This window comes from Pelodiscus sinensis, unplaced genomic scaffold (genome assembly GCF_049634645.1).
Source record: "Pelodiscus sinensis isolate JC-2024 unplaced genomic scaffold, ASM4963464v1 ctg35, whole genome shotgun sequence".
Classification (NCBI taxonomy): domain Eukaryota; kingdom Metazoa; phylum Chordata; order Testudines; family Trionychidae; genus Pelodiscus; species Pelodiscus sinensis.
Window position 1 is genome coordinate 5,617,822 of NW_027465908.1, and position 121,083 is coordinate 5,738,904.

Consider the following 121,083-nt stretch of genomic DNA (forward strand, 5'->3'; position numbering starts at 1 on the left):
AGTCATGATCTCATTTGCATATTTTCTGCCGATCCATTTTTGTGCTAGTGTTTTTGCATAAAAACAAGCAGTGTGGACGTTTTCTTTTTGCGCAAAAAACTCTTTTTTCCCAAGACTGGCATACCTCCTTTTTGGGGGTTTTGAGCAAAAAGAAAATGTCCACACTGCTTGTTTTTGCACAAAAACCCCGGCACAAAAAGAAACAAATTAGCATAAATATGCTAATGAGAGTTGTGACTTATGCTAATGAGTCCCTCATTAGCATATTTCCTGAAAAAAACTGGCAGTGAAGATGAAGCATAAAACAATGGGGGGAGGCACAATACTGGGAGCAGTAATTGAGATTTACAAATGCTTGGTAGAGATCTTGAAGTTTCTGGTCTCTGTCAGTGGGATTAGAGCAGATGCGGTTGTACCCAAGGGCTTGACTATAGACGATGGATCGTATGGTGTCCTGGAAAAGCTGGAGGCATGTAAGTACCAAAGCACTTGGCAGCAGACACTATAAGTAAGGCTACAAATCTGTCATAGATTCTGTGATTTGGAGACATCTGTGATTTCTTCAAAATTCCAAGAATTCAGTGCTGGTTGATAGGGCTTAGGTGTCAATAAATCCATGATTTATTGCTTATTATCTAAGTCTTGTCTGCAAGTTTTAGGACAGGGACTATCTGGATTTTTAAAATTTTAAAACTCCTCAAAATTAAAAACCTCCTACAACTCCATCCTATACACATGATTAGCCTGTGCTTCACTTGTGTATGTACGGGTGGTTGCCTAGCTGACCTAACCACTTTATGCCATCCACTCCGCTAAGGGACGGTATTGTTACCAGATTTGCCCAATACTCTGGGGTATGCTCATTTATCAGGGTTACCCTTATGGGACTGGGGGAAGGTTAACAATTCTATCCATGTGCTGTTGGTGCTTACTTGGGCTCTCATATGGAGCTGAATTCTCCCTGCTGACAATTCCCCCTCCCACTGGAGCTCTCCTGCAGGAACTAGGTTCCTCAGGATGGGGTTCTTACCACCTTGGCAACACACACACACACTCACACACACTAATCAGAGCACGTCTGAGAGGACTGGGTACTCAGCACTCACAAGCTGACCCCCTCATATGTCCCTGGACTCAGCTGGCTGGGTTTCACAGCAATGCCACACTGCACCCTCATGTGCCTTTGGACTCCGTGGGCTGGATTAAACAGCACTTTAAGCTGCCATCCTCATAAGCCCCCAGGTTCAGCACCGCCTATCCCCACTTTCACACCACAGTCATTCACTGGTAAACCACACGATGAGCAAACCCCACAGGATTTTGGGCACTACAGGGATCTTTTGCTTGGGTACAAGAAGCGTTGTTACAGAGCGAATAGGGAAGCCAAAACAACACCCCTTAAGGAAGAGTGAGCAAAAGAGAAAGAAAGAGAGAGAAGCAACCAGCTTAACAATGAAAGTGATTTATTTCTGAGTAGTGAATAGATATAAAAAAGTTACAATATTAAATTTAACAATTACAATATTAAATCTAAATTGAAACTGATTACAAATGTTAGGTAACCATATAACAGTTTACATAGGGCAGGGTCAGGAAGTTATGCTTAGAGAGAGAGTTGATGGGAGGGAGAGAGAGAGAGAGAGAGACCTCACCACTCCATGGAACTTGCACTGATCGGGGTTCCCAGGTGATGATGGTAACCAGGGGTCCAGAGGGCAGGAGACAAGCAGAACAGAGCCCCCAGCACGATCAGACAGGAGATGAAGAAGTCTCAATGGAACTGATGTAGTTTAAGTCCAGGTATCAGAACAGATTTTCTTGGGGCAAGGACAGGAGTTTTTATAGGGATAGTTCAAAGAGAAAGAGGAGAGACAATAGAGACTGATCACCCCTGGTTATGGGTGATGTTCCTTGAAGGAGCTCACAATGCAACTAGGCAGTTTCAGTATTTTAGGTGTCAATAGGATCGTTACTAGAATTGTTCTGATAATGACTAATCTGGGTGTGAGCAGGCCTAGGTTCATTAGCATCTGGAGCAGGGATTTCCCATCAGGCAGTGCTTCTCTGCTTTCGGTGTCCCATAGTTCACTGCGGTTCCTGCCTTGGAAGAGCTGTTCTCCATTCTGTATGCTAATGAGATGTCCCTCTGTTCCATCTTTAATGCAAATGAGGCTGGGGTGTTTCCTTAATTGTATCACCCTTGTCTGAAGCAGTTTAGGTGGGTCTCCCCCGGCCTTTTCATTGCTTTGTCTGATTCCAGCAAAGGCTTGGGGGGGGGGGGGGATGGTTTTCCATGAATGTCACTCCCTGGCTCCCAAAAGCACAGGGCTGGTAGGTAACAGTGCCTTTTTTGTTACCGATCATGGTTTCAGTCCTAGCCTGCTGGTTCTATGAAAGACTTGCAACGCTGGAGGGTTTCTTCATTGCAACCAGACAGACGGAAGTGAAGGGAGCGCTGGCACGAAATCACTGCAGGCAGCGAGAGGAGACGGTGTGCACTGCCGTGAACGTCTGTCCTACATGGCAGGTGCTCGTAGGAGAAGCCAGCATTTTGGAAACTCCGCATGTGGGAAGCAGCAGGAATGGCTTGCAAATGCACCTCTCTCTTCCGCCATGTAACACCCCTCCCCCTGCCTTTGAGCCTGTGCACAGCCCCTGAGGCATCCTGCTCTCCCTGTCATGTCTACCACAGGGATGCCAGGGAGATGCAGCAAGATCACCTACCTTTTTCACTCTGTGGGCCCTGAAGAGCCCCATCCCATCTGAACTTGGGATGACTTCAGGGCAAACCTGTCGGGCACGTACATGCCCAGCATTTTGCACTGATGCGGGCTGCTGCCTACTCCAGAGGAGAAGAATTCATGGGGGCTTTCATTGCAAAGGGCAGGAAATGGGAGAGGAGACTGCGAGGGGCCAGTTTCAGGAGTCCCCCCAAGGATAGGGTTGCCAGCTGGTTTCAACAAAAATACCGGACACACTTGACATTCCATCACAATCTACATTACATCTTATTTAGAAAATACCAGACATTTATATTTTCTCATTTATATTTTCTCAATTTGTTTCCCCAACAGAAAGCTCAAATACTGGACTGTCCAGTTCAAAACCAGATAGGTGGCAACCCTATCCAAGGTGAGGGGAGGAGTCAGGCAGCTGCAGTTTTCCAGCAGCCACTGGGCAGAGCATGCAGAAGCTGGATGGAAAAGGCTGGGCTCCCATTGGCTGAAAGTTTGGCTGCAGAGAGATAGGCGGGTCTTTAGGGAAGTGGCATGGCGGGTGGGGGGAGTGGCAGCTGGCATAGGGAACTTTTTTTTTCAGCTACTGCAAATTAAACATATCTAAATTTGTTTGAAAAAGAAAGAGCAAGGAAACCCCAGACATTATTAAATATTTAAAAAATCTGGCTGGCCAGAGATTTAAGGACTGAAAAGGAGGACATGTCTGTGAAAAACTGGATGTATGGTAACCCTAGAGCCTCCCCACATCTATATGCCCCCACTTATTTCAACTAGGGGGAGTGAGGCTTTTTTTTCCCCCGCCTCCCCTCTGCCCTCCCCCTCCCCTTGATGGAGTTTGTGCTGTGATTGGCAGGTGGAAACTGTTGGCTTCTAATTAAAGTTTGAATTCTAGAAGCCTCTGCTGATTGGCTGAGCCTTGGTAAGGGGAGGGGCTTTATAAGGCAGTGGACAAGCGACCAAGGAGCTTGCGAACAGGTGAGTGCTAACAGGGAGTTATGAGAGGGAGTTGGGAAGGGCGGGAGGTTCTCTTGCCTTTCTTTTTAAATCCCTTTTCCAGGACAGCAGCGATGGTTGGTGATGGGTCTGCTGTTGTTACCTGCACAGCGTGTGCCATGTTTGTCTTCCTCCCGGAAGAAAGAACAGATTTCATCTGCACAAAGTGCAAGATGGTCGACATTTTGGAAGAAAAAATTAGAGGACTGGAGGCCCAAGTGTCGACCCTACACTCGATCAGAGAGGATGAAGACTTCCTCGATAGAAGGCAGCGTTTAATCCTTCAAGAATGGCAGGCAGAAGAGCCAGAGAGGGCAGTACGTGACCAGGAAGAGAACTGGCAGCATGTAACTTCTAGAAGGGGAAAAACGCCAGCACAGGAATCCCCCAGTACTATAGAGGTAAGCAATTGCTTTCAAGCTCTCTCCACAGGCTCTGCAGTGCTGAAAGCTCTGGAAGGGACCTCACAAGGAAGAAACCAGAAGGGAACACCATCTACTGGAAGGCATGGGATGCGTAGTCCTGCGGATGGGGGTTCCACGGCCACCACCCCCAAAAGGAAATGACCGGTGGTGGTGGTTGGGGACTCCCTCCTAAGAGGGACTGAGCCATCCCTCTGCCGTCCGGACCTGGAATCTTGAGAGGTGTGCTGCTTACCGGGAGCTCACATTCAGGATGTCACTGAGAGGCTTACTAAGCTGATCAAACCTTCGGATCGCTACCCCTTCCTGCTTCTCCACGTGGGAACTAATGATACGGCGAAGAATGACCTTGAGCGGGTTACTGCGGATTATGTAGCGCTAGGAAGAAGGATCCAAGAATTTGGAGCGCAAGTGGTATTCTCCTCCATCCTCCCTGTTGAAGGGAAAGGACTGGGCAGGGATCGTCGAATTGAGGACGTAAATGCGTGGTTGCACAGATGATGTCGCAAAGAGGGCTTTGGTTTCTTCGACCATGGAACTCTGTTCCAGGCACAAGTATTGTTAGGAAGAGATGGGATCCACCTAACGAAGAGAGGAAGGAGCATCTTCGCGGGCAGGCTTGCAAACCTAGTGAGGAGGGCTTTAAACTAGGTTCGTCGAGGGACGGTGACCAAAACCCTGAGGGGAGTGGGAAAGTCGGATACCGGGAAGAAATGCAGAGAGGAAGGGGCAAGAGAGGAGGACCCATGTTTCGAATGGAGAAGATAGGACGATCAACTGGTTACCTGAAGTGTTTGTACACTAACGCGAGAAGCCTGGGCAACAACCAGGAAGAACTGGAGGCCCTGGCCCAGACCAAGAAATATGATTTAATTGGGATAACAGAGACTTGGTGGGATGACTCGCATGACTGGAGCGCTGTCATGGAAGGGTATAGATTGTTCAGGAACAACAGGCAGGGGAGAAAAGGAGGAGGAGTTGCACTATATGTAAGAGAGCACTACGATTGCTCTGAATTCCAGTATAAAGAGGGAGAAAAACCTGTTGAGAGTCTATGGGTTAAGTTTAAAGGAGCAAACAACAGTATTGATGTTGTGGTTGGTGTTTGCTACAGGCCACCGAATCAGGTGGATGAGGTAGATGAGGCTTTCTTGGGACAACTGAGCGAAGCTTCCAAATCGCAGGCCCTGGTTCTCGTGGGGGAACTTTAATCACCCTGACATCTGCTGGGAAACCAATACGGCAGTACACAGGCAATCCAGGAAGTTTTTGGAGAATGTTGGGGATAACTTCTTGACACAAGTGCTGAAGGATCCGACCAGGGGCCGTGCGCAGCTTGACCTTCTGCTCACAAACAGGGAGGAACTAATAGGGGAAGTGGCAGTGGGTGACAACCTGGGAAGCAGTGATCATGAGATGGGCAGAATCCCCTGGGATGTTAACATGAAAGGGAAAGGAGTCCAGGACAGCTGGCAGTATTTTAAAGAAGCCTTATTGAAGGCACAGTAAGAAACCATCCCGACGCGTAGCAAGAGAGGCAAACATGGTAGGAGACCGGACTGGCTTACAGGGGAAATCCTTGGTGAACTTAAGCACAAAAAGGAAGCTTACAAAGAGTAGAAACTTGGACAAATGACCAGGGAGGAGTTTAAAGGTATAGCTCGAGAATGCCGGGGGGTTATCAGGAAGGCGAAAGCGCAAATGGAATTGCGACTGGCTAAGGATGTGAAGGATAACAAGAAAGGTTTCTACAGGCATGTTAACAAGAATAAGGTGATCAGAGAGGGTGTGCGGCCCCTAATGTATGAAGGAGGTAACCTAGTGACAGATGATGTGGGGAAAGCTGAAGTACTCAATGCTTTCTTTGCGTCTGTATTCATGGACAAGGTTGGCTCCTGGACTTCTGCGCCAAGTGACACAAGATGGGATGAAGATGGACAGCCCGTGGTGGGTAAAGAACAGGTTAGGAACTATTTAGAAAAGCTAAACGTACATAAATCCATGGGTCCGGACTTAGTGCATCCGAGGGTACTGAGGGAGTTGGCAAATGTCATTGTGGAGCCTTTAGCTATTATCTTTGAAAAGTCGTGGAGATCGGGAGAAATCCCGGATGACTGGAAAAAGGCAAATGTAGTGCCCATCTTCAAAAAAGGGAAGAAGGATGATCCAGGGAACTATAGGCTGGTCAGTTTTACCTCGGTTCCTGAAAAAATCATGGAAAGGATCCTTAAGGAATCCATATTGCGGCACTTGGATGAGAGGAAAGTGATTAGGAATAGTCAGCATGGATTCACAAAGGGCAAGTCGTGCCTGACCAATCTGATTAGCTTCTATGATGAGGTAACTGACTTGGTGGACATGGGAAAGTCAGTGGATGTGATATACCTTGACTTTAGGAAGGCTTTTCATACCGTCTCCCACAATATTCTTGCCAGCAAGTTAAGGGACTGTGGATTGGATAAATGGACGGTAAGATGGATAGAAAGATGGCTAGTAGGCCGGGCCCAGCGGGTAGTGATCAATTGCTCCATGTCAGGATGGCGGTCGGTTTCTAGTGGAGTGCCCCAAGGTTCGGTTCTAGGACTGGTTTTGTTCAATATCTTTATTAATGATCTGGATGAGGGGATGGATTGCACCCTCAGCAAGTTTGCAGATGACACTAAGCTGGGGGGAGAGGTAGATACGCTTGAGGGCAGAGATAGGGTCCAGAATGACTTAGACAAATTGGAGGATTGGGCCACAAGAAATCTGATGAGGTTCAACAAGGACAAGTGTAGAGTCCTGCACTTGGGACGGAAGAATCCCAAGCATAGTTACAAGCTGGGGACCAACCGGTTAAGTAGTAGTTCTGCAGAAAAGGACCTGGGGGTTACAGTGGATGAGAAGTTGGATATGAGTCAACAGTGCGCCCTTGTAGCCAAGAAGGCTAATGGCATATTAGGTTGCATTAAGAGGAGCATTGCCAGCAGATCCAGAGATGTCATTATTCCCCTTTATTCGGCTTTGGTGAGTATTGTGTCCAGTTCTGGGCCCCCCACTACAAAAAGGATGTGGACGCATTGGAGAGGGTCCAGCGGAGGGCAACCAAAATGATTATGGGGCTGGAGCATATGACTTATGAGGAGAGTCTGAGGGACTTGTGTCTGTTTAGTCTGCAGAAGTGAAGAGTGAGGGGGGATTTGATAGCAGCCTTCAACTTCCTGAAGGGAGGTTCCAAAGAGGATGGAGAGAGGCTGGTCTCAGTAGTGACAGATGGCAGAACAAGGAGCAATGGTCTCAAGTTGTGGTGGGAGACGTCCAGGTTGGATATTAGGAAAAACTATTTCACTAGGAGGGTGGTGAAGCACTGGAATGGATTACCTAGAGAAGTAGTGGAGTCTCCATCCTTAGAGGCGTTTAAGTCTCGGCTTGAGAAAGCCCTGGCCGGGTTGATTTAGTTGGAATTGGTCCTGCCTAGAGCAGGGGGCTGGACTTGATGACCTTCTGAGGTCTCGTCCAGTTCTACGATTCTATGATTCTAACTAGGGTTACCAGGTGTCCCGTATTGAACCGGACAGTTCGGTATTTTCAGGGCTTGCCGAACGGAGGAGAGCCCCGCTTGCCAGCCGCGCTGTCCGGCGATCTGCGCATGTGCAGATGGTTCTGTGTATGCACAGATCACCCGAACCCGGCTTTTCCGGGTTACTATCCACTCGCCACGGGCGAGTAGACTGTATTATTTGGCGAGCCCTGGGTATTTTTGCCTCCTGTCCAGTAAAAAAAATTCAGAAAATACCAGACATGTAAAATGTCCGGTATTTTCTGATTTTTTTCCCGGCCAGGAGGCGAAAATCCCAGGTGCTCAGCAGGTTCCGCAGGGGAGCTGTCCAGCCCGCGCAGGGAGACAAGACGGCGGGCGGCCACCAGCAGCCATTTAGGGCCAAACAGCCTCAAAAGCGTTTCTTAAAGGGGCCAGGCTTTTATTATTAGTAGTATTATTTTTGCTTAACAACTCTTAGGGTCTTTTTTTTTCCTCCACAGAATGTCCGCCCCCCCCCCCCCACTTTGGGGGGCTGGTGTGCGGTATTTTTTGTTAAACCATCTGGCAACCCTAATTTCAACTCCCCCAACTACACCCCCCCCCACCAGCGATGCGCCCTCCACAGCGCCGCCCCCCTCCAGCGCGCTCATAATGCATCCTCCCGCCACAACTGACTCCGCCCCTTCTTTCCTGCGCTGCGCTAACCCCGCCCGCCCAGCAGGGGGACCCGGCCAGCGCACCTCGCGGAGCGGCCGCAGACCGCCGAGAGGCCTCAGCCACTCCGTGACGGTGCGCATGTGCGTGAGGCTGCTGCGCTCACAGGCCTGTCGCCGGGAGGGTAAGTGCGCATGCGTGAGAAAGGTCCATCCGGCTGAGCTCGTGCTCGAGTTCTAGGGAGGGGTTGCGCGCGCGTGTCCCCCGGGAACTCGCTGGGCTGCGTCCTGCCTCCCAAAGGATTGGCACCTGAGTGAGCGCGTGCGGCGCGGGGGGGGGGAGCGGGGGAGCCTGGGGATGGGAGACTGGGGGGGGCCCAGGGGAGCCCGGGAGTGGGAGCGGAGGGAGCCGGGGGGAGCCCGGGAGTGGGAGCGGGAGGGCCCGGGGGGGGCAGCCTGATGGTGTGTGTGTTCCCAGGCGCCAGATGATGCTTGGAGAGGGCGGGGGCGGGGCCAGTGGCAACAGGTGGTTGTGGGGAGAGGGGTAGGGAGGGGGCATATGGGGCACCACATTTAGCATTTAAAATTTTGGCAGAGGTATGGGGGGGGTGCACCTCCCAATCCTACCATCAGTCCCCTATGAGTGGGGCTTTTTGTTGAGGGTATTTGGCAGTTCTGTCAAGTCACTGTGAATAACCTTTTTTTTTCCCCCTAACTGGTTCTTATTAGGGATGTTAAATATCAGTTAATTGAATAGTCAGTTAACCTCATGAATTTTTATAGGTTAGTTGACTATTCTATGGTCCCCGGGCAGCCCCTGTCGGCTGCCTGCCTGCCTCGCTCCTCATACACTTTAAATGCAGAGCTGAAGCAGGGGTAGATCCAGGACCCAGGGCAAGCCAGCACGGAGCTGGGCTGCTAGCCAGCCTGCTAAAAAATTTACTGGCAAGAGGTGGGGGGAGGGGAAATGCGTGCAGTCTATAGCATTAACCTCTAAGCTTTTGCTTATCGGTTAATCGACTATACTATTACATCCTTAGTTCTTATCTCTTATTTTTATTGTAGCGTTGCTGCTGACATTGGTTTTATCATCTTTTGTTGTTAGCAGACAAAGCACTGAATTGTTTTGGGGGATGAGCGCTCCCTGAAGGAATACAGTATTTTGCCAACAGAGCTCATCCCTCTTTCTCAGGGCTGGAGGAGTTTATTTTATTGTATGTTAATATATATTGTCATAATCTCTGTAGTTTGTATTTGCTTTTTTTTTTTAATCAATAGTTGGTGTTATTGCTGTGATCTTAGAATAGGCCACAAAATCTAAATAAACGTTGAAAACAACTTTTAAAATAAGTTAGGGTGATCTGGAAGAGAAATTTTACTCTGCATAATATAGTAATTAGTGTAGAGTATTACTATTGTAATATTTTTAATAGGAAATGATAGGTTGGGTATTGACTCTGGTGCATAGATAGTCGTTTGTGCTGTAAGAGCAAGGATTGCTGAGATTTATTCCCGACTCTGCACTGGACTGTAGGCAAGTTCCTTAATCTCTGTGTCTCAGTTTCTTTCTGTGTAGCAGAACTAGTAAGACTTCCCATATCTCACAAAGTTTGTAGAGCATATTTTGTAAACCCCAATGAAATGCTAATTTACAATGTTGGACTTATTGTCTTCAATTGCAATTAGTTTCCTGTTTCATCATTTTATGATGAATTTGCATGTCTTTACAAGATTATTTATGTGGCTAAAATCCCTAGATCTTGCATTTTAATTTTTTAAAAAAATAAACATGTAATTCCATTTTTCTACTGTCATTCATTCATCCCAGAGAGGCATAAGGATCTTGCGGAAAAAGAGTTTTTTGCACAAAACCCATACTACCTGTTTTTGTGCAAAAACCCCTAGCACAAAAACGGAATGAAAGAGTATGCAAATGAAGCATGGGAAAATGCTAATCTGTGCTTCATTTGCATAGGCTTTTGTGGCAAAACTCATAGTGTATCCGTAACCTAACAGACTAACTCTGCTACCCCTCTGAAGCTTAATGTTTACTGTTTGGGCAACCCTGGTGCTGCTAAGTAGTTGGCTTTCTGTAGATGGAGTATTGAAATCACAACCACAGAAGAAAGTCATGAGTTCTTTAATGCCTACATCTACTTATTATGGCATGTTTTGCATGGTGGCAGAAAGCGCAATGGAGGATGCACGGAGAGCAATATTTAATTCACTTGTAAGGCTCTGTCAACACTTAGGCTTACTCTATACAATTTTTGTCATTCATGGGTGCTTAACAATTCTCTCCCCCAAAACCAAAATTTTGTCACTGCAAGGGAAAGTGTGAATGCTAATTTGTCAGCATGAACCAACAAAGCAAAACCCCCGGTCTTGTTGGGGGTAGATGTATTCCGTTGGCAAATGTGTGACAAACAGCATTCACACACACTGACTTTTAGCAAAAGGGCTGTCTCCACACAACCTGCCCCTAAAAGTGTAGACATACCCTAAGAAATGTTCCTAACAATTTGTAAGCTGCTGTGAGGTTCAGAGTGCTGTGGAAAATAAAGGGAGTATTTTTACAGGACTCACATCTGGTCAGAGCCATGAAGTATCTTTGCAGAGCTGTAGCCTGAGGTCAGGTCTGTTTAGCAGGCAACACCCTCTAATTTCAGTGACTCTTACTTCATGATTCTTTATGCACGTGCTACATATCGCCATTTCTTGGGGGTTTTCTATCCCTTGTAGTTTGCACTACTCTACTTATGAGTGTGAAAACGTTTTTTAAAAATTTAGATTTAAACGTTGCTCAACAATATTTCAATCCAAATACTGCAGCAGTGATGTAGTGCATGAGACTCAAAGTGAAGCTGAGTAGGTTAGTGTTGCCATTCTTATGTTCTTATTTGTTTCCCAAGTGTTCTTTCAGTGTATGCGTGCAGGCGTGTCACCTGAAAGATTAATAGTCCCTAGTAGTTCTATCAGAGCGGCATTATCTATTTCATTATTTAGAATGTGTAGTTGTGCTGTGTGAATTTACGGTCAATTAAATTGATTCTATTTCATCAATTCATCAGTTGTACCTTCTAAAACACTAAGACTACGTCTAGACTACGATCCTCTTCCACAAGAGGAAATGCAAATGGAGCGCTCATTTGCATAGGTCGAGCTCTCTTTTGCATTTCCTCCTCGGATCCCTTTCGCACAAGAGGCTTTTGTGCAAAAAAGCGCTGTGTAGATGGCTCCTTTTTGCACAAAAACCTCCTTTTGCGCAAGAACTGTTCTTTCTCAGAAAAGAAAAAGGGGAGAGTGTTTGCACAAAAAGGAGCCATCTACACAGTGCTTTTTTGCGCAAAAGCCTCTTTCACAAAAGGGATCAGAGGAGGAAATGCAAATGAGAGCACGACCTATGCAAATAAGCACTCCATTTGCATTTCCTCTTGTTTAAGAGGATCGTAGTCTAGATGTAGCCTAAGTTAAGACACCAGCAGTTGTACTTGGGAAATTTTAAATTTTGTTGGTAAGTTTATGGCAGTAAATGATAGTTTCTTTTGTTTAGGGACTTTAGAGTACAGTAAAGAATGGATTCGCTGGACCACATGCTGACAGACCCATTGGAACTGGGACCATGTGGGGAAGGAAATGGCACACGGATCATGGAGGACTGCATGCTGGGGGCAACAAGAGTTAGCTTGCCAGAGGACCTCCTAGAGGATGTAAGTAGTAATTAAGAACACTTTCCATTTCCAGAGTATTTGATAAACATAACTACTTACTCACCACAAAAGGAGGTTGTGGGTGTCAATCTCATTCTTTCAAGGAGGAAAGCCAAAGTAGTTGAGGTGTGGGGGGAAAGGGGGAAGGGAGGGCAATATCTCCAGATGATCCATGCCCTGCTGAAAAAGGCAGGGTTTGAAATCCACTAGGCTCAGTCTAGTTATCTTAACGCAACTGGAATTGCCCCTTCTCCCACCAACTGTATAGAAGTACTTGTAACAGATAGCGATTAAGTTATCTGATTGTGTTGTGCTCAGGTTCCATCCTAGATAACAACATAACTAGCCAAACATAATTTTAAAGGTTTTGAGTGGTGTTTCAAGTCATGTAGCTAAATCTATTTTAAAACCCCCCCTTTTTATGTTACTAGTCTGTTCTTTCTCTAGGTAACCGTAGTGACTCACTTCTCACATTTAATATTAAAATATCTTTGTTACATTTATACATCCTGCTTTCTCCCTCTCCATCTGTTATGAGTCCTCCTGATTGGAATCCTTAGACTACCATTTTCCACAGTTTGTACTAGACAGTGTCTTGTGACTTGTCTTTAATTCTACAAAGCCTTGGGAGAGAAAGATTTGTTAAAGGTGGTGGAAGGCATTTTGCGTCATTCTTATTTTTGTTTCCTTCAGCCTGAGATATTTTTTGAAGTTCTGAGTCTATCTACATGGAGGGAAGTGTTGACAGACTCCCAGCGGGACCACCTAAAAAAGTTCTTGCCCCGCTTTCCAGAAGACAACACAGAACACCAAAACAAGCTCATCCCAGCTCTGTTCAGTGGAGAGAACTTTCGCTTCGGAAACCCACTGCACATTGCCCAGAAACTCTTCCGGGGTCAGTGTCAGCTCATTCTACTTTTAACTTTTAATTTTTTTTTATTGACCATATAGCTGGTGAAAGATACCAGTGGACAGCAAAGGGGGTTTGAAGCTCTGTTTATCCATGGTCTTGGTATAACATGAACAGCCCCACATGCAATGTTTCAGATAAGCTGAGCGCTTAGGTGGATACCCAGGAGAGATTCAAGTGCCACTCAGCTGATTAGCAGCGAGTAGCATGTGTTTCTAGTTATGGTGCACATCCGCATATGCCTTAGTGTACATAACAAAATGTATTCCACACATGGATGGAAAAAAGAGGGAATATTGCCCACACGTTGCTCTGACAGTGTGCTTTACTTCTGTCCTGGAAAGACTCTTTCCTCTCCCACCCCCAAAAAATCGGGAAAGATAGCAGTTTTGTCTCCTTGTCCCATTCAGTATCAGACCTGTCTGCTGATGCTCTCAACAAGGTATCAGCTAGTGCCTGCTGTGCTTTTATTTGTAATGTGTACACTTGTCTGCTGAGACATCCAGGATTCTTTCCTAGAGGACACTGTAATGTGGCAAGAACAGTTGATCTTCTGACCTAAACAGCAAAGCTCCAGATCTTGTGTCGTCTCTGAGAATTGTAATCTCTGGTGTTATACTTCATTTTTCAACAGCTTGTGGCTACTGTAGTGTCTAGATTATTTATGTAAAGAAAATAAAGTGCAGACTTTAAAAAAAGCTTTAATCTCAGCTTGTAGGTAAGGGAAGTCAAAACAATTTTTATTTTTTTTCTGCAGATGGACACTTCAATCCTGAAGTTGTAAAATACCGGCAGCTCTGTTTCAAGTCCCAGTACAAACGCTACCTGAACTCCCAGCAGCAGTACTTTTACCGACTGCTCAAGCAGATCCTTGCCTCTCGCAATGTAAGTTCCTCCAGGGTGCAGTGTGGTGGTTGATGCATTACACAATAGAAATGTAAAATCCCATCTAAAAATTTAACTGTTTAAATGTTAAGTTTAACCGGTGACCTGCGATCTCATGGACGGGGAACTGGGCTGTAGCATCCCCCGCCTGCCACATCATGTGGGGGTGGGGAGGAGATGACATTCCAGCCCTGCCAGAGTATCCCCCATCCACAGTGAAACAGCCTGCAGTGTGGCAGGCCTGATCCAGCTGGAACAGCCCCCTGCCCAAGGAGACCCTGTCTTAAGTAATTAGTGATTAACCAGTTAAACTCTGATTAAAATCAGATTTTACATCCCTTCTAAATACTAGCTTGCTGTTGGTTAGCTTTTAAAGAACTGGGTAGGTGATACCAGCAACCCTGTAATGATGGTATATGTTATACTTTTTAAAACTAATTAAATTGGCTTATAGGTGAATGTAAGTCACTCATATATCCCCACAAAGCTGGTCTCTGCACCCTAGATTCTTTCTTGTGCTGTACATATCTGTCTGTTTACTTCAGCACCTGTTGGATCTGGCTAGGAAAGGTGGCCCTGATATGACCCTTAAGAAAAAATACCCATCTCCTCCATGTGGCCCAGAAGAACGGGATAGACGGACACATCAGCGTTACCTGAAGATTCTGAGGGAGGTGAAGGAGGAATGTGGAGACACCACCTTATCCTCTGATGAAGAAGGTAATATATCCAGTCTGTTACAAGAATAGTATGAGAAATTGGGGTGTGGTGGACTGAAAAGCTCTCTGCAAATTCTGGCACAGTGGAAAGCCTCTTTTGGCTTTGATGCCAGAAGTGGGCACAGTAACTTTCCCAGTTTTCTTGGAATTTTACTTGTTACTGGAGATTAATAAATCCATCCTCATGAGACTGATGGCTAAATGACAATACAGGCTCCAGCATGTGGTTATGGGTTCCCGTCCTCACCAGTGTGACAGTAAGCAATGGATACCATCTTCTGATGTACTTTACTCTTCGGTGGAAATGAGGTGCAGAGTTGAGTCAGGTTCCTAGTGGACAGGAGTGTACATCAAGGAAACAATCATCTTTATTTACACTTAAAGTTCTTATGTTTTTCCCTTTGTGTTTGTGCAGGCCAGGAAATGGGTGAACCCTAGGTCCTCCTGCTTGTGCTGGGGTGGGTAGTTAAACAGTTTGTCACTGGCATCAATGACACCTTATTTTTTTAGAGCTCTATACAAACTTCTATTGATAATTCCTCTCAAAACCTCTGCTTTTCGGAGTTAAGGATTGTTATCTCCGTTTATTTCAATTTCCCCCATCTATATTCATGTAAAAATGAAATGATATGGACAAACCATGCACTATATCTATGTCGTTCTTGGTCTTAGAGTTGAGACCCAACTACCAGACTAACTCTTAAGCCACTGTTCCTCTAATTCAGGTGTGGTTTAATGCCTGTCTAAATTGGCAGTCTAGTTGGTGGAAAGGAAGCTGCCACGGAATTGAGGAGATGGAGAGAGTCTTTTTGATAGGAAAGTAGCTATTGGATTCATGTTTCATTGGCATGGCTCCTATGAGCCATAGGGACATAGGCAGTAGGGTTTGGGGGCAGTATTCCCTGTAGAAATAACATTGAATTTACAACTTTTATTTTCTCAGATCTAAGTTCCTGGCTTCCAAACTCTCCAGCACATTGCCCAAGTCCAGCTCTTCCCCTCAGGGTGGTCCCCACATTGTCAACTCTGGATATGAAAACAGCAGGTGAGAACTGAGGTAGGGCTTACATAAAGTAGTCAGGAGTGCTTGTAACTACTTAGGCAATGCCTGCCCTACTATTTACGTTGGCATAACTTTTATCACTCAGGAATATGAAACATCCCCATCCCATGCATACACCATCCAGTGACACAAGTTAGTATAATGATGGCCTGAGTGGGAATTCTGGTAATAGGTTTTCTTGGATTTATTTCATTCCAGATAAACTTGACTTTGGGGACAGTGATCTGAAGATGATGCTGAAGAAGCATCATGAGAAACGGAAACGTCATCCTGTAAGACATCTAGGAGACATGGGGCTGGGGATTACCTCTTTGTTTTTTAGCTTGTCTGTCATCTGTAAGGTATAATGCAGTTATAGCTGATAAAATTACTGTAATTTCTTCTGGCTCTTTCTTGTTCAGTCCCTCTATCTTCCATCTCTCGCAGAGGCATAGCGAAGGAGGTACAGAAGGGGGGCAATTGCCTGCGGGCGCCACGCTAGGGGGGGTGCCGGGCCGGGGTGAGAGCAAGCGCACGCTGCACAGGTTCACCTGGCATGGGCAGCGAGTTATATGGCCGTCCCCCCAGGCCATCCCTGCTGTGTGCAGCGTTCAGTCAGCTCCCCCTTGCCCATGCATGCTGCGCAGTGTTTCCAGGTGACCAGTGTTACCGGATTTGCCCAATACTCTGGGGTATGCTCATTTATCAGGGTTACCCTTATGGGACTGGGGGAAGGTTAACAGTTCTATCAGTGTGCTGTTGGTGCTTACTTGGGCTCTCATATGGAGCTGAATTCTCCCTGCTGCCAATTCCCCCTCCCACTGGAGCTCTCCTGCAGGAACTAGGTTCCTCAGGATGGGGTTCTTACCACCTTGGCAACACACACAGACACTCACACCCACTAACAAAGCACGTCTGAGAGGACTGGGTACTCAGCACTCACAAGCTGACCCCCTCATATGTCCCTGGACTCAGCTGGCTGGAAGAGTGAGCAAAAGAGAAAGAAAGAGAGAGAAGCAACCTTAACAATGAAAGTGATTTATTTCTGAGTAGTGAATAGATATAAAATGTTACAGTATTAAATCTAAATTGAAACTGATTACTGATTAGGTACCCATATAACAGTTTACGCAGGGGAGGGAGGGAGAGAGACACAGACACAGACCTCACCACTCACCACTCCACGGAGCTTGCACTGATCGGGGTTCCGAGATGATGATTTTAGCCGGGGGTCCAGAGGGCAGGAGACAATCAGAACAGAGCTCCCAGCAGGATCAGACAGGAGATGAAGAAGTCTCAATGGAACTGATGCAGTTTAAGTCCAGGTATCAGAACAGTTTTCTTGGGGCAAGGACAGGAGTTTTTATAGGGATAGTTCAAAGAGAAAGAGGAGAGACAATAGAGACTGATCACCCCTGGTTATGGGTGATGTTCCTTGAAGGAGCTCACAATGCAACTAGGCAGTTTCAGTATTTTAGATGTCAGTAGGATCATTACTAGAATTGGTCTGATAATGACTAATCTGGGTGTGAGCAGGCCTAGGTTCATTAGCATCTGGAGCAGGGATTTCCCATCAGGCAGTGCTTCTCTGCTTTCGGTGTCCCATAGTTCTCTGTGGTTCCTGCCTTGGAAGAGCTGCTCTCCATTCTGTATGCTAATGAGATGTGTCTCTGTTCCATCTTTAATGCAAAAGAGGCTGGGGTGTTTCCTTAATTGTATCACCCTTGTCTGAAGCAGTTTAGGTGTGTCTTCCCCGGCCTTTTCTTTGCTTTGTCTTTGATTCTAGCAGAGGCCTGAGGGAGGGGGATGGTTTTCCATGAATGTCACTCCCTGGCTCCCCAAGAGCACAAGGCTGACAGGTGACCATGTTCTCGTTCCCCAAGAATCACAGAGCTGGTGGGTAACACCGGGGAGACACGCGGGCATGACGTGATGTCACGGCCCGGGACTTTAAAAGTGTTCGGTGCCACGTGGTGCCGGCCTAGCTTCCGGTTCGGAGTCCGGAAAAGTGGAAGGCAGAAGGTACGGCAGGGCAGGGGGAGAACTAGGGGGAAGGAGTGGGAAGGTGGAGGTGGAAGGGAGAGGGAAGATACAAATGCCAGGGGCCAAGTTCAGACAATGAGGAAAAGGGCAGGAAGGGGAGGTGTCAGTGGGAGGGGGGACAGGGTGATGCTGGGAGAGGAGAGGAGAGGGAAAGGGGAGGTGCTGGGAGAAGGCTTGAAAGGAGGGGTAGGCATGAGAAAGGTGGGGATGGAGCAAGTCGTGTGAGGGCACAGAGGGGCAGGAGGGGAATGGGGCAGAGGATGGTGAGGGGGTGGGCATCAAGGAAAAAATTTTCCTTTGCCCCATGGCGCATAACACCCTCGCCATGCCTCTGATCTCTTGTATCTGTTTCCTACTTCCAACCCCCTTTCAGTCCCACAGAGTCCAAACAGTTATAAGAGAGGTAATGGTTTTTTTCTTTCTCATGCACCTTCAGCTAAACTGTCTGCAAGGTATTGATTTCTGAATTTTTGAGGATGGAAGAGAGAGAATTCATCTAGATTTCCAGATCCCAGAATGTTGAGAGATCATGGGTTTGCAAGTATGGTACTTGAAAGCGCCAGGACTGTTCTAAACTGCTGTTTGACTTGGGATGCTAGGGAGAAAATAAATCTGGAAACCCTGAGGACTTTGTCACTTATCCAATTGTAACCACAATTTAACCTGTATCATGCTTTACAGTTTACCCTTCTGGGGTTTTTTTTATGCTGATATTGCAGAGGTCTCTTGGAACTCATCTGTGATGTGTTATGGGGAGACTAAATGCTGTATGTGGGCTGTATAGTTAAGAAATTTCCTTGGTTCTCCTTTAAGTTGAGTTTTTGTAGACAGTCCACAGATCAATTCTAGGTATTTCAGTCTTGGACTGCCATGACCTCTTTAATTTAACACCCTGCCCTTTTTCTCCTGTGCCTCTTTCTCCAATCCTCTTTGTCCTGTGTAGGATCACCCTGATCTAGTGGTAGGGGACCTGACTCTTGATGACATCATGACCCGTGTGAATGCTGGCCGGAAGGGTTCTTTGGCAGGTCAGTGAGTTGGATGAAGTGTTATCAGAGGAATATGCCTCATAGACTTTCTGTTGCTGCAGCTCTCAAAATGATGGACACCTACACTCCTTCCCTTTTGAACAGTACAGTTTGTCTGTTACCAGTAAACAGCTCAAAATATTAGCAAAAATAAACGTATCTGTAAATTTGGGCCAGGAAAAATTTCCTTAATTAAACTCTGATTAATTCCATGATTACTTGGTATGCTAGTGAATCCTAAATAATGTAGACAGGAGATTATGTGCACAAGACAAGCTGAGGGTAAACTTGACACATTAGATACCTAGGTAAATACGTCATTCCTCCCAGTCTCAAATGCCACGTATTTTTAAACACCCTTCCCCAACGGAAGAGTTTCTCTAATCAAAAGTGGTACATTGAGGAAGAGGGGAATTTCCCATAGAATCCCCCCTCAGGTAAGGCAGAAAATTAAATAAATTCCCTATTTGTATTGACTGCTTATCTTGCAGCAATTTTGAACAAGCTACTGTTATATGGGTGTGTGCTATACAAACCCTATAAAGATATTAAAATAGTCACTGTCTCCAGAAAAGGTAATCTAGGTATCAGTGGAAAAATTTGGTTATAGAATTAAATGCATGTTAAATATATTTCCAAATACATAATTGACTATCTAGTTCAATTCTGAACACTACTGTTGTATTCTGAAATGTTTCTCTGAGATTTGTTTTCTCCTTTTCTCTAAAGCCTTGTTTGACCTTGCCCTTCTGAAAAAGAAGGTGAAAGAAAAGGATGAAAAGAAAAGAAAAAAGCTGAAGGTGATTAAATCTGAGGTGGAAGATTTGGCTGACTCCCTTAGTAATGCTGATGGGATCCCACCAATATCACAGGACCCGTCCCCCATTCCTCTGTCAGCTGTTAAAGAAGAGTAAGTGGTTTGGAGGAAAGGGAATATGGTTGTGTCTGTGTTAGAGACAGGCGATATCTATACTACATGCTAAGGGCATGGTTTCCATTGTTGAGAGCTTGCAGGAGTAGAAGTAGTAGTACAGCCGCTGTAGCATGGACTGCACTGTCTTGGCTAATTTCACAGTGGAGATGTAGCCACAGCTCAGGGAAGGTGGTGCAACTGCCAGTTATTTTTGAGGGCATCTGCTGTGCTTAACTTTCATCCAGAATGCGGTTTTGACTGTGATGCGGTTTCAAGCTATTTATATATAACTACAACGTTCAGAGAAAATGGATAAAAGGGGTGGAAAAAATCCCTATCAGAAACTCCAAAATAATCCCCTAAGTATCCCATTACAGGAAGAAAGCAGATGGTACAGCATAGACCAGGATTTGAAAATGCAACTCCTGCTGTATTTGCATTTCATAGCAGTCCCACTGTAGTCAGGTTGGGGATCCCACTTACAACATGATTAAAAGTTGCGTTGGAAATAGGGCGCTGTGAAAATTTAAGTTCATTGGGTCCTTGGGACCTTATATCTGAAATACGATGAGTCCATGTGGTAAGCCAAACCAGGAGCATTCTTAGGTACACCTAGTCACAAAGCTTCTACTGTCAAATGGTGGGTGGGCTTAAGTAGATTTGCTGAGATGCTTTTGCAAAGCTCCATCCAGTTTCTAGAAGTGGGGTAGATACAGGTGCTGTGGCTCAGGACTGAGGATCATCACAGAGTTATGGGATCCTGTTTAGTTGGTTAACTAAATCAGGATTTTACGTCCTTAGTCTCCTTTAATTATGAGCTTTTGCCCCCTTCTAGGTTTGTTGGGAACCACAAAGGAGGTTGCTTGCCTCTGCTCCATGCAGCTTTGTAGTGCATAAGCTTATGTAATTATATAGTGTTGATTCTCATTTTTGTGTGTGTATAAAAATTTTTATTAAATCCAAATTATTTAACATCTTGTGTGTTTCTTAATTCAAAGACCTCTTGACGAGATCAAACCATGCCTTGGAGTAAACGAAATCTCGTCTAGCTTCTTCTCTCTCCTTCTGGAGATCCTCCTTTTAGAGGGGCCTGCTAGTCTCTCTGTGGTAAGGTTCTACTAATTTATTGGTCTTCTAAAAGTCTTTCTAGACTCAGCAAAATTAGGGAATTTGTTGCTTAGTTACACATAACAGTGATTTCCCCACAGTCAAATGTACAAGCCTTTAGATTCCTGTCTTGGTTTTAAACATGGTTCATAAACTCAGGGGAAGTGAATTCTTGTACCATTCATATGACATTTTGAACCTATCTGACTGTAAAACTTTTTCTGTCCTCTTCTTCCTGTTCAGATATTAACTACAAATGAGGTGTAAGAGCTTTCTCCTCTGCAGCTTCTCTTGTCTGACATACATGCCTAGTCAAACCTGTGTGTGTGTCTTCTCAATTCAGCTGCTCGCATCTCTTTTCTTTGACAACCTTTCTGTCTCTGCTGTAGATTATTAAATCTTGATAGTGTGAAGGAAAGATACTATAAATCAGGGGTGTCCAAACTTTTTTCAAAGAGGGCCAGATTTGATGAAGTGAACATGCGTGAGGGCCGACCATTTTGCCTGACATTCTTTGAACCATTAAAATTAAATGCAAATTAACTATTTTATGCAAAGTTTATTGCAAACGGCATACTTTTCATTTCGTCACATGGATGACAAATCTAAACAGGTGTTAAATCACTCTGCCTTTCATATCTGAAGGCCAGATGAAAAAAAAAATCCAGGAAGCTGAAATATATGTCAGGAACATTGTAAAGTACATTACATATTATTGGTAATAAAGGTTGTCTGTCAACTTTTAAGTTCAAAAAATATGAACAGGAACATAACACCAAGTATACATGTTGTGTCCAAATATATTTATAACTGATTTAGACCAACTGACATTAACTGAGATTTTACAATGTATTCATCTCAATACATATGGATTCGTTGGGGGCCATAAAAGATAGATATTGCCAAATTTCCTGGGGGGCCGTATTAAACTGGAACACGGGCTGCAATTGGCCCGCGGGCCGGACTTTGGACATGCCTGCTATAAACGAATCTTGTTATCTTTTTTAGCTTGAAGATAAAGTTCTGGATTGGCAGTCTTCCCCTGCAAGCACTTTGAATAGCTGGTTCTCCTTTGCCCCTAACTGGTCAGAACTGGTTTTACCTGCTCTGCAATATCTGACAGGTGACAGTAGAGGTAAGACTTCCCTTATTCAAACTCCAGTACAAACAAAATTACTGTTTTAAATCCGTGCTGGTCCGTGTATTAACCCCAGTCAGTGGTTAATTCACAGAAGCACTGATTCATTGCCAGTGTTGCTTGTACCTCTGGAAGATGTTCTTTGTTGCAATTGTTTTGTATCCTGATACCACAGTGCTTGGGATCCAACTTGGTTCCTTATCTCTTTTGTATGTTGAGCTGAGTGCTGGTGAAAGGTGCTTGAAAGCCCTGGTAACTGAAGTTCTCTTATTAGCCACAGAAGAGGTACCGCCTGGATAGTGGCAGTACACACTTGTTCCATTATCTGCCCTGCCATAAGATCACAACACCTGGGGCGCAAAAGAGAGTTCAAGCTTAGAGACCCATCAGGCTTCCAGAAAGGGAGCTGTTACCATCACTCAGGATGGTGGTCTTTGCAATGTGGATTCTTCTCTGGGAACTGGGCTTATGTCTCCCAGATTCAGTGCGCATCACCCCATCGGACAGTCACTTCTGGTCTCTCTAATTCTGAACAGGATTTAAACTGACAACCTCTAGGAAAAGGCTCAGTATTCTGTTTTGAGCTGTTGAGATATCCACTGTCACCCTGAACTGCCAACATGCCCTTCTTCAACTCCATATTTAGAGATGTAGTGACTTAATCGGCTAGAGAGCTTTGTTTTTCGTTGTGATACTAACTGCAACTTGGAAGACTAACAGAAGTTTGCTTGCATGCCTTTGTAAGGCCTTTGTAGAACACAAGCATGAAGTGCTTTTTTTTTCTCTTCCATTGCAGATGTTCCTTCTAACTTTTCCCCTTTTGTTGAATTCAAGGAGAAAACTCAGCAGTGGAAATTGCTTGGTAGGTAACTTGTTCTATACCACATTATCAATAGTTAAGATCAAATGTTTTCTCCAGGCATTTCCTTTCCAGTTTGCTGCAGCTTGGAGAAATGAGAAGATCAGCTATTTGGTACTCTGTCTACTGTTAGCTATGCAAAGGGATCTATAACTTGGCCTTATAAAAGGGCAGTTTTGTTGATGATATCAGTAAAGACTCAAAGATATACATGGTACAACTATGCAGAGGAGGTGGCCAGAGAGGATGGGATACCTTTCTTTGTGTTGCTGACCTTCATGACCATCTTCTGAGTGTGGCTAAAACCTCTTTCATGGTTGCACTTCTCTAGTACCTTCCTCCCAAAGATCTCAAGATATTCTGTAGACAATTAATTACTCTCCTCAGTCCTCTGTGAGGCAGGTCAGTGTTGTTACAGGGGAGCTGAGGCATAGCTTGATAGAGGCCCAGGGTAACAGTAAGTAAATGGCAGAACCAAGAATAGGGCCCCAAATCTCTTGACATATAATTCTGTGCTCTAGCCACCAAGCAAAACCTCTAGTCCTTAACCACAGTGATTCTTGCTCATATTTACAGGCTTAAACTGATTGTGAGCTTTGGACTCAGGAAGGTATTCCTCAGAATGTTGGTGTGGGAATTTTCTGCTCAGGGATTGGGAGACTGGGGTTCACTTCCCTGGAATTCACTTGGGGCACTAAGTAAGGATCATCCGTCACTATCAGGTGCACTTATCCCACACAATCTTTCCTGCCATTGCTGAAGTTGGGGGAGTTGGATCTTGGCCATTCTTGTTTTCCATTGCTTATACTGAACCCACATATGGCATATCTAGGGCGTATGTGTTCAACTTTTGCGTAATCATGATATGTATGGAGAATGGCTTATGTATACGTGGAACTTAACCTAGAGCTGAATGAATGCAGAGTAGGGGAGAGGGTGGGAACTGATTGGAATGTGCAGGAAGGAGGGTGCTGGCTCCATAAAGAGTAATGAAGTTCTCTGAACTGTTTTCCCTCTTGGATTTTAGTACCAGGCTCTTCCCAAGACCATGAGAAGGAACTGGCAGCGCTCTTCCAGCTCTGGTTGGAGACCAAAGATCAGACGTTTTTCAAGGTGAGGCATTCTCTTTTCGTAGTACAGATGCTAGCAGGGCTGTAGTGCAGATAGCACTCAAGCTGATGTTTCTCTTTGTTTCTTGACAGGAAAATGAGGACAGCTCAGATGCCACCACACCAATTCCCAGGGTGTAAGTATGTAGCAGTGAGGCAGCCTGAAAGGCTGGGCCTGGGATGCATGCTAAACCTGTGGGGATAAGTCACCAAGTCTCTGGGCATGAGCCTCTGCTTCTGGAGCATCCACCTGGTGTCCTCTTTCCACATAGCCAGGGTGTGTGGTAATGTCTTTACTGATGAGACAAATAGCATTTATCCCCAAGTCTTGCAGAGTCAATATAGCCCCAGGAGTATGAGCTGACTTCTAGGCTAGCTTCAGTGCATTTCTGACCATAGAATCAAAACCACAGGTAGGCTTCAGATCCCAGGAATTTTTTGCCACAGTAGGAATTTCGTCAGGACAACAATTTAGAGGCAAGAAACTAACTGTTTCAGTTAGATGGGAGATTCTTCTTTGTTTTCTGTTGTAGATTTGTGTGTAGCCTGACTGTGCTTTTAGACAGATGCTGCATTCCTTTCTAGCAGCAGCATGATAGTTCCTGTATTACATAACGCAGAGTGTCATTAACAGCTTTTCTCTCAGTCTCAGAGCTCTTTGTATTTTAAGAAATTTACCTCACAGGGCAGTTGAGCCAAGTACAAATAGTGACTTTCAAATGGAGGTACAGAGAGATAAAGTGACTTTTCCTATAGAACTGAAGATAAGCTTCCTGGCTTCCTATTCTAGCCGTTAGGTGCTGCTGCTTTTCTGTAGATACAATCTAGAAAATGCTTTGAGATCCTTAAAGATGAAAGTCTCGGTATTAATGTAGGTTCATTCAGAACGTGTTCTTCGAGAGAGACATCCCTAGGGGTGTTCCACAGGAGGTGTCTGTGTATCCCAGGGCCACAAACCAGATTCTTCATAGCAGTGCATCGAGGCTATGCAGGCACCCTCCCCTCAGTTCCTTCTTACTGGCTCAGTTCTTGAACCAGGAACTGGCTCAAGACAGACCTTGGCAGTGTTCTCCATTTCTCATTAGCATAGTAGATAAATATTTGAATTCCTGTTCCAAGTTCTTCTCCCTAGTTTATATCTTCTCCAGGTTCTCCCCCTTAAAAAAACCACCAAACCCTCTGTTCATTTACTCCAAGTTGCTCTTCTGCCAGTTACTGTTTACTGCAAGATGCCGGGGTTAATGGGCTTCAAGTGCTGTTCAGCTTGCAAAATGCCCATCTAGGCATTTTACACATTTAGTATGTCTGTCGGAGGAAAGTCCCATGTCCAGCAGAACCGTCATCACTGTACCAAATTTAAGGTGCAAACACGGAGAAATAGGTACCTCCATTCGAAAATGATTATGCTCAAAAAGGCACAGCGTCCCTCTTCTGACCCTGGTACCCAAGGGACTGCCAAGACTAAAATCAATAAGAGGGGAAAAATCCCCAAAGGGACATGTCTCGTCTTTACCTCACGACGGGCAGTTGTCCAAGCAGCACACAACTGAAAAAATTAATGCACAGGGCTGAGAAACTGTCGTGCCTCAGCACATATGATGCCTGGGCACTTCCGGTGCCAACTGGAGGCACATACGGAGGCTACAGGCCTTTCAGTGCCTGTCTCACCGGTCTTGGCATCTAATAGGTGCTGATCAATGCAGCCCCTGAACTTGCAGCACCAAGAATGGTCAACACAGCACTGCAGCAACTGACAGTGCAGTCTTTAACCCCCTCCTACCATTTCAAGATGTTGCACCTACTTTGACAACACTGGCAGTGGCAGCAACAGCACAGTTTCTGGTACTGAGCACGGTACTGAAAGCTTCGGTACCGTCCACTCCCGTGCCTAGTTACCTACATCAGAGGGACCTCGCAGTATCATCAGCTTTTAACTCTCTTGTTCCTTGATACAGACAAGTTAGCTTACTCAGCATATCTCATCGCCTACTTAATTATCTAGTGATGACGACGATGAACGGGTCATTTTCATCCCAGTTATCACCAGGCACCGAGATATCAGAACTTGTCAGCCAGCCTTATGCAACCCATCGCAGCAGGCATGCCCCCCCTGGGGCTCTATGCCCTTAGATGCCACCACCTATGCCTTATCCAGTGCAGTGACAGTATTGGAGCCCATGGGCTCATGACTACAAAAAGAGACAAAGAAGAAACATACTCAGCATGCACTTTCTCCTACACCCCAATCCCCATAATGCTGCAGAGGGAGCAACAGGAAACCACAGTTCTGCAGCTTGGGTCTGGATACATCCTTAGACACACATTCATCTTCCTAACAGTGGCAGATGACTTCACTTCCTTTCAGGATCTTTTAAAAAGAGTAGCAGCCAATCTTAACATCTCCACGGAGGAGGTGCAGGAGCTTTACCAGTATTCTTCAGGCCTTGCCATCGACCAAGATCGCCTTGCCTAACAATTCAGCTGTCATGAAACCTGCCAAAACTCTGTCACTATTCCCCAACTTGTAAAAAGGCAGATAGAAAATACATTCCCCCAAAGGGATCAGAATTCCTATTCACACCCCCTTCACCAATCTCATTGGTGGTGGACTTTGCCTATCAAAGGAACAAGCAACAATAATCCCATTCCGCCCCAACAAAAGACAGCAAAAGACTCAACATGTTTGTCAGGAAAGTTAACGCATCATCCATGCTACAGCTCAGAGTGGCCAATTTATACTGCACTCCTCAGTAAATATGATTTCAACAACTATACAAAATGTCATAGCTTTATTGATGACATACCCAAGGCAAAACAACAATTCAGAGCGGTTATTGCAGAAGGTCATGTGCTGTGATATGAACAGCTCTGCAAGCTGATCTTGATACTACAGATACAGCCGCCAGAGCAACAGCAACTGCAGTTGTGATGACAGGAGCTTCCTGGTTCAATTTCTCAGCATTCCTTGTAAAATCCAACCAACTGTCGAGGATCTGCCATTTGAGGGTGAGAAATCCTTCTCGTCCAAAACTAATGAGGTCCTCCACTCCATGACAGACTCTTGAGCAACGCTCTGCTCCCTTGGCATTCATACTCCTGTAATGAGGAGGCAATATAGATACCAAGGTACCCGCCCCACACCCAAAGGCAGGATCATCCACCACACCAACAACGCAGTCACGGGAGGCAGCAACATAGACGTAATCATGGCAGCACCACCGACCAGCTGCCCCAGCCTAATAAGCAAATTTGAGCCATCCGACTTATGAGGAGAGGCTGAGGGAGTTTGTTCTGTTTGGTCTGTTGGGTCTGTTTAGTCTGGAGAAGCGAAGAGTGAGGGGGGATATGATAGCAGCCTTCAACTTCCTGAAGGGAGGTTCCAAAGAGGATGGAGAGAGGCTGTTCTCAGTAGTGACAGATGGCAGAACAAGGAGCAATGGTCTCAAGTTGTGGTGGGAGACGTCCAGGTTGGATATTAGGAAAAACTATTTCACTAGGAGGGTAGTGAAGCACTGGAACGGGTTACCTAGGGAAGTAGTGAAGTCTCCATCCCTAGAGGTGTTTAAGTCCCGGCTTGACAAAGCCCTGGCCGGGTTGATTTAGATGGGATTGGTCCTGCCTAGAGCAGGGGGCTGGACTTGATGACCTTCTGATGTCTCTTCCAGTTCTATGATAAGGGGATGGTTTGAGAACATGATCTTGGTAACTAATTGACCATTCATTATCAGTGGGTAATAGGTCAATGGAGGGATGATAGGAGTTACTATAGAGAACTTTCTGGGTGTCTGGCTGGTGAGTCTTGCCCACATGCTCAGGGTTTAGCTGATCGCCATATTTGGGATCGAGAAGGAATTTTCCTCCAGGGTAGATTGGCAGAGACCCTGGAGGTTTTTTGCCTTCCTCTGTAGCATGGGGCACAGATCACAGCTGGAGGATTCTCTGCATCTTGGGGCCTTCAAAGTATTTGAAGGCTTCAATATCTGAGACATAGGTGAGAGGATTATTCTAAGAGGGGTGGGTGAGATTCTGTGGTCTGCACTGTGCAGGGGGTCAGACTAGATGATCATAATGGTCCCTTCTGACCTTAAAGTCTATGAGAAAGGGATCTAGGGGTCATGGTGGACTACAAGCTTAAATATGAGTCGTCAGTGTGATGTTGTGGCAAAAAGAGCAACTGTGATTCTGGGATACATTCTGGGGTGTGTTGTGAGCAAGACACGAGAAGTCATTCTTCCGCTCTCCTCTGTGCTGATTAGGCCTCAGTTGGAATATTGTGTCCAGTTCTGGGCACTACATTTCAAGAAAGATGTGGAGAAGGGCCAGAGAAGAGCAACAAGATTGATTAAAGGTCTAAAGAACATGACCTATGAAGGAAGACTTAAAGAATTGGGCTTTTTTTTTTTGGAAAGGAGAAGATTGAGGGGTTTTCAGGTATCTAAAAGGGTGTCACGAGGAGAGAGAGAGAAATTGTTTTCCTTGATCTCTGAGGATAGGACAAAAAGAAATTGGCTTAAATTGCAGCAAGGGAGGTTTAGGTTGGACATTAGGAAAAACTTATTAACTATCAGGGTGGTGAAACACTGGAATAAGTTGCCTAGGGAGTTGTGGAATCTCCATCTCTGGAGATATTTAAGAGCAGGTTAGATAGACATCTAGCAGGAATGGTCTCTAGACAGTACTGGATCCTACCATGAGAGCAGAGGACTGGACTCGATTACCTCTCAAGGTCCCTTCCAGTTCTTGTGTTCTATGATTTTATGAGCCAATCCATACAGTTCATTAGAGCACAGCTTGACTCCGCTTTGGCCATAGCTTCCCTACTTCATGACAAATTCTTAAAAATTTGCAAGCTAGTCTGAGCTCTGCGCCTAATGCCATGTGTCACAGCTCACGACTGTCTCCAACTTTTAGGCCACATGGCAACCTGCAATCCTGTGGTCCTGAGCATGTGTATTTTCATGAGATGCCTTCAGGGATGGCTCTGATCAAGCTACACCCTCTAACCAAAACCCGTCCATTCCCCACGCAGTAAAAAGTGAAGTGTTACGGTGGCCAGGACAGAAAACTCATGCAAAGAACTTTTCCAAACTCCAGAACCCACTGTGGTCATCACCATGGATGCCTCCCTTATGGGCTGGGGAGCACACCTGAAAGATTCCATGACCCAATGCCTATGGACCCCAAAAGAGGACCCTACACATCAATGTCCTTGAGCTCAGAGCCTTACGTCTTGCATGTCAACACTTCCTATCTCACATTTTCAGAAGACATGTCAGAATCTATACGAACAACACTGCCTGCATATTTTTATATAAACAGACAAGGTGGGGTACAGTCCCATGCCTTATGCTGTCGCCCTGTGGAACTGATGCCTGACCCATGCTATCTCCTTGATGTCCAAAACACCACTGCTGATGCGCTAAGCAGAGTCCTATCACGGGACCACAAGTGGCAGATAGATTATTCAGTCCCCTCTTGTTCCAGGGTGGGAATGGGAAAAGACTTACTGAGATCTTCAAGTGGAATCATCACCTACTGTTTGCATTCCCTCCAATTCCCCTCCTCAGCAGAACAGTTGTCAAAATATTGAGGGACAAGGCAAAGGGTCATCCTCATAGCCCCTTGCTGGCCTTGGCAACTGTGACTTCCCTTCCTGAAGAGAACGACCCTATGTTGCCCAATCATGCTCCCATGGAACCCTAGGATCCTGTTCCACTTGGGACCCAAGTTCTGCACCTACAGTTTCTAACACTGCACCTGAAAGCTTGGTACTTGGGTGATTCTCAGAGATAAAGCTACAATGCTTAGCCCTGATACAAAATGTGCTCCTCCACAGCAGAGCCCCTTCAACACACAAGACATATAGGAACCAATGGTCCTGTTTCATTCACTAGGTTACTCCCTGCAACATAACTCTGGAGACAGCCCCACTATTTGCAATATTGGACTACTTACTGTACCTTAAACAATCCCATCTCTCCATCAGCTCAAGTAAGGTACACTTAGCAACCATCACAACATTCCATACAAGGATTGATGATACCATGATCTTCACACATCAAACGCTTCCTAAAAGGCCTACAAGCATTATAACCTGACATAGCTACCCCACAGACACCATGGGACATACACTTGGTGCTTAAAACACTCACTAAACCTCCATTTGAACCTATGGCCACATGCTCCCTTCTTCACCTAGCTCTAAAAACAGCATTCCTTGTAGTGATAACATCAGCCCATTGAATAGGAGAGATGGCTGCCTTAATGGCCAATCTGCCATATGCTATCTTCTTTAAGGATAAGGTCTCCCTACAGACCCATCCCAAATTTCTACCCAAGGTACACACCACGTTCCGCGTCGATCAAACTGTCCACTTACCTGTATTCTTCCCCAAACCTCATACCAATACCCAGGGCTTGACAAACGGTGGCGAAAACCGCTCGCCAGCCCCGTATTGCGCATGCGCAAGAGCTGCATTGCACATGCGCATGCCACGGATAAACGGGACGTGCGGCTGAAATCTACTCGCCACAGGCGTGTAGATTGTATTTGTTGAGCCCTTCCAATACTTTTGCAACCCAAATGCATACCCTCGATGTACGTAGGGTACTTTCCTTCTACCTCCATAGAACAAAGCCCTTCAGGGCATCCTCTAAACTCTTCATCTGCATCACAGAACGCAGCAAGGGACACCAGATGTCATTCCAAAGACTGTCCCACTGGATCTCAGACTGCGTCAAAATTTGCTATCACCTAAATCACCCCCACCTACTCAATTTGTGCCTATTCTTCCAAGACTGTAGCCACGTCAGTTGCTTACCTGTGCAAGGTCCTATTAAAAGACATATGTGCTTCTGCTACATGGACACCAGACCAAACATTTGCTAAACATTACACACTATCCGCTGGCCCTCTTCACTCCACAAAGGTAGCGAAAGGTGCTCCTGACAGCAGCTTACCTGCCTGATCCAAAGTCCCTATCTCAATAGGGCATGTTGCTTTGCAGTCACCTCCTTTGGAGCACCTTCTGGGATGTGTCTTGAAGAGGAGGTTACTCGCCTTTGGCAGTAACTGACGTTCTTCAAGATGAGCAACCCTGGGAGTGCTCCACTACCCCTACTGTTCTCTCCTCTGCTTCGGACCCATTTTCTCTATCAGGCTAGGTTCCAGATAGAGAAGGAACTGAGTGGGGAGAGTGGCCCCATGGCACCTGCACACCTCTACAGCCCCCATGCACTGTTATGAAGAATCTGGTCTGTGGTGCTGGGATGCACCGACATCTCCTGTAGAGCACCCCCAGAGATACTTATCTTGAAGAACATCAGTTACTGCCAAAAGTGAGTAATTCCTCTTCTTGTGTGAGGCACATTGGTAGATAGGCAGAACTCGTCACACACAGCCTGATACCCTTTCAACCTGTAATTTGACTCTAGTCACTGAGGACTGACACTAATCTTTGTTTCAGAAGGACTGACTACGTGGTCCGTCCTAGCACTGGGGAGGAGAAACGTGTTTTCCAGGAGCAGGTGAGGGAGAATCCACTCTTGTTTCAACATAGATCTGCCTCCAAGTCAGCTGACAAGTAGGATAATTTAGAACAGGAGTCAAGTATCTGCTGTATACCACTGACAGTGAAAACAGAAGTGATTGTAATATAACTGTACTGCCTTCACACAGGCTTCACAGCTTCTGGTGGAACCATGTTGCATTGAGAACAGACCCCAGCACTTTCAGTTCTAAATACCTCAGTGCTTCTCCCCTCCCCACCCCCCTTAAGATAAAGGAGAGAATCTATTTGAGTCATTAATACTAATGCTTACATACAGGTCAGATGGTGACCTAATCAGTATTCTTGAGCAGGTCTCTTCCATCCAGTTGAAGGCAATGGAGCATGCAGGTGCATGCTGGGAAGTCTCTACATAGCAGACATTTGTAGAAGATGTTGGTTTCAATGTATCTTACAGGCTGGTGGTCCATTAAGGGCCAATACCTTAGGAGAATTTCTCTTCACCTCTTTCCTCCTATTCAGTGTTTGTTCAACAGTGTGATGTGCATGAAAGGGGTGGACTATGTCCTTTACTTTGTCACTTCAGTTGTGAAGGATTGGTGATGTATATATTTGTGTGAGGATCTAGATATAACCAAGATATAACAGTTTCTGTCACCTGTGCTGCCTCCCTTTATTCACAAACAGAAAATAAGCTGATGGAATTCACTTTTCATGTCTGAATCATTTAATACTTGTGATAGTCCCTTAATTTCTGCCACACTTCACATTCCTCCCTCCCTTGAGTCTAACTGGTTATTAGGTCAAATAGTTCAAGTACAGCACACTTTGTTTTTAATCAGAAATAGTGCTTTGTAGAAGAGATGTTATTAAATTATGACCCAAAGGCACCTAGTATCGTATATGTTTCAGGCAGAAGCTTAAAGCCCCCAATGCACTTCATAGTGCATGATATTGAACCCTGAGAGATTCCTTCTTGACTGGATTGTAATAGCCTCCTGCTTGAAAGCATGAAGAATGAAAGTCATTTCACTCACCTTACAGTGTGTATATGCATTTCTGTATACATGGCTAATCATAAAATGTGCTAAGACCTTTTCCTTCATCACATACCTTCTGCTAAACATCCATCTCCCCACATGCAGGAGCGCTACCGTTACAGCCAGCCCCACAAGGCCTTCACCTTCCGCATGCATGGCTTTGAGTCAGTGGTTGGTCCTGTGAAGGGGGTGTTTGACAAGGAGACCTCACTGAATAAAGCCCGGGAGCATTCTCTTCTGCGATCTGACAGGCCTGCATATGTCACCATCTTGTCTCTTGGTAAAGTGGCAGTGTTGTATACAATACAGCTTTTTTTTTTTAATCTTCCATAAAAATTGCCTCACGTGAGGCTTTATACAGCTAAATCGTCGGAGGAGGAGAAGAGAAGTAGGTGACATTGGCAAGGAAAAAACATGTTTGAAATGAGCTGAGAAGGAGCTAGAGAGATTCATGGAGGCTGTTCCAGATAGCAGGAGAGAAGACTGTGCAGCCGAGAGCCGTAGAGGAAATGGGGAGCAGAGAAGGAGAGAGATGAGGTCTTTGAGGCTGGTTGGAGCAAACCATGGATGGTTTGGAAATGGGGAGAGGTAACTTTGGACTGGATCCTGATATAATAAAACCCAGGGGAGTTGTTGGGCAATGTGGAATAACATGCTCATACAGCAGTAGTGTATGAGAAGTTGGGTGTCAACATTTTGCACATGCTGGACTCAGGCAAGATGGAAGGGAGGCTGCAGTAGTCGAGGGGAGATGTGGTGTGGAACAGGGAGAGGAGTAGAATCCAAGTTCATTCTTGTTTTATACTCCCATAGATAACATTTTTGACAGTGTTTCTGTTCAGCACTTTTACATCCAATTAAGAAAGGGATATGGGTCTGTTACCGATCAGCCCTTAATTTTTGAAAGTGCCTTCTAGGAGCTGTGGGGATGTGATTCATGCATGAATGTGTTATGATACTGCCTCTTCATAAAGTGGAGTGTTAAATTTTCTGGCAGAAGGCCTAAAGGCCGTCCACAGCAGAGGCAGAGAAAGCTATGACTCATAGTTGCTCCTTCCCTGTAACCAGAGTTTGAAATTGATCTTTATCAGTTGCAGGCTTCTGTTGAAACAATATGTATGGATTTTAGAGACGTTTTAAGCAGGAGCAAATGCTAATTCTGCAAGTGTTTTGCTTAAACCCTTATAGAACAGTACCTATAGATTAGGAACAGCCCTAAGCTGACCCAGTTGCCTGGGTAGCCCCCCGTATTGGAAAATTTGGGAGCTGAAGTTGAATGACAGAGCCAGAACTTGCATCCTTGAGTTAGTCCATCTCGAACACAGGCCTGCAGTGGTTGAAGACACTGCATGTTATACTGGAGCTGCCCTTTGCCATCTGTGACAGTGACAGTATCAGTATTGTGGGTTCTGGGAAGGTATCTCTGGGAAACCCCCCTCAGTCAAATAAAGATCCCATGTGGGTGAGGTGAGGAAACCAAATATATAAACTGAAAGGCTTGAAGACAGCTGCCTAGATTTATAGCGCAGGTCTGACTAAGTCTTATTTTCCTGTTACCAGTTCGCGATGCTGCAGCCCGCCTTCCTAATGGAGAAGGAACTCGTGCTGAAATCTGTGAGCTGCTTAAAGATTCCCAGTTCCTGGCTCCCGATGTCACCAGTGCCCAAGTAAGTTGGATGACAATATGCTAGATTGGGATGGTTGCCATTTTTAAGCCTTGGAAACCACCATTCCCTCCTAAAAATCCACTGATGAGGATAGGCAGTATTTGGTGACTAACACAATAAGGGCAAGAAACATCTGGCTCATGGAGTTGGAAATGGGAGCTGTATTCCATTTCACTGGGCTACTACAGCAGTGAGCTTGACATGGCCAAAATACAGCTAGCAGGCCAAATGTGGCCCCCAGGGTTAATACTGCTCTTGGCTACAGAACTGTGGCCCACAGGGACTGAAGTTTCAGCATGTTTCAGGGCTGAAGTTTGTATTCTCTGAAGGCCTGAACCTCCTTGCTCAAATGAGATTCGCTAATCGTTGTTTCCATTTTTATGCCAAATAGGTCGAGCCTTGAAATTCTTGGCCATTGCTGAACTGAGCTATTGGTTGGTTGGGCAAAGTGTAGACACATTAAGTTTACCGTGTGTTCTGTTTTCCAGGTTAATACAGTTGTGAGCGGTGCTTTGGACCGGCTACACTATGAAAAAGATCCCTGTGTGAAATACGATATTGGACGCAAATTGTGGATATATCTACACCGGGACAGGAGCGAAGAGGAGTTTGGTAGGTGCTTATTGTAGAGAGCTGGGTAGCAGCTGGATTGGACTCTGTTTAAAGTCTCCAGATAAAGATTTGAAAGGGTTGGTGTTAGGTTAAGTGTCCTGGCCTGTTGATACAGCTATGGGGCAGCAGTAGCACTGAAAAAGATTTAGGAACCATGGTGGATAGTCAGCTGAACGTGAGCTCCCAGTGTGATGCCCTGACTAGAAGAACTAATGGGATTCTGGGATATGTAAACAGGAAAATCCGAAGTAGGAAGAGAGAGGTGATGTTTACCTCTATATTGGTCACAGGTGTGGACACTGCTGGAATCCTGTGGCCAGTATGGGTGCCCACGATGCAAGAAATGAGGTGATAGTTTGAAGAGGGTTCAAAGGAGAGCCCTGAGAATGATTAAAGGGTTAGAAAATATGGCTGATATCAGTTTAGCTCCTTGAATTTTATCTATAGTGACGGTTTTTATCTACAAAGCGACGGTTATGGGGTGAAAAAACTTTAAAAAACAACAAATAGTCCTGCAGCACTTTAGACACTAACAAAAAAATGTAGATGGTGTCATGAACTTTTGCAGGCACAACCACGAAAGCTCATGATACCATCTACATTTTTTGTTAGTCTCTAAGGTGCTACATGACTATTTGTTTGGGGTTTTTTTTCAGTTAGGGTGCATTTACACTCTAAACTCAAAATAAGATATGCAATTTGTGCTACGCAAATTGCGTATCTTATTTCAATTGTACTTTGAAGTAGCTTATTTTAAAATTTGGCACATCTGCACAGCACCAAACTTTGAAATAATGCACTATTTCAACACATTTGTTAAACCTTGTAGAACGAGAGTTCCCCCATTATTTTGAAACAGCGCATGCCCCCATTATTTTAAAAAGTATTTCGAAATAACAGGCACATTTAAAAGACAGTGGGGGAGCCCCACTGTCTAGACATACAGGCATTCCCCGGGTTACGTACAAGATAGGGACTGTAGGTTTGTTCTTAAGTTGAATCTGTATGTAAGTCGGAACTGGCGTCAGCCGCTGCTGAAACTAATCACTTTCAACCGCGGCTGAATCTGGATGCCAGTTCTGACTTACATACAGATTCAACTTAAGAAACCCAGGCATCCCCAAGTCAGCTGCTGCTGAAACTGATCAGCGGCTGATTCCAGGAAGCCCGGGGCAGAGCAACTCTGCCTTGGGCTTCCTGTAGTCAGCCGCTGGTCAGTTTCAGCAGCGGCTGACTTGGGGACGCCTGGGGCAGAGCAGCTGCAGGACCAACCCGGCAGCCCCCAGCTGCTCTACCCCAGGGGTAGGCAAGAAAAGCCTGGTCTGCTGGGGGGGGCACTAGCTGCACCCCCCCTCCCCCCAGCAGACCAGGGAGACGGGGGTGGCGGGACCGCCCATGTCCTCCATGGCTTTGCTCCGTTTCCCTGGTCTGCTGACCTGGGAGACCTGGAGCAAAGCCGCAGAGCACGCAGGCAGCGGGACAGTCCAGGCGTGCTGTGGCTGTCCCACTGCTGGCGTGCTCCGAGGCTTTGCTCCCCATCTCCCTGGTCTGCTGGTCAGACCAGGGAGACGGGGAGCAAAGACGCGGAGCACGCCCGCAGCGGGACAGCCCAAGCGCGCCCGGGCTGTCCCGCTGCGGGCATGCTCCAAGGCTTTGCTCCTGGCCCCCTGGTTTGCTGGGGGGGTCCAGCAAAGCCGCTGGACCCCCCCAGCAGACCAGGGAGACCGGGAGAAGCTTTTCTCGCCCCGGAGGACACGGGTGGCGACCCGCCGCCCGTGAGCTCCGGGGCGAGAAAAGCCCCGTTCGTAAGTGCGGATCCGACATAAGTCGCATCCGCATAAGTCGGGGACTGCCTGTACTCGTACAGACTAACACGGCTGCCCCTCTGAAACTTTTGGTTATGGGGTGACTTATTTACAGTCTGTATATATCTAAATGTGGAATAAATATTTAATAATGGGTTCTTCAGCCTAACCAAAAAAAGGCAAAACACAATCCAGTGGCTGTCTAGCTTCAGCTTCCAAGTTCAGACTGGAAATGGGGCACAGTTTTTTAACAGTGAAACAATTGGACCATTTCATAGAATCCTAGGGCTGGAAGAGACCTCAGGAGGTCATTGAGTCCAACCCCTGCCCAAAGCAGGACCAATCCCAACTAAATCAACCCAGCCAGGGCTTTGTCAAGCTGGGACTTAAAAACCTCTAAGGCTGGAGATTCTAACACCTTCCTAGATAACAGATTCCAGTAGTTCACCACTCTCCTAGGAAAATAGTTTTTCCTAATATCCAACCAAGACCTCCCCCACTTGAGACAACTGCTCCTTCTGCCATCCGTCACTACTGAGAACAGCCTATCTCCATCCTCTTTAGAACGTCCCTTCAGGAAATTGTAGGCTGCTATCAAATCCTCCCTCACTTTTCTCTTCTGGAGACTAAATAGATCCAAATCCCTCAGTCTCTCCTCATAGGTCCTGTGCTCCAGTCCCCTAATCATTTTGGTTGCCCTCCGCTGGGCCCTTTCCAGTGCGTCCCAATCCTTACTATAGTGGGGGCCCAGAACTGGATGCAGTACTCCATATGTGGTCTCACCAGAGCTGAATCAAGGGGAATAATAACTTCTCTGGATCTGCTGGCAATGCTCCTCCCAATGCACCCTAATATGCCACTAGCCTTCTTGGCTACAAGGGCACACTGTTGACTCATATCCAGTTTCTCATCCACTGTAATCCCCAAGTCCTTTTCTGCTGAACTGCTGCTTAGCAGTCGGTCCCCAGTCCGTAACAATGCTTGGGATTCTTCCGTCCCAAGTGCAGGACTCTGCACTTGTCCTTGTTGAACCTCATCAGACTTCTTTTGGCCCAATCCTCCAATTTGTCTAGGTCAATCTGGACCCTATCCCTATCTTCCAAAGTATGTACCTCTCCCCCTAACTTAGTGTCATCCGCGAACTTGCTGAGGGTGCAATCCATCCCCTCATCCAGGTCATTAATAAAAATGTTGAACAAAACTGGCCCTAGAACCGATCCTTGGGGCACTCTGCTTGAAACCGACCACCAACCAGCATCGAGCCGTTGATCACTACCCATTGGGCCTGACAATCTAGCCAGTTTTCTGTCCACCTTATAGTCCATTTATCTAATCCACACTTCCTTAACTTGCTGGCAAGAATACTGTTTGTGATGGTATCAAAATATTTGCTAAAGTCAAGGTATAGCACCTTCACCGACTTCCCCATGTCCACAGAGCCAGTTACTTCATCTTAGAAGCTAATCAGGTTGGTCAGGCATGTCTAGCTTTTCTAGCTCTTAACTTGTTCTTTCTCTACTGAGGGCTGCCCATCTCCTTCCTGTACTGCGTTGCCTAGTGTCTGGGAAGACCAAAAAAGCATTGAGTATTTCTACTTTACTCACATCATCTGTCACTAGGTTACCTCCCTTATGCAGTAACACCCTCCCTGATCACCCTCTTATTGCTAACATGCCTGTAGAAACCTTTCTTGTTATCCTTCACATCCCTTGCTAGCTGTAATTCCAATTGCACTTCCGCCTTCCTGATTGCTTCCCTGCATTCTCGAGCAATATATTTATACTCCTCCCTAATCATCCCAGTTTCCACTTCTTGTAAGCTTCCTTTTTGTTTTTAAGTTCTCCAAGCATTTCCCTGGTAAGCAGCCGTGGTCGCCTGCCATTTTACCCAAGGTCATGGTGGATTCTCCACCCCTGGCAAGCTTTAAATGCAGATCCATGTTTTTCTTGAAGATATGCTCTAGGCCAGTGTTTCTTAAACTTTTTAAGACCGAGGAACATCAAACAGTATTTTTTTTGTTGCGCAAAAAAAGGGGGGGAGGTTGGGAGAAGTTGTTGTGGGGGGAAGGAAAGGGCTGGGGGGAAATTAAGAAAAAAAGGTCACCTGCCCCTTTAAGGGCTGCCATTTTCAACTCTGTTCTCTGTGGCACACCTCCGACTGCCTCGCCGCACACCAGTGTGCCACGGACACAGTTGAAGAAACACTGCTCTAGGCATTATTTTAGGGCAGTTTGTCTAATCCAACCTCTAGTCCATCACAATGATCCTTTCTGGCCTCTGAGTCTGTGAAACCTCTCAACATTATGTGAAAATTAAAAAAAAATGATTTAAACCGCATGAAAGGTTAATTTGTTCATCTTGGATAATGTCATAAATGTAGTCAGTTTCACTTCCTTTCTAGTCGCTTTCTGGTCATCTTGACACCTGACCATTCACTGTTGAGTGCTGATCAACAGAATAATAAATCAGGTTGAAAGCCTTGAATGTTTTTCCTGAAAAGTGATGATCCATGTGCAAGACATGTATACAAGTGTACATGCAGCTGCAGTGGGTGCATATGCAGTTGTCTTTGCGTGCACGTTTCTTTCACATGGAGTTTCATTGTCTTGGCCAAACTTTTTCAAGTCTTTCCATCTGACGCAATTATTGTTCATTGGTAATTGACAACTTTTGATGCATCACAAGACAGTTCTGAAGCAGATGAAGGGCCATTCAGCTCTGCAACCTCAGTTCTTCTTTTATTTGGGGACTATCCCCCAATTGTGTCTCTTTGCAGAACGGATTCACCAAGCTCAAGCTGCTGCAGCTAAGGCAAAGAAAGCCCTCCAGCAGAAGCCAAAACCTCCAGCCAAGATAGTAAGTTGCCTTGTGCAAGTGGGTGGCACAGAGAATTCAAGGAATAGGATGGCTTTGGGAATGGAACACTGAGCTTTTCAGCTTGATGGTACTGGTTCACATTTGAGTCCATGCCCATAGAACTGCAGATTATTACTGTCTGTTTCAGTTACATTCAAACATATAGAATGAATCTGAGAGACTCAGTCCAGTTCTTAGTGGACAATTGCCCACTCGCAAAACTCTCCACCACAGTTGGCACTAATGGTTCTCAGTAGTGGTGGGCTCAGTAGGGAGGCTAGTGGAATAGAGCTATTCATCCTTTCATAAAGCTCATTGGCTGGCCAGTGCATGCGACATTTCTCCTGCCACTGTCCATGTGTAGGTTAGCTATGGATAAATAGAGGATTTGGTTCTCCAAGGCTGTCCCTCCAGCATTTTGGATTAGCACTAAATAATTTTGAGCAAAATTATTTCCAGTTACCATTGCCAGCTGGCTAGTTTGCTAGGTATGTCTAACGTGGAAATAAGAGACTAAGAAATCTGCATCTATCCCCTACTACTGAAATGCAGTCACCCTGAAAAGCAGTTGCTGACACCTTGTACCACATTGGGAGGGGAGGAGAATCATTAGTTTGTAACCTCAAGGTCCTGCTTTATGGAAGATGTTTTAAGGTTCATTTATATCTGCACAAAAAAGAGTGCCTCCATTTATTAAGGTCTCGCCCTGCACAGTGAACTACTATGCTTGTTTCCATACGGACCATCATCCCAGTTGTGCTCTTGTTGCAGAAATCTGGTAGCAAAGAGAGTTCAGTGAAAGTGTTCCCCAGTAGCACTTCAGAGCCAAGCCAGCTGAGCCTCAGTGACTCCAGCATGCCACCCACCCCTGTGACTCCAGTGACACCCACCACACCAGTATTGCCAGCAACACCCATTTCACCTCCTCCCGTCTCTGTGGTTAGCAAGACTATTCAAAGTGTTGGGCCAGAGCCAGCTAAACCAAGCCAAAGGTAATGCTTCCCCTGCACTCCTGTGTGTTCCTGTGATAGCAGAGAACAAGCCCAATTGTTGCTTACTGTTGTCTTCTCTTACAGCTTCATTAACCTACTGACTTTCCATTTCCCCACAGTGTTCTCTTGGTGTCATCTCCTCCCATGCCTCAGCTTGGGACGCTGCTCTCCACAGCTCAGAGTGCGCAGACACAGGCTGGGCCACAGCCATCTCTAACCAGGGTGGTAAGCCATACTTCCGCTTCCTCAGGCCTCCCACAGGTCCGAGTGGTCACTGCGCAGTCCAGCCTTCCATCTGTGACTCAGCAAGCCGCAGCGGTAACTCAGCAGCAGCAACCTGTGTCAGTGCCTCAGATCCGTGCTCCAGCTATGTCCACGCAAACAAAAGTACCATCTCAGGTGAGAATAACCATGGTGAGACAATTCAAGTACTGTTCACCCTGATGAGTCCCATAGTGCTCTGGAGGTGATCTATACAAATCACTCACCAGCTGCTAACAAGCAATCAGATGTGAGGTAGTTTACAGAGATAAAAGGCCAGAAACATGGCTGAAGACAGACAAGACAAAAGAAGGGAAGAACAGAGCAACAGTTCAGGGAAGGATACAACACTGAGATGAGAGAGATTCCTGGAAAAAGTGGGTTTTAAGGAGGGATTTAAGAGGTATTTAGTGGAGATTAGAGGAGACTATTTCAGGGTTAAGAGGCAGCACAGTACAAAGAGAACACATCTGAGAATCAGAATGATGGAGGGGAGTAGATGGAAGAGAAGAGAAAAGCAGGACCGACAAGATTGTGTAGGGATGTGGAGTTAAAATGTAAGACCCTGGAGATTAGTAGGTGAGTGGCAGGAGCCTGTGAAAGGATTCAGATTAAATATGGCGCATGTGCTGAGTGGCAGAAGAGGAAGTGATGGTTACAATGATGAGAGTTGTCTATGATCTTTGGAGACTGTCACCTTGTTCTGCTTGTGCAGCATTGAGCACAACAGGGTCCTGACTCCTGGCTGGGGCTCCTACTGCAATACAAATTACTGCTAAGTGATAAAGGCAAGAGATGACACAGGCTTTAGAAATGGAGACTGTCAGCTTATTTAAACGAGGCAAAACTGTTGTTGTGGGTACAGCATTTTGGCCCAATAAACCTGGCAGTGCACACCTTTGCTGTGTTTCCAGCCTTCTTAAAGAAGAGTTTCAAGGAGAGATGTAGCAAGTGGAGACACATAGGACAGAGCAGGGAGAAGAGTCCCAGGCGTCTTAGACAGTGTGAAGATAAGGGCACACTATGTATTTTTTGCCTTTGCTTTTTACATTAGACTGTAATGACGGTACCAGTGAAAGCCCAAACAAGCCCAGTGCCATTGCAACGACCGGGAGCATCTTCAACAGGACAGGCAGGTATCGCTGTGACGGCACTCTCTGCAGCACCCAGCCCCACTACAAAGCCAGCAGCTAGCTCTCCAGGCAGTTCTGCACCAGTCTCCTCCTCTTCCACCACTGTTGTTCAGAACGTAGCTGGCCAGAACATCATCAAGCAGGTGAGAGGAGCAAATGGGGAGGTGGACTGTTACTCTTCTGTTTCTTACAGCTTAATAGAGGGCTTAGGCATCCAGATGTGCAAGGTCTAGTAGAAAATGACATCAAGTTTCTTACTACTAGGTTTTGTTGCCCAGGCAAATTCAGACTGCTGTATTTGGGCCATTTTTTCAAATTCCAGGGTGTGTGCTTGGTCTCACTGCAAGTGTAGATGTGGGGTGTTTGTGTGTATGCAACATACAGACCCCAAATGGACATGAGAAAATAAAAATGGCCATACTGGGTCAGACCAAAGGTCCATCTAGCCCAGTATCCTGTCTGCTGACAGCGGCCAATGCCAAGTGCCCCAGCACCGAAGACAAAGATCAAGCGATTTGCCTCCTTCCATCCCTCTCCAGCCTTTGAAAAACAGAGGCCAGGGTCACCATTCCTTACCCCCTGGCTAATAGCCTTTTATGGACCCAACCTCCATGAATTTATCTAGCTTTTTTTTTTAAACTCTGTTATAGTCCTAGCTTTCACAGCCTCCTCTGGCAAGGTGTTCCACAGGTTGACTGTGCACTGTGTGAAGAAGAACTTTCTTTTATTAGTTTTAAACCTGCTCCCCATTAATTTCATTTGGTGTCCTCTAGTTCTTCTATTATGGGAACAAGTAAATAACTTTTCTTTATTCACCCTCTCCACACAGATCATGATTTTATATACTTCTATCATATCCCCCATCAGTCTCCTCTTTTCTAAACTGAAAAGTCCCAGTCTCTTTACCATCTCCTCATGAGACCCGTTACAAATCCCTAATAATTTTAGTTGCCCTTCTCTGAACCTTTTCTAATGCCAAAATATCTTTTTTGAGGTGAGGAGACCACATCTGTACACAGTATTCAAGATGTGGGCATACCATAGTTTTATAAAGGGGCAGTAAGATATTCTTCGTCTTCCTTTCCATCCCTTTTTTAATAATTCCTAGCATCCTATTTGCTTTTTTGACCGCCGCTGCACACTGCGTGGAAGTTTTCAGAGAACTATCCACGATAACTCCAAGATCTCTTTCCTGATTAGTTGTAGCCAAATTAGCCCCCATCATACTGTACGTATAGCTGGGGTTATTTTTCCCGATGTGCATTACTTTACACTTATCCACATTAAATTTCTTTTGCCATTTTGTTGCCCAATCACTCAGTTTGGTGAGATCTTTTAGAAGTTGTTCACAGTCTGCTTTGGTCTTGACTATCTTGAATACTTTAGTATCATCCGCAAACTTTGCCACCTCACTGCTTTACCCCTTCCTCTAGATCATTTATGAATAAGTTGAATAGGATTGGTCCTAAGACTGGCCCTTGGGGAACACCACTAGTTACACCTCTCCATTCTGAAAATTTACCATTTACTCCTGTCCTTTGTTTCCTGTCTTTTAACCAGTTCTCAATCCATTAAAGGCTCTTCCCTCTTATCCCATGACAACCTAATTTACACAAGAGCCTTTAGTGAGGGACCTTGTCAAAGGCTTTCTGGAAATCTAAGTACACTATATCTACTAGATACCCCTTGTCCGCTTGTTTAACTCCTTCAAAGAACTCTAATAGATTAGTAAGACATGATTTCCTTTACAGAAACCATGTTGACTTTTGCCCAACAAATTATGTTCTTCTGCATGTCTGACAATTTTATTCTTTACTATTGTTTCAGCTAATTTGCCCGGTACTGATGTTAGATTTACCGGTCTGTAATTGCCAGGGTCGCCTCTAGAGCCCTTTTTAAATATTGGCATTATGTTAAGCTGTCTTCCAGTCCTTGGGTACTGAAGCTGATTTAAAGGATAGCTTACAAACCACTGTTAATAGTTCTGCAATTTCACATTTGAGTTCTTTCAGAACCCTTGGGTGAATGCCATCCGGTCATAGTGATTTGCTACTGTTCAGTTTTTTTCAATTTGTTCCAAAACCACCTCTACTGATACTTCAGTCCGGGACAGTTCCTCAGATTCAGTATGCACAAAGGAATGTTCAGGTTTGGGAATCTCCCTAACATCTTCAGCCGTGAAGACTGAAGCAAAGAAATCATTGAGTCTCTCCACAATGACTTTATTGTTCTTGATTGCTCCTTTTATATCTCGATCATCCTGGGGCTCCGTTGGTTTTTTAGCTAGCTTCCTGCTTTTAATGTACTTTAAAAATGTTTTGTTATTACTTTTTGAGTTTTTGGCTAACTGTTCCTCAAAATCTTTTTTGGCTTTTCTTATTACATTTTTACACTTAATTTGGCAGTGTTTATGTTCTTTTCCATTTACCTCACAAGGATTGAACTTCCACTTTTTAAAAGATGCCTTTTTTATCTCTCACTGCTTCTTTTACATGGTTGGTTAGCCACGGTGGCTCTTTTTTAGGTCTTTTACTATATTTTTAAATTTGGGGTATACATTTAAGTTGGGCCTCTGTTATGGTGTCTTTGAAAAGTTTCCATGCAGCTTGCAGGGATTTTACTCTAGTCACTGTACCTTTTAATTTCTGTTTAACTAAGCTCCTCATTTTTGCGTAATTCCCCCTTTTTAAATTACATACCAGAGTGTTGGACTGCTGAAGTGTTCTTCCCACCACAGGAATGTTAAATGTTGTTATATTATGGTCACTATTTCCAAGCGGTCCTGTAATAGTTACTTCCTGGACCAGATCCTGTGCTCCACTCAGTACTAAATCGAGAATTGCCTCTCCCCTTGTGGGTTCCTGTACCAGCTTCTCCAAGAAGCAATAACCATATATACCAAAGGATACAATTAAAAAAAATGAACACATATGAAAAGGACAAATCACATTTCAGAACAGAAGAGGGATGCGGGGGGGGGGGGGGGAGGGAAAGGAAGGTAAGTATCTGTGAGTTAATGAAATTAGAGGTGGGGAAAGTTAGATGTCTGTGAGCTAATGGTATTAGAGGTGATAATTGGGGAAGCTATCCTGGTAATGGGTAAGATAGTTGGGGTCTTTGTTCAATCTGCCCCCCCGGAGAGTGTCGAATTTTAAAATTCATTAACTCACAGATACTTACCTTCCTTCCCCCCCCCCCCCCCCCCCCCCGCATCCCTCTTCTGTTCTGAAATGTGATTTGTCCTTTTCATATGTGTTCATTTTTTTTAATTGTATCCTTTGGTATATATGGTTGTGACTATTTTCTTCCACTATTTGATCTGAGGAAGTGGGTCTGGCCCACGAAAGCTCATCATCTAATAAACCATCTTGTTAGTCTTTAAAGTGCTACATAGTCCTGCATTTTACTTCAGCTACACCAGACTAACACGGCTACATTTCTATTACTATTCCAAGAAGCAGTCACTAAAGACATTGAGAAATTTTATCTCTGCATCTGACATGTACCCAGTCAATATGAGGATAATTGAAATCCCCTATTATTATTGGCTGTCAAAATAAAAAAGTCTCTCTAATCACCCTTAGCATTTCAACGTCACTGTCACTGTCCTGGTCAGGTGGTCGATAATATAGCCCTACTGATAAAGTCTTATTAGAGCATGGAATTGCTATCATAGTGATTTTATGGAACATTTTGATTCATTTAAGATTTTTACTTCATTTGATTCTACATTCTTTCACATATAGTGCCACTCCGCCACCCACATGACCTGTTCTGTCCTTCTGATATATTTTATATCCTGGTATGATTGTGTCCCACTGATTGTCCTCCTTCCACCAGGTTTCTGTGATGCCTATTATGTCAATCTCCTCCTTTAATACGAGGTACTCTAGTTCACCCATCTTATTAGTTAGACTTCTAGCATTTGTGGCAAAAAATTGTTTAAGTCTCGGCTTGAGAGAGCCCTGGCAGGGTTGATTTAGTTGGGATTGGTCCTGCCTAGAGCAGGGGGCTGGACTTGATGACCTTCTGAGGTCTCTTCCAGTTCTATGATTCTGTTTATTTGTCTTCTCTTCCCTGATGTATTAGATTCTTTTATATGTGATTGTTTGTCTGATCTGGCCCATACTTTATCATCTTCCCCCTCCTCTCTTTCTGACTAAAACCTAGAGAATCTCCACCAATGGACTCTCCTCTAAGAGAAGTCCATGTGCTCCCTCCCACCAATCAGCTTTCCCCCATCTCTTAGTTTAAAAACTTCTGACTCCTTTGATAACCAGCCCAGGAGCCATAGATATTCCCTTCCCCTCCCCTCAGCTTGATTGAAAGCTGGTATCTATTAGCTCTCAATCTCTGATGTGAGAGGGGAGGAAAGAGGTGCCACCTACTGAGTAGTGACACTATTTCCATCTGCAAGGTGCTCTTTAGCACCCTGTTAGGGAATTGGTTCCATTCTGATGGGGAAGAGGAAAGAAGAGTGCCATCTGCTGAACATCAGCCTGTTGGAAAGTTTTGATTGTGTGTAGCTACGTCTTGGGCCATTTGCTGATTGACTAACATATTTGTGTCTCTTTGGCCTTTCAGGTGGCTATTACAGGGCAACTTGGCATGAAGACACAGCCTGGAAGTGGCATCCCGCTCACAACTACTAACTTCCGGATCCAAGGCAAGGATGTGCTGCGCCTGCCTCCCTCCTCCATCACCACGGATGCCAAAGGACAGACTGTGCTGCGCATCACCCCAGACATGATGGCCACCCTCGCCAAGTCCCAAGTCACCACTGTCAAATTGACTCAGGACCTCTTTGCAGCTGCCACGGGAAGCAGCGCTACTGGGAAAGGCATCTCTGCAACGTTGCATGTGACATCCAATCCTGTCCAGTCTGCTGATTCCCCAGCCAAGACTAGCACAGCCACTTCTGCTTCTCCGAGCCCCACTGGGACCCCAGTGGTTAAAGTGACACCTGAGCCAAAGACTGCGGAGTCGACCGGCTCAGCTTTCAGACTGATGCCCGCTCTGGGAATGACTATGGCAGACCAGAAGGGCAAAGCCATTACCACAATGGCATCCACTGAGGCTAAGCCTGCTGCCACCATAAGAATTGTTCAAGGACTAGGGGTTATGCCACCAAAAGCAGGGCAGACGATTACTGTAGCCACTCATGCAAAGCAAGTGCCCTCTTCCTCTGCAGTGAGCGTGCCTGGCACAGTTCATACCTCAGCGGTATCTTTACCCACTGTGAGTGCTGCGGTGTCCAAAGCAGTGGCTGTGGCCTCCGGAGCAGCTGGAGCTCCCATAACCATAGGAACAGGAGCCACTGCGGTACGACAAGTGCCAGTGAGCACCACAGTCGTTTCCACTACCCAGGCAGTAAGTGACTCATGCTATTCCTTGTGGTGGGGGGCGAGAAGGGATAGTCTACTGAAACATCCCAGACCCCTTTTAAGTAGGGCACTAGCTGGTCTTTAAAGCATAGAACATTTTAGAATTAGCCAACTCATAAGAGTTATAGTGGGACCGCTAGGAAGCGCTGTGCCAGGAAGAGGAATGGCTTCTGGTCACTAGGAGGTAGGTTCAGTTAGGCCATCTGAACTGGTTCCAGCCCTCCTCTTCAGGCCAGGACAATGCACATTAGAACTGGGGTAGAAGCAGGAAGGTGTTATGGATCCTAGAGCTGCACTGTTCCGAGCTATTGTGACGGTCTGGGCCGTGTCTGGGCACAGCTGAGGGCGTCCGCTCAGGGTGAATTGCTCGAATCCGGGGCTCCTTACAGCCCCCCGACTGGTGACCTCTCCACACAGGCCACAAACTAGTCCCACAGAGTGCTTCAGCAGCCTGCCTGAAGCCTCACGAGCAAAACCCCTCCCACACCCCAGCAATAACCGTGCCCCAGATGGCCCCAGACCTCATACACAGGTGGGGGGTCCTAGCACCCAATCCCACCTACCCCGAACAAGTTCTGTCCGGTTCCAGGAAACCAGCCACAGATCTCTGGCCAATTTATCCTTTGGACCTTACCCACAAATCATGCTGGGCCAATCCTTTAGCATCTAACAACTAAAGGTTTATTAACACAAGAAAGAAAAGCATGAGAGTAAGGTTATTAAAGTACAGTACGTTACATGCACCGAATCTCCCAGTTCTCGGTGCAAGCTCCAACAGAGATGTTGCAGCTGCTGGTTTAAAAGTTCTTATTGCGCATCCTAAGATCAGGATGGGTCCACAGGTCTTTTGGGCCCTTCAATCCCTGCAATGCTGCCTCTGGGATGAAGTGCTGAGCTGAAGACAAAATGGCATCGACCACATGGCCTCTTTATACCTCCTTCCTGGCCTCTTCTAGTATGTAGCAGGTCACCTGGTCAGAGGCCAGTCTCTGTGTTTCCTGCTGGCTGCTCTCAGGTGACAGCCCCCATTCTTTGGGTGTGTCCATAGCCTATTGAGAGCCATTGTCCCACAGGGCCTCGGTAATTAGCATGTCCACAGGCTCGGCCCTGCCCAATGCTTAACCACATGCAGGGAAATCTTCAGTGTCCACACAAGTACATGCTAATAATTGCACACACAGACATTATACAAACACCAGAACAGCGTACATAGGATTAGCAGATAATCAGCTTCTATTCAATACCTCACATGGCCCCCTCCTATACCATTTTTGGAGCCAACACCCCCACCTATGGGTGCATCAGTGATCTGGCTGCTCCCCTCAAGATCCAGCAACGTGACAGCTATGTAAGCAGAGTGAGGCTTTGTGACTTCAGGGAAGATAACCCAGTCCAGATTCCTGATGATTTGGTAAGAGTGTGGGTTATGGAGTAAGACTGAGAGGGATGGAAGGAGTTTTTATCTAGCCCAGTGCCATATCAAGGGTCAGAAGGTTGGCAGAGCTGTTGTAAGAGAAGTGGAGAAAAGGAGGGAAATGGGGATTGAAATTACTTTCCTCTTCCCATTTCAACAAAGAGCTGTTTAGTGTTAGGGTGTCTCAATCAGTGTTGCTTTTAGGGATGTTAAGAAATGAGTAATCAGCTAATCGTGTAGTTGATAGAATTTCTGTTGACTACATGATTAGTAAATAGGGTTGGAAGCCAGGTTCCTACTACATTTAAACTGCAGATCTGCAGCACGTGTAGTTCCTGGACCTGGTACGAGTCGGTCCTGAGCCCCGGCTCGCACTGGGTCCATGGCCAGCTCCAAAGGCAGAGAAACGCAGTGGGCAAGCCCAGCAAGGGGCAGCCCATGGGTGGGTTTGATTTGGGATGCGGCTTCCCAGCACATCTCATTTACCTCCCATCCAGGCTCTGACGGCTGTGGGGTGGCGAGCACAGCAAGTGCTGCCCACTGCGCACATCCTACTGCCAGGAGGGGAAGCCAAAGATCTGCGGCATCCCCAGGTGGGCTGTCTGGGTTCTGGGAAAGCAAGGGGCACTTGATCCGCCTATTCGTGCCTCCAACCCGATAGAGCAAACTGCTGAAGCCATTTCAGGAGAGCAGCTCCCCTTGGCTGCTGATGTGACTGGGAGTGGCACCCAGGTACTGTGCAGGGTGGGCAGACCCCACCCAGTAATCGCAAGGCCAGGGCGGGTGGACAGTGGACACTGGGCCACAACCTGAGTGCTGCCCACACCCGCGGGAGCCCCACTTGGTCATTTGCCCTGCTCTACTTCGGGCTGCGGTGCGCCCAGGCTGAGCCACACAGCACCCGCCCACCTGAGACCCTGGCAAAGGGTGAGCTCCGGTCCCTGCCCCTGAGACCAGTGGGTTGCTGCCGCCAATGCTCAGTGTGTACTTCGGGGTCATTCCAGCTGAGCAGCACACCCCACCACACTGGCTCAGCTGCCAGAGCCTCCTCCCAGGTGCCCTCAGGGCCCGGCCAGGCTTCCTAAGTACCCAGCCTGGCTGGAGGCTCTGCCACTGCCTGTCTAGATCATGGCTCTGCACAACACTGGCAGTGGCATCGGCCTGGTTTGCCATGGGAGACCCACCCGTGAAGCGCCACCGGCTCAGCCAATGAGGCGAGTCTGCATTTCTCCGAGCCCAGCCTGGGAGCACCTGCCCAGGCTTCAGTCCTTGGCTCCTGACCCAATGCTGGGCAGCCCAGGCCCCTTCCCTGCCTGCCAGGTGTGAGCGGGATTCCTGGGAGTGCAGGGCCAGCCCAGCACATGGGATGGACAGAGAGTAGTCACAGCTGAGCTGCCCCCAGAGCAGCTGGTTCATTCCGGGTCCTTGATGAGGGGCGGGAGGTGGAAATGCAAGTAGAGCAGTCGAGTACTCGACAGACTACCCAGTAAGCCCTGGGGACTCTTGTGCATTTCAAAGCACGCACATGCGTGCAGCCCAGAGTCAGCGGGACTTCCCGCTGTCCCTGGGCTGTTCAAGGAGTTCCACATTCCTCCTTTGAAATGTACAAGAGCTCCCGCTGGGGCTCGTATACATTCCAAAGGAGGAATGCAGAAGTGCTATTGACTAGTCGATAGAAATTCTGTTGATTAGTCAATTAACTGCATTTTATCTTCCTTACCCTGGATTCTGCTGGCCACCAGGACAACAGACTGGAGACCCTTTGTTGTCTTAAATACACTGAAAACTTGTGTGGGTGGTTTTTTTTTAATTGAGTTCAGTATGAAAAAGAATAGTTGGATCCTTGTGGTTTTCCATCCTGTTCAATTTGATATTCAGCTCAGTATATTTTATGCTACCCTAGAAAGCATATTTTTTTTTAATATTCTAAAGAATTTTGTATAAAAATTGCACAACTATTATTGAAGCAGTTGCAGAAGTTAAAGGTTAGGCAGCTGAGTAGGGTACATATGGGGTTTGGGCTTCAGGAGTGATATGAGAAGCAGTCTGTTCCTGAAGCCTGGTACCAGGATAAGCAGTGAAATAAGTATAATTGACAAATGAATTTGCATCTTAAAATTCAGCATTAATTCATTACTGAGGTGAATGATACCAGCTTACAGCTCTCAGATCCCATTGTTTCAAGCTCTCCATAGATTGGCAGATACCATTGCTTTGATATATGCTTGGTTAACATTTGGAAAGCTTTCTTTGCAGCCCCAAGGCCACGTCTACAGAGTAAGAATGTTAAATAACAAATAATTTAGTAGTCAATAGGCACTTTTGCATTCCTCCTTTGAAATGTACAAGAGCCATTATGCCAGCTTTGAAATGAACAAGAGTCCCCATGAAGCCCGGGGTCACTCCCTAGCTGACCCTGGGCTCTGTGCACTTTGAAATGCTGCTGCATGGAACCCAGTGTCAGCTGGGGAGTGACCCTGGGCTCCGCGCAGCGCTGACGTTTTGAAATGCTGCAGCAGCATTTCAAAGGGACAACACTGTACCTGATCCCAGACTCTGTGCAGTGCTGCTGTTTTGAAATGCCACCGTGGCATTTCAAAGGGGTAGTGCCACATGGAGCCCAGGATCAGCTCTGTGCAGCACTGCCCATTTGGAACGCAGCCACAGCATTTCAAAGCAGCAGTGCTGCATGGAGCTTTGAAGTACCCCTTCTCTCTCTTCTCCCCTCCTCCCCCCATTTTTGCTGCTTCTATCTGTTAGTGGCGGGGGAGGAGGGAGGAGAATCATCTAGTCAACTCAACTCTCCAATAAGCATTTGTTTATCAGATAGTCAACTAGTCCTTAATGTCATTACTACGGAGACCATGTCTATATTAAACAGGTCTGTGTGGCCAACTGCTCCCTGCCAGGGTTCTCTGATCCAAGGCCTCTCTGGTCCAGCAACATCCATGATCCTGCTGAACCACGTATGTTGCCAGATCAGGGAGGTTCAACCTATAGTGGCATAAATTCCTGTATCTTGTTGCTCAGCTCTACGAGCCTCTTTTGTATGTAATAGTATTCTCCAGAGCATTAACCACCTAGAATGGTGTCAGCTTTAGAATTTCATTTGGTGCTGCCTGCATTGAGCCAGGGATTCAGTAAGTTAACATCAGCACTTTTGTGTTTAATGCCCAAAGCCGTGCACCTAAAGCAAAGCCATTGTGAAGACGTAGGGTTGATCAAGCAGTAGGGTGAGGTGGTTAGAAGTTAGATTTCATCAGAAAAACTGAGAATTGTAAATTTTTACATCAGGACTTCAAGTGGCATCTGTATGTTTTCAGGTAGGCTCTTCACTGAATTCCCCATTACTCCCAGAATTGTCTAATATTCTTCCATTTCCCTAGGGTAAATTGCCAGCTCGAATCACGGTGCCTCTGTCAGTGATCAGCCAGCCAGTGAAAGGCAAGAACGTCGTGACAGCCCCCATCATCAAGGGCAACCTCGGGGCCAAGTGAGTAATGTGCAAACTTCCAGTTGTTCGAGTGATGTCCCCATGAGTGCTCCACGTAAAGTGTAGGGACGTTGCAGAGCCACGGAGCGGAGCTTTTTTTAGCAGCTGTCAGCAGGATGCACATGCGCATGGCAAACCTCGTGCTGCGTTTAGTATGGCACCTCACACACATGGACTGGCCCCCCTCACCCCTTCTTCAGTTCCTCTTCTGCTGTCCTTGGTCATGGACAGATCTCTTCATTCTCCTCAACAATTCTCCTCAGGGAGAAAAATCTGTCAGCTTTCCTTTTTCCTGTCAGTTTTTGCTCTTCTTTGACCACTGCTGCCTCATTCCTTTTAAAAATATATAATTTTTTTTCCCTGTCATTGCCTCACGGAGCTGCCGCTTGTGCCGGTGCCTGCTCCTCAGTCAGCCAGACACCCTGCCTCCCTCCCTCCCTCAAAAAATAAATAATGAAAATAATAAACAAATAAAAGCAGGTAGGCAACATTTGAAGAAGAGACGTGAAACAAACAGTGAAACATACGCAGTGACTCTCTCACCCCTTCAACCCACGTAGGCGGCGCAATGCTGTGTTCCTCTAGCTTTAAAAAACGTCAATCATGTCGAGAGCCCATAAGAACATAACATAAGAACGGCTGTACTGGGTCAGACCAAAGGTCCATCTAGCCCAGTAGCCTGTCTGCCGACAGTGGCCAGCACCAGGTGCTTCAGAGAGGGTGGACCGAAGACAATGATCAAGCGATTTGTCTCCTGCCATCCTTCTCCAGCCTCTGACTAACAGAGGCCAGGGACACCATTTCTATCCCCTGGCTAATAGCCTTTTATGGACCTAACCTTAATGAAATTATCTAGCTTCTCTTTAAACTCTATTATAGTCCTAGCCTTCACAGCCTCCTCTGGCAAGGTGTTCCACAGGTTGACTACACGCTGTGTGAAGAAGAACTTTCTTTTATTAGTTTTAAATCCACTACCCATTAATTTCATTTGGTGTCCTCTAGTTCTTCTATTATAGGAACTAATAAATAACTTTTCTTTATCTGCCCTCTCCACACCACTCATGATTTTATATATCTCTATCATATCCCCCCTCAGTCTCCTCTTTTCTAAACTGAAAAGTCCCAGTCGCTTTAACCTCTCTTCATATGGGACCCGTTCTAAACCCCTAATCATTTTAGTTGCCCTTTTCTGAACCCTTTCCAAGGCCAAAATATCTTTTTTGAGGTGAGGAGACCACATCTGTACACAGTATTCCAGATGTGGGCATACCATAGTTTTATAGAGGGGCAGTAAGATATTCTGGGTCTTATTTTCTATCCCTTTCTTAATAATTCCTAGCATCCTATTTGCCTTTTTGACCGCCGCTGCACACTGTGTGGAAGTTTTCAGAGAACTATCTACGATAACTCCAAGATCTTTCCTGATTTGTCATAGCCAAATTAGCCCCCATCATACTGTACATATAGTTGGGGTTACTTTTCCCGATGTGCATTACTTTTCACTTATCCACATTAAATTTCTTTTGCCGTTTTGTTGCCCAATCACTCAGTTTGGTGAGATCTTTTAGAAGTCGTTCACAGTCTGCTTCTGTCTTGACTATCCTAAACAGTTTGGTATCATCCGCAAACTTTACCACCTCACTGCTTACCCCTTTCTCCAGATCATTTATGAATAAGTTGAAAAGGATTGGTCCCAGGATTGACCCTTGGAGGACACCACTAGTTACCCCTCTCCATTCTGAAAATTTACCATTTACTCCTGTCCTTTGTTTCCTGTCTTTTAACCAGTTCTCAATCCAAGAAAGGACCTTCCCTCTTATCCCATGGCCATGTAATTTACACAAGAGCCTTTGGTGAGGGACCTTGTCAAAGGCTTTCTGAAAATCTAAGCATACTGTATCTACTGGATCCCTCTTGTCCACATGTTTAACCCCTTCAAAGAACTCTAATAGATTAGTAAGACATATTTTCCCTTTACAGGAAACCATGCTGACTTTTGTCCATTAATTATGTTCTTCCACATGCCTCACAATTTTATTCTTACTATTGTTTCGACTAATTTGCCCGGTACTGAAGTTAGACTTACCGGTCTGTAATTGCCAGTATCACCTCTAGAGCTCTTTATATATTGGTGTCATGTTGGCTACCTTCCAGTCATTAGGTACGGTAGCCGATTTAAAAGATAGGTTACCCTTGGATGAATGCCATCTGGTCCCGGAGATTTGTTAACATTAAGTTTTTCTATTTGTTCCAAAACCTCCTCTAATGACACTTCAATCCGGGACAGTTCCTCAGATTCATCACCCACAAAGGACAGTGCAGATATGGAAATCTCCCTAACATCCTCAGCCATGAAGACTGAAACAAAGAAATCATTTAATTTATCCGCAATGGCTTTGTCGTCCTTGATTGCTCTTTTTATATATCGATTGTCCAGGGGACCCGCAGGTTTTTTTAGCAGGCTTCCTGCTTCTAATGTACTTAAAAAACATTTTGTTGTTTCTTTTTGAGTTTTTGGCTAGCTTTTCCTCAAACTTTTTTTGCTTTTCTTACTACATTTTTACACTTGATTTAACAGTGTTTATGTTCCTTTCTATTTATCTCACTAGGATTGGACTTCCACTTCTTAGAAGATACCTTTTTGTCCCTCACTGCTTCTTTTACATGGTGGTTAAGCCATGGTGACTCTTTTTTAGGTCTCTTGCTATGTTTTATAATTTTGGGTATACATTTAAGTTGGGCCACTATTATGGTGTCTCTCAAAAGTTTCGTTGCAGCTTGCAGGGATTTAGCTCTAGTCATTGTGCCTTTTAATTTCTGTTTAACTAACCTCCTGATTTTTGTGTAATTCCCCTTTTTGAATTTAAATGCCAGAGTGCTGGACTGCTGAGGTGTTCTTCCCACCACAGGAATGTTAAATGTTGTTATTATGGTCACTATTCCCAAGCGGTCCTGTAACGGTTATCTCCTGGACCTGATCCTGCGTTCCACTCGGGACTAAATCGAGAATTACCTCTCCCCTTGTGGGTTCCTGTACCAGCTGCTCCAAGAAGCAGTCATTTAAGCCATTGAGAAATTTTATCTCTGCTTGTCTTCCGGAGGTGACATGTATCCAGTCAATATGGGGATAATTAAAATCCCCCATTATTATAGAGTTCTTTATTTTGGTAGCCTCTCTAATCTCCCTCAGCATTTCAATGTCAGTATCGCTGTCCTGGTCAGGTGGTCGGTAGTATATCCCTACTGCTAATTTCTTATTATTGGAGCATGGAATTACTATCCATAGCGATTCTATTGAACATGTTGATTCATTTAATATTTTTATTTCATTTGATTCTACATTATCTTTCACATACAGTGCCACTCCGCCACCCACCCGGCCTGCTCTATCCTTTCTATATATTTTATATCCCGGTATGATTGTGTCCCACAGATTTTCCTCATTCCACCAGGTTTCAGTGATGCCTATTATGTCAGTCTCCTCCTCTACGAGGTACTCTAGTTCACCCATCTTATTAGTCAGACTCCTAGCATTTGCGTAGAAGCACTTTAAAAATTGCCATTGTTTGTCTGCCCTTCCCTGATGCATTGGATTCCTTTATATGCGGTTGTTTGTCTGCTCTGGCCCATAGAACACTAGGACTGGAAGGGACCTCGAGAGGTCATCGAGTCCAGTCCCCTGCCCTCATGGCAGGACCAAGCACTGTCTAGACCATCCCTGATAGACATTTATCTAACCTATTCTTAAATATCTCCAGAGATGGGGATTCCACAACCTCCCTGGGCAATTTATTCCAGTGCTTAACCACTCTGACATTTAGGAACTTTTTCCTAATGTCCAACCTAAACCTCCCTTGCTGCAGTTTAAGCCCATTGCTTCTTGTTCTGGCCCATCGTTTGTCCTCTCCCCTCCTCTCTTTCTGACTACAGCTTAGAGAATCTCTATCAATGGATTCTCCTCTAAGAGAAGTCTCCCTCCGATTTACGTGCATCTCTGCACCAATTGGCTTTTCCCCGTCTCTTAGTTTAAAAACTGCTCTACGGCCTTTTTAATGTTTAGTGCAATGCTGGTCTCAGACAAACATGTGGATTGTATATACTGCATGGGGGAAGTTCATGTACCCCAGAAATGAGAACTGTGCCTCGGTCTCACCTCAAGAGCTGGAAGGCTAGGGAGCTCCAACTCCGAATAATTTTATTTGAGATAGCAATTCAGCCTGAGGACTCTAAAGCCTGTCTGCCATTGGGGCAGGCTCCCAGAAAGACTGCCACTTCACTGTTGCCTCACAAGTGGGCTAAGAAGGGGCTGTCTCCCTCTAAATCCCTGCCCCCAACTCCATCCCCTAGAGTGGTTGGAGGGAGCAAGATGAAAACCCCTGGCACTGGGGAATCCAGGGCTTGAACCAGCACCGCAGTCACCTCACCAGGCGCAGCCCAGCACTGAAAAGAGCTGCATCAGCACAGGAGAGCTCTTGCCAGCATGCCTGCACTCTGGTGCTGGTGTTACTGAGAGACGCAGTACTGAGATGTGCCTCCGTTGAACAAGCAGTCCTCGCATGAGGGACTGTTGCCAAATGCGAGCTCCTGGCTCAATGCCACCCCTCATGGAGGCTCCAGCACAGGTACATTACAGCCAGGTAGACACAAGCAGCAGGCAGGGTGTTTCACCTCCTCCCTGCAGAGAGGCTTCCCTGCTGCCTTTCTCACCATGTGTTTCCCCATGCTATGCGAGGTCTCCTGTATTCTGAGCGTGCTTCCTTTGGCCAAGACGATCAGTGCAGTATGTTTTTTATCACAGTACTCGTCCCCCACTACCATCTTTACTGTTACTATTACCACGAGAAACCACAATACCTTCCTTGGTACTTGGAGTGGCCATACTCACCACCCTGCTATCCTCCCTACTGGTCACCATGAGACCACTGTGGTCCATGGAGAAGACTTTCTACTGCACCATCTATCCCGGTAAGGAGACTTCCTCCACCCTCGCTCTCTCGCACTGTGCCAACCACTGTGGACTCAGAATTAGAGGAGGGTCAGTTCCCAGATGAACTCACTGAGTTACAGGACCACACAGAATTCCCTTCTGATAACTCTTCATCATATCCTGACAAAGCTATAATACCAGATGATACTCACCCGACAGACAATCTAAAACAAATCCAAGACCTGTTTAAGAGGGCCAAGATATCCATCTGCACAAAGTCAAGGAGAAATAACATCAACTCCTAGAAAACACCACTCTTCTTTGCAGGGAAGAATCACACTGCCCATCGATGAGTCTATCATGGAGATTTCCAATTAAGTTTGGCAAACCCCTGCCTCAGTTCAACCGTGTAAAAAGGCCAACAGGAAGTACTTCATGCCACCAAAAGACTTAGACTTCCTTTTTTCACATCCGCAACCAAACTCTGTCATCATGGACACTGCCAATCAATGTGCAAAGGCCCCTCAGGCCAGATCAGCATCCAACAGGGAACACAAAAATGAAACCTATTCAGAAGAAAGGTGTGTACTCTTCAGCCACACTACAGCTAAGAATTGCTAACTACGCAGCATTGCTAGTAAATCATGACTTTGAGAACTATTCCAAACTGGCTGAGCTCATGGAACATCTACCAGATTCCAGAAGTCCCATACTCAAGTCAGTCATCCATGAAGGGTACATTGTTGCTCGTACAGCCCTTCTTTCCTCAATAGGTGTAGCTGACACAGCAGCCAGGGCAACAGCCACAGCAGTGGTGATGAGAAGGGCTTCATGGCTTCTATCAGCCAGTGTACCCAAAGAACTCCAGTCAAAGATAGAGGACCTTCCATTTGGTAAGTGCAAGCTTTTTCAACTAGTACTGATGAAGTCCTGCATCGCAGCAGGGACTCCTGCACTACCCTTCGTATACTCAAAAAAAAACAAAACCTCATATATACCCCTCCATGCTGCTGAAAGCATAATACAACAAAAACAGAGGCTGCTACTATGACTGCGCTCCACAAAAGCCATATAACTACAGTCGTAGACAACGACCCCAGAGGAAGCGCCTACCTCAAGTCCTCCGGTCTCCTCCGATACTCAGGCAGAAAAGCAGCAAATTTGAAGATTTGGTTGAGGGCCTGCCCCACCTCCCAGTTCATCCTTTGCCAGAGAGCCAGTACCATCTCTTTACTTAGTTCCTTTTACCATCAATGGAACATTATAACATCAGATCAGTGGGTCTTAGAAATCATCTGCAAAGGATACGTCATTCTTTCACGTCACTTCCCCCTACCCGTCCCCCCTTCCCCGTCCTTCAGGGACCCCTCTCATGAGACTCTTCTCAGAGAAGCAATCAGCCACCTCCCACACTTGGGAGCGATAGAGAAGGTCCTGGACATCTTTCGGGGGAGAAGTTTCTATTCCAAGTATTTTCTAACACAGAAGTGCACAGGGGTTGGAGACCCATATTAGATAGAGATCTAATAAGCTAAACAAATTCCTGCAGAAGCAACAATTCAGGATGGTAACACTGGCCTCGATTATACTGGCTCTGGATGAAGCAGACTGGTTTGCAGTCCTCGACCTTCAGGAAGCATATTTCCACATTGCCATACACCCATCACACAGACGATACCTTCGATTTACTATGGGTGATAACCACTACCAGTACAGAGTCGTGCCATTCAGGCTGTCTTCCTCCCCCAGGGTTTTCTCAAAGGTCCTGGCTGTAGTCACAGCCTATCTCTGACAGCAAGGCATCATGATCTTTCTATGCTTAGACAACTGCCTTATAAAAGGCCAATCTCAGGTGGTGACTACCACTATGGTCACCAAAACCAGGCGGCTCTTCAATCATCTGGGCCTCCTAATAAATGAACAGGAGTCAACCCTTCAGCCTGCACAGGGCATAGAGTTCATTGGGGCCTGTCTTGATTCGTTGTCTGCCAGTTGACTCCCACTTCACCAATTCACAGCCCTATGCGATCTTATCAACATATTGACCACAACTCCTACTGCTACAGTACTTACCTGTCTCCAGGTAATGGGTATACGGCTGCCACTGCTTACGATGTGCAGTATGCACGCTTCCATTTCACAGCCCTACAATACTGGCTAGTGTCAGTTTACAAGCCCGCTTGTCATCCCTTGCACAAGTAAGTCACAGTCCCAAAGAAGGTACTAGACTCACTTACATGGTGGACAGGACCCAACAACCTCCTAGTAGGGCTTCCTTTCCATTGGTCTGAACCACTGATGCCTCTCTCATTAGCTGGGGAGCACACCTGCATCAACATGCAGTCCAGGGCATATGGTCGCAACATGAGTCCTCGCTACACATCAACCTGTTTGAGCTCAGGGCTGAGACGACTGAGTGCAGCACTTTCTTAACATCATTGCCAACCACATCGTTCATATACTTACCGATAATGACTCCATGTTTTATATAAACAGGCAGGGAGGAGCTCGTTCCCCATCACTCTGTGCCAAGATGATCCTCCTCTGGAACAGGTGCATCCACCATGGGATCACCATCAAACCCTCATACTTACCTGGGGTGAACAACTTTCGGGCGGATGCTCTGAGTTGCAATTTTGCTATCGATCACGAGTGGGAACTACATCCTCTGGTACCTCCATCTTTCGTCACTGGGGAATCCCAACCATAGACCTTTTTGTGACTCCCCACAATACTAAGTGTCTCCAATTCTGTTCGAGCCAAAGTAGATGGGATCTCAGGGCAATACATTCCTTATCCGCTGGAATGTGCTGCTGCATTGCACCTTTCCACCCATTCTACTCATTCCCAGAATTCTACATAAGATTCAAATGGACAGAGTGCTGGTCATACTGATAGCCCCATCCTGGGTCAGATAGACTTGGTTCCCATGCCTACACATGATGTCCATAGCCATGCCATATCGTCTTCCATTTCGTCATGACATCCTATATCAGGATTGGGCAAACTGTTCCACTCCCAACTTCAAACCATCCACCTCCATGCGTGGCTCCTGTTTGGTTCCACAGGGCAGAGTCCCTATGCTCAGAACAAAGTAGGCCATCAGCTAGGACTGCCTACCTGCAAAAATGGAAACGATTTTCTGCCTGGTGTCAGCAGACTCACACCGACCCTCACAGGGTACCGCTCCATCAGATCCTCAATTATCTGTGTCATCTTAACACTGGAGGGCTATCGGTCTTCTCCATGAAGGTACACATTGCAGCAAAATCAACTCTTCACGAATGAATAGATGGCTCGTCTGTCTTTGTACACCCCATAACAAGAAGATTTCTGAAGGGCCTCCACAACCTCTACCCTCATGCCACTTCAGTTTCCATGGCTTTCCTCCCTCCCCCTTAAAGACATTTACTGAGCAGCCACCTGGTCATCAGATTACACCTTCACTAGGCACTACGCCATAATGCTGCAACTGACAGCTGACTCAGCAGTGGCTACTGCAATATTATCCGCAGTTGCTAACAGTGATTCTGATTCCTATCATCCATTACTGCTTTGTAGTCACCTTATGTGGAACACCCACCGGGACATCACCCGAAGAAGAAAAGGAAGTTACTGACTTGGTGCAGAAATGATTGTACTTTGAGGTGTGTCTCCCCGTGGGTGCTCCACAACCCTCCCTTTCTCCCCTCTCCTCGGAGTCTTAGTTACTCTGATGTAGAAGAGGAACTTAAGTGGAGGGAGGGGAGGGTCATGTGTCCAAGGCGCCAGACTGAAGGCAGTGTGAGGCTCCTAGACAACTGTTGAAAAAAGCTCTTCTCCCTGACACATCTACACCTTATGTGGAGCATCCATGGGGGGGGGACACCTCAAAGAACAGTCGTTGCCGCACAGAGTGAGTAACTTCCTTTTACCAGCATCTCCCTAAGTCCCACACACGATCAGGTCCATGAGATCTAGGAACAGAGTTTGGACAAAACTGAAGTCTACCGCTGCACATCAAAATCACAGGGAATTTGAGTGGCTATGTCCATGTTGCATGATGTAAATGTTTCTTGCTCAGTGCTCTAGGGGAAGATATCTCTAGATGACCCCTCTGAGGGCTTTGCCCTGGGGGAAAATTTGTTCCCTATTCTTAATTTAGCTGTCAGCTGTGCGCAGATGAAAGAGGAAAAACACCCTGATGAAGTATGTAACCCTGCTCGTAATGGGAGAGAATGTTAGAGAGCTAGCACAAGTTATAACTGCATCAACATAGACCTCATCAGCATGCAAATAAGAGGCCATTCCCATTTTTTGAATCTCTCTGCATCTGTGCAGCTATAGCCAGCATGACCAGGGCAGGAAATTTCACATGCTGATTGCTAGGAGAGTGCTTCATTCCCCACTGTCTGGTTTAGACTAACCCTCAGACAAGAAGCAGGGCTGAGCCTCAGACCTGCCAGTGTTACAGACATGAAGTTCCTTTTGCCGTGCAGAGTGGTGTTAGCATAGCTGATTTGTTTTAACCTATGTCAATACAGTCAAATGAAAAACTTCATGCCACTGCTGAGGTTTGTGGCTTTTATCTCTTAGCAGCTGAAGAGTAGTTGAGTCAGTGACCAGAGCTGCATACAGACACATGCTTTTATACCAGCTCAGCAATTCCTGCATTTAGTTAAGTGCAGGTGCACAACATAACCATATTACCATTTCCAGGTACTTATGAAAATTCCCAGAGCTTGGTAGTGATAAGTAACTCTTGAAAGCAAGGATGGTCCCAATGTCCTGCTCACAGCTACATCGGGGGCAGCGTGTAGGGATATGTGGAGAGTCCTGGGTTGAGCATCAGTGAGTCCAGTTGATTCAGCCCCTTTGCATAACTTTTGACATTTCAATTGGTTTCTGCCTTCAGCATCAGTGGACTGGGGAGGAATATCATCCTGACTACAATGCCAGCTGGGACAAAACTTATTGCTGGAAACAAGCCAGTGAGCTTCCTGACAGCACAACAGTTACAGCAGCTGCAGCAACAAGGGCAGGCCACGCAGGTAAGGATACTTGGCAAGACTTTAGGTCTTTGCTTTAAGACTCTTCACTGCAGTAGCATTTTCATGCAGGTTTTGCCCATGAAGACACTAGGGTCCATGGACATTTGGTACTCATTCTGCAAATGTATGTCCGTGGTGTTTGCACCAGGCACATTTAGTTCATTTTCCTCCCTCCCCCCTCGCCGTTTCCTTCTGTTTATATCAGGCCTGCACAACTCGGAAAACGGCGAGGACCATATTACTCCAAAGAAAACAGCTGCGGGCCGCAAGGGTAGGTTTTGGGGGGAGGAGGGGTGATACTTTATTAAGAATTTTTCAATTAAATCAGGCCTGCACAACATATGGCTCCCAATGCCCTTCCCCTCTCCTCTCCCAGCATCACCCTGTCCCCCCTCCCACTGACACTTCCCCCTTGCCCTTTCCCTCATTGTCTCCACTTGGCCCCCGGGCATTTGTCTCTCCTGCACCCTGCTCCTTGGTGCCTTCCCCTTTCTCCTGACCTGCCCCCCTCCCCTCAGCACAAGTCCCTTCCCCTCCCCTACCTGGCTTCTGCCTTCCAGTTTGTGGGGCTGCCGGAGCCTTTTTGAATCCGGCGTTCACCTGCCATGACATCACAACGCCATGTCACACCAGCATCCTGGTGTCTGCCGGCATCCTGCCTTCTGGCTCACACCCCACCTCCTCACGCCGGAGCTGCACGCAGGCAGCCCGGCGGCGAGAATTGCCACACTTTCCCCTCCCCAGCGATGCTCCGCTCCTCCACCCGGCCAGCAGCTCAGATGGGGCTGTGCTGCCTGTAGTTGTCACGGGCTACACAGTGAGTGCCTGTGGGCCACATGTGGCCCGCGGGCCGTGTTGTGCAGGCCTGGTTTATATAACATCTGGATTTACTTTGTTTTAAATGTTAATGAAATGAGCTGCTGAATATCAAGGATGAAGAAAAAACATTTATCAGGCAAGCCGGCAGCTTTTCTCCCTCTGCTTTGCTTGGGGCTAAAAGAATTGTATCTTAAGCTTACAGATACTTTGCACGTCTCTAGCACCTTCCAGCCAGAGATCTGCTGCTTGAACTCTCTCCTGAGACAAATTATATCCATGTGCCTCAGTTTCCCGTTCATAAATTTGATATAAGAATAGTAACTGGGGGTTGCAGAATATTTTGAGAGCCTATGACACAAGGCCTGTTGAAATCCAGAGCATCTAACAGATAAAATTCCTTTGGAAAATCTGAAAGCAGCTGAGATTTGGGGTTTTTTCGAACTAGTGGTTGTTCCTTTTTCACCAGGATCTCTCTCTCTTCCCTTTCCCCCTACTTCACCATCACTGGATGCATTGAACTTTCTGTAGCCCAGTGGTCTCCAGCCTTTTTAAGCATGAGATCACTTTTTTTGAATTTAAGTTCAAGCCAGGATCTACCTCAGACCCAAATACTATTGCTCCACTTCCTTCCCGCCCCTTCTCTAAGGCCCCACCCTTGCTCTCTCCATCCTTCCTCCCTCCCTCCCTTTCACCAGGCAGGGGAAGAGGGTTGGGGGAGCAAGCTCTGGTCTTGGATTAAGTGATTTGGAGTGCAAGAGGGCTTTGAGCTGAACTTGGGGCAGGCATTTGGGGTACCGGAGGGGGTTCTAGGTGCAGGCTCTGAGAGGGTGTTTGGATGCAGGGGTACTTGGGGCTAGGGCAGAAGCTTGGGGTGCTGGAGGGGGGTTCATGACTAGGGTAGGGTTTTTGGGATGTGGGCTCTGACTGGGCAGTGCCTCCCTCAGGTGGTTCCTGGGTGGTGGTACACACCCCTGCCCCTGCACCACTCCCAAAAGCAGCCAGCCAGCTCCCTCCATCTCCACCCCCCCACACACACTGCTCTGTGGATATAGGATACAGGGTGGGAGAGGGGGCACCTCTGCCCCTCTTTTCCCTCCCCTGCCCAGCACAGAAAGCAGGAGGCTCCTGGAGGTCAGGGGAGGCAGCTCCAAGGCAAAGGGTGGGAGATGTGTAGCAGTCGGGGGAGGGACAACTGAAGTGCAGGCACTTGACAACCTCTTGACCAAACCAGTCAGGTTCACCTGTCAGAGCCTCCAAGATCTACTGTATAGATCCCCATCTGCTGGTTGGTGCCCACTGCTGTAGCCAAACTTCAGTCATGACTTTTGGGCTAACCTTAATCTTGACTGTGACTGAAACAGTTGAAAAGTATGCCCTGAATTAGTGCTCCTGGCCCATTGGGATTGATGCTGTGTGCTCATGTGACCTCATATTGTGCTCTGGTGTGAATTAAATACTCTTTCATTTTGCACAGGTGCGAATTCAAACTGTATCGGCCTCTCATCTCCAGCAGGGAACAGTGTCGGGCTCTACCAAAGCAGTCTCCACTGTTGTTGTGACAACAGCGCCATCTCCGAAACAGACACAGGATCAGCAGTGAACATGAGCTGTGAAAAGGGAAAGCTTTCTAAGAACTTCTCTGGCCCTGTTGTCCACCCCATCCATCATTACTCAGGGCTTCTTAGGTGCTAACACAGACCGTACAGAGCAAGAGGCAGAGATTGTACCTGTGCCAAATGCGAAACATGCTGTTTGCCTAGAGTCAGAGTTGTGGTATTCAGTGGAAGCCTCAGTAGAGCAACACAGGACTCCGTACTTAAGAAGCTAAACCTCTCAGTCCAGAGTTGTAAAATCAAGTTCTATAACAGTAACTAATTAGAGATTTTATTCCTCTTTATTTGCTCCTTGTTCTGATCACCTTTTTTGCAAATGCTACCATTGCATTATGATATGGGTTAATTGTAGGCAGTCAGTCTAGGCTCTTCTTCAAGAGGGATTGGGTGACTCAAATCATGGACAAGCTTTGTTCTTGGTCTTGGAGTCCCGCTTTTTGTTCCCTTTATATCCTGTGGTGATGGATGTGGGTGGTGGCTGGTTTTATTGTTGGGGCTTAGCCTGCATGTAGTACAAATTCTATATATTTATTTTTATAACTTCTCTCACTTTCCAGCTCAGATTCATTATTGACTGCCATCACCATTTCACATTTTTGGAGAAACTTTCCCTTTGTTATCCTTGCAAAGGCCAAATAGAGGAGTCCCTTCCTGTAGCATGCCTGATGAAGATCTCTGCTGTAAAATAGCTAGTAACTATTGGAAGGGAGACTGCCCCCATGAGTCTGATTGCGAATGTGTTCAGAGCAAGGGAACAGTAAGAGCAATCTGCCAGGGAATTTTTCCTCCTTGCATTTCTCAGTGACTGAATTGTTATCAGCCGGAGAAGATCACAGAATCCTGTTTAAAAGGAAATGAAAACAAGCGGTCAGTTCTATCGGAGTTGCATTCACTATGACTCAATCAGGTGAAGTGTTTTAACCCATGTTGATGATGGCCTGGCCTTATTTGATTTTTTTAACCTGTCTACAGTTTTTAGCTTGATATGCAAAATCCCAACAACTTGTATGTTAAGTATCAGGAGATGAACTGATTTCTGCTCCCAACTCTGACATCACTGGATTTTTTTTCTCTGAGTCCATAGGAAGTGTCAGGGTAGGAAAAGAACAACAATGCAGAAAGTGGTTTTATTTACAACCTGTGTTCTATAGCTCTATTCACCTGCCACTTAGTTCTGACTGCTATCTCCCTTCAATTCTAGATAGACCATGAGGCTACATCTACACTGTAGCATTTTGTTGGCAGAGGAAATGCATATGAAGCGCTCATTAGCATTTCTCGCACTCATTCGCATAGTCTCTTCCAATATGTTCTGGGGAAGAGGTTTTTGCAGGGGGGAAAAAAGTGTAGACAGGGCCATTTTGCACAAAATATTCCTTTTGCACAAGATCCCTTTTCCCTCAAAAAACCTCTTCCGCAAAACAGATCAGAAGAAACTATGCAAATGAGAGTGCGAGAAATGCTAATGAGTGCTTCATTTGCATTTCCTCTGCCAACAAAATGCTACAGTGTAGATGTAGCCTGACAGTATAACAGCAACATTTTCTTTCACACAATGAAATGAAGTATAGTGGGATTATCTGATCTTCAAAGGGCTAATCGACTCTGTTCGTCTACATGTATAAGTTTCTTTAACATTGTTCCTCTTGTTTTTTAATCCACTGTTTGCCTTTGATACTATCATTGAATATAGTCTGTTTAAAAAAGAAAGCCCTGCTGTTCACTATCTTTGGTTACCTAGTTCTTGAGTCTGAATTCTGCGTGAAAGCATCAGTTGTAGCTGACTCAGGTACTGTGGTCTGGGCAGCATGAGGCTTTTGATCGAGTTGAGGCCTTGTATGTTGTGTATATTCTTCTAACTACATCCAACCCGCTTGGGAAAGTCAGATACAAAAAATATTTTGAGGCAGGTGGCAGCTGCAATTGAGCAGAGCTATATACATAAATATAGCATTTTAAAACACTCTCTCGAATTATGGATTTGTGCACGTAAAAAACAAGACCTGTAATGATAAATGCAGGACAATGTAGCACTTTAAAGACTAACAAGATGGTTTATTAGATGACGAGCTTTCGTGGGCCAGACCCACTTCCTCAGATCAAATAGTGGAAGAAAGTAGTCACAATCATATATACCAAAGGATACAATTAAAAAAATGAACAAATATGAAAAGGGCAAATCACATTGCAGAACAGGAGGAGGATGCGGGGGGGGGGGGGGAGGAAGGAAGGTAAGTGTCTGTGAATTGATGATATTAGAGGTAGGGAGAGTGGGATGTTTGTGAGTTAATGGTATTAGAGGTGATAATTGGGGAAACTGTCTTGGTAATGGGTGAGATAGTTCAAATGTTTAAGTCCTTGTTGGCAAGTGTCGAATTTTAACATGAATGACAGTTCAGAGGATTCCCTTTCAAGTGCAGATGTAAAAGGTCTTTGTAGCAGAATGCAGGTGGTCAAGTCATTGAGAGAGTGTCCCTTCTGGTTAAAATGGCAAGAAACTGTTTTCTCTTTGTGATCTTGTCTGATATCTGTTTTGTGGGCATTAATCCTTTGGCGAAGTTAATTAGCAGAAGTCGACTCTCAATCCAGTTCAAGACTTGGAATTCATAGGGGTGCGACGAGTTAATATCAGCCTGGGCATACCTGCCTTGGCAAAGATTCGATGCGCACTCAGCATTGTCCCCACCCTACTTGTCAGCCCCAATATGACAGTGCATACTTGCCTTCAGCTCCTGGGCCATATGGCAGCCACCATCTATGTGGTCCAGTATGCGTGCCTACACTTCCGAGCCCTGCAGCATTGGCTGACATCAGTCTATACACCATCGCTGCATTCTCTGCACAAGACAGTTGTTATACTGAGACGTGTCCTGGAATCTCAGAGGTGATGGACATCCCCCAGCAATCTGCTCAAGGAGATACCCTTCTTTCAACCAGAACCATCAGTCCAAATCACAGCTGGTGCCTCACTCATGGAGTGGGGTGGACATCTACAGCCCACACAGTACAAGGCAAATGGTTACCACACAAAGCACTACTCCATATCAATCTTCTAGAGCTCGGAGTGGTCAGGAACTCATGCAAGCACTTTACCTCATCCATCACTGTCGCGCCCCCCCCCCCCCCCTCCACTGGGGTGGCCGCCCTCATCCGGGGCATCCTCCAACCCGCTTGGCCTCAGCCTTTTTAGGGGAAATATGGCCCACTGGCCTCGTCCCAAAGTTCACTGCCCCTGCGGTAGGGGAAATACGGCCTCACGGCCTGGTCCTCAACACGCAGGCCCGGAGGCCTGGTCCCAAAGTTCGTTATCCCAGCCCCCACTCGCCGGGGTCTCGGGCAGCAGGGGTAGGGGGGCCCAAGCCCTCCCTCTCCACCAGGCCCCGACCCAGGGCCCTACGAGCAACGCCGCGGTCCCACCTGCTGGCGTTGGTCGGGTGGCTGTACTGGCACTTCCCCAGTCAGCGTCGGGGTCGGTCGTGTCCGGTCCGGTGCCTGGGTCCCAGGGGGTCGGTCGGCGGCTGGGGCCCGGCAGCGGCGCGTTCAGCTGTCCTGGCGACTCCCTCTCTGGCCGGTGGGCGCTAGCTCCAGCTCAGGCCGCAGTCTGTCCCTTCTGAGCAGGCCAGCAGCCTTTTATATCTCTGCTCCCCTCGGAGCATGCCCAGTAGGGCTGTGTGAGTGGGGCTCTCTCTGCCCCCGGCACCAGGTGGTTTCCCTGGGCTTGAGTGCGGGGCGGGGCCGCCCCGTCACAATCACCAACAGAACAGTCGTATCCTTATGGATAACAGGGCCACCATGTTCTACATAAACATACAGAGAGGAGCACATTCCCGATATCTCTGTGTGGAGGTGGTCTGCCTTTTGAACTGCTGCATCCAATGTGGGGTCACACTAAAAGCAGCATACTCACTAGGGCGAACAACACCTTGGCAGACGCTCTGAGCTGCAACTTCGCTAGTGAGCACGAGTGGAAATTCCACCCACAGGTATTAGATTCCATCTTTCGCAGGTGGGGCTATCCAACAATGGACCTTTTCGCAAATAGGAGGAGTGGCAAATGCCCTTGCTTTTGCTTCCAGGTGGGCCTGGGGAAGGGATCCAGAGGCGATGCATTCCTAATCCCATGGGACAAACCCATTTACTGTGCCTTCCTGCCAATACCACTGATCCCCCCCAGAATCCTGCGCAAGATCCGTCTGGACACAGCCTGGGTCAATCCTGGTCCAGACAGACCTGGTTCCCATATCTATAGCACATGTCCATCGAACTACCCCACTTGCTCCCTCAGTGGTGTGATGTCCTTTTTCAGAATGCTGGCAAGTTACTGCACCCAGCTCCACACACTCTTCATCTCCATACCTGGGTCCTGTCTGGTTTCAAGGCGCAGAAGTCGCCTGCTCAGAACAAGTAAGAAACATCCTCATGCATAGTAGGAGACAAACCACAAGAACAACTTACTAGCAAAAATGGAAACGCTTCTCATCTTAGTGGTGTCAGACAACTAAGTACAGACAAATTTCTGATCCACATGATACTCAACTACTTATATGACTTAAAGAGCGAAGAGCTACCAATGTCTTCCATATAAGTACACTTGTCAGCATTACAGCCTTTCATGACCGCATAGACGGGTCATTGGTGTTTGCACATCCTGTGATAAAGACATTCCTTAAAGGCCTTCAGAACCTCCACCCACCTTGTAGAACACCAACGCCCTTGTGGGATCTGAATTTGGGTCTGGAGACCCTTTCTGAGACCCATGGCCACATGCCCACTATTGCTTCTCACAATGAAGGTGCTTTTTCTGGTGGCGATCACGTCCGCAAGGAGGGTGAGCGAGTTAGGTGCTCTAATGATGGGCCCACCATACATGGTACTTACTAGAGATAAAGTGACTTTGAGATCACATCCAGCCTTTATACCGAAAGTCAACACCTGCTTTCACATTAATGAATCCATAGTCTTAACTGTGTTCTTTCCGAAGCCACATACATCGCCTACACATACCAGGCTTCATACCCCCGCTGTCAGAAGGGCTTTGGCTTTTTACATTGACAGAACTCAGACATTTTGCAAGTCCCCATGTCTGTTTGTTTCTATTTCAGACTACTCCAGGGGCAACCCAATTTCCACACAACGCATTTCTAAGCTAATAATGGGTTGCATCCTCCAGTGCCACTCCCTTGGTAACAAACAGCTGAAGATGGCACCAAAGGCATACTCCACCCGTGCTACAGCAACATCCATGGTGTTCCATAATAGGGTTCCCCTCAAGCCATTTATTGGACAGCTACGTGGTCATCGGACCACACGTTCTCAAAACATTATGCCATCATGCCCCGACTGGCTAAGGCAGTTCTATCTGCCATTACGAAGCAGTGACTTACAGTCCCACCAACCACAGCAAGCACTGCTTTGTAGTCATCTACAGTCCCTGTGGGTGCTCAACATCACCCGAAGAAGAAAAGGATGTTACCTTGTGCAGTAATGACCGTTCTTCAAGGTGTGTCCGCCATGGGTGCTCCATGACCTTCCTTTCCTCCCAATTGCTCTGCGATATACGAGGGAAGGGAGTCGGGTCACACTCAACTGTCAAACCGCCAGTAGCGTGAGAGGCTCATTGCACATGTGCGGCCTGACTGCTGACTAACTGCTATGACAAAGTCTCTAATCCTGCAGCTCCAGGAAAGACCTATCACCTACAGTGGAGCACCTATAGAGGGACACACCTCGAAAAACAGTCATTACTGCACAAAGTGATTAACTTTGGGGGGGGGGGGTGGACGGAGGATGACTGAAGTATGTCATATGACCTAAAACAAATGTTCTGGTTGGTCTTAAAGGGCTAGGTACACAAAACAACCAGAAGAGGATGTTATTCCTTTCCTCTGTTTTGTGAATAGCATCTGAGCCTGGGGTGGAATGAGGGGAAATCATGTGACTTTGGGTTGATCAGAATTGCATCTTTTCAGAAAATTGTTACTTTTTTTTTGCCAAGCTATAATCTAGATTGAACACGGACCAACATCACCTACTCTTTGAGTTAGGGACAGTCCATACCCTGGAGAGCTTACAATCAGAATAGACTAGATAGTATTGGAAAGGAACCATTGCTACTTTCATTTTTTTACAGCTGATTAATCAAAGTACAGAAAGGTCAAGTGGCTTGTGTAGAGTCATGGAGGAATGTTGTGGAGGATCTAGGAACTGATCTGTCCATTTCTTTTCTTGTTAGTTATTTGTGGGCCTGTCATGGGGGACAATGGGGGAGCCACAGATACTGTAGGGTTTTGTTTCTCTCCATTGGGCTATGACTTTTCTGGGTGGTCTGAGGGAACAGGAGCCAAACTGCAGAATGCAGTGCTCACTCTGCAACCTTCTCCTACCATGTCCCATCCTTCAGGGGCAGAGCCAATCCTCTGCCGAGGGCTTCCACCTCCTAGGGGCAAGACCCAACACCACTCCTTTGTGATACTGTCACTCTGGTGACTTGAACATTTCTTCCTACCCCTATTACTTTTATTAAATATACTGTAAGCACTCTGATTTTTGTTTTCTTTTAAAAATGCCATGACAAATCTCCAGCCCATGTTATTTGGGGGGGGGGGGGGGAGGAGATTATAGAAACTCATGTTGAAATCCCAATTTTCCCCCATCTGCCATATTTCTTCCACCTCTTAATGCAACTGTAACAGATGAATATTGATACCAACATAGTTAGCTAGTTATAAAAGACCCAACTTCAGGATCAAGTGAGAGAACTAGGATTTATATGATCTTCGCATAATGTTTAACATTCAGAGTTAAATTTTAACAAGGTCGCATTGCATAATGAGGCAATCCTTCACAGACAGGTCCTAAACTGCTGATCCAACGTGTGAGCCATTAGTTTAACAGAGAGCTGCTGAGTATACTATAGGTTGGATAGTCAAGTAGCCAAGGGTACCTAGGCTCACCTTGCATGTCCCCAACGTATAACTCAGTAGTCTGGATCTTCCAGATGAATATAAGCAAATAACGCAAGTATGCATAGGCAAGATTAGAAAGGCAAAGGCACAAAATGAGCTGGGTAGGTCCATTGCTCAGTGAAGAGGGAGAAACAATAATGAAATTTGGAAATAGCAGAGGTGCTTACTGACTTTTTTGTTTCAGTTTTCACCAAGAAGATTGATGGTGACAGGATTCTTAACATAGTGAATGCTAGTACAAATGAGGTAGGTTTACAAGTTAAAATAAAAAAAATTAAAAAATTACTTAGAAAAGTTAGATGTCTGCAAGTCACCAGGGCCTGATGAAATACAGCCTAGAATACTCAAACTGATAGAGTCTTTAGCTATCATTGAAAAGTCATGGAAGTCAGGAAAGATTCCAGAAGACTAGAAAAGGGCAAATATAGTAGAGCCCATCTATAAAAAGAGAAATAAAAACAACCCAGGAAACTACAAACCAACTTCTGTGCCTGGAAAGGTGGAGCAAATAATTAAGGAATTTATTTGCAAATATCTGGAAGATAATCAGGTGATAGATGATAAACAGCATGGATTTATAAAGAACAAATCATGTTAAACCAATCTGATAGCTTTCTTTGATAGGCTAATATAGTCTTGTGGATCAGGGAGAAGCAGTGGATGTGGTATACCTAGACTTCAGTAAGGCATTTGATATGGTCTTGCGTGACCTTCTTATCAATCAACTAGGGAAGTACAACCTAGATGTGGAACATTGGAAAAAATAATCCCAACTATACATACAATATGATGAGTACTAATTTAGCTAGAACTACTCAAGAAAATGATTTGGAATCATTGTGGATAGTTCTCTGAAAACATCCACTCAATGTGCAGCAGCAGGCAAAAAAGCAACCAGAATGTTAGGACTCATTAAAAAAGGGATAGAAAATAAGACAGAGAACATCTTATTGCCTTTATATAAAACCATATAAAAACATAGTCCACATCTTGTATACTGCATAGACACGTGGTCGCCTCATCTTAAAAAAGATATATTGGCATTGGAAAAGGTTCAGAAAAGGACAACAAAAATGATTAGGGATTTAGAATGGGTCCCATATGAAGAGAGATTAAAAAGACAGGGACTTTTCAGCTTAGAAAAGAGGAGACTAAGGGAGGATATGATAGAGGTCTATAAAATCATTACTGATGTGGAAAAAGTGAATAAGGAAAAAATTATTTACTTGTTCCCATAATATGAGAACTATGGGTCACCAGATGAAATTAATAGGTAGCAGGTGTAAAATAAACAAAAACAAAGTTTTTCTTCATGCAGCGCACAGTCAACCTGTGGAACTCCTTGCCAGAGGATGTTGTGAAGACCAGGACTTTAACATGGTTAAAAAAAGAATTAGATAAATTCATGGAGGTTTGGTCCATCAATGTCTATTAGTCAAAATGGGTAGGAATGGTGTCCCTAGCCTCTTGTTTGTCAGAGGCTGGAAATGAATGACAGGAAAGGGCTCATGTGATGGTTACCTGTTCTGTTCACTCCCTCTGGGGCATCTGACATTGGCCACTGTTGGAAGACAGGACATTGGGCCAGATGGACTTTTGGCCTAACCCAGTATGGCTGTTACATACTATAAGGTGGGTGCATAACTGGCTGAATGACCATTCTCAGAGTAGTTCTTAATGGTTCTGTTATGCTGGAAGGACATTGCAAGTAGGGTTCTGCAAGGGTCTATTTTGGGACTAGTTCTGTTCAATATCATCTTCATGCCACTGGAGTGAATTTACATGTTAGCATTGATGAAGCAGTTAAATATCACCACTGTTTATTTTAAATATTGCTACTGTAATATTTTAATACATTGAGAAGGTGGAAACATTCATTTTGTTTTATTGTAGGTTGAGCATCTAAGTTGCTGCATTAGGGGCTTGTCCTCCCTGAAATAGGGCTATATAATCACCGTTGATATCAACAGCTAAGCAATGTTGTAACCCCTGCTTATTATACTAGTCATAATCATCTCTGTCTCCTATCTGTTTTTGTGCCTTATCTGCTGTCTCTTATTTGATACTTGGTGGTATCTGTCTCATTTTTTACCATCTTTTTTGTTAGGCATGTGCATAGGGGGTGCTCCTGATCCCTCACTCTTGGTGCTACTCCAGTACAAACTTCCTGGGAGTTCTGTGCCCACTGAATAGAAGCCATGCTATTATCTATTGTGTGTCACTGACACAAACCAGGGCTAGTTACTGTCACTGGGGCAGCAGGCGGGTGAGCAGGAGGCTCCTGCTGGGGTTTGGGGCAGCGGGCGAGCGGGAGGCTGCTCCGGGACTGGGGCAGTGTGGCTCAACCACTGGGGTGGGGATAAAAAAGGGTGGAATCAGATGAAGTGAGAGAAAAACTAGCATTTCTTCTGTCTTGAGTGGGACTGATTCTGCTGTCGCAGCTGTAAATCAGCAATCCTGAGAAAAAAGGTGTGTGACTAAATGTTCACACTTCTTTTAAAATAAAGAACAGAGGAACACAAAATAACATTTTGGGAGCTGTTTTACTCGAGTGCTTGTTTTGGAGCTTACTCTGTACATTTATATTCTGATGCATTAGAAATGGAATCACTCTGTTTTGAACTGTCCTTGAAGACAAACGTAGAGTTTTTACAGCTGTTAGTGGTATGCTTAGTGTACTTGATATTAGATTTCCTTCTCCCATATTGGTACCAAATTAAAAGAATCTTTAAAAATGGAAGGAAAAAGAGGTTTGCTGTAGTAATCATAAGCAGTGGAATATGGAAAATTTAAACTTTCTTCAATATTGTACAAAGCAAAGCCATGGTCCATCTACAATAGACATCTCTGTATTACTCTTAGCTTTAACAAGAGTGTTGGGGTGAGGAGAAAGGTGGTCTGATTTTGAACCAGAAGCCAGAAGCTGCTGGTCGTGCTTCTAATACTAACACTAAGGCTGTGTCTACATTGGCACCCTTTTTCGGAAAAGGGATGCTAATGAGACAAGTCGGAATTGCAAATGCCGCAGGGGATTTAAATATCCCCCGCAGCATTTGCATGAACATGGCTGCCGCTTTTTTCCGGCTCGGGGCTTTGCCGGAGAAAAGCGCCAGTCTAGACGGGATCTTTCGGAAAATAAAGCCTTTTCCGGAAGATCCCTTATTCCTGATTTTAAGGGATCCTTATTCCGGATTTTAAATCCCCCGCGGCATTTGCAATTCTGACTTGTCTCATTAGCATCCCTTTTCCGGAAAAGGGTGCCAATGTAGACACAGCCTAACAGCGCAGGCAGGAGGTATGCTGTGCAACTCTTCCTTTGTATTCTTCCTTGAAACATTAATCATCTGAAATTATTGCTTGTTGGTCTGTGAGATGACCAACAGTGACATTTTTACTACTTAAATGCAACTAAAACTATTGTCAAATGCATTCTTTGTCTCCAGCACTGGCGCAAACATTATTTATCAGTTTACCATAAACTTGTTGTGCTTTTGCCATCAATTACATATGTCAATAATAGAACCCATTTCTGGTTACTCTTCCCAATACAGTCCAGAAGACACATTCCACTTTCTTCTATAGAAATAGTAAGTAAAAACAGTCCTGTTACATTAGTGTAATTTTGACTCTGCATGTTCCTTTGGACAACCCAATGAATTAACTGTAGATGCACACAGATAATAAATAGTGATAGGGATGTAGCCGTGTTAGTCTGGTGTAGCTGAAACAAAATACAGGACTATGTAGCACTTTAAAGACTAACAAGATGGTTTATTAGATGATGAGCTTTCGTGGGCCAGACCCACTTCCTCAGATCAAATAATGGAAGAAAATAGTCACAACCATATATACCAAAGGATACAATTTAAAAAAAATGAACACACATGAAAAGGACAAATCACATTACAGAACAGAAGAGGGATGTAGGGGAGGGGGGGAAGGAAGGTGAATGCCAGTGAGTTAATATTAGAGGTGGGGAAGGGGAAATGTCTGAGAGTTAATAGTATTAGAGGTGATAATTGGGGAAGCTATCTTTGTAATGGGTAAGATAGTTGGAGTCTTTGTTAATTCCCCTGCGGAGAGTGTCGAATTTTAGCATGAATGCCAGTTCAGAGGATTCCCTTTCAAGTGCAGATTTGAATGTCTTCTGAAGTAGGATGCAGGTTAGCAGGTCATTCAGACAGTGTCCTTTCTGGTTGAAATGACAAGCAACTGTTTTTTCTTTGTGATCCTGTCTAATGTCTGTTTTGTGGGCAATGATTCTTTGGCGAAGTGTCTGAGACGTTTGTCCAATGTACATAGCAGACGGACACTTTCGGCACATAATAGCATAGATTATATTTCTGGAGGCGCAGGAATATGTATTCTTGATCTTATAACTCACTTGGTTAGGCCCAATAATGGTGTCAGCAGAGTGAATATGTGGACAAAGCTGGCAGCGGGGTTTATTGCAAGGGAAAATACCAGGGTTGGTATTAGTGTGGTATGTCCTGTGGTTGTTGGTAAGAATCATCTTGAGGTTAGGTGGTTATGTATAGGAGACTATGGGTCTGTCTCCCAGAGCTTCTTGGAGTTTAGTGTCCTGTTCCAGTATAGGCTGTAATCTATTGATAATGTGTTGGACAGGTTTAAGTTGGGAGCTGTAGGTGATGACAAGTGGTGTTCTATTGTTGGTTTTCTTGGGTCTGTCTTGTAGTAGATGGTTTCTAGGTATTCGTTTGGCTCTTTCAATTTGCTTTTTTATTTCTCCAGGTGGGTAGTTGAGGTTTATAAATGCTTGGTAGAGATCCTGAAGTTTCTGGTCTCTGTCAGTGGGATCAGAGCAGATGCGGTTGTATCGAAGGGCTTGGCTATAGATGATGGATCGTATGGTGTGTGCTGGATGGGAGCTGGAAGCATGTAGGTAACTGTATGAGTCAGTGGGTTTTCTGTAGAGGGTGGTGTCCTCAACGTTTCCTCAACTCCTGTCCCCTTTTACCCCTTGTCTACTTACGCTACATCGATGACATCTTTAAGATCTGGACGCATGGCCAAGAAACACTGGAGACATTCCACAGAGATTTCAACAACCTACACCCCACCATTAACCTCAGCCTGGACCATTCCACACGAGAGATCCATTTCCTGGACACCACAGTACAAATCAACAATGGAAAACTAGACACCACCCTCTACAGGTGGACATCTTCTCTGAGGATGCCCTGGCCCTGCTAGCTTTGCCCCTTAGCAAGACGGTGGCAAAAATTACAAACACCCTTTGGCAAACGCTGGCATCCTTAACTCCCTCCCTTAAGGGGGTCAAGAGACGTTATGTCCCACAGTTGGGGCATGAACATTTGTACTCTCAGCCTGCCCCCAGATCTCTGGTTGTCCAGGCTGCGGCGCAAAAGGAGAGGCTCCTGCAGCCAGGACCGACTCCAAAAGCCAGGGAACCTAAGTGCCTAGATCTGCTGGGGCGTAAGGTATATGCAACGGTGGGGGGGGGGGGGGGAGGTTTCAACTCCGCATGGCGAACCAACAGGCGATGCTGAGCCGTTACGCCTGTAATACCTGGCAGGCTATGGACAAGTGTGGAGACTAACTCCCCCCGGATGTGAGAAAAGAGTTCGGGGCTATGACCACTGAGGGCCGCACTGTTGCCTGCATGGTACTGCAGGCCTCCTTAGATGCGGTGGACTCAGCAGTCAGGACCATGGCATTGGGGGTGGTCATGCGCGGCAGTGCATAGCTGCAAGTCTCTGGCATACCACCTGATGTTCAGACCACAATACAAGACCTGCCCTTTGAAGGGAAGTCCCTGTTCTCGGAGCTTACAGACTCCAGGCTCCACACGCTGAAAGACACTAGATCAACTCTCTGCTCTTTGGGGATTCACATACCGGCTCCCCAACAGTGTCAGCTCCCCTACAGACAACAGGGGAGAATGCAGTCTCAGCCCCTCTGTGGAGACTACTGGAGGCTCCTCAGGCTCCCAGAGGAGACATGGGGGCACCGGCAACACCTACCTCTGGTCATGCAAGGGGACAGCCTCCAGGGAGTAGGGCAGCCATCCTCCCAACAGGCCAAACACCCATTTTGACAGGATCCTCGAGGGTCAAATACCAGTTGCCTCCCCCTTCCCCCTGTTTGGGGACAGGCTATCCTACTTTGCCGACACCTTGGCCGAGATCACGTCAGACGCCTGGGTGGTTGGGCTAGTGAGAAGAGGATATTCTATCCCTTTCCTGGGTTCCCCCCCTTCTTCCCCACCATCCCCGTTCCTTTTCAGGGACTCCTCTCATGAAGGGATCCTTCAGGAGGAGGTCCTTGCGATCCTTGAAAAGGGAGCAGTGTGTGACGGGGCGGACAGGCCCCGCACTAACGAGCAGGAGATAGCTCAGGCCCAGCTGGCAGAGAAGGCCCCGCCCCTCCGACCCTGCTGGGCATGCTCCCAACAGCGGCCAGGTATAAAGGCAGGAGGAGCCCAGCAGGCGGGGAGGCCCCAGGGAGAAGGAGGAGACCAGGCCGGACCGGAGTTCTTGCAGTTGCTGGGTCCAGAGTCGTCGCCCGCGCTGAACCGGGACACGGAGAAAGCAGCCGCCGGCCCAGAGTGCCCCGACAGGTACTGCCTGAGAGGCGAAGGGGCCCGGGGGGAACCAGGGCGTGGTAGGAAGCAGCCCAGGGCAAGGGATACAAAGTTTGGCTCGGCGTGTATCGGCCGGATCCCCCGCCGAGCCGGCAGGAGCCATAGACCCTGCCTAAAGGGCCCTGGGCTGGGACCCGGTGGAGAGGGAGGGCCCGGGTCCCCCTACCACCCGTTTTCCCCTTCCCTGGACAAACAAACCCCGGGCCAGGGGAGGCCTCGCAGAGCAACTAGGCCTCGGCTACCGTATATGCCCTGATAGAAGGGCCGAGACTTTTGTGGTGGGACTGGGCTACCGTATATGCCCTGATAGAAGGGCCGAGACTTTTGTGGTGGGACTGGGCTACCGTATATGCCCTGGTAGAAGGGCTGAGACTTTTGTGTTGGGACTTTGTTACCATATATGCCCTGATAGAAGGGCCGAGACTTTCGGGTTGAGACTCTGCTACCGTGCATACCCGAATAGAAGGGCCGGGGCCTGGGCCTAGGGACTCTGGAGTACCGTATAGGCCCGGTCGGAGGGGGCCGAGCCCCTGGACGGGGGCGTACCCCTTGACAACATGGTGGAGAATGTGGGCAAGCCACCCCTGAACCTAGGGGAGGAACGGTGGGGTGAATGCCCCAACCGGGCGGAGAGCGAAACGGAGGTGGTGAGATGGATAGAAAAGGCGGCTGAGAGGCAGAGGGGGCAACTCCTGCAGCTGAGCCGGGCGTTGCAGCAGTGGGTAGGGCAACAACTGGAGCAGCAAGGGCAGCTGCTCCAGGAGCTAAAGGAAGGGTTACTAGCCTCCCAGGCGCGGAGGCTGCAGGCGGAGGCAACCGAGGACAGTGGATACGCCCAGGTACCGACTGTAGGGCACAGGGCCCGGGAAAATGGGCCGGCAAAGGCCGTAGTGGAGGTACGGGTAGAAGGGACTCTCGTTAGAGCCCTGATAGACTCCGGGTGTAGCCAGACCATGGTACAGGAGAGCCTGGTAAAGAGCCCCGAACCCGCAGGGGGGCCAGTCCTGCTACAGTGTGTGCACGGGGATATAAAGGCCTACCCGACGGCCTGGGTGAGGGTTGCGGATGCCTGCGAGGAGAGGATTTGTCGGGTAGGGTTGGCCCCACAGCTGGCGTATCCGGTAATATTGGGGCGAGATTGGCCTGGTCTCCGCAGGTTGGTCCAAGAGTGGGCCCAGCAGGACCCTCCCGAAACCGGAAGAAGGCCTCGCACAGGGACGGTGGTGGCCCAAGGTGAGAACCCCGAACCCGAGGACGAACCGGGAGTTAGGGCCGGGACGTCGGGCTCAGCAGAAACCCCAACCCCGCCCATAGAGGAGGGAGAGACGGAGTGGCTAGACGCCCGGGGAGACTTTATGCGAGACCAGAGAGAGGACTTAACGTTGAGCCGAGCCTGGGAACAAATCCAGGAGGCTGAGGACAAAGAGTTCGGAGGCGAACGGGGTCAGCAAGGACCGAGGTTTGAGGTCCGGAACGACAGGCTTTACCGAGTGGCCCTAGACCCGCAGACGGGCGAGGAATCCGTGCAGCTCCTCGTCCCCGCCAGGTACCGAAAGGGGGTACTGCGATTGGGCCATGCCAGTCCCTGGGCAGGACATCTGGGCCGTGAGAAAACGCTGCAGCGGGTGGCCCAGAGGTTCTTTTGGCCCGGGATCCATCGGGAGGTGAGGGAGTTCTGCGAATCCTGCCCCGAATGTCAGCGCACCAACCCAAAGGGGGTACCCAAGGCCCCCCTGGTGGCTCTACCAGTGGTAGGGGTCCCCTTTGAGCGGATCGGGTTGGACTTGGTGGGGCCCCTCGAGAAGGCTAGCTCGGGGTGCCAATATATCCTCGTTATAGTGGACTATGCCACCCGGTATCCCGAGGCAGTGCCCTTACGGAACACCACCGCCGCTACTATAGCCGCGGAACTCCTGGAGGTATTCTCTAGAGTGGGGATACCGAAAGAGATACTGACTGATCAGGGCACCAATGTCTCGTCCAAACTGATGGCCGAGCTGTGCCGGTTGTTAAACATCCACGCACTACGGACGACCGTATCCCATCCCCAAACAGACGGACTGGTGGAACGTTTTAATCGGACATTGAAATCAATGCTCCGCAAATTTGTAGAAGAGGACCCCCGGGGGTGGGACAAGATGTTGCCAGCCTTACTCTTCGCGGTGCGGGAGGTACCGCAGGCCTCTACGGGGTTCTCCCCTTTTGAACTCCTATATGGGCGACAACCTCGGGGGATCCTTGACCTCCTGAGAGAGGATTGGGAGGGGCAGGAGTCCCGGGTGATGGGAACGGTCCCCTACGTGCTGCAATTGAGGGAGCGCTTGCAGAAGTTAGGCGAGTTCGCTCGAACTAACCTTTTACAGGCTCAAGAAACTCAAGCCAGATACTACGACCGAGGGACAAAACTACGGACGTTTGAGCCGGGCGACCGGGTGCTCCTACTTTTACCCTCGCAAGAGTCCAAGTTACTAGCCAAATGGCAGGGGCCGTTTGAGGTGGTACGCCGAGTGGGGCCTGTCGATTACGAGGTGAGGTTAACGGGGAGGAAGAAGGGACTACAGATATACCATGTAAACTTACTAAAAAAATGGAAAGTGCAGGAAGGACTCGTGATCAATCCCTCCCCACCTGATGAAGACTTGGGGCCTTCGGCCGCCGACCCACCCCCGGATCAACCAGCCACTCTGGGGGAAGAACTGAGCCCAGGTCAAAAAGACGAGCTATCCCGCTTGGTCCAGAAATACGCCCACGTCTTATCTTCCCAGCCAGGCCGGACCAGAGGGATAAGCCATCATATAAGCACCCTACCAGGCCAACGGGTTCGGGACCAACACCGTCCGCTACCTCGGAAGATGTGGGGGCTGGTGGAAAGAGAACTCCAGGCGATGCTGGAGATGGGAGTGATTGAGGAATCTCGCAGCGAGTGGCGCAGCCCCATCGTGCTTGTCCCAAAACCCGACGGGACGATGCGCTTCTGTATTGATTTCCGGAAGGTCAATGCCATCTCAAGATTTGATGCTTACCCCATGCCACGCGTGGATGAGTTACTCGAGAGGCTGGGAAAAGCTCGGTACCTCTCCACCCTAGACCTAACCAAGGGTTATTGGCAAATCCCGTTGACCCCGACCTCCAAGGAAAAGACTGCCTTCCCCACCCCGTTCGGGCTGTACCAGTTCATCACAATGCCCTTCGGCCTCCACGGGGCGGCCGCCACCTTCCAGCGTTTAGTAGACCGGTTATTACGCCCTCACCAGCTATACGCCACCGCGTACATAGATGATATAGTCGTCTACAGCCAAACGTGGCCGGAGCACCTTCAACATCTGGAAGCAGTACTAAAAGCCCTCGAGGACGCGAACCTCACGGCAAACCCCGGGAAATGCCACTTGGGACGAAGGGAGGTGACTTATCTGGGATACACGGTGGGGAGGGGGACGTTGAGACCCTTAGTCGACAAGGTACAAGCCCTCCAGGAGTGGAAGAGGCCGACAACGAAGAAGCAGATTCGGCAATTTCTGGGACTGGCAGGTTACTACCGCCGATTCATACCTGACTTCTCAACATTGGCGACACCACTGTCAGACCTGACTCGGAATTCCATGCCGACAAAGGTACAATGGACACCAGAATGTGAAGAGGCTTTCCACACATTGAAACAACGACTAGTAAAAGAACCCGTGTTGTTCCCCCCAGACTTTGCTAAAGACTTTATCCTCCAGACGGACGCCTCTGAGAGAGGACTAGGAGCCGTGCTAGCCCAAGAAGTGGACGGCGAAGAGCATCCGGTGCTCTATATGAGCCGGAAGCTTTTTCCCCGGGAGCAGAGATATTCCACGATTGAAAAAGAGGCGCTGGCCGTAAAGTGGGCCACAGATGCACTCCGGTATTACCTGTTAGGTAGCCACTTCCGACTGGTCACGGACCACGCCCCTCTGAGATGGCTACATAGTATGAAAGACACGAACCCTCGGATAATGCGATGGTATTTGTCACTGCAACCATACGATTTTGAAGTGGCCCACCGCCCGGGTAAGACTCATATGAATGCCGATTTCTTTTCCCGATTAGGAGAAGAAGAAACGTGGGCAAAACAGACGGTAACTACCCATTTAAGGGGGGAGGTGTGTGACGGGGCGGACAGGCCCCGCACTAACGAGCAGGAGATAGCTCAGGCCCAGCTGGCAGAGAAGGCCCCGCCCCTCCGACCCTGCTGGGCATGCTCCCAACAGCGGCCAGGTATAAAGGCAGGAGGAGCCCAGCAGGCGGGGAGGCCCCAGGGAGAAGGAGGAGACCAGGCCGGACCGGAGTTCCTGCAGTTGCTGGGTCCAGAGTCGTCGCCCGCGCTGAACCGGGACACGGAGAAAGCAGCCGCCGGCCCAGAGTGCCCCGACAGGTACTGCCTGAGAGGCGAAGGGGCCCGGGGGGAACCAGGGCGTGGTAGGAAGCAGCCCAGGGCAAGGGATACAAAGTTTGGCTCGGCGTGTATCGGCCGGATCCCCCGCCGAGCCGGCAGGAGCCATAGACCCTGCCTAAAGGGCCCTGGGCTGGGACCCGGTGGAGAGGGAGGGCCCGGGTCCCCCTACCACCCGTTTTCCCCTTCCCTGGACAAACAAACCCCGGGCCAGGGGAGGCCTCGCAGAGCAACTAGGCCTCGGCTACCGTATATGCCCTGATAGAAGGGCCGAGACTTTTGTGGTGGGACTGGGCTACCGTATATGCCCTGATAGAAGGGCCGAGACTTTTGTGGTGGGACTGGGCTACCGTATATGCCCTGGTAGAAGGGCCGAGACTTTTGTGTTGGGACTTTGTTACCATATATGCCCTGATAGAAGGGCCGAGACTTTCGGGTTGAGACTCTGCTACCGTGCATACCCGAATAGAAGGGCCGGGGCCTGGGCCTAGGGACTCTGGAGTACCGTATAGGCCCGGTCGGAGGGGGCCGAGCCCCTGGACGGGGGCGTACCCCTTGACACAGTGGAAAAGGTCCCTTCACATAGACAGGGCAAGGGGTTTTATTCCCGATAGTTCATCATCCCCAAATCCAAGGGTGGGATCCGCCCCATTCTGGACCTCAGGAACCTCAACAAAACGGTGGTGAAATCAAAGTTCAGAATGGTGACCCTAGCCTCCGTCATCCCAGTCCTAGAGTTAGGAGATTGGTACGCAACCCTCGACCTTAACGATGCATATTTTCAAGTGGCAATATTCACGTCCAAGTCAGCAGGTCCACCCTGGTGTGGTTCTTGGTGTACAGATGCAAATGGGGCCCTTGGGAATAAACTGTCCAGCAAGACTTGCAGGTGAAGGGAGCACGAAGTCACTGATTCAGCTAATTGGGTGTGTCTAGACTACAGGGTTTAGTCGACAAAAGTGGACTTTTGTCAACAAAACTATACCTGCGTCTACACTACTAGTGAGTTCTGTCAACATAACGTTGACAGAACTTGGCAGTTTTGTCGATGGCAGTAAACCTCATTCTACGAGGAATAATGCCTTTTGTCAACAGTTCTGTTGACAGAAGGCATTGCATCTACACTGTCTTTTGCGTCTACACTCTCATGTCGACAAAGTGGCTTGCTTTGTTGACAGAACTGGATGTAGTCTAGATGCTCTTTGTTGACAGTATCTGTCAACATAGCCACTGTCGACAAAAGCCTGTAGTCTAGACGTACCCTTGTGCTACGTCTAGACTGGCATGATTTTCTGCAAATGCTTTTAATGGAAAAGTTTTTCCGTTAAAAGCATTTGCAGAAAAGAGTGTCTAGATTGGCACGGACGCTTTTGCGCAAAAGCACTTTTTGCGGAAAAGCATCCGTGCCAATCTAGATGTGGTTTTACGCAGGAAAGCCCCGATCGCCATTTTCGCCAAAAGAACCCAAAATAACATTCACCTGTGTTCGATTGGTTGGGGGTGCAAAGGCCCGTAGGGCTTCAGTTTAGCTCTTGTAAATTCCCCTACCCTGGGCTCCCTAATATTCCACCAAAGGTTGAACTAATTGGGCTTTGTCTAGGAATGCCTTAAATCAATGATTTGTCAATAGTTGCAGTACCTGCAGAGTTTGAGCCTGCATTTCCTCACACTCCTTTCCCATTATTAAAATATCATCCACATAAGAGTACACCCACTCCTTGTCTGCAGCATCTAGGTTGTTAAGAACTGAAGTGATTGCTTAGCAGGCATATGTGGGACTAGAGTGAAAACCCTGTGAGACCCGTGTAATTCTGTTTATTCCCAAATGTAAAAGCTAATTGGTCCTGGTTCTCCAGGGCTAGTGGTAAAGCAAAAAAGCAGTTAGATAAGTCTACCATGGAGAACCACCGTGCCCCTAAGTGCAGGTGATCCAGAATGTTAGGGTGTGCAAAATCTTGCCACCTGTCTACACTGGCTGTGAGTATTTGTGCAAGAACACTGACTTTGTACTGTACAAAATCAGTAGTTCTTGCACAAATACTTTGATGCTCTCACTCAGGGATAAGCCCTCTTGCGCAAGTATTCTTTTGTGCAAATCTTGCCACCTGTCTACACTGGCCGTGAGTACTTGTGCAAGAACACTAACGTTCTAACGTATAAAATCAGTGCTTCTTGCGCAAAATATTCTGACACTTCCGCTCAGGGATAAGCCCTCTTGCGCACCTGTTCTTGCGCAAGAGGCCAGTGTAGACAGGCAACATCAATTTCTTGCGCAAGAAAGCCCAATGACTAAAATGGCCATCGGAGCTTTCTTGCGCAAGAGAACATGTACACTGGCATGGATGCTCTTGCGCAAAAGCACATCTTTTGTGCAAAGGCACATGCCAGTGTAGACGCTCTCTGGCTGTGTCTACATTGGCAAGTTTTTGCACAAATACTTTTAATGGAAGAGTTTTTCCATTAAAAGTATTTGTGCAAGAGAGCGTCTATACTGGCATGTGTCTTTGCGCAAAAGCATCCGTGCCAGTGTAGACGCTATCTTGCGCAAGAAAGCTCTGATGGCCATTTTAGCCATTGGGCTTTCTTGCACAAGAAATTAACGTTGCCTGTCTACACTGGCCTTTTGCGCAAGAACAGGTGCGCAAAAGGGCTTATCCCTCAGCGGGAGCGTCAAAGTATTTGCGCAAGAAGCACTGATTTTGTACATTAGAATATCAGTGTTGTTGCGCAAATAATCGCGGACGGTGTAGACAGGTGGCAAGATTTTGCGCAAAATCTTGCCAATGTAGACACAGCCTCTTACTCAAATACTCTAATGCAAAAACTCTTGCGTTAAAGAGTATTTGCACAAAATCTTGCCAATATAGATGTAGCCTGGAAGAGCTGAAATCACTGTTGCTGTGGGGAGCCTGACGCTATATTGCTGAGCTACTAGCAGAGCAGATTGCGGGGACGACTGGTGGGCACAGGTGGCCAGCAGAGTGGCTGGCGGGGACAACGTGCGGGGGGCCAGTAGGAGTGGCAGCAGGCAGCCAGTGGAGCAGCTGCAAGAGAAACCAGTTGGCGGCCAGGGGCATGGACCAAGATGGCTGGCGGAGCAGGGCAGTTCGTGGGATGGCTGAGGCGTGGGAAGCCTCCACCTCACAGGACAGCAGCTGGAGTGTGGCAGAGTGACTTGTGTTGACGATGGTAGCAGAACCCTATGGAGAGGCAGAGCCATCGACAGGCCACTTAAGGTGTATCAACCCCCACCCCTCTCCAGGTCGGGATGGTAAAACGCTGCCTGATGAACTTTTGAACCCTGGGGCAGCACTGACCCAGGGCAGAGATTTTTGGGGTGTCGGACTTTGGGACTTTGGGTGATTTTTTTGGGTTGTTGGACTCGAGACTCTTGGGGTGTTGGACTTTTGGGGACTGGGTGATTCGCAGCTGGGGGATGGGTCTTTGCTCATGTTTGGTCTATGAATCTGAGTTGTGGTGTTTTACCAATTTAATGCTGAGGTCGGTTACCTCATGTTATTAAAGATTTGCTGGTATACCAAGGCTCTGTGCTTGTGAGAGGGGAAGAATTGCCTCTTTGAGGTGCCCAGGGGTGTATGTAAGATTTCCCAGGTCACTGGGTGGGGGCTCGAGCCAGTGTTGTATTACCTTGTTGGGAGGAGACCCTCAGGGTATGTCTACACTGCAAAGTTAATTCGAACTAACAGATGTAAGTTCGAATTAACTTTAATAGGTGCTACACATACAAACCGCTAGTTCGAACTTAATTCGAACTAGCGGAGCACTTAATTCGAACTAGGTAAACCTCATTCTACGAGGACTAACGCCTAGTTCAAATTAACTAGTTCGAATTAAGGGCTGTGTAGCCACTTAATTCGAACTAGTGGGAGGCTAGCCCTCCCCAGGTTGCCCTGGTGGCCACTCTGGGCACCACCAGGGAAACTTGTCTGCCCTCCTCCCGACCCCGGAGACCTTAAAGGGGCACGGTCTGGCTACGGTGCCCATGCCAGGTGCAAGCCTGCCAGCACCCAGCCAGCAGACCCTGCACCTGGCACGGCACGAGCCAGCCACCCGCTGCCACCCAGGCCTCCGCCTTTTCCCGGGACCAGGCTGGCGGCTCCCTGGAGCCTGCCCGGGGCCGCAAGAAGCGGGCACCCACCTGGGCTAGTACGGAGATCGTGGACCTCATCCAGGTTTGGGGGGAAGCCTCCAACATCCACGATCTCCGCACTAGGCACAGGAAAGTGGCCATCTAGGGTAGGATAGCTGCCAGCCTGGCCACCCAGGAGCAGGTGTGCAGGAAAATCAAGGTGGTCCAGTGAGCTTAGAACGTAAGAACGGCCGTACTGGGTCAGACCAAAGGTTCATCTAGCCGAGTAGCCTGTCTGCCGACAGCGGCCAACACTAGGTACCCTGGAGGGGATGGACCAAAGACACTGACCAAGCCATTTGTCTCGTGCCATCCATCTCCAGCCTTCCACAAACAGAGGGTAGGGACACCACTCCTACCCCCTGGCTAATAGCACTCCATGGACCCAACCTCCATGAATTTATCTAACTTCTCTTTAAACTCTGTTATAGTTCTAGTCTTCACAGCCTTCTGCAGCAAGGAGTTCCACAGGTTGACTATTTGCTTTGTGAAGAAGAACTTTCTGTGTGCTTAGAGGCACATACTTGGACAGCCGTTTCTCAGCTTCTACCTACCTAGGTAAGAACAAAAGGAAAAAAAATGATGCAGCACTTTAAAGGCTAACAAGAGAGTTTATTAGGTGATGAGGTTTCGTGGGGCAGACCCACTTCCTCAGACCATATTCTGCAAGTGAATTGGTATGACCACAAAGGAATACAATGAAGAAAGCAAACACATTATAAACCAGGTGTGGCAAAGAAAAAAAATTCTCACAAACCAAGAAAAAAATTGCAGCTCCTGATGGAACCCAGAACTGTTCAGGTCAGCTGCTCTCACGGCCGAGCTGCTGTGTGCCGCATGTGTGGTCACAGCCCACACTGTTCCGCTCACAGCCCCCAGTACACTGCGTCATATCCTGCTTGTGTAGGCCGGATCACACACAGCGTCCCAGCCTGCATGCGCTAGCAGCCGGCTGCTGAGCGCAGGCAGTGGCGAGGGCTCTGGGTGCAGTGGGACCCGGGCATAAGATTAGTCGGAGAGGGGGATTGGGTTAGAGCGGGGAGGGGCAGTGTCTGGCTCTGGGGAAAGGGAGGAGAGGGGAGAGGGGTGAGCATGGCATGCCAGCCGTTCAGCACATGCGCCTCAGCACCTGGAAGGAGTGGCTGTAGTGGCAGTGGCTCCACCTCCAGGACCCGAGAATTAGGTTAGAGTGGGGGAGGGGAGAAGGAGAATTGGTATGGGGGGCAGTGCCTGGCTCTGGAGGGGGATTGGATTTGAGAGGGGGGGCATGTGCTTGGCTCGGGGGGGATTGGGTTAGGGGTGTATTTGCCTGCTCTGGGAAAGGGGAGGCGGATTGGGTTACAGCAGGGGGGGGTGCCTGGTTCTGGGGAATGGGAGGGGGATTGAGTTAGAGTGGGGGGAGTGCCTGAGGGAAGGGAGGGAAAGAGCAGCAAGCACACTTCCTGAGACCCAGAATCCCCAGGTACTGGCCCCAGCTGTTTCTGTCCCCTCCCCCTGGCCGGACCCCTCCCACGAGTACCCTACCCCAGCACCCACCAGCACCCTGCCCCAGCGCCCTGTCCCCTGCTCCCACCAACACAGTTGGGGCCACATTAGTGAGGCTTGGGGGGTTTTGGAGCAGGGTTTTTTTTGCATGTCACTTATGTGGCCCCCGTTCGTGACCCCTGACTCAAAACAGGTTCCCCTCCCCTCTCATAAATGAAGACAATGCTGAAACGTTGTGTGTTTGACATAATATTTTATTTAAAAATGAAGCCTGGACAACACGCCCCCAATTGGAGCCAACCCCCCCCATCTAACCACAGCATCATACCACTCCTACACTCCCCAGACCCCAAACTTGAGCCTATCATACACTGGAACCCTGTCCTGAGTCTCTCACATCCCCAAACTCCTGCACCCCCATATCCCCAAGTCTTCTGCCACAACACTCCTGCACCATCCACACACTGCAAATCTGTGTCCTGAGCCCATCATACTCCCAGCCTCTCTGCCCTGAGCCCCACATGCACCCCAGCCCAAATTCCTGCACCCTCACAGCCACAAGCCTGCAGCTTGCTGAGCACCCCAACCCTAACCTGACCCCAACACTCTCCAGCTTGGAGCCCCCTCCCTGAGCCAGCATCCTCTTCTCTACTTCCCCCTGCACCCAAATTCCCTCCCAGAGTTTGTACTTCTCACCCCTTCTCAGTGCTTTTTTTGTGATGTTATGCCCCGGGATGGTGTACCGGCACCTATTTTCCCCAAGCATGGTTTTTTTTCTCTCTCTAAACAACTCTCCTCCCGGCTGTTCGCACTCTATTCACCGCTGTTTTGGCTCTTAGTCAAACAGGTTGGCCACCCCGGTTACAAACTAACAAATCAGCTACTAGAACAGAAGGTAAGGAAGGGTATGTCTACACTACAGCGCTAATTCGAACTAACTTAGTTCGAATTAGTTAAGTCGAACTAAGCTAACTTGAACTAATGCATCTAGAACTAAAAACTAGTTCGAATTAGCGTTTTGCTAATTCGAACTAGCGCGTCCACACTGATTGGACGCAGGGGCGCATTTAAGGGCGGCTGAAACCAGTTCTGGCAGGGCATCAGGTCAGTAGTTGCTTTGTGTGGCTGCTGTCTGAGGCTATCTGAGGCTCGTGGTTAAAGGGACCCCCCTGGACAGCCGGTTCTCAGCTTTTCCTGCTTGCTTGCCAACCTCGCCGAGGGACAGCAAAGCGTTGATCTCTGCGCCCGTGTGTGTCGGTGCTTCCCTTCGGGGACGCCGCCGCAGGTGGCAACATGGAGCCAGAGCTCGCCCTGCACCTTCTGGTGCACTTTCTGAACTTGCTGCTGCAAGCCTGCCAGCAATGGCTCGAGGCTGCCTGGCACCTCCTGGTGCACGTCAGCCCCCTGCCTCTCCACCTGGCCGCCCTGGGGGCTGTGGAGGAGCCGCGGCGGCGCCCCGGCACTGGCGTGCCCCGCCGCATCTGGCGTCTGGACACCAGCACCGACTGGTGGGGCCGCATCGTCCTGGAGCGCTGGGACGACCGACAGTGGACCCAGAACTTCAGGATGAGGAGGGACACCTTCCTGGAGCTCTGCGAGTGGCTCGCCCCTGCTTTTCGCAGAAGGGACACTCACATGAGGCCCGCCATCCCCCTCCAGAAGCGTGTGGCCATCGCCCTCTGGAAGCTCTCCACGCCGGACAGCTACCGATCCGTCGGGAACCAGTTCGGCGTGGGGAGATCCACCGTTGGAGTGGTGCTCATGCAGGTATGGCACTCGTCGGCCACTGCGCCGGGGGTGGAGGAGGGCTGCAAGGAGGGGGTGGGCCTCCCCAGGGACAAAGGGGGGGAGGGAGGCGAAAGCGCCCCGCACCGGAGGGGTCGGTCTGTCCCGGCCGTACTACACGCCGCCAGGGGGGTTGCTTCCAGGAGTGGGGCGCGGGGCACTGCCAGGGCACAAATGCTCCCAGCCACCCGGGCGCCCCACTGATTGGCGCTTTGCTGTGTCTCTCTCCGCAGGTGGTCAAGGCCATCAACCAGGTGCTGCTCCGCAGGTTGGTCCACCTCGCCGACCCGGACTCCGTCATCCGGGGATTCGGCGCCCTCGGCTTCCCCAACTGCGGGGGGGCCATCGACGGGACGCACATCCCCATCCGTTCCCCAGAACACCAGGCGTCCCGGTACGTCAACCACAAGGGGTACTTCTCCATCCTCCTGCAGGCCGTGTGTGACCACCGGGGACAGTTCACGGACATTAATGTGGGCTGGTCCGGCAAAGCACACGACACACGGGTGTACCGCAACTCCTCCGTGTACCAGCGGCTGCAGGACGGGACCTTCTTCCCAGACCGCCACATCAGGGTCGGGGACGTGGACATGCCCGTGTGCCTGGTGGGGGATGCTGCCTACCCACTGCAGCCATGGCTGATGAAGCCCTACCCGGGGCACCTCAATCCCTCCCGTCAGGCCTTCAATGCCAGGCTGACCAGGGCCCGCATCGTGGTGGAGGGGGCCTTTGGGCGACTGAAAGCCCGCTTTCGATGCCTCCTCACCCGTCTGGACCTGGCCGAGCACAACATCCCTCCCGTGGTGGCAGCATGTTGTGTGCTCCACAGTTTATGTGAGAGAAAGGGGGAGGCTTTCCTGCCAGCCTGGATGGCTGAGGCTGACCACATGGCTGGCCACTACAGTCAGCCCCGCACCGCCGCCATCCGGGAAGCCCAGCGGGGGGGCCGTCCGGATCCATGAAGCCCTGCGGGAGAGCTTCCAGGTGGAGGAGGAGGACTGACCTCTCCCTGCATGCCCCACTGGGGCCTTCTTCCACCCTACCCCCCCTTCCCCTTTCCCCTCCCTACCTACTGTCAAATAAAGACACCTGTTTTTCAAACAAAAACGTCTTATTATTTAACATAACTGGGGTGGGGGGAGGGAGAAAGGAGGGTGGAAGAGGGGAGGGGGAAACCTGGGACGAGGGAGCTGGAAGGTGAGGGAAGGGAGGAAGGGAAAGGAAAGCTCAGGGGTGGGGGGGTCCGGCTGCCTCTCCTGTCCCGCAACACTGCGGGTCCGGGGGCGTCGGTGGGGAATGGTTGTGGAGGGTGGGGCAGGAGGGACGGGGTGTATGGAGGAAGCAGCAGCGGGAGCAGGGGGATCAGAAGGGGGAGCAGGGGGAGCAGGAGCAGGGGGAGCAGGAGGAATTGGGAAGCGGTCGAGCAGGCTCTGGAGGTGGCCTCGCAGGGCACGGCCCTGCTCCTCCAGTGCCTCCAAGCTCCTCCAGCGCAGCCTCAGGTCCTCCTGGATGCGGAGCTGTTGCTCCAGGAACCAGAGGTGACACCTCTGGTACTCCTCCTGGTTCCTGGCTCTCCTGCTGGCCCGGGTGCGGGTGGCTGCTGCAGGTGGGGTGGTGTGCCCTGCAGTCCCGGGTGCTTCGGCTGTGGTGAAACAAGAACAGCGGTCAATTACCCCAGGGGCCCAGGTGTGTGAAACCCAGCTCCCCTCTGCAAGGCCAGGGCCCCTGCAGGATCCCCAGCTGCTGCTCCGTGGTGGGCAAGGCCCAGGCGCACGGTCCCTGGGCTCCCTCTCACCCTAGCCCCCCCGTACACATAAGGGGAGCACGATGGTACTCACATGTGGATGCCTCCCCAGCCTCGGATGACACAGGCGAGCGGCTCTGTGGGGTGCCTCGGGGGTCCCGGGTCCTGGGCAGGCTGCCCTCCTCCTCCTCCGTCTCTGGGAGCGGTCCCTCTGCCCCAGGGTCTATCACGTCCCGGGGGGCAGTGACGGCATGAGCCCCCAGGAGGTGGTCCAGAGCCTGGAAGTGGGGGCACGCCTCCGGGTCAGCCCCTGGCAGGCAGGCCCGGGAGTAGGACTGCTGCTGGTCCTTGATTTTCCAGCGCACCTACTCCCGGCTGCTCTGGTGGCCCCTGGCAGCCATGCGGCTGTAGACTGCCGCATTCCTGTGGCTAGTGCGGAGATTGTGGACATTGGAGGCTTCCCCCCCCCCCAACCTCGATGAGGTCCACGATCTCCGCACTAGACCACGCGGGCGCCCGCCTCTTACCGCCCCGGGCAGGGTCCTGGGAGCCGCCAGGCTGGTCCCGGGAAGAGGGGGAGGGCTGGGTGTCATCGGGTGGCTGGCTCATGGGGTGTCAGCTGCTGGGTGTGCTGGCACGGGTGCTGGCAGCCTTGCAACTGGCACAAACTGTGTAGCCAGCCCGTGGCCCTTTAAGGGCTCCGGGGCCGGGAGGGGGGTAGTAGAGTTTCCCTGGTGTTGGCCAGAGTGGCCACCAGGGCAAGCTGGGAAGGGTTAGCCTCCCACTAGTTCGAATTAAGGGTCTACACAGCCCTTAATTCGAACTAGTAAATTCGAACTAGGATTAATCCTCATGGAATGAGGATTACCTAGTTCGAACTAAGCGCTCCGTTAGTTCAAATTAAATTCGAACTAACGGAGCACTAGTGTAGCGCCTATGAAAGTTAGTTTGAACTAACGTCCGTTAGTTCGAACTAACTTTGTAGTGTAGACATACCCGAAGAGACAAGGAAGGAGGAAATAGCTTATTGTAAGCCAATAAGGGGCTAATCTGGAGTTACTACAAATATCAAAAGGTGGGGAGGCTGTCTTTGTAAGGTAATTAGCATCTTTATTAAGGCCCATTCATAACGTGTTGAATTTAAGCATAAATACAAGTTCTGAAGTCTCCCTCTGTAACCAGATTACACATTACAAAGTCAGCCTCCCCACATTTGATATACGCAGTAGCTCTAGATTAGCTGTTTATTGACTTACAATAAACTGTTTCCTTCTTCTTTGTCTCTTCCTTGCCCTTTGTACCCATCTTCAGTTCTAGTAGCTGATTTGTTAGTTTATAATCGGTTTACTTTCTTCATTGTATTCCTTTGTTATATGGTCATGCAAATTCACTTTCAGAATATGATCTGAGGAAGAGGGTCTGCGCCATGAAAGCTCATCACCTAGTAAACTATCTTGTTAGTCTTTAAAGTGCTATATACTTTTTTCCTTTTGTTTTACTAAGATCAGACTAACACGGCTACCTCTCTTCTACCTGCCTAGGTGTGCTCACTACCTCTCCGAGGGACAGCAAAGCATTTGCAGTGCGTGCTCTGGTTGACCTGCTTCAGGACACCACAGCACTCCTTGCCATGGAGTCAGAGCTGCATCTGGGCACGCGTGGCCCCACACTGCCATGCTGCAGTTTCTACAGGCTGCCTTCATGGCCCTGCATGAGCTCATCATTAAGAAGCTCTATCAGAGTGTGGGAGCAATGCCCTTGCAACTGCACCCGATGGTAGAGCTACACTTCTAGAGGCTGGACATTGAAGGGGAAATCTCGCTCCCCTGGGGTACAGAGACCCCAGAAGGGTCCGAGGCCGGAGGTCAAATCAGTGAGGCAGGAGAGAAACTTAGAAGAGAAAACTTTATGATGCATGCATGCAGGCTGTCACTTCCAAGAGTGAAGCAGCAGCCCTGACACACAGATTCAGGGAATCTTTATACAGTATGCTTAGACAGTTCAGTTGTGGATTGTTCTTCTTTAACATATCAAAGTCTCAGCAGAAGTACTCTGAGACTTCTGTTCACCCCAGGAGTGCTAGAAGTAAGTTTTTACAGTACACAAAGCCACATGAGAACTTGAGTGGAGAAGTCTACAAGGCAAACTGTGACAAAGATAAGAGTTTACATGATAATTTGTGACAGACTAGGAGTATCCATGAATTTGAGATAGTCATTTGTAAGGGTCTTTGATTAGAGTTAATTTGATTCTCTCTGTTACAGGAAGAGAGGCCTGGAAAACTTTTTAACCCTTACAGCAGTTTTCTTTAGAGAGTTTTGATTTTTGCACAGTCCCCCCTTTAGACACAATTGGAGTTATTGGATTTTCCCCACAATTCCCCCCTTTAATACTCCTATTGGAGTATTACTCAAAGTTATTCTAGACATTCTTAGGTATTTTTCTTTTGCTGGGATGAATTCTTATCTTAGAGGGAGGTTTTCTTTATCAGTTGGGTAAATGATCCACTGCCCATTCACCCCCAGATCTTTACCAGTGCCAATATTGCTTTTAAAACATAAGGGAAACATAAGGGAAGCATTCCCTGATGGATGTAATGCTTGAGTAAGGGGAATCTCTGAGGCAATTAGATTTTTATGCCAAATCTGCCTGTTCCCCCCCATGACTATGTACTTTTGGCACAGTGTTATCATTCTGGGCATTTACCCACTCCCGATCTCCTGTAGAGTACTGACTACCAGTAGATCTGAATTTTAGGGGTCTGGTCCACAGGGAGGCAGGAGTTGGGATAAACTGTAATGGTAAAAGGCCTTCAGAGCCTTCTATAAGCTGTTCACATATCCAACAGTCACTTGTATTGGTGAGGGACACAACCTTTTGCAGGGCTTCCCAAAAAGGGTGGGGAAAGTTATATACTAAGGCTATTCTGACTACTAAAAGAAGGAAAACAATCCTCATCCTAGTATAGTATCTTAAATTTCTAAAGTAGAAAGGATAATAATAATAATAATATAGTAATTATCTAGCAACTAGCAAAGCAGTCTTTTAACTAAACTTAATCAGTTAGTATTGTTTGGCTTGCCTCTGCAGGCACTCTTCGAGATTTCGTAGTCTCTTAGTTCACTCAATACTGGAATGGATTCCCCTTTGTGAGAGCTACAGGGCGCCAGGCTCACCTGTAGGTCTTTGCTGGTACAGTCCTACCTCTCAGGTTGTACCTCGAAGCTCCTGGTGGAGGCCGGTTTGGTAACAGTCTGGTTTGAGAGTTTGCCGCCTCGGTCCGCTGAACCTCGTCCTCAGGTGATTCCTCCGGGGAGGGGTCCTGGGTGACGGGGTCAATCAGCTCTGTGGGATCTGCAGTTCGGCGTACATGACTTGCGTGGATCCACGAGGGGCCCTCCTTCACCTTTACTGCTGTGTGGGTGATGAACAGCAATTGGAACGGTCCTTCCCACCGGGCTGTCAGGGAATTCTTTCTGCGATGTTCCTTCACGAACACGTAGTCGCCTGGTTGGATGTTGTGGCACGGTACATCAGTAGGTACTGGGAGGGCTTCCTTTACCCGCAGGTGCAAGCTCTCCTAACTGCATTTTATGTCTAGGTTTCTTCTTTCTGTGTGGCTGCTAGCCTGTGGGCCTCCTGCAACATTAAACTGCTTACAAATCAAACATGAATTAGATATTCTTGAGAGCTTCTAGGTGCACGCCTGGGGCGTACCATTGTTTTGGGATTTGTGAGGCCACCCCCCTTTTGCTCATGTGTGTCATTTGATGAGACACCTGAGCAAGCTGCCATGTGAGAGATTTTTGGGGCGACTGGGCAGCCATCAGGTGCACCCATTATCCCAGCTGGGGATAAGGAGCAGCCTGCTTTCTCCCAAAGGTTTCTCTCTTCAGGTTGAGCAGCTTGCTGTAGTTCTATCAGGTCCTGCAAAGAAACAGGGAGGGAAAGAGAGACCAGAATCTGAAAGGGAGCCAGAGGTCCATGTGCTGCCGCATGTCTGGCTGCTGCATCAGCATTCCCATTACCCAGAGAAACAGGATCAGTGGCACCTGTGTGGGCCGGGCAATGGGTAATAGAGAGGGATGTGGGTAGCTGAATAGCATCAAGGAGTTGGGAGATAAGGGGACCATGAGAGATAGCAGAGCCAGAAGAGGTAAGGAAACCTTGTTGTTTCCAAATTTGTCCTGTGGCATGACAGACAGAGAAAGCATACTTTGGGTCAGTATAAATGGCAGCAGACTGTCCGGAAGCTAAAAGGCAAGCACGAATTAAAGCGATGAGCTCAGCAGCCTGAGCTGATTTTGATTCCTGGAAGAGAAAAGAACCTCTAAAACATTATTATCTGAGACCACTGCATATCCAGCCTTTAGTTTACCAACTGAATTTCTTTTACATGAGCCATCAGTATACAATACAAGATCTGCATTTTCCAGCAGTTGATCAGACAAATTTTTGGGGAGGTTTTACACAGTGCTCAAGCAATTCTTCACAGTTATGGGTATGTGCTTTACCATTAGAGGGTAAAGGAGAAAAAGTAGCTGGGTTAAGTACATTACATCTTTGAATTACCACATTTGGGAAAGAGAGGATAACATTCTCATACAGGGTTTGTCTCTGAACAGATAGGTGCTGAGTGCGGTGTCGCTGTAAGAGAGCAGAGACAGCATGAGGGACCTGTAAGATAATGCTGTGGCCTAATGTGACAGGTTGGGCCTTTTTAAAGTAATTCAGCAGCAGCTGCAACAGCCTTCAGACAAAGTGGGAACCCACGGGCTACTGAGTCCAGTGTTGCAGAAAAATAAGCTACTGGACGAGGTGTGGGCCCAAGGGGCTGACAGAGAACTCCAGCTGCAATTCCATCCTGTTTATGACAAAACAGAGTAAAAGGCTTGCTATATTTAGGTAAGCCTAGAACAGGTGGCTGTGAGAGAAGAGTTTTAAGGGAAAGGAAAGCAGATTCACATTCTGGGGACCAGGTCACTGGGTCAGGAGCTAAGATTAAGAATAGAATAGTAAGGGGTTTGGTGAGTTCAGAAAAGTTAGGAATCCATTGTCTGCAATATCTTGCAGTACCCAGAAATTTGTGTACCTGACTTTGGTGAAAGGGTGAGGAATGGAAAAACCATGTGAGATTCGCTCAGGTGTTAACTGGCGGCCATCTCCTGAAAATAAATGTCCTTAAGTACTGAACTCTTTGTTTTACAAACTGCAATTTGGCTTTGGAAGCCTTGTGACCCTTATTAGCAAGACACTTTAACACATATGAGGTATCAGTTTTACATCTTTCCTTAGTTTTACTAGCAATTAGCACATCATCAACATACTGAACTAACACAGAACTGCAGGGAAGAGAGAGAGAATTAAGGTCAGTTTTTTAAAAACCTGAGAAAACAAAGTAGGGCTTTTACAATAACTTTACAAAAACATGTCCAGGTTAATTGATGACCCTGAAAGGAAAAGGCAAAGAGAAATTGGGAATTCTTATGCACTGGAATAGAAAAATAGGCAGAACATAAATCTATTACAGAAAACCAGGTTAGGTACTACTGGAAATCTAGGGATTACAAACTTATTAATGACTCTTAGGTCTTCTACAAATCTATAGATTTGCTTTTTCACAGGTAGTATAGGTGTATTACATGGTGAAGTTGTATAAACAAGTATCCCTTGTTTAAGGAGGGAAGAGATTACAGGCTTAATGCCCTCTTGTGCCTCCCTATCCAATAGATACAGGGCTACCCTTGGGAAAGGCTTGTTGTGTCTGTATGTTATTTGCACTGGTGTTGCAGAGGCTAGCAACCCCACTTCATTCACATGGGCTGCCCACAATGTCTCTGGGACATCTGAGAGGTCCAGGAGGGGTGTATGTCCTGAGGTCTCATCAGATTCCTCTGAGAGTAGTAATGCCATCAAATTTGGAGCCTGATAGGGGGGAAGGTCAACAAAGATCCCTTCCTCTCTACAGAGAAGGTTTGCACCCAATTTACACAACAAGTCAGGTCCCATAAGGTTTACAAGAGAAAAGGGAGATAACAGGAAAGAATGTTCAGCTGACAAGGGTCCAAAGCGGGTGGGGGTGCAGATGGCACATCTGGGGAATCAAGCTGTTTCTTTAGAGTAGCCAATTCTTGCTGCAGCTTTTCAATAGAATCTTTTTTGCTAGCCATAATGCTCTGATTTTTTTTTTACTGCCACATCCTCCCAGAGACACCAATATTCCATCTGGTTAGGATGTTTTTCCTCGAGGAAAACTCTAAGATAAGCAAGCTTTTGTAAGTCAAAGCTCTAGTTGCCATTTATTCTGGGAATTCCCCTGAGTATAGCCATTCCAAATGCTCAATAATTCCTTAAGTCTCCTTAGTTTTAAACCTGCAGGCAATACCTAGCTGACTGATCATCTGAGACAAGGGAGTCCCAGGCTGTGAGAAACCTTTTCTCTCAGTAGGAGACAGACTTGAGGGAGCAATCTTATCCATGTTAGCACTGTCTTGTCCAAGGACAGCACAGGAGCCCAACAGTACTACCCTCTCCAAGGATAGCACAGGCGTCCAGCAACACTACCCTCTCCAAGGATAGTGTGGGAGTCCACACAAACTGTCAGCTTCACTCATACTCCTTATGTGCCGGGGGAAACCGCCCTTGCTTTCAGCAGCTGTGCAGTGACACTGACAGCACTGGTGCGGCTGCAGTCCCACTCCGGACTTCACTCACTCAAAACCATGTGCTTGGACTCGCCACCAATCAGTCAGCAACAACAACAACAACAACAAAATCCAACCCCTATTTGGCTATACCCAGTGTTTTCGTTTTAAGTTTCCCTCAAGCCTCTTGACAAAAAATTTTAAGTAAAAGATGACTCTTACCGCCAGCCGGTCCAGCTGGTGACGAGAACAGGGAGGCGGACTGGGGGATTTTAAATGGATCCCTTACCCTTCAGATGCGCGCTGTAGTCCGTTCCCATTCCCCGTCATCAGCCTTTCCAACTGGAGTTCCAAGCCATCCCACTTCTGACACCAAATTGAGGGGGAAATCTCGCTCCCCTGGGGTACAGAGCCCCCAGAAGGGTCCGAGGCCGGAGGTCAAATCAGTGAGGCAGGAGAGAAACTTAGAAGAGAAAACTTTATGATGCATGCATGCAGGCTGTCACTTCCAAGAGTGAAGCAGCAGCCCTGACACACAGATTCAGGGAATCTTTATACAGTATGCTTAGACAGTTCAGTTGTGGATTGTTCTTCTTTAACATATCAAAGTCTCAGCAGAAGTACTCTGAGACTTCTGTTCACCCCAGGAGTGCTAGAAGTAAGTTTTTACAGTACACAAAGCCACATGAGAACTTGAGTGGAGAAGTCTACAAGGCAAACTGTGACAAAGATAAGAGTTTACATGATAATTTGTGACAGACTAGGAGTATCCATGAATTTGAGATAGTCATTTGTAAGGGTCTTTGATTAGAGTTAATTTGATTCTCTCTGTTACAGGAAGAGAGGCCTGGAAAACTTTTTAACCCTTACAGCAGTTTTCTTTAGAGAGTTTTGATTTTTGCACAGTCCCCCCTTTAGACACAATTGGAGTTATTGGATTTTCCCCACAACATCAATTCCAACTGGTGGGACCGGCTGGTGATGGAGCAGTGGGATGACCTGCAGTGGCTCCACAGCTTCAGAATGGGGAAGGAGACATTCCTGAGTTGTGTGGCTGACTTGCCATTGTCCTTCGTCGACGTGACACCCAGATGCGACTTGCCGTCCCCCTGGAGAAGCGAGTGGCCATCTCCGTCTGGAAGCTCACCACACCAGACAGTTACCAGTCTGTGGACAACCAGTTTGGTGTTGGAAAGTCCACTGTCAGGGCCCTCCTCATGGCCTGCAGTCCCTGAGGGGGGGGGGGGGAGTATGGGAAAGGGGAATGCTAAGGAAAGGGTGGTTGGCGCTTCGAGGGGTGGGCTTCGGGGGGGAAGCCCCATCCCCGGGGAGTTCTGCAGTTTCACCCTCACACAATCCTGTGGGGGGGTGGCTTCATAGGGGTGGCTCCTGGGTTGTTTGGGGGGGGCGCAGGGACCTCTCAAGGGCTCAGGCATCCCCTTTGTTTTCTGTTTTGTGTCTTTGTCTCCTTCTGCCGGTGATGAGGGCCATAAGCACCATCCTGCTGCACTGGGTCATCTGCCTGGGAGACCTGCACCCCATCATGGCTGGAGCTTCCCCAACCGTGGGGGGCTATTGATGGAACCTACATCCCCTTCTGCTCCCCAGAACACCATCCCGCCCAGTGCATAAACTGAAAGGGATATTTTTCAGTGGTCCTACAGTCCCTGGTCGACCACCACAGACAGTTCAGTGTCATTTTTGTTGGCTGTTTGGGGAGGGGGCATGACGCCCGGGTCTTCCTCAACTCCAGCCTGTACCAGAAGCTGGAGGCTGGCACTTTCTTCCCTGAGCACAACTTCAGATGCCATTGTGCATCGTAGAGGACACAGCCTACCCCCAATGCCATGGCTGATGAAGCCATAGAGCAGCCATCTGGACCCAAACAGGGATCGTTTCTATGCCCGCCTGGGCAGGGCCTGCATCTAGGCAGAATGCACCATTGGGCACTTGAAGGTGAGGTTCAGATGCGTCCTGCTCCTCCTCAATGTGGGGGAGCACAACATCCCCCAGGTAATGTCAGCTTGGAGAGGAAGGGGGAGGCCTTCCTTCCGGGGTCAAAGGCAGAGGCTGGCTGGGAGGGAAGGGCTTTTGAGCAGCTGCACACAGCTGCCAGCTGCCCGGCCCATCAACTAGGGGTGCGCATCTAGGAAGCTGAGGGAGTGTTTCTCTGAAGGACCCCAGTAACTCTCCCCAGGCCCTCCCCACTCAGGGCCTGTGCCTTGCCCCACTCTGCCTTTTCCACAACAACCTGCCCTTCCCCCCAACAACTCCCCTTCCCTGCAGACAAAACAAAAACTACTGTTTGGATTTTTAAAAAGTCTGTTTCCTTTTTTTATTTGGGATAAAAGTAATTGGGAAGGAGGGGGGGGCTGAGAATCTGGCTATGGGGAGGGGTGGGTAAGAACCTTGGAGGAGGGAGGAGAGGCTCAGAGCTGGGGCTGAGACTGGCATGTGGTTTGGGTGGTAGTTCTGCCTCTTGTGCGGAGATCTGAGGGGTGGGGGGGTCCTTGGAGAACAGGGGCATGGGCAGGACTGGGGGCTAGAGTGGGATCAGGCATGGCAGAGGCGGCAGGGCTGGCATGGTAGGGGGGGGCAGGGGCTGGCATGGCAGGGAGAGCAGGGACAGGAGCCGAGTTCATCTTCATTTCCCGGACAGTGGCACAGATGATGTGGCCCTGCTGCAGCAGCTCAGTCCATATCTGGGCCTGTGATTGTGCGACATTCCGGATCATCTGGGTGAGCATCTGTTGCATATTCATGAGGACGGACACATTCTCCCTCATTAGGTCCTCATGCACCCTCCAGTGCCTGTGGCTCCCCTTGGGTCAGGCAGCTGCCTCGTAAGCTGGTGATCGCCCCACAGTCATAGCTGGTCTGGCTGGGAAGAATAAAGAGAGGTAGTAGGTCAACCTGTCCCTTAGGCCTTGCCCTCATCAGCAAGCTGAGAGCAACAGTTCTAGGGTCAGAGGAGCAATGCCATTTGTCACCATGCTTCCCGCCCCTCCACCCCATCCCATCCCATAGACAAGCAGGCAAGGGAAGTGTCTGGCCACACTGGAATCCCATGGCTGGGAGAAGGACCTCGAATAGCCTGGCCTTCCATCAGTGCCACACACACACCTGCATCTGGCAGCCCTGTCCCCGGGAGCAGGTGGTGCCTTGAGCATGCAGGCATGCCTGTGTGCCATGTGCAGCACTCCAGAGTCTATGTGCGGGCATGCATATGCCCTTGTCTCCAGCCTCCTTCCAGCGGTGGCTGGAGGTGGGAGGGCATTCCCGCCCCCTCCCCGGGTCAGAAATGTGTCTGGCCTCCCCCAGAGCCAGTGATCAGGAGCCCAGGGATGCTCCAGGGCTGCCTCCTGGGGCTGCATGGTGTAACCCTGGGATTTTGTAACTAAGAAGTCAGTGAGGGTATGGAATGAGGTGTACCGGTAGTTCGGAACAGGAAGCCTAAGCCGAACTACCTAGTTTGTGCCGCGTGTAGCCGCGGGCATGGAGTCTGAACTAGCGGACATTTAAAAATGGCGGCGCCCGGCAATATGCAAATGAAGGGAGCAGGAAGGAATCCATTGATCATCCTTCATGTAGGAACAAATGATAGGTCTAGATTCTTGCTGGAACGAATTAAGGGAGACTATGCTAGGCTGGGAAGGATGCTCAAGGAAATTGAGGCTCAGGTGATCTTTAGTGGGATTCTGCCTGTTCCTAGAGAAGGGCAACTAAGATGTGACAGGATTATGATGATCAATAGATGGCTTAGGCAGTGGTGCTATAAGGAGGGCTTTGGGATGTATGGTCACTGGGAGGCATTTATGGACAGAGGACTGTTCTCTAGAGATGGACTTCACCTAAGTAGGGAGGGAAATAGACTTCTAGGATGGAGGCTGGCTCAACTTATTAAGAGAGCTTTAAACTAGGAATTTGGGGGAGACGGTTGGGAGATGTCCAGGTAATCTCTACGCTAGATTTTAACACTGAGAGGGAGGAAAACGAAGTAAGAAAGGATATAGCTGGGGGTGGGAGAATGAACATGAGGAAGGGTGGGGTGGATACTAGTCTAATAGGTCATTTTGGAGGTATAACGTCTGTGCCAAATTGGGTAAAGAATGTGAGTGAGGCCAAACAGCAAAAATTAAGATGTTTGTACACCAATGCGAGGAGCCTAGGTAACAAAAAGGAGGAACTAGAGCTATCGGTCCAGGAAGTGAAACCAGTTATTATAGGAATAACAGAAACATGGTGGAATACTAGGCATGACTGGAGTACAGGTATTGAAGGGTATGTGCTGTTTAGGAAAGACAGAAATAAGGGTAAAGGTGGTGGAGTCGCATTGTATATCAAAGATGAGGTAGATTGTAAAGAAATAAAAAGTGATGGAATGGAGAAGACAGAGTCCGTTTGGACAAAAATCACATTGGGGAAGAAAACTATCAGATCCTCCCCTGGGATAGTGCTTGGGGTGTGTTATAGACCACCAGGATCCAATTTGGATATGGATAGAGACCTCTTTAATGTTTTTAATGAAGTAAATACTCATGGAAACTGTGTAATCACGGGAGATTTCAACTTTCCAGATATAGACTGGAGAACAAGTGCTAGTAATAATAATAGGGCTCAGATTTTCCTAGATGTGATAGCTGATGAATTCCTTCATCAAGTAGTTGCTGAACCAACAAGGGGGAATGCTATTTTAGATTTGGTTTTGGTGAGTAGCGAGGACCTCATAGATGAAATGGTTGTAGGAGACAACCTTGGCTCGAGTGATCATGAGCTAATTCAGTTTAAATTAAATGGAAGAATAAACAAAAATAAATCTGAGACTAGGGATTTTGATTTCAAAAGGGCTAACATAATAAATTAAGGAAATTAGTTAGGGAAGTTGATTGGACTAAAGAAATTATGGATCTTAAAGTGGAGGAGGCCTGGAATTATTTTAAGTTAAAGTTGCAGAAGCTGTCAGAAGCCTGTATCCCAAAAAAGGGGAAACTATTTAAAGGCAGGTATTTTAGACCAAGCTGGATGAGCAAGCATCTCAGAGAGGTGATTAAGAAAAAGCAGAAAGCATATAAGGAGTGGAAAATGGGAGGGATCAGTAAAGAAAGCTACCTTATTGAGGTTAGAGCATGTAGGGATAAAGTGAGAAAGGCTAAAAGTCAGGTAGAGTTGGACCTTGCAAAGGGAATTAAAACCAATAGTAAAAGGTTTTATAGCCATATAAATAGGAAAAAAACAAAAAAAGAAGTAGGACCGCTAATTACTAAGGATGGGGTGGAGGTTAAGGATAATCTAGGAATGGCCCAATATTTGAACAAATACTTTGCTTCAGTCTTTAATGAGGCTAATGAAGAGCTTAGGAATAATGGTAACTTAACAAATGGGACTAAAGATAAGGAGGTAGATATTACCATATCCGAGGTAAAAGCCAAACTTGAACAGCTTAGTGGGAGTAAATCGGGGGGCCCAGATAATCTTCATCCAAGAATATTAAAGGAACTGGCACATGAACTTGCAAGTCCATTAGCAAAATTTTTTAATAAATCTCTAAACTCAGGGGTTGTACCATTTGACTGGAGAATTGCTAATATAGTTCCGATTTTTAAGAAAGGGAAAAAAAGCAACCCGGGTAACTATAGGCCTGTTAGTTTGGCATCTGTAGTATGTAAGATCCTGGAAAAAATTTTGAAGGAGAAAGTAGTTAGAGACATTTAGGCTAATGGCAATTGGGACAAATTACAACATGGTTTTACAAAAGGCAGATCGTGCCAGACCAACCTGATCTCCTTTTCTGAGAAAGTAACAGATTTTTTAGATAAAGGAAATGCAGTGGATCTAATCTTCCTAGACTTTAGTAAGGCATTTGATACAGTACCACATGGGGAATTATTGGTTAAATTGGAAAAGATAGGGATTAATATGAAAGTTGAGTGGTGGATAAGCAACTGGTTAAAGGGGAGACTACAGCGGGTCATACTGAAAGGTGAACTGTCAGGTTGGAGGAAGGTTACAAGCGGAGTTCCTCAGGGATCAGTTTTGGGGCCAATTTTAGTTAATCTTTTTATTGCTGATCTTGGCACCAAAAGTGGAAGTGTTCTAATAAAATTTGCGGATGACACAAAGTTGGGAGCTATTGCCAATTCAGAAAAGGATCGGGATATCATACAGGAAGATCTGGATGATCTTGTAAATTGGAGTGATAGCAATAAGATGAAATTTAATAGTGAGAAGTGTAAGGTTATGCATTTAGGGATTAATAACAAGAATTTTAGTTATAAGCTGGGGACACATCAGTTGGAAGTAACGGAAGAGGAGAAGGACCTCGGAGTCCTGGTTGATTATAGGATGACTATGAGCCGCCATTGTGACATGGCCGTGAAAAAGGCTAATATGATCTTGGGATGTATTAGGCGAGGTATTTCCAGTAGGGATAAGGAGGTGTTAGTGCCATTATACAAGGCATTGGTGAGACCCCATTTGGAACAGTGTGTGCAGTTCTGGTCTCCCATGTTTAAGAAGGATGAATTCAAACTGGAACAGGTACAAAGAAGGGCCACTAGGATGACCCGAGGAATGGAAAACCTGTCTTATGAAAGGAGACTCAAGGAGCTTGGCTTGTTTCCTTCAACCAAAAGAAGGCTGAGGGGGGACATGATTGCACTTTTTAAATATATTAGAGGGATAAATACCAGGGAGGGAGATGAATTATTTAAGTTTAATACCAATGTGGACACAAGAACAAATGGATATAAGCTGGCTAGTAGGAAGTTTAGACTTGAGATTAGACGAAGGTTTCTAACCATTAGAGGAGTGAGGTTCTGGAACGGCCTTCCAAGGGAAGTAGTGGGGGCAAAAGATCTATCTGGTTTCAAGATTAAACTAGATGGGTTTATGAAGGGGATGGTTTGATGAGATAACATGATCTTGGTAACTAATTGACCATTCATTATCAGTGGGACATAGGTCAATGGAGGGATGATAGGAGTTACTGTAGAGAACTTTCTGGGTGTCTGGCTGATGAGTCTTGCCCACATGCTCAGGGTTTAGCTGATCGCCATATTTGGGGTCGGGAAGGAATTTTCCTCCAGGGTAGATTGGCAGAGGCCCTGGAGGTTTTTCGCTTTCCTCTGTAGCATGGGGTACAGATCACAGCTGGAGGATTCTCTGCATCTTGGGGTCTTCAAAGTATTTGAAGGCTTCAATATCTGAGATATAGGTGAGAGGATTATTCTAGGAGGGGTGGGTGAGATTTTGTGGCCTGCACTGTGCAGGGGGTCAGACTAGATGATCATAATGGTCCCTTCTGACCTTAAAGTCTATGAGTCTATGAGATGCTTTTCTGCAAAAAGTGCTTTTGCGGAAAAGTGTCCGTGCCAATCTAGACGCTCTTTTCTGCAAATGCTTTTAATGGAAAACGTTTCCGTTAAAAGCATTTGCGGAAAATCATGCCAGTCTAGACATAGCCAATGTGTGTGACATTAACTCGGGGGCAGAGAGGCTGGGGGAAGTGTTCCCTCTAAGGCTATGTCTACCCTCGCGGCTTCTTGTGCAAGAACATCTTGCGCAAGTGTTCTTGTGCAAGAAGTCTTGCGCAAAAAAAGTCCACACTGCCATGTGCGAGCTGTGCTTTTGCACAAGAGCGCCCATGACAGTGTGGATGCTCTCTTGCACAAGAAAGCTCTGATGGCCATTTTAGCCATCGGGCTTTCTTGTGCAAGAAATCCCTTCTGAGCGTCCACACTGCCCTCTTGCACAAGAGCTCCTGCACAAGAGGGCTTACACCTGTCAAAAAAGAGCATAGCTCTTGCGCAAGGAGCCCTCTCTTACCATGCCACACTGTAAATGTACTTGCGCAAGAGCAGGCGGACAGTGTGGACGCTCTGCAGATTCTTGCGCAAGAACAGCCGTACTTGCGCAAGAAACTGCGAGTGTAGACATAGCCTAAGAGTTTTCTCCCATGAGCACAATAAATGTTGTGTTGTGCACCAGTACTGAGTTTGTGGCTTGCTTGGATGTGCCACTGTGGCACCCAAATTATTAATAAGTATCTTATATACCTCTACCTTTCCCCTCTGCTGCCCTGTCTCCTCCCCTTGCTCCATCAGCTCCCCTGGTGCCTGCTGCCTTCCCCAATGCCTCCCCCACCTTTGCTGTCCTGACTCCTGCCCTTCTCACTGCCTTCAGCCTTCCTGAGACCTGCCCCCCCCTCCACCAGCCCTTCTCCGCACCTGTGCCCACTCCTCCAGTAGCCCCACTCTGATCATGTGAGCTACCCCTCCTCATCCTCGCTCCTAACACCTCCCTTTACACCCCTGCCCTGCCTCTCTCCTCTGGTGCTGGTTCCCCCCCGCAGGTGTCTGCCCTTCTGCTTCACCCCCAGAATCCCCTGGCACCAGCACCTTCCCTTAGCCCTGCACCCTCCTTGTGCCTCTCCCTTCCCTCACTGCCCCGATCCCTTTGCCCTCTTTTTCCCTGGTGCCCACCCCCTCACCACCCTCTGCCCCTGTTCCCCTCATGCCCCTCTGTGCCCTCGCACATGCCTTGCTCCATCCCTGCCTTCCTCATGCCCACCCCTTCTTTCAAGCCTTCTCCCAGAACCTCCTCCTCCCCCCTCTAGCCTCCAAAGCCCTTCCCCTCTCCTCTCCCAGCATTATCCTGTCCCCACCTCTCACTGACACCTCCCCTCCTGCCCTTTCCCTCATTGTCTCCACTTAGCCCCTTGGCATTTGTCTCACTCCTCCACTCTGTCCCTTGGTGCCTTCCCCTTTCTTCTCCTGACCTGCCCCCCTCCCCTCAGCACAAGCCCCTTCCTCTCTGACCCTTTCCTCCTATTTTTCCCTCCTCCTCCAGCAGCCGCCAGCTGGTCTGTAAGGGTATGTCTACACTACCCCGCTAGTTCGAACTAGGAGGGTAATGTATGCATACCGCACTTGCAAATGAAGCCCGGGATTTGAATTTCCTGGGCGTCATTTGCATAAGCAGGGAGCCGCCATTTTTAAAACCCCGCTGGTTCGAATCCCGTGCAGCGTGGCTACACGGGGCACGAACTAGGTAGTTCGAACTAGGCTTCCTAGTTCGAACTACCGTTACTCCTCATTCCACGAGGAGTAACGGTAGTTCGAACTAGGAAGCCTAGTTCGAACTACCTAGTTCGTGCCCCGTGTAGCCGCGCTGCACGGGATTCGAACCAGCGGGGTTTTAAAAATAGCGGCGCCTCGCTTATGCAAATGAAGCCCGGGAAATTCAAATCCCGGGCTTCATTTGCAAGTGCGGTATGCATACATTACCCTCCTAGTTCGAACTAGGAGGGTAGTGTAGACATACCCTAACAGAGTTCTAGGGTCGCCCTGACTGTCACCCTTCTGGTGCTCCCCCTACTCCGTCTTTCTAAGGTTTCTCAGCCTCCTTTTGGGCCACAAGCCCCCACCCCGCAGTCTCTGGTTCCCAGAGTTCCGGCAGTCTCCCCGACACTTGGTGCCTGCACTGGGTCCGACTTGTAGGATTGCCAGGTGTCTGGTTTTCTACCGGACAGTCCAGTTTTTGGACCCTCTGTCTGGTAAAAAAATTCAGAAAATACCCAACACATGCAATGTCTGGTATTTCCTGGTTTTCCGGCTGGGCGCCAGACTGAAGTCTGGCGGTGGTGGCAGGGGGAGTGACTGGAAAGTGGGGCACAATCAGCACTGGGAGCCTCTAGTTGAGTCTGACGTCTTGGGGAGGAGGAGAAGACCTGTCCCTTAGTATGTTGTGGAGCTGCAGCTGGTGGGGTTACCAGGTAGACCACTCCCAAAAAAACCGGACACAGTTGATCATGGACCAGTGGGAGAGACTGGAGGGGGGGCGATGGCCAGAAGGAAGGAGGTGAAGGAAGCAGAGCTGGGGGGGGTCGAGGAACGCTGGGTTGGCTGGGACAAAGAGGGTGGATGGGAAGCAGCTTTGGGGGGACGGGGGCTGACCCTGGCCCCTCCCTCCCTGGACCAGCTGCGCTGCCCCCAACCCCGACCCCTCCTTCCCGGGCCAGCTGCGCTGCCCCCGGGCCCTCCCGACCCCAGGCCAACCACGCTGCCCCCGATCCTGGCCCCCCCGGACCAGCCACACTGCCCCCGGGCTCCCCCGACCCCGGGCCAGGCCAGCCACGCTGCCCCAACCCTGGGCCCTGCCTCCCCAGACCAGCGATGCTGCCCCCGACCCCACCCCTACCCCGGGCCAGCTGCACGGCCCCCCGCCCCTACCCCTGTCCCTGCCCCAAGGCCTCCCTGCCCCGGGCCAACCGCACTGCCCCCGGGCCCACCCAACGCCAGGCCGGGCCAGCCGCACTGCCCCTGGGGCCAGCCTCCTCCCTTCCCGGGCCAGCTGTGCTGCCCCCAATCCCGGGCCCCCCAACTCCGAGCCCAGCTGTGCTACTCCTGACCTGACCCCCACACACACACCAGCTACACTGCTCCCGATCCCCTACCTGGGGCACACCGCCCACCTTCCCGCCCGGGGTTTAAACTTACCTCGCTTGCCTGGGAGGCGGGGTGACGATGCTGCTTCCTGCCGCCTGTTTCCGTGGGATACAAAGACCTTCAGGTTTTGGCCGCACATGGTCAGTTCCTCAGCACACCAGGGCGGTCCTTTGAAACATTAGGGTGTGCTTGGGCACACCTGGCACACCCGTGCACACGCCCATGCAGGCCAGGCAGCTTTGTTAACTTAGCTCCAGCTCTGTTTGATGTTAGCATGTTCTGATGTTCTGAACGGATGGAATATTGTAATGCATAGTGATCTTAATATTAGTCAAGGCCTTATAATAGATTAAAAAGAAGTTTAATGGTGAAAGATTTGGTAACTTTTTAAAAGTGACTAGAAGTACCCTTTGTTCCATGCTGCAATTGTGTAAATGTATTGTTTGTGTGAATGAGAGAGAAAATGTTTTAGGAGCAGGGGCGGCCAGTGCCTATAGGCGAACTAGGCAGCCGCCTAGGGCGCCAAGTTGATGGGCACCAAATTCCTGGACCCTGCAGCTACACTTTCATTTCCCCCTCCCGAAAATGCCTTACCTGCGAGGAGCACGCGTTCCCTGCACTACAGGGGGGTCACGGTCAGTCCTAGGAGAGGGGAGTGCGGGGGTGAGGTTCCCCGCACCTGTGGGGGCAGACACTGGCTTCCCCTGCCGCGGGAGTGGGGGTGCCGGTTTCCCCTGCTGCAGAGGGGGAGTTGGTGCCAAAGAAGCCAAACGCCTGCTGGCTTCCCTTGCCGGGGGGGGGGGGGGGGGGGGGGAGGAATCAGCCACAGCAGGGAAAGCCAGCAGGCGTGTGCCTTCTCCAGAGAGCCAACTGATTCCCACCCCGCGCCCCCTCCCGCGGCAGGGGAAGTCAGCCGGCGCTTGCCTCCCCGTGGGAGAGGTTGGCCACGGAGAACTTCCCCTGCCACAGGAGGTGGGGGTGGGGAATCAGCTGGCTCTTTGGAGAAGGTACACGCCGGCTGGTCGGCTTCCCCTGCCGCAGCAGAGAGCCTTCTCCAGAGAGCCAGCTGATTCCCCCCTTGCCGCCCCTCCCAGCAGGGGAAGCTGGCCAGCGCTTGCCTTCTCCAGGTCCGACCCCTCCCATGGGAGAAGGCAGAAGGCAAGCGCCAGCCAGCTTCCCCTGCCGCGGGGGCTAGGGGAGCGCCAATTGCATGGTTCACCTAGGGCGCCAGTTTCTGGCAGCTAGTCTAGGGCCGCCCCTGTTTAGGAGCGATAAGTGTGAAGGCCACTGCATGCCCAAATGGTCAGAGGAGGGGCTGGAGACTCAGAAGCACCAAATAATTATCAACTAAGTGAAAGCACACTGGAGACGCAAACTGGACCGAGGCAGATTGACGAGCCCAGATGTTAGTGGCAAACACCCCTTGATAGGGAACCGATAACAAGTTTTCCCAGACACTAACACCCAAGAGGGGATGTCAACACACTGATATCAGATGACTGCGAGAACAACCCCCAGATAAACATATGTCGCAGAAAAACTGATTGTGATGCTGAATGAACACAGAACCATAGAGCTGGAAGAGACCACAAAAGGTCATCAAGTCCAGGGACCAATACCAACTAAATCAACCTAGCCACGGCTTTGACTTAAAAATCTCTAGGGATGGAGACTCCAGTACTTCCCTAGGTAACCCATTCCAGTGCTTCACCACGCTCCTAGGCTGTGTCTAGACTGCCAAGTTTTTCCGCAAAATCATCTGCTTTTGCGGAAAAACTTGCCAGCTGTCTTCACTGGCCGCTTGAATTTCCGCAAAAGCACTGACGATCTCATGTAAGATTGTCAGTGCTTTTGCGGAAATACTATGATGCTCCCGTTTGGGCAAAAGTCTTTTTCCGAAAAACTTTTGTGCAAAAGGGCCAGTGTAGACAGCAGAGAGTTGTTTTCCGCAAAAAAAGCCCCGATCACAAAAATGGCGATCGCAACAGAGGATGGTAACCTGGTACGTAAAGCAGTGATGTAAGTAGTTTATACCTGTCTATAACAGGACACCGCAGAGGGTGCTCTCCGGCCGACCTCGGGGGGGGGGGCACTAGGCACCTGAACAGCAGGTGTCACTGCCTAAACTTACAGAATGCACAGTAGCTTAACTCTGACTAACTGCTGTTAATATCTGTTATATGGCAATAGGCCTGCCCGGTGTTGGTACCTTGTCAACGCAGGCCATAGTGCCCAGTGGTGTAACATTGTACTGATCTCTGTTACCAACTGGTAGAGCTTCGCATTTGACAAAAAACTGCTTGATTGATTTCAAACCTTGCCTGCATCTGTCGTTTCTGGGGCCTCTCAGAGATCTCCTGTGTTGACCCAAGTGCACGGGGTCTAACACTCTAGATAAAGGGAGTACTGATTGTTACGCACGCAACCGAAAGTTTATCACCACCGATGGAGTGGAGGTCCTGTCAGGAGCGCGCCAAGACGACCCTGACCAGACGACGCTGACACTGACAGTCCAGACCACCGAAGGTACCAAGGTACGAAGATACCGAGGTACAACACCCCCTAATAATTTTTGTTGCCCTCCGCTGGACCCTCTCCAATGCGTCCACATCCTTTTTGTAGTGGGGGGCCCAGAACTGGACACAGTACTCTAGATGTGGCCTCACAAGAGCCGAATAAAGGAAAATAATCACATCTCTGGATCTGCTGGCAATGCGCCTCCTAATGCAACCTAACATGTCATTAGCCTTCTTGGCTACAAGGGCACACTGTTGACTCATATCCAGCTTCTCATCCACTGTAATTCCTAGGTCCTTTTCTGCAGAACTGCTACTTAGCCAGTTGGTCCCCAGCCTGTAACAATGCCTGGGATTCTTCCACAAGGGCTACGTCTACATTGGCCCCTTTTCCGGAAGGGGCATGTAAATTTCACCAGTCGTCGTAGGGAAATCCGCGGGGGATTTAAATATCCCCCGCGGCATTTAAATAAAAATGTCCGCCGCTTTTTTCCGGCTTTTAAAAAAGCCGGAAAAGAGCGTCTACACTGGCCCCGATCCTCTGGAAAAAGTGCCCTTTTCCGGAGGGTCTTATTCCTAACTTTGAAGTTAAATTTTGGATAAGCACCCTCTTTTGGAAGAGCCCTTGTTCCTTATGGGAGGAGGAAGACGGGGCTTTTGAAAGAGTGCATCTGCTTTTCCGCAAAAAAAAGCAGAAGAGCAGACGCATTCCCTGGATTTGGCGGAGTTTTTCCGATACCCTGGAAAAACTCTGTAGTGTAGACATAGCTTCACAGAAACTGTTTTCCATATATCCAGCTACCCGGCACTCTCTAATGCAGCTTTTTCCTTACATCGCTCATTGTGGCAATTACAAGCCATCTCTTTCCTTCAGCACTTCCCAAAATTGGCACCAAACACACTCCCAATTGCAAGCCCCAAGCCAGGCTACATGGCTTCAATACTCCTAGCAGTGGCTTTTTCAGTTCCTTGTGTCTGCTGCAGAGGCTGATTTCCCCGAATTAAATCCTAATTTCATAACTACCTTCCAATAAAGCAGACGGAAAGGCTGCCTGCCTGCCTGAGAGCATTAGGCGCTATGTCATAACATGGGAAACTCAGACAAAGAGAGACAAAGTGACCTATCCACAGTCACCTGGTAGATCCATTTCAGAGTTGGGAATGGAAAGGAGTTCAGGCTTCTTTTCTAGGGCCTTGGGCCCAGATCTTCAAAGGTATTTAAGCACCTGATTTCCACTGCAATCAATAGGGAGTAGGAGCCTTTGAGGATCTTGGCCCTACTCATTAGCAACTGCCCTCAGGATGTTAATACAGTAGCTTCCTGTAGCTTGGGCATGAAGTAGGGCTGCCTGTTTGGGCTGGACAGATTCCTGCAGCTTTCATCATATGCCATAATTTTCAATTAAAAGTTAATCTTTTAATTCCTAGAGACTCTGGGGCAATCCTGGGGGTTGGCAAGCTTAGCATACCTAGGTCAGCGGTTTTCAAAACTTTTTTTCTCATGACCCAGTTGAAGAAAATTGTTGATATCTGTGACCCAACATAATTCAACTAGAGTGTGGGCTCTGGGATGGGGCTGAGGATGAGAGCTTTGGGGTGTAGGAAGGGGCTCCAGCTTTGGGGGGGAGTCAGGTCTGGGGCAGGAGGGGCGGAGCTAGTGCTCAGGGCAGGGGCAGGGTTCAGAGCCCTGTGCGCACTTCCCCACACACACACACACAGACCTAGGAGCTAGGCCGCCCCTGGTGCCAGGACAGGCAGGTAGCTGCCTTAACACCTCCACTGGTCACCTTATCCCTCTGCAGCAATGAGACCTAGTGCCTGACATTCCACCACCCAGTCCTGGGTTGCAACCCATGGTTTGAAAACCACTGCTCTAGGACATAGGCAGGTGTTTGACAGTTGCCCACCCAGACCCTGGGTCACTTCCATGGTGTGATGCAGATGGTTCCAGCAGAGGTAACTATAAATAGCTCTTACCAATATTGCTTCCCTGGCTGCATGCAGCATTTGCTGTACTTCAGCATTAAGTTGGATTGCCAGATCCTTCTCCCACATGCTCATTACTGGGAAGGAAGTTTAGGCAGTGGCCTAGCTAGCCTACTTTCCCGGCAGTGTTTGCTAGTCCTGTTGTTGCATCCACTTGATCTTGATTGCTGCCTCTAGAAGGCCCCCAGTGTGCCTAGCTCTTTGTGAGCTCACAGGAGCAGACCTAGCCATGGTGCTTGAGGGAAGCATACAGGGAAGTTATAGCAAAAGGAAAGGGTGGAGGATGCAGCCTGTGGAAGGGGATAGCAGATACACCCTGCTCTGTGGGGTTCATGAGGTGCTGTATTTCTGCTCTAGTTAGGTTCTTACAGCCCTCATCAATGTAGCATCTGAGCCCCTTTTAGGGCATTAGCATCCCTGGGATGATCCATTCTTTCTCTCTCACCCTGCCCAGGGAGAAAATGTTTCACCATGTGTAAATTCTGTTTTACACAAGTGACTGTGCAAGCTCACCTGGGCACACACCCAGCCAATACATCTTAAAGATGTTAAAAACTGTGGTAGGTGCTGAAATGTTTTATAATATTATAATTATAATCAGGGCATGACAAACTAGTAATCTACTCGCCTGTAGATTACAACCTGGAAGAGCCGGGTTCGGGTGATCTGCGCATGCGCAGATTGCCGGACAGCACGGCTAGTGAGCCCTGATTATAGTTATAATATTATTATAATTTTATAATGCCTCCTGATTGTAATAGCTAACACAATTTTTTTTCTTTTAACAAAATTCCATCCCCCACCCCACTCCTGATCTAGACAAGGCCCAAATCATTAAATCCAGATTTGCTGTTTCTCAAAGTTACTAGTTCCTGGGTTGACCATTTAAATGTAGGCATGGGCTAGCATGGGGCACCGCAAAGTCATAAACACGGTCATGCACTGCAGTATAGGGATAAGCCCTCCAAAACAGCTTTCCGACGGGTGCCGCTCACACAGGGCAGTTCCACACAGTACATTTTCCTGTTTTCACCAAGATCTTTTTTTCCCCCAAATATAATTTGAAACGAGCCTTTGCAGGGCTAGGAGAACAATGAATATGACATAAGCAAACTGAATCGTCTGCTGCTGCGGATCACAACAGTCTTAGCCTGCTCTTTTCATGCAGCTTTGGATTTTCTTTCAATATTAGGGTACGTCTACACTGTTCAGCTATTTTGGTATACCAGAGGTATCCTGAAATAGCTACCCTGTGTCTACACAAACCACCCATTATTTACAAATATTTTTCAAAATAACGGGCATGCTATTTTGCCATCCTGGTAAGCCTTATTGCATGTGGGATAAGGGATGACTCGAAATAGTGAGGTTATTTTGAAATTTGGCGCTGTGTAGATGTGCCAAATTTCTAAATAAGCTATTCTGAAATAGTTTTGAAATAAGATATGCAATTTTCATAGCGCCAATTGCATATCTTATTTCAAGTGTAGGGCACTGTGAGGAGGCACCCTCAGTTATAGAAACAGATTAACCAAGATTCCTTCTCACCACTGGACTTTCCATCCTCTTCTATTGAGTCTGCTCCTCCTTTATTGCCAGTAGTGGTGTGTTCCTATCCATGCAGTTTTTAAAAAACTCTTTAGTTACTTAGGAAGTTGTAACAGGTTTTAAATTCTGGCCATGACAAACCACTAATCATTACAATAGTGAGATTTTGTTTAGAGCAACATTATACAGTAATAGTCATCACATCTCCTGTGTTACCATGCTGCAGAGTTACCATCTTTACAGTTCCCAGGACTTGCTGTTACTAATAATTTCATTAAATTGGGCGAAATCCCTGATTGCATCTATTTAACCAACTAGCCATTTCTATTAAATGTTAACATTCAAAAATGTGGACAGGTGTGATGGTTTGTTTTCAGATGAATAGACTATGAATAAATATTAATCAAATATGTAAGTATGTATCTGTCCCCTATTTATAATTGGTGCATTACTTTTTCCATAGCAACTTTGTCTCATATTTTTCTTGTTTCAATGAGAAGCTATCTGTGTCCTTTCAGCTACTAGCAGATGAGAGATTAAAGGAAATGAAGAATTAATGTGACTGCTTCTGCCTGGAAGCCCCCAGAGGATTACCAAAGAATCCTTTGGTGACAAATATCCAACCATTTGTGGTATTTTGGTTAAGAACTGCATCCCAATACTTTCTGATGGGTGGACATGTCCAGCACCAATGTACAAAATCTCTTCTTTCACCACAGTTATTCCAACATTTATTTATACACCCAGTCTATGGCTGTGTCTATACTCGTGCGATCTTGCGCCAGAGCTATGCAAATGAGGCTCAGCGTGGAATATTGCCGAGCCTCATTTGCATAACTAATGAGCCGCCATTTTGCGGAAGAGGCTCTTGTGCAAGACGGAGCTGTCTACACTGCCCCTTCTTGCGCAAGAAAAATCCTCTTGCGCAAAGCCGTTATGCTGATTATTTTCAGGCATGAATGAATTATATGTATTTGTACTTGTACTGCTTGTATTCTGCATCCCAATTTAACTTCTCCATCAAAATACTTCCAATGCAGAACCTCTGTCATGGCCCACAAAGTGAACTGATTTATGGCACTCGAAAAGCCTGAGATCCTGCCTTGAAAACCCTCCTCAGAGCTCTTCTATAGTAGGGAGATTTGTTGCAGAAAATTGCAATGCAGCTGAGTAGCAGTTGAGTACATTGGCTTGTAACGAACTGGCAAAAAATGAACAGTGCCAAGGTTCTGTGTACTTCACCTGCAACAAAGTCAAGATGTCTGGACACCTGGTTCTAGCTTATTTCTCACACAGGACCTTAACTATGTTTGTCTGTCAGTTACTATTGAGCATACCTGACAATTTAGTCTGGTTTCAGAATACACAACACATTGGAAACATCAAGGCTGTGTCTACATTGGCACCCTTTTCCGTAAAAGGGATGCTAATGAGACACTTCGGAATTGCAAATTCCGCAGGGGATTTAAATATCCCCCGCGGCATTTGCATGAACATGGCTGCTGCTTTTTTCCGGCTCGGGGTTTTGCCGGAGAAAAGCACCAGTCTAGATGGGATCTTGCGGAAAATAAACCCTTTTCCGGAAGATCCCTTATTCCTACTTTCAAGTGCCAGTGTAGACATAGCCGTAGACAAGACCTTCAACTTGGGTGCAGTTAAAATGCAATTGGCAACTTCTGCCTTTCCTAATTCACAGCATACTGCAAAGGTTTTGCCTTTTAAGCCACAACCACAGAAATGAAGGATGAGAAGAGCCCTCAAGAGGCATCTAGGCCAGCCCATCTGCTGTTGCAGGATTCAGCAGGTAAACCTAGATCATTCCTGATAGGTGTTTATCTAACCTCTTCTTAAAACTTCTGATGATGGGGATTCCACAACCTCCTTACATGGCCTGTTCCAGGTCTTACCTCATTTTATAGTTCAAAACTTTTCCTAATATCTAGCCTAAATCTCCCTTGCTTCAAACCAAGCCTATTACTTGTTCTCCATGTCCACCAAGGGTAGGAGAACAATTGATCACCACTCTAACACTGTTCTTGTGTCCCTCCTTTCCCTCAATCTTCCTCTTATGTAGACTAAGCATGCCCAATTCTGTCAATCTTTCTTCACAGGCCAGGTTTTCTAAAGGTCTTATTTCTATTGCTTTCCTATGGTTTCTTTCCGATTTGCCCATGTCTTTCTTAAAGTGAAGTGCCCAAAATGGGAATCAGTACTCCTGTGGAGACCACAACAGTGCTGAATAGAGCAGAACAATTATGCCACGTGTCTTACATACAACACTCCTGTAAATATGCCCAAGAATGACATTTACCTCTTTTGTCACAGCATATCACTACAGACTCATATTCAATTTGCAAACTACTGTAATCCTCAGATCTCTTTCTGCAGTATTGCTGGATAACTATTTTTCCCCTTTTTGTGGTTGTGCATTTGATTTGTCTTTATTGAATTTATTGATTTCAGACTAATTTTCTAATTATCAAGATAATTTTGAATTCTAATCAAGTAATCCAAAGTGCTTGCAACCCCTCCCAGCTTGGTTTCAGCCACCAGTTTTAAAAATGTGTTCTGTACTTCTTCATCCAAGGTATTAATGAAATTATTGAATACAGATGCCTATAGGACTCTCAGTTTGAAAGAAAAAAATGACATCTCAGTTTGAAAGAAAAAAAAATCAGCAATTCTATGTAAATGAAAAATTGGAAAAATCCCATTTATTCCAGCAAGATCATAGCTTAAGAGTTACCTCATCTATCCTGATCCATTATCAGGGCAGGAGGTTGGATGCAGAAGTGGTCTGAGGGTAGGAGGATCTGGGTAGGAACTTGGGTACATGAGTGGGCTGAGGGTGGCGAGGTCTAGATGCAAGGTTGGGTGCAGGAGCGGGATGAGGGTCTAGATGTGAGGTGGGAGGGGGTGGGGGCGGGTCTGGCTGGGAGGTTAGGTACAGGAGCGGGCTGATGGTGGGGAGGCTCAGAAGGAGGGGATGCATCAGGGGGATGAGGGGTGCTTATCTGACTCCACACATCCTGCCCTTCCCAGGCACCACCCCCTGCTGCTCCTGCTTATGTTCTCCGATTCGCAATGTACGCAGTATGAGCCTGGGGTCTTGGGTTAACGTTCCCAGGTACATTCAGGATCATGGTATCAGCAGGGAGCTGGCTCTGTGTCTGCCTGTCCCTCCCCCATGTAACCGCTGACACTTTCAAGAGTTACATGATTACTTAAATGCCTTTTAACATCCCCGGACTCTGGAACTTCAGTAGGGCTGTCACACAAGTGTACATGGGAAGAATGAGTATTAGTGGCTGCTGCTGGAGGTTAGATTTATGACCCACCCCAAAGAGCAGAGCACTTAAGAGTTTACGACTTCCAGCAAAAGCTCTTTTAGCTCTGAAACAGTTTGAACTCGGGCCCTTCTCGGGAGCGGGGGGGGGGGGGGGGGGGGGGCAGATTGCCCCTGCACTCACTGGTAGGAAGTGGATCGATGTGGCTGGGGGAGCAGAGTGAGCTAGAACCATGTTCCCACACTTCCCTTGACCCTGGGAGAAGAAATGGGGCGGGGGCAGAGCAAGGGCAGGGAGAGGCAAGGCTTGGGCTGGAGGAGAGTTGTCCTGGTCCTTCCCTGGACTGGGGGGAGGGTCATGTGGCCTGTGACACACTCCCATGTGCTCCCTCACCAGTTGCTACTGGTCCCCACATATAGTGACCGGTTAGACCCTGAGTGTGTAAGCAAGAAGCAGCCAGCCAAGTACTTGAGACAAAAAGAATGTTTTGTCACCTCAGAGCACTAGCTCTCCCACTCTAGTGTCCCATCTCCAGCCGTGGCCATCTCTGATGCTTCAAAGGAATACGATAAACTAAAACATTGTGGGTAGTGGGAATCCCTCTCTATTCTTTATGTCTGGTCATTTGTTATCTTCAAAGCATTGTTCCGAGATTTTCTCTGTGTTTCAATTTGTTTTCCTTAGTTGCTCTGTAACATCTAGCAACCAAGTGTGCTTTATTAAGTATATCTTTTGGTTTGTAATAAAAATCACTATTTTAAGGTGACAATTTGAATCTTGTGTCCTGGAAGGTACATGAGATCTGTCTGTCTCTGTGTGTCAGCATGCCTCAGACTGCAGCTTGTTTTCCTCTTTTCTTTTTTTCAAGCGTTTGTAGGGCAAATGAACTTGGGGAACTCCTGTGGGTGAATTCAAGTGTTCATGCTGGGTTTTAGGAATAAAAATCACTTGATGGTGGCAGCTACCCCCCAAAATCTGTGCATTTATGATTCTGGGGGAAGTTTTTGTAACCAGTGCCTGTAGTGGCAAGGTATATTTAAAGTCTTTGCAGGCCCCCAGCTTCTGCATTCGGAATGCCAGAGTGGCGAGTGGCCCTGACACCATTACTGCAATGAAGTTCAGATCCAGCCAGCTCCCTGCCCCTAGAACTGAAAACTGAAATTAGCCAGGGGACTCTGACTCCTTCCTCTTTATCTCCTTTGCATTGTCACATTCCCCTCCCCCCCCCCCCCAGATCCTTTAGATTGCTGCCTCCTATGCAGACAGCTGCTCCACACAGTAGGTGAAAGTGTTCATCTATAAGCACAAGGAAGCTGACATCACAAGGAAGCTGCTCCAGGTGACATCAGCAAGCACTGCAGGGGCTCAGAATCAGTAACCTGGGATTGAGGCAAATATACATGGCTTTGAGCATCTTCTGCTTCCACCAAAGTCATTTGGCTCAATGTGGGTTCTGAAGAGGGGCTGAAGAGGGCAGTGGATCAATTTAGGGAGGCTGGTGCCTGGCTAGGAAATGGTCTTCTGCTTCTATCCCCATGTAATACAGAAACTGCTCTTAAGCAGGCACCCCCTTGGGTGTGGCTCCCGAGGCAGGGTATCTGGTAGAAATACACAGCCATGTATTGCACAACAGCTGGCTCTGGGCCAGCCCTCCATGATACTGTGTATGACACCCACAAGCCTGACCTGCTCCTGAGACTATCAGTTTCAGCAGGCTGACTAACACCCCTGGGTTTCGAAGGGTTACGTCTTTGTCGGGGGATACTTCCTGGTTTGCTACCTTCCTGGAAGGGATTGAGATGTGAGGGGCTTGTGAGGGAGCAAGTGAAGGAGGCAGGGGAGGGAGTTAAGGCTTTTATATGAAGGAGCCATGTACATTGTGGTTTGCATGTACTCAAAAAATAAATCATAGGAACAGATCTTCCACAACTGGGCTGCAAGAACCGTACACAGTAGAGGGAATAAGAACGGCAGACTTGCAATCTGAAAGGTCTTTAGAAAACAGCAGAGAGAGCACAGGATCTGTGAGTACAGTACTAAATCTGATTTGTCAGTTTAATAATGTGTTCATTTTTTTTCATTGTATTCCTTTGGGCTGTGTCTACACTGCATCCCTTTTCCGGAAAAGGGATGAAGATTAGACCAGTCGGAATTGCAAATCCGCGGGGCATTTAAATACCCCCCCGCGGCATTTGCATTTACATGGCTGCCGCTTTTTTCCGGCTTGGGGATAAGCCGGAGAAAAGCGCCAGTCTAGACGTGATTCTCCAGAAAATAAGCCCTTTTCCGGAGGATCTTTTATTCCTACTTTCAAGAATCTTGCCAGTCTAGATGCACCCGTAGTGTTTTTAGGAATATAAAAGAACAGGGCATGGGAGATCACACTTCCCCCGCTACAAACACTGCATCCTGGTGGTTAAGGCTGGATCCTAGAGGGGAAGAGACCAACTGATGTGAAAAAGACCCAGCAGGAACCAGGACCAAGCTACCATGGGTTTTGCTAATGTATCAGAAATTGGTATGTAACATGCCCAGTCTGGAAAACAGAATTAAGACTAGATCTACAGTCAGAACGATTTACAGGGAGTATTCCTTATTCCAGCCTCCTCGAGCAAAACAATCTCTACCCATCGATGCACAGGTTTGCATCTACACTAGTGACTTTTGCCAACATAGCTATATGTCGATCACAGATGAGATCTCCTCACATCTCTGACCAACCTATCTATGCTCACAGCAGCTTCTGTAGTGTAGACATGGCCTAAGAGCTGGGAGGGAAGAGGCTCTGTGAATGGTCGGAGAGGAAGATCAAAGAGTTAGGGGAGAGGAGCTGAAAAATGTAGGTGAATCCCTGTTTCATTTTTTCTAAGCCATCCCTGATCTTAAGAGATTAAAAATAAGCAAGTTCGGGGATTTGTCCCCTTTTTTTCACCTGCTCTGTAAATAAAGGGCAGTGGATAGAGTTTCAATATAAATAGGCCCCAGACATAATTTTAAAATCTGGCTCCAGATCAGAGTTTCCCCAAAGTTTTGGAGTATTTGGAGAGATTCAGTCAATCCCACTGCACCCACCTGTTGTTAAGCCGTAACCTCTGACTATATGGACACAGCATAGTTTGAGGACCTTAACTCTGAACATCATGGCTTCGG

General features: G+C 47.8%; 1 protein-coding gene across 7 annotated transcripts; it reads left to right on the forward strand.

Moving 5' to 3' along the window:
- Positions 1–8,382: 8,382 nt before the first annotated feature.
- LOC102451734 (nuclear factor related to kappa-B-binding protein) lies at positions 8,383–66,052 on the forward strand. 7 transcript variants are annotated; one of them, XM_075916520.1, is made up of 27 exons: positions 8,520–8,640; positions 9,435–9,540; positions 11,880–12,036; positions 12,730–12,931; positions 13,704–13,831; positions 14,377–14,551; positions 15,494–15,595; positions 15,812–15,885; positions 18,579–18,663; positions 19,393–19,573; positions 20,575–20,683; positions 21,692–21,818; positions 22,618–22,683; positions 23,708–23,793; positions 23,883–23,926; positions 31,256–31,316; positions 32,443–32,617; positions 33,898–34,004; positions 34,493–34,616; positions 39,197–39,276; positions 40,048–40,268; positions 40,388–40,667; positions 41,584–41,805; positions 46,247–47,032; positions 51,847–51,953; positions 61,775–61,910; positions 64,204–66,052. In XM_075916520.1, exons 3-27 carry the CDS (start codon positions 11,902–11,904, stop codon positions 64,327–64,329), a joined length of 3,939 nt encoding a protein of 1,312 aa, XP_075772635.1. In that variant the 5' UTR covers positions 8,520–8,640; positions 9,435–9,540; positions 11,880–11,901; the 3' UTR covers positions 64,330–66,052. The 7 variants fall into 7 exon arrangements, with proteins under 7 accessions (XP_075772638.1, XP_075772637.1, XP_075772634.1 ...); XM_075916521.1 differs by having other exon boundaries at positions 8,530–8,640; positions 9,432–9,540; XM_075916523.1 differs by lacking the exons at positions 8,520–8,640; positions 9,435–9,540 and adding an exon at positions 8,383–8,511.
- The last annotated feature ends 55,031 nt before the right edge of the window (positions 66,053–121,083 follow it).

Excerpts from the sequence above, each read along its gene's own strand:
- LOC102451734 (XM_075916523.1), top strand. The coding sequence starts at position 11,902 with ATGGATTCGCTGGACCACATGCTGACAGACCCATTGGAACTGGGACCA. Across the intron at positions 15,886-18,578 it reads AGAAACGGAAACGTCATCCT|GATCACCCTGATCTAGTGGT; the intron begins GTAAGACATCTA and ends TGTCCTGTGTAG. Across the intron at positions 23,927-31,255 it reads ACCACACCAATTCCCAGGGT|AAGGACTGACTACGTGGTCC; the intron begins GTAAGTATGTAG and ends TCTTTGTTTCAG.